Raw genomic sequence first — 144,179 nt, 5'->3', positions numbered from 1 at the left:
TGGTTCTTGTCAGGACTCGAGCAGCAGCGTTCTGGATGTACTGTAGCTGTCTGATAGCTCGTTTAGAGAGGCCAGTGAGCAGCCGTTACAGGAGTTAAACCTGCTGGAGACAAACACATGGATAAGTCTCTCTAAGTCTGGTTTTGACACCATTCCTCTGATCTTAGCAATGTTTTTCAGATGGTAAAAAGCTGCTGATGTTATTGCTTTGATGTGGCTGTTTAAGTTCAGGTCTGAGTCCATGATTACTCCTAGATTTCTAACCTGATTTTTGGTTTTAGAGAGAGACTCAAGGTGACTGATAACACTTTGTCTTTGTGTCTGTGGGCCAAAAACAATGATCTCAGTTTTGTCTGCGTTTAGCTGGAGAAAGTTGTTTTGCATCCACTACAGGACCATGTTCTCCTGTATCAGTGACAGAGAGTATCTACAGGACCATGTTCTCCTGTATCAGTGACAGAGAGTATCTACAGGCCCATGTTCTCCTGTATCAGTGACAGAGTATCTACAGGTCCATGTTCACCTGTATCAGTGACAGAGAGCATCTACAGACCCATGTTCACCTGTATCAGTGACAGAGAGTATCTACAGGTCCATGTTCACCTGTATCAGTGACAGAGTATCTACAGGTCCATGTTCACCTGTATCAGTGACAGAGAGTATCTACAGGCCCATGTTCACCTGTATCAGTGACAGAGAGTATCTATAGGCCCATGTTCACCTGTATCAGTGACAGAGAGTATCTATAGGCCCATGTTCACCTGTATCAGTGACAGAGAGTATCTACAGGTCCATGTTCACCAGCCGTCAGTGACACGTAGATCTGAGTGTCATCTGCATAGTTGTGGTACGACACATTGTTGCTGTTTATTAGCTGACCCAATGGAAGCATGTACAAGTTGAAAAAGAGGGGTCCCAAGGGTGACCCCTGGGTTACTCCACAGGTCATGGCAATTTTGTCTGAGACACAGTTGCAAATTTCGACAAAGTACGTCCTGTCCTCGAGATAGGACTTGAACCAGTTTAGAGCAGTACCAGAGAGTCCCACCCAGTTTTCTAACCTGTGGTCCACTGTGGTCCACTGTGGTCCTGTGGTCCACTGTGGTCCACTGTGGTCCACTGTGGTCCTGTGGTCCACTGTGTCAAAGGCAGCGCTCAGGTCCAGCAGAACTAAAACTGAGACCTTTCCTGCGTTGGTGTTCATGCGGATATCATTTGTCACCTTGATCAGAGCTGTCTCAGTGCTGTGATGGGGCCGAAATCCTGACTGGAAAGTATCAAACACATTGTTAGACAGGAGAAAGTAAGTGAGCTGCAGATATACTACTTTCTCCAGGACTTTTCCTAAGAATGGCAGGTTTGATATGGACCGGTAGTTCATTACATTGGCATCAAGGCTGCTCTTTTTTAGAAGAGGCTTAAAGAACAACTAAACACCAGTGCCCAGCCTTACTCCGCCCACAAGAAAATTTGAAAATTCCATCTAAAAAGGGCGTTGCTCAGCAGACCAGGGGGCAAGCAGGGGGGCATAGAGTTGGGCGTGGTCTGGGCTGTGATTGACACATTGGCGCCGTGACTGACCGCTAGCTAATGATGGAGAGTGACAGTGACAGCAGCTTCGCGACCGAGAGGTCTTTTGAGGTGGAGGATTTTTCTCCCCCTTCATCACCGGAGGTGGAGGTGGAGGATGTTGATGTGGAGGAGGCCGGCGGCCCTGAGCCATACATGTTTGAGCCGATGGCTCGCTCGTTGCCCGAGGCCACCGGTGCGGCCGGTACTGACGAGCCCGCCGAGGCGTCAGTGCCGCGAAGGATGGGTCCCGTTAGCGAATGGTAAATTGGTGTTAGCATTAGCGCTCAGTTTATCTGATTTAGAGCAAACGCAATCGAAAGGTTCATATTTATATTAAATTGTAGATATGTTCATACATGGATATTGAGGTATCATACAGACATAATAAGCTATCACTGAATCAACAGGTGTTTATGCGGCCACTGCACGTCCTTGTCCCCAGTGGAGAATGTGTGCTGCAGGGAGACACCAAAGGTATACTTGAATAAAATAAAAGCACAAGACATAATAATTCAATGTTTAGTTCTGTAGTAATATGCACAAAACATTACGACTTTTTCCTCCGCAACTTTCGCTAGCATTAATTGTCCCATTTGTGGTAGGTGATGCACAGATGTCAGCAGGTGGGTGTCAACACCTGCATTACGGAGCACCCGGGTTTCGAGGCAGTTGCCCTCAACCCATATGTACTGCAGGCAGTCTATGGGACATATGTGCAGCTCTTTGGTGAGATGCCAGAGACGTTGGTGCACAGGTTAGTTTTTGCAGGATAGCCTATTGATTTAAAATGATGTCGTTGACAACACATACATCACTTCTTTCAGCAATTACCGGCACCTTGCGTACCGGAATGTGGTCAGGTGGTGCTGGGGCTACCTCGGGCAGCACATTAGAGTGGTGATCCCGTCCTGTGCCGTCACCCGCATCAGGCAGGAGTTTCCGGAGGATGTGGCCTATACAGGGTTCCTTCCAGCCCTGGATTTCCATGGCCAATAAAAAATATCCAAAGAACACAATTGCCATTCTGAACATTTTTATTGCTTGTCTTGTCATATAAATTTAAACACCTGTCATTGCATAGCACACACCACAAATTATCATTCCACCCTTATATACACGCTTACATAATTGTATTGCTAGACAGCTGAAGCTGAGCCTCAGAATGGGATCTATTAGCCTATCTCAGTTGCAGTGTCTCTCAACTGAAGTTGACCCTCCTACATTTGAAGGAAAGCCATTTGACTTAAAAAATATATATAATTTCAGTACATAATACATATTTGGCATTTTAACCATCATTGTAGAGTATATAAATGCCAAAATACATAATTCTAGTTTTTGTTGAAATTTGCCTTGAAGTTTACTGTGCAACACACCAGTTGATAACCAATCAATCAAAGTTTATTTCCGTGGCACTTTACAACTACATCTTGGGAGACTCTTAATGAAAAAATAGTATAAAAAAAGCTATGTTCTGTAAAAGCACAGGCAAAATAATGGGAGTGAATTAAGGCACTGCCACGACAAAAGCACGATTGCGCCACTGCCTGTACCTGGACACATACAAAACATCTTAGAAGAGGAGCGCAGGGCTCTGCAGGAGTTATTCTAGTTCATGTAATTTATCTGTTACAGACACTTTGCATATCGCACTGTAGTTCTGTGTGACAGTGCATACCTTGGACAGTAAGTAATGCTTATTGATTTCTTTTTTTTTTTTTTACAGTTATTTACGTTATGGCCCCTTGAAATGAATCATCTTTCAAGGAGTTCCTTGATTAAATCATTATAATACTTTGCCAAAATGCAGAGTACAGATTTGCATCGCAATCATTTTAACATTGAAAGACCTTTAACACCTAAATGTATTCACAAATGGTTTGACAAATAAAAAAATCTTTGAATCGTGGTATGATAAATGATATGTGACACATCTGCACATTGAGGTATAACACACTGCTGATCCTGAGTTGGATGAATTGGTTGATTTTATAAAGTTGTACTTTATCTGTGACATTAGTCCTATCATCAACATGCTAGCCGCATGAGTCGTAGTGTTGTCAAGTACATGCATAAATACATGTTGTCATTAGTTCTAACAAAACAAAAAATATTAAAAAATCAATTAAAAGTTTATGTGCAGGCTTATGTGGGAGGGATGCATAAGCACCATTCTTCCTGGTGTATACATCGTGAGTTAGGAGCATTGTCTAGAAATAACTGGTACTTATATTAATTCTGCCCATCAACACCTAATGCACATAATGTGGCAAAAAAACAAAATGAATGATGAATTTATAGCTCAACATTATCCACAATTCTCCCACCTGCTGGTGTAACATGTAAACTACAATTGCTAAATTATTTTACATTATATTCAGACATTTTTGGTCTTTCACAGACAAATCATAGACCCTGTGACTTATATTAATGATAATTTTTGTAATTCACACATTTTCTTTTTAGATATGACTTGTGAGAGTTAATAGTTAATAGGAAAAACTGGCTCCTGTGACATCATCACATTCTAGAACCTGCAAACAACCAATTCCTGACAAATGGCTTTACCCCGACATTACATACACATTTATATGTATAATCTACACTTGTATACATTCTCCGGCGACAGTGGTGCAGAGAGTGGAGAAGGTCGTCTTGTGATCGGAGAATTGATTCGAACGCCGCAGGTGCACACTGTCGTTGTGTCCTTGGGCAAGACACTTCATCCTGCTTCCAATATCTGCATACACTGGTGCATGAATGAGAGTTAATGGGTGACTGGTTCCTTGATGTAAAGCCCTTTGAGTGTCTAAAGCAGGTAGAAAGGTGCTATATAAATGTGACCATTTTACATTCAATATTTCTTTAGTGTCCTACAATGATACATTAATGAAATGTATAATGCAAATTGATCCACACTATGATCATCAATTTATCATCAATATTCTGGTGGGCTCTCATGGAGGTATACCTGAGACTGAGGTCCATCTCGTCTTGCCCACACCTCTGGTTCATTGTTAGCCATGTCTCTTGGCTGACTCATGTCTGCTTTCTGAAAAGATTTTAGTTGTTATTGGCATGTAGGCATGTCAGAAGCAAACCTATAACAATGATCATCTTGCATAGTGTTTAGTTCTGGAAGGTCTTATTGTATATTATCTTCTGGTCACCTTATGTGCTCTTGAAAAACCGTGACCTGTGCCTGCTTACTGCCTCCTTTTTGTCTGGCCTCTCATACTGACCACAGAGTGGTTCAGGCACAGGTATATTGTCCGAGTACTCTTGATATGGCGCCGCATCCTGAACCACGCACTCGAACAGCAGAGCCATCAGCTTGTCAATGTAGACTTGGGAAAAACGTACAACATAATTATTATTACAATACTCATACATAACCGTCAAGCTTGTTTTCGGACATACATGTGGTGGATTTGGTCTTCAGAGCTCTCACAGTATAGTCACCGTGTTTGTACTTTGGGTACATTATGGAGTATCTCAGCTCACCGGTAGAAGTTCTGGCATGTGTGCGTTGCGCGTTCTCATTGTAGTGCATAGCTGAAATTTGTAACCTAGAACAATCAAAACAAACAGAAGGCAGCACTGACATTATTACAGTTTCAAAGAAATATATAATGAGGAAATAAAAATGGATACTTTGAGAAGGTTTTGGTATTCATTACCTGGCCAACATTCCTTTAAAGGAAAAGCCCACACTTTTCGGCGAGAACCTAATGATCAGGCTGTGGAATGCCTCAATGTAGGACGTGTGGTACAGTGGGCTGATTTTCTCCACGTCCTTTAGAAACCGTGGAGCCAATAAAATGGCTGTGAGTCTTTCACATGCTGCTGTGCCTAAACAAAAATGATCATGACATCAATGGAAAATTTACTTGGTTTAGAAAGCCAATGAAAAATTTCCAATGCAACTTAAAATATTATTTAAAAAAAGCATAGTCTTTACATACTTGGCCTGAGCCACTGCCTTGCTCTTTCCCCAACCAGAGGCTCGTGTTGGCAGCATGGGAACAGGGCATTGTCATGGGCGTGAACATCCTGTATATGGTTGGCCACAGAAGTCCACTTAGCCACAGCTTCTTCTCCTGAGGAGGAAGTTGAAGCTGACCAATAAAGATGGTTGACTATGCTCTTCCTCCACGGGCCCACGTCCTGAGTGGTCTTTTTCCTCGCCAGCTCATCAATCTTCTTCCCAATTCCTATATATAAATGGATACACATAGTATTTTTTTATTTTTTTGTGTTAACTTTACACTCAATACATACCCTTTCCCATGTGCCAAGGGTCGAAATAGTGAGTGATGTCCTTTTTTTCCTCCCTTATAAACTTCTGCACTCCTGTGTGTCTGTCTGTCACAATGGCCTGTACTTTGACACCCCTCTCTTCCAGCATGGTCAGACTGCGTATAAATCCCTCCTTCTCCATCCTTACACTGTTTCCAACTTCATTGCTCTGAAAGAGAACAGAATGCTCTACAGAAATGTGCACAATGATCCCTATTTAAATGTCCAAATGTAATCATGATGGTGTTTTACCTGGACAAGTTGGATGTCAATTACTCTGTTACTTTGCAGATTCATCATAGTGTAGCTACCATACTTGGCTGAATGTCCTGCAGCAATGCACATTACACTTTGGCATACTTTTATTCAAACATAAAAATAATCTTCATTAATTAATAAATGATTTACCTGGAGAGTCAGCGCGCATATCCCCGCCCATTGTCAAAGCCCCACTAGCAGCTGCCTCCCTGATATGTTCATCCTGCTCAAGCTTCCACTGCCAGCTGACCGTTGGGATGAGGAGCTTGGCCTGATGCTTGTGAAAAGTTTGCTCCGACAGCCCTTGAATGTTGAAAGCCCTCAGGAACTATAAATTGTAAAGTAATATTACCAACTGAACAATATGGAAACATAGTCAATACAGATGAGAATTTGGCTCTACCTTGGAAATCTGAGCAAAACACAAGCCAGTGAAGAGGACAGCAGCACAAAGCTGAAGGTTTCCAGCTGGGATGTCCTTCACCATCGGCTGGCTGGACCAGTCGTTGAAGTACTCACAGGTTGGACAGTGCTGTTTCACCCGGAGGAGTGTGCCCAATGTGGCTGTGTCAACTGTACAACGATGAGTGCAGACAGGACATTTCTGGAAAAGTGCCAACAGTTGGTCCTCGTGAACGATGTACTTTTTGGCTTTGTGGGGAGGGACTTCAGTGGAAGCGCTATGTTGCAGAAAAAGGCAAATGTAACCATTGAAGACAATACAATCCAATTTGTTCCAACGTATATTTTTAAACATTACAAAAGCATTTCTCCCCCCATAATTTGTACCTTGAACAGTTCAGAGAACTGTCGTTCAGATGGAAGCTGGGGTCAAACACAGACACGTCACACCTTTTCCTTTTCAGTGGTGTGGAGGCTGCCTGGGGACTTTCAGGAAGAGGGATTTCCATGAAGGTCTCGGTACCACATGAAACGCTGACGCTCCTCTGTGGAACCTGCACTTGCAAGCCTGTTTACAAGAATAAAGAAAAAAACATTTTTAATAGCACTAAGAAATAGTTACAGTAGAATCTAGCAACAAATCCAAAGCAAAATGAAAATCTTATACGATTCAAATAATGTATTATCCAGACAATGTTATAAAAGACAAATCACCTTTGCTCCGCCTGCTAGGCTTCACATTGGCCTGGACACATGCATGCCTGCTGATGATCGGATCAGTCTGACAGGCCATTTCTCTGGTTGCTTTAGGCTGAAAACATAAGCAATAATATTAGTAATAACACATAGTTTTAAGGGAGAAAAGTCTTTATTTGTATAGTGGTATAGAAAGACTAATTTCTGCAGTGTAGATTATTGCGTTTTATATCAGAGTAGTAAACAAAGTAGAAGATGTTCCCAGCAAAGGTTTGAAGCCTGTGCGCTAAGACATATGTCTATTGTAGGGCTTCAGCAACCCAAACCATGAGCAACATGCAGCTACCATGCACCCGGAAAAATAAAACTAATTCAACACTAGAATTACAGAAATAATCGCATGTGCTTTGTGCAACAAGAATACTGATGAGGCCAGGGACAATTTGCTGTATGGGGTCTTCCTAATGACAGTAATACTTGACTTGTACTTGAGTAACTATTATTTATAAAGAAAAGCAGGCTGTCTGCTAAATATTATGGTACTTGACCTGAGGAGTATTGGGGTAATATTTTTCTATCTTTTAGGAACTAAATCTTGGACTTTTACTGCATTTACCCGTTTTTGGCTATGCTTTTGTGTTAGTTTCACACTGCAGTGAGCAGTGACTGCAAAAGACACAGGATAAGATACTAAACTTGACGTTATAGCTTTATTACTTTTAATATGTTGAAAAGTTAGCAACACAGCGCACTTCAGGAGATACCTTTAGCCTACTGTGACCACGGAGACTGTAGAGCTGAATGTTTTATTGTAATACCGTTGTTCAACACGCAGCTATGTGGACGTGATAAAAACAAACGCTAGTGACAGTCATGTCCTGGAGATCGCGTTAGCTTACGACATTATAAACTCAAGGCAAAAGTTAGCCCTCCACTAGCTAACAGAGTGAACAACAAAACCGAGAGCATGTAACATACTGCACTAAACTCAGCAATACAGCGGTGACCTGCTCCGCGGAGCCGCGCAGTTCCCTCGCGGGGCAGGGGGATGTTGAAGCCGGTCTGGAGGCGCAGTCAGCGCCCACAGCCCTGGGGCTGGATCAGGGCTGTTGTGGCGCTGAAATGGCCCCTTCGGTGCATTCAACATTCAAAGTTATTAGCGCTGTTGTGACCACGGCACCGGGTCGCCTACACAAAGCCCTCTACCCCACTCCAAATATGCTTTAGTATTGATATGCACGATTTACGTGGATGACCGTTTTCAGGATCAAAACGGCGTTTTCCGCCAAAAGGTGACAAGTCTGCAGCTCTTGACGTTATGTGTCTGACACTGCAGCTACAAAGATTGCTATTATAAGCGCCAAATCATCAATATTAGTTGTTTTGGTCATGACTTTGTTCACTCACCTCAGCTTGGCGCCCGAAAGCTCCGGGTTGGCGGGGCAGCAGTGTTGGTAGCTCCATCCTCAGTTGTGGAAGACCAAGGGTGGGGACAGCCTCGCTCTTCAAAAGGCGCTTCTTAGCAAAGCCAAGCTCAAACTCCATCAAGTTGGCGAAGGAATCACGCGTAAAATGTTCTTTGCAAACTCCAGCATAAGGCGGGAGTTCGCAGTTTTCCCCCAGGCCAATTGCGCGTAACCACTGGCGCCTAAAGTCTAAGTCCTGTGGAAAGTAATGTAACCCTACAGTACTATGACAGCCCACAACACTACACTTTCTCCCCATCCTGACAAACAAGACTACAACAAACACTACACGCTAATATTACACACAATAACACTAACTACAACTAATGCTAACACCTAGCCTATACTAAATGCACTCCGTTAATCTAAACTAACACACAATAACAAAATCAAACTAATCTAACCACGCTACGAAACTACCTGACTAAAGTAACTACACTAGAAACGCTAAAGAACTAACTAAATACTATGCTAATATACTGCTAACCTGAAAATCGATGTAAAATGCTCGCTCGCTATTCCAACTCCAACTCGCTACGGGGGCGTGTGCGAGACTCGGCTGGTTTTATACCCCAAGCGCCAGAGCGACGGCCGTCACACAGCACAAAGTCACGTCACACAGAGGCCAGAGCAAATGGAGAGACAGGGCACGAAATTCAAATAGCTCAACCGAAAATGGAGAGAGAGAGCCACACAGAAGTTTTTTGGCTCAAAAGGGAGATTTTATCTAATTTGCACTAAAATGTAAAAAAAAAGGCCAGGACGTGTAGAGAGCACTATAAGAAACATATTTATGCAGTTTATAAGCTAAGAAAAGTTGATTTGGTGCTTAGTTGTCCTTTAATGACTGCAATTTTCAAGGCCTTTGGAAATGCTCCAGTCTGGAGTGAGATGTTAACTAACTGAGCAAGTTGCGGTAACAAGCTGGTCAGCACAGACTTCAGAAATCTAGTGGGTAATTCATCAAGGCAGCATGTACATGAACTCAGACCGGAGATAACCTCTTCCATTGTTCTGTCAGTAACAGGTGTGAAATGTGTCAGCTCAAGGTGTTTATCTGGTGGCAGAGTTTCTATTTGTGTTGTGGAAATTATGGCATTTTTAATGCTTTGGACTTTGTCATAGAAAAATATTGCAAACTCATTGGACTTAGATGTAGAGATTAGTTCTAGGGGCAGTGAAACTGGAGGGTTAGTTATTCTGTTTACTGTGGAAAACAGAACAGGATAATAATTTCTGCAGTTTGAGATGATTGTAGAGAAATACTTCTCCCTTGCTCCACGCAAAATCTGGTTGAACACACAAAGTACTTCTTTGTAAACCTCAAAATGAACCTGGAGCTTTGACTTGCGCCATTTCCGTTCGGCTTTTCGGCACTCCCTTTTCTGTGCCCTGACCAAATCTTCACTTCTCCAAGGTGCCTTTTGCCTATTGTTAACCATTTTAACCTTGACAGGAGCAATAGTATCCAAAACATTTAAGACCCCTGATGTGTAAGAGTCCAACAGATTATCAACATTAGAACATGGGGCATTTTCAAATCTGATCATCTCCATAAACTGTGTTCTTGTTGTATCATTTATGTGTCTTCTTAGAATAACTCCAGGCCCAACCACTGGTTTAGGGGTAACACACTGGTCAAAGAAGACACAAAAATGATCAGATAAAGCAACATCAACAACATTCACATTTGATATATTAACACCTTTTGTAATAACTAGATTTAGAGTGTGGCCTTTGTTGTGAGTCGCCTCACTCACGTGCTGAGTTAAACCAAACATTTCAAGGACAGCACTGAGTTCTTTTGCATGCCTGTCGTTGGTCACATCCACATGCACGTTAAAATCACCTGAAATTACTAAACCATTGAAATGCAAATAAATGAAAGTAATTCAGTAAAATCTTCAATAGAACAATTTTGTGGTGGTTTGTAAATAGTCACATAAAGAATGGAAGATTGTTTTATCTCCATTTTGAATGACACATACTCAAACGATGGAAAAACCCCAAATGACAAGTTTTGTAGGAGTACATTTTCCCTGAATATAACAAAAACACCCCCACCCCTCTGGTTTTGACACAAAATTAAAGTGAGATGGACTACACTCAATCAAAACTGCATTACCAGTGTTTTTGTCAAGCCATGTTTCAGTTAAAAACATAAAATCTAGATTATAAGAGGAAATAAAACTATTTATTATAAAGGACTTGTTTTTTAGCGATCTGACATTGAGTACAGCATGTTTGAGATGTATCTATGTTTGAGTGGGTGGAATCTTTTTGCAGGGGACATGGATTAGATTTCTTTGATTGGACGGTCTGACTGTCCCTCTCTTATCTAATCTATGTTGTTTGACAGTACTAATTGTCTTGTAAGAACACACACCCTCTATGGACCTCTGGTTGGTTTTGAGTTTGCTATGTATGGTAGCAACACAGAGGCCCCTAATGTCCTAGACAGCAGCAGTGAAGCTGCTGGAGATAACAGCTGTGGGCGCCGGTGGTGGGGGCCGAGCTGGGGAGACCTTGGTTTGTGAAAAAGGCGGAGGTGGGAGAGGGGCATGATTCTTCTTTGGGGATGGAAGCCTTGGTCTTGACACGACTGGATGAGGGGAGTCATTTTAATCCAATGTTTTATCAAGTCTTCAAGATGGTTGGAAAATCCCATAGGTGACTCTGGGGATGGGAACGATTCAGAAAAGTCTCTGGAGGGTGTAGATGTAGTAGTCGGGCTCAAGGCCTGTGGTGGAGTAGGTGAAAGTGCTCCTTCGGCTGAATCGTTTAATATAGGTGCAGGTGGTGCTGAAGCTGAGCTTTTCCCCGGAGATGCAGGTGGTGATGCTGCTATTGTTGAAACGCTTTCCGGAGATGTGGTATGGGTGGTGCTGGTGTGGCTAAATCCATAACTGTGGCTGAGTCCATAGGTGCAGGTGGTGCTGCTGTGGCTGAATCCTTAACTGTGGCTGAGTCTATAGGTGCAGATAATGCTGCTGTGGCTGAGTCCATAACTGTGGCTGAGTCTATAGGTGCAGATGGTGCTGCTGTGGCTGAATCCTTAACTGTGGCTGAGTCCATAGGTGCAGATGGTGCTGCTGTGGCTGAAACCTTAACTGTGGCTGAGTCCATAGGTGCAGGTGGTGCTGCTGTGGCTGAATCCTTAACTGTGGCTGAGTCTATAGGTGCAGATGGTGCTGCTGTGGCTGAGTCCATAACTGTGGCTGAGTCTATAGGTGCAGATGGTGCTGCTGTGGCTGAAACCTTAACTGTGGCTGAGTCCATAGGTGCAGGTGGTGCTGCTGTGGCTGAATCCTTAACTGTGGCTGAGTCCATAGGTGCAGGTGGTGCTGCTGTGGCTGAATCCTTAACTGTGGCTGAGTCTATAGGTGCAGATGGTGCTGCTGTGGCTGAATCCTTAACTGTGGCTGAGTCTATAGGTGCAGATGGTGCTGCTGTGGCTGAGTCCATAACTGTGGCTGAGTCTATAGGTGCAGATGGTGCTGCTGTGGCTGAATCCTTAACTGTGGCTGAGTCCATAGGTGCAGATGGTGCTGCTGTGGCTGAAACCTTAACTGTGGCTGAGTCCATAGGTGCAGATGGTGCTGCTGTGGTTGAATCCTTAACTGTGGCTGAGTCTATAGGTGCAGATGGTGCTGCTGTGGCTGAATCCTTAACTGTGGCTGAGTCCATAGGTGCAGATGGTGCTGCTGTGGCTGAAACCTTAACTGTGGCTGAGTCCATAGGTGCAGATGGTGCTGCTGTGGTTGAATCCTTAACTGTGGCTGAGTCTATAGGTGCAGATGGTGCTGCTGTGGTTGAATCCTTAACTGTGGCTGAGTCCATTACTGCAGGTGCAGATGATGCAGCTGCAACTGTATCTTTTATTGGTGATGCAGACGAAGCCTTTGCTGGTGAGCCAGGAGCTCTTCTCATGCTCCTCTCGGCTCTCCCTTGTAGCTCAGGCCTCCTCTGATTTTGCAGAGCATGGAGGAGATTTTCCGTCAGTCGTCTCACTCCACCTCTGCTCAGATGAGGGCCATTTCCTTAAAACAGATCATGTCGTTGCCAGAACAGATTAAAGTTCAATCCTCTCGACTCGCAGACTTTGGACAGCCATGTATTCAAATGAAACAGCCGGGAGAATTTGTTTATTCTCCTGTCGATGTTTGGGATGGGTCCACTGATGAAAATTTGTATTGCCTCTTTATCCAGACAATCAAGTCTCTCAAAACGTTTATTGAACTTTTCTCTCAGGTCTTCAGACTCTTTCTTTCTCAGACTCTTCAGACTCTTTCTCAGACTGTTTCTTATGTCCACAGCACCAACATGTATGATAAGTTTATCAATCCCAGGGTTATTGACACTGGCCTTGACACTTGGCACACTTTTTCTCTCGAGCTTTGTTTTCACTTCTTGTTCTCTGATTGTCTCTGATTTTCTCTGTTTGTTACACTCATCTTCTGAGAGATGTGAAAATCTGTTTGTTAACTTTATTCCAGGTTCATTTTTACTAGCATGTTGTCTTTGCTTTGGCCGACCACCAAGTTGTCTGTTTAGTTTAGTATAGCATGGGGGTAGAGCAAAGAGGGACTCAAAATATAGGTTTTTCAGGCAAGAGCTCATTCAAAGATGCGGCTTAGCTATATTTTCAGCTCCGTCAGCGCTGGCCGGATCAAGCTCCACAGTTCAGACCGCACTAGACAGGAAAGAGAGCGACAACAACATCCAGACTTTCAAAGTAAAATAGACGTCTATGATCACGGATCTTAAAAACTCGTAATTCCGATAAATCTTAAAAAAAAATGTAAAAGTTGTGATTTCGAAATTTCCTTGCGGAACTGCAGCAGCGGCGGAGACGTTCGGGGTGGACTGAAGAGGAGGCAGTGGGCGGTGATGTCACTGCCGTTTAGAGGCGGCCAAGAGTGGAGAGGAGCTGAGCGAACAGGCGGAAGGTGTGGAATCCTCCATCCATCCATCCATCCATTTTCTTCCGCTTTATCCGGGGCCAGGTCGCGGGGGCAGCAGTCCCAGCAGAGATGCCCAAACTTCCCGATCCACACACACCTCCTCCAGCTGTTCTGGGGGGACCCCGAGGCGACACCAGGCCAGCTCGGAGACATAGTCCCACCACCGTGTCCTGGGCCTTCCACGAGGCCTTGTCCCACTAGGACATGCCTGGAACACTTCCCACGGGAGGCGACCAGGAGGCATCCGGAACAGATGCCCGAGCCACCCCAGCTGTGGAATCCTACACTCCTCTTTCCGCCCCACTCCAACGAACTGCTCTATTAACTATAATTTCAGGTGGTGTAAATGTAAGTAAGTAAGTGCTTTGTTTGCCATTGTACAAGCATACACCGAAATAGTGTCAGTTGTTAGTCCTGAGCCGCAGAGACTGAGCCGCGCTGCCTTTGTGGGTGAACCTGACCAGCATGTTTATGGAGGTCAGGGAAACCGGAGCACACGGAGGAAACCTGGCTGTTCAGTCTCCTCTGATCCTCTGTCCCTGTTTCAGAGCATGGTGTCCTGCACTGGTCAGCTCCTCTACCTCCTCCTTCCTGTAGCGCCTCTTGTGACGCCTCCACTGCGCTGCAGGTGTGGGGGGCTCTTGATGCCTCTTCAGAGTCTCCGAAGAAGGAGTGTGTAGGTCTCAAATGTCTTTAAGTCATTGTTTTCTTTAGGACCATTACGGACTCTTTGCAGTTAAAAAATTGTTCGAAACTCCACAAAAACACAGCAAAGACATACAAAAGTATCCAGTAAAAAATGTGGGACAGAAAGCAGAAATGCAGTTCACAGAAAAAACTAAAAACGCAGCTGTACCCAGAGAGAGATATGCAGGGGTTAAAGAGCTACTAACCCCTCCTTCCAGAGCCTCAGCCTAACCCCCAGATTCCACATTCTCCGTGCCCGCCCCGCCCCGCCCCGCCCCGACCGCCGCAGCAAATGCGTTGCTATGTTGAACGTTCAGGAACATTCCACATTGTCCACTCCGCTCCGAGGGGCCTACGTCGCCTCTCCGCCTCGATAAAAATACGGATCAACCCTATTTTCAGGTCCGTCTGCGCCCCGTCAGCTCTGGCCGGATCAAGCTCAACAGTTCAGATCGCACCAGAAGACAGGAAAGAGAACGAAAACAATATCCGGGTTTTCGAAGTAAAATGTTGAAGTATAAATATAAATAAAGAACGTATCCAACATATAAAGTAATTTATACATATATTTACATTGAAGTTGATTTTTTATTTTTATATGCATATAATTACATTGAGCCTGTAGTAACACTAAATAAACAATTTAAACATTGTTGTGTATGTCCTACGTGCTTTTTGTGGTCAGTAAATGGTGGTTATTCTGTAAATGATGTAGGCTATATGTCCATTCTACATGCACCTTGTATTTTCAATGGCCTCAATGTGATGACATCCTGTCGCACATATCGACACTTGCGATGGACGAGGAAAAAACGATTGTTGAAGTGGAGAGCCAAAAAATCTTGTATGATCCAAGTCATCCTTTTTATAAGGACACGCACAGAAAGGAGCGCACATGGGTGGAAATTGCGCGAGTTTTGGAGGTAGAAGATGATAAGTTGACTGTTCTTCCATCCTTGTAATAAGTGTTTATTACTTGTGTTGTGGGGATGATCGTTTTTGACGGGACTTTTTGTTGTTGCTGAAAATAACAAGAAGCTAAGTTATGTGTTAAACTACATATTTGTTTTAAAAACATTCTCATTATGTTGTCAGATATTTGTACATTGTATAACCGTTTTTTTTTGCAATAAAGTAACGCTTTGTTGAGGAATGTACAAACATGGCAGACAGGCCTGTTGTTCTGATGCAAATGTGATTAATGGCTGCTTTGCAAGGTGTTAACTCCCCTCAGCTCTTTAGCCCTTATAAGCAGTGAGCTCTAATCATTTGGAACATTTAAAATTTACATCACGTAATAATGTAAAGGGCTCCGGGGGTGGATGAGATTCGCCCTGAGTACCTGAAGTCTCTGGATGTTGTAGGACTGTCTTGGCTGACACGTCTCTGCAACATCGCGTGGCGGTCGGGGACAGTGCCCCTGGATTGGCAGACCGGGGTGGTGGTCCCTCTCTTTAAGAAGGGGGATCGGAGGGTGTGTTCCAATTACAGAGGGATCACCCTCCTCAGCCTCCCCGGTAAGGTCTACTCCAGGGTGCTGGAGAGGAGGATCCGGCCGATAGTTGAACCTTGGATCCAGGAGGAACAATGCGGTTTTCGTCCTGGTCGTGGCACACTGGACCAGCTCTATGCCCTCCGTCGGGTGCTCGAGGGTTCGTGGGAGTTTGCCCAACCAGTCCACATGTGTTTTGTGGATCTGGAGAAAGCGTTCGACCGCGTCCCTCGTGGTGCCCTGTGGGGGGTGCTCCGGGAGTATGGGGTCCGGGGCCCTCTGCTAAGGGCTGTCCGTTCCCTGTATGACCGCAGCAGGAGCTTGGTTCGCATTGCCGGCAGTAAGTCAGACCTGTTCCCGGTGCGTGTTGGTCTCCTCAGGGCTGCCCTTTGTCACCGGTTCTGTTCATTACTTTTATGGACAGAATTTCTAGGCGCAGCCAGGGGCCGGAGGGTGTCCGGTTTGGGAGCCTCAGGGTCTCATCTCTGCTGTTTGCAGATGATGTTGTTCTGTTGGCTTCAACGAACCAGGACCTTCAGCTGCTCTGGGGCAGTTTGCAGCCGAGTGTGTAGCGGCCGGGATGAGAATCAGCACCTCCAAATCCGAGGCCATGGTTCTCCATCGGAAAAAGGTGGCTTCCCCTCTTCAGGTCGGTGGGGACTCCTTAACTCAAGTGGAGGAGTTCAAGTATCTCGGGGTCTTGTTCACGAGTGAGGGACGGAAGGAGCGTGAGATGGACAGACGGATCGGTGCGGCGTCAGCAGTGATGCGGTCGCTGAATCGGTCTGTCGTGGTGAAGAGGGAGCTGAGTCGGGGCAAAGCTCTCGATTTACCGATCGATCTACGTTCCCACCCTCACCTATGGTCATGAGATTTGGGTAATGACCGAAAGGACAAGATCGCGAATACAAGCGGCCGAAATGAGTTTCCTTCGCAGGGTGGCTGGGCGCACCCTTCGAGATCGGGTGAGGAGCTCAGTTACCCGGGAGGAGCTCGGAGTAGAGTCGCTGCTCCTTCACGTCGAAAGGAGCCAGCTGAGGTGCTTAGGGCATCTGTTCCGGATGCCTCCTGGTCGCCTCCCGCGGGAGGTGTTCCAGGCATGTCCTAGTGGGACAAGGCCTCGTGGAAGACCCAGGACACGGTGGTGGGACTATGTCTCCGAGCTGGCCTGGTGTCGCCTCGGGGTCCCCCCAGAACAGCTGGAGGAGGTGTGTGTGGATCGGGAAGTTTGGGCATCTCTGCTGAGACTGCTGCCCCCACGACCCGGCCCCGGATAAAGCGGAAGAAAATGGATGGATGGATGGAATAATGTAAAGAAAGAGTTAAAAAAAAAGAACACATATAGCATTGAAACAGGTTTTATTTTCAAACTTTAAATATGTATTAACAAATCAAGGACAATACTTAAATCATCCTATCCTGCCATGACACACTGCCTTCAGGGGAATTAAAATATGCACAAAATGCATCCCTAAAGTTCCTGGCCTCAGCAGCTGTGTGCTGTCCTGCCATGTTGCCAACAGGTCGCATCCTTCTTCCCTGCTGCTGGGCTTCATCGAGCAGCCGCTGAGAGTCCCTTGGAGAAATCAGGAAGTTGTGGAGGATGCATGCAGCAATGACAACGGCATCAACATTGTCAGGGAGAAGGTTGATCCGGCGATAAAAAATCCTCCACCTTGAGGCCAAAATCCCAAAAGCATTCTCCACAACCATCCGTGCTCTTGAGAGGCGGTAGTTGTAGATCCTCTTCTCACGGTCTAGGAGTGCTCCAGGGTATGGCCTCATCAGGTAGTTTTTCAGCGGAAAGGCAGCATCAGCAACAATCACATGTGGCATCCTTTTACCAGTGGCCTCACCAGGTAGGGGGGCATTTGGTGGCACATGTAGGGTACCGTGCTCCATTCCAATACCCAAGGCAGATCCTGCATAGATGCCTCCATCACTGGATCGTCCATAGTCCCCACGTTTATGACCAGAAACCTGTAGTCTGCGTCAACCAGTGCCATCAGTACCGTACTGAAAGTTCCACTTCTCCCAGAAACGCTGTGCAACTTCTTTCCATGTGTCCTCTGTTGGGGGGGGGGCAAATACTGGGCCATCATGATCCGTTCTACAGCTTTGCAGACCCTGTAGACAGAGTTCCGTACAGTTGTCTCTCCAAGCCGATAACTGAAAGCCAGGCTCACAAAAGAATCCCCTGACGCCAGATACCTGTAGACAAACAAAGAAAAATATTAATGTTTCTTTTTTCCTTTTTTCAGTGGAGACTGTAAAAACAAATGGAGAAGCCTGAGGGATGGCTACGTTAAAACCAGAAAAAAAATGGCAGAAGTAGGGAGTGGGGCCAAAAGTCACCCAGTGAAAGAGCACAAATATGACAAGATGCTGTCATTTTTAATTCCATACATACAATCAAGAAGGTAAAATTTTTACTTCTATTATTGATTTTATATTATATATTTATTTATATGGCTCATGAACATGCTGCAGGAGACACAGCCACCATACATCCCAGAGACAGAGGCTGATGAAAGCTACCATTTCGCCTTAAGCCTTGTGCCCATGCTAAACAGGCTCAACAAGGATGCCAGACAGGAGGCCAAACTGTCGATTTTAACAACTCTGCGACAGCAGCCAACTCCTCCTATTCAGCCAACCCGTTCTACCAGTCAAGCTGGTAGACGGTTCTCAACGACCCCTACCCCGATCCCCCCAACCAATACGCAACCGATGGGGGAAATGATGACTTTCCTGACCATAGATCACCAACAATGGCAGGATTCTTCTTCCTTTTAAAGCGTGTTTTATTTTGGTTTGTTTGTTTTGAGTATTTTATTTTTTACAAAGTTTGGTTTGGCTGAAGAATTATAGAGTTAGTTTTGGTTTACATTAGTTCAGTCTGTGCACTTTTCAAAGTTCTTTGTTTTAGCACTTTAACATATGTTCATATATTTGGGTGTGTTTTTAATACATAAAGGCAGTATATTTATTCTTTTTGTATTTTTGTTTTGTTTTGTAGACTTTTCAGTTGTGTGTGCTGTTAATAAAAACATTGTTTACCTCAGTCCTACAGCCAGCCTTTGTTTGGGTCCGATGGCTGCTCTGTAAGTTGTAGACTGGCGTGTCAAATCTGGGCCAATAATTGATAAAAGTTCCTCCATCTTCTCTGCAGACATACAAAAGTATTGGTAGTGGCGTTCGCTGTCCAGTCTCAACTCTTGCACGAGATGGTAGAAATCCCCTTGTCGTCTTCTTTGCTGATTAATGGGATGGACCCAAAAGCGACCTGTTCTTCTCCTCCTTTGAGCCATAGCCATCAGCAGAACCAAAGCAAAAGATTTCCTCCGGGAAATACGACCTATAAAGATTCATTACACATATGAAACATTTATAAAACAGCTATTCTTAATACCAAACAACTTCGGGTAAAATATTAGCAAGCAAAAATATTTTCGTCAGAAAAGACGAAATGTAATGCATTAAAAATAAAACTTTCTCATGATCATTGTACTCACCCATAGCCGATGAAACTCGATGTTAACTTGTCACAAAAAAAACTCCAGAAATGAAGTCCTCTGACGCTGTTGCAATGAATGAAAAGTTTGTTTTGGTGCCGGCTTTATCTGTACACACATTATATCGCGAGATCTCGTACGTCTCGCGCATGCTCTCCTCACCTCCGCGGCTGGGCGGAGTGGAGCCCAGACGGAGCAAGACGTATGCAGTGGGCGTTTGATTTCGGAATACTTTCGGAGGCGGTACGCGGCGGACCGGAGTGGGGCGGAGACGTGAGATGTGGAATCCCGGCGTCAGAGCCTCAGATTTGAAAATCTCAACAGAAAGGGGGCGTTGCCTGGAGGACTAAGGGGCACGCGGGAGGGGTGAGGGGTGGGAGGGGCTTGAGGCTTCTGACTTCGACGCTGCACCTGCAGCGCTCCTCGTAAACAAAGTCCGAGCATGGGAGCATGGAGTTCCAGCGAGCTAACTTATTTAGCAACATGTTCCACTGGGACAGATCTACAGCTCTCTCTACACAGGGGGGGCATCGTGGCAGACAGCGGCCCTACCTGAGGCGCTGGGTCATTTATTCCTCTGTCATTTACAAAGCTAGCGGCTTAGCATTGAGCTCGATCGACGTTAGCATCGCAGCTAAGGGACGTAACTGTCCTGGCTGCTTTCAGAATTTACCGATCTATTTTAGATGTTGACTTTTGCTGTGGTCTACGTGAACATGGGAGATGTATCTCAGTGTCCTCAGCAGAGTGTGTGATAGAGAGACGTGGCTATTTGTGTTACAAAGATTTTTATTATTTTTCTTACAGCAAAGTGCACAAAACATATCACATAAATAAATATATGTAGGCCTATATAATTGAGCAGGAACACTGTCTTTTTGAAATTGTTTTTGGTTTGCCATTGAAGATGTGAAACAGCCGGGATACATAAATCTAGATCACGCATTGATTATTTTTTGGCATCACAAGAATTGATTTCAAAGATTAATAAATGCTGGTATGATTGTATAGTTAGAAGTGATCATTCCCCCATTTCATTGTCTATGGTTTTTGATAAACTCAAATTACCTCGTCCTAATTGGCGTTTGCAAGTAATGTGGTTACAAAACCCAGAGTTTGTTAAATATGTTGAAAATAAAATAGACATTTATTTTGAGACAAATACAGATCAGACCAATGCATCTGTGAGATGGGAAGCATTCAAAGCTTACATCAGAGGGGAAATTATTAGTTTCACAAGCACCAAAAGCAAGAAGCAAAAGGCTGAAATTACAAAATTAGAGAATCAAATAAGATCTTTAGAAATTGACATTAATAAGAAGGATGATCTTTATAAACATAAACGATTGCTAGCTTTAAGAGCGGAATACAACAAACTAACAAATGATAAAGCAGCAAAAGGTTTATTATGGTTGAATCAAGCTTTTTACGATCAAGGAGAAAAGGCTGGTAAACTATTAGCATGGAGAATTAAAAAAATGGTGTCTGAAAGAGCAATTAATGGCATAACTACGCAATTAGGTGATATTACAAATGACCCACAAGATATCAATATTGCATTTCAAGAATATTATCAATCACTGTATAGGTCAGAAGGTTTTGCTGACCCTGCTAATCGAGATGACTTTCTTGACCAACTTCCATTTCAAGTACTCACAGAGGAGGTCAAGAAAAATTTGGATAATGATATAACGGCACAAGAGCTATTACAGGCCATAAAATGTGTTAATTCAGGTAAAGTTCCAGGGCCTGATGGTTTACCCATAGAATTTTATAAAACATTTCAAAACCAGTTGTTAACACCACTTTTAAATATGTTCAATGAATCATTTCTTAATGGTATTCTGCCCCCAACTTTAAGACTCGCTACAATAATCCTTACTTTAAAACCTGGTAAAATACCAACTGATTGCTCATCGTATAGGCCGATTAGCCTTATGGGAGTTGATACAAAAATATTATGTAAAGTTCTAGCTAAAAGACTAGACCCTCATATTCCTTCTTTGGTGCATAATGATCAGAATGGATTTGTAAAGAGTCGTCAGGGCTTTCATAATATTAGACGAGTCCTTAATATAATTCACGGTAATAATAATACCAGAGACACTGCACTTTTGTCTTTAGATGCAAGACAAGCGTTCGATAGAATCGAGTGGCCTTACTTATTCAATGTGTTGCCAAGATATGGAATTGGAGGAAACTATTTGAAATGGGTTCAGCTGTTATACACAGACCCTGTGGCCAGTGTATTGACCAATAACATTCTATCAAGCCAAATAACATTAGAAAGATCAACCCGCCAGGGCTGTCCTCTGTCCCCATTGTTGTTCATTTTGGCCATCGAGCCACTTGCCATGTCAATTAGAAACAAAGTCAATATGTCCGGAATAACTATTGGAGATCAAGAACATAGAATATCGCTATACGCAGATGATGTGATACTTTTTTTATCCAAATTGGAAACTAGCATTCCAGCAATATTACAATTAATTAATACATTTGGCCAGTTCTCGGGATACAATATTAATGACACAAAATCCTCCATACTTTTTTTGAATAATGAGGAAAGAAATAATCCAACCATAAATTCGCCATTTTTGAATGCGAAGGAGGGCTTTACGTAATTAAGATTACCCCCCAAATTAATACTGTTGTTAAAGAAAACTACGATCCGTTAATGGGTGAAGTACGTGATTCAATTGAAAAATGGACAACAATGCCCATATCAATGATTGGCCGAATTAATTTAATTAAAATGGCTATTTTGCCAAATTTTTTATACCTATTTCAATCTCTCCCACTGCCATTGCCACAGTCTTTTTTAAAAGAAATTAATACGATTTTTAGTAGGTTCATCTGGAATAATAGGAAATCTAGGCTTAGATTTAAATTACTGTACCTTCCATATGATAGGGGTGGCCTTCAGATGCCAAATTTGCAGTGGTATTATTGGGCTGCTCAACTTCGTAGTGCTATGTTTTACTTCAGTACACAATCTCCTCCAGCTTGGGTCTTTATCGAGCAAACAATGTCTAAACTCCCATTAAGATTATACTTGTATTCATCAAATATTAAGTCCTTAAGAAGACAAGCAACAAACCCTCTCCTAAAAAATACCATTAATATATGGTATAAAACTCATGAACATATTGGTGATCAGAGCCGGTGCTGGCCCTTCTGGGGCCCTAAGCAAAAATCCACACGGGGGCCCTACAGTAGCTATTCGATGAAGAGAGAATCCATTTATGGTCAGAACAGTTCCACTGTTCCAGGGCAGAAGCAGAACATACAGACCTCAATTCAGGCCCCGCCCCCTGTGTGAGGACCACTAACCACTAAGCCACTGTGAGACTGGTATTTAGGACGACTACTAGTCTATTTCCCTTTTTAAAATAGTAAATGGCAAATGGTCCCATTCTCTCACCTCTGGTCCCTGACCCACAGATTGGGAACCGCTGATTTAAAACTAACTGAAACCTGCTCCTGGCGGTTGTTTCTGTCTGAGCACTGAGAATTAGTCTGTGAGTCGCCCAATTCGTTTTAGATTGTGCACATTCAGAGAACCAGAGTTACTGTAAGTTACTGTGATCATGAGAACCATGTGGATTCAACTCAACAAAAAGGCCACGGACACGGCTTTACTCTCGTCTACTCGCCAAACTGCTGTCCTGATGCCCCAGACTCACCAGCACAATAAGAAGAGAGTTCAACCTCTTAACTCCCGCCTGAACCGAGAGCATTTTCTCCAGTTCAGCTTTACCCAAATCCTGTAGGCCAGTGTAACACCTCATTTGAAAGCTAAGACCTACAAAACTAAATTGGATCTTTTTCCTCACGTCATCAGATTTTTTTTCATCATTTTTTTTTGTTGGGCAGTCTTCTCATTTTTGTCAATTTTTTGTGACTTTTTTGTCACTTTTTCGTCCAATTATTCGCATTTTTTTTGGTCAAATTCTTATCACTTTTTTGTCCATTTTTTGTCACTTTTTTTTTCAAATTTTTGTCCATTTTTGTCTTTTTTTTTAAAATTTTTTGTCCCTTTTGTCATATTTTCATCCTTGTTTTCGTTTCAGTTTTATTGCTATTTTCACACCTTTTTTCCAGAGGCTTTTGGATTGGGGTTAAGCTGGAGAAAATGTGCTCGGTTCAGGTGGGAGTTAAGGGGTTAAATGAGAGAGAGGCCCAGAGTTGCAGTCCAGAGTCCGCGTCCGTGTTGATGTTATATGTGGCGAAGTAGGCGGAGAGTGAGTGCGCGCTGGAAGAGTCTGTCCCCGTAACAACGCGTTGATCAATCAGTGAAACAACACCGTAGTTTGACTGAGATGCGGGGCCCTTGCAGCCGCGGGGGCCCTACGCACCTTGCGTAGTCTGCGTATAGGAAGAACCGGCTCTGTTGGTGATATGCCCTCTATTTCTCAATTTTCTCCCATTTGGGGTAATACTTTGTTTATTCCGGGCAGGGCAGATGGCGGTTTTAAGATTTGGGCTGATAAAGGGGTACAAAAGATTGGAGATTTATATGATGAGGGCACTCTTTTAACATTTAATGATCTTTGCTCGAAATATTCAATTCCCCAAAAACATTTTTTTAAGTACTTACAGCTGAAACATTTTATATCATCACATTGTGAGGCTCTTCGGGAACCGCCGCTGTCCTGTCTGGAGGACATTATGATAAAACATGGCAATGGGAAACGGCAAATTTCTATATTATATGCAACACTTGTCTCACATGATGAAGAATCCAGCAGTGATAGAATGAGGGCTTGGAGTTTGGATATTAGAGAGGATATTGATGAAGGTGAGTGGTCAATAGCATGTTTAAAAGCTCAAACACAAACGATCAATACAAGAATGAAGTTACTCCAGCATAAATGGCTAATGAGGACATACATTACCCCTGAAAAACTTAATACATTTTCCCCGGACATTCCAGATACGTGTGTGAAATGTTTAACCGAGAAAGGCACTTTAATACATTGTGTATGGGAATGTCCCAAATTGGTGGCTTTCTGGAAAATGGTTGTCTACACTTTAAGCAGTATTGTAAAATTTCAAATACCATGCACACCAAAACTCTGCATTTTGGGAATATATCCAAAGAATTACATGGTCAGCACTAAGCATAAGACTCTGATCAACTTTGGCCTCCTGCAGGCCAGGAGGATGATTGCTTTGTCCTGGAAAGACACTGAATTATCATCTGCGCAGTCTTGGTTGAGGGAGATGACAACATCAATCACATTGGAACGGTTAACATACATAACAAAGGGTAAAGCACAAGAGTTTGAGGAAGTATGGACGCCTTTAATTGACTTTCTTAAAAAATGATAAAATATGTCTGATTTCAGGTTGAGTGTGACTTATTTTATTTTATTTTGTTTTATTTATTTTTATTATTTTGTATCTGATTCATGTTATTTGTCATTGTTTTTGCTACATTGGAAAATTAATAAAAAACAGTGATGAAAATAAATAAATAAAAAAGAAGATGTGAAACAGAATCATCCAGGTCATGTTTCTCTAAAGGCTTGACTCTAACATTGTGAACCCAAAGAGCCAGTCAGCCCTAAGTAAATAGCCTGAAGTAATTTCTATAACTAAATTTAGTGAATTAAAGGTTTAACCAACGTAACACATACACGAAACTACCACTGAATGATGACACTGTAGAGTAAAGACTATAATGAAGTATTTATATGTATGCTGTTTTAGTTGAATATTGAAATATTAATGAAAATGATAGATCTTGTTTTGTACCAGTTCTTACTTGATTCTGCACTTCTGGCTCTTACAACAGTGCAATTTCCCCATTGTAGCACAATTTCTTTGCTAAAACTTCCTACATCAGACCGCTCATATTTCACTTGAGGTTGAGCTGCATGTGGCTCTCACTTGGCCTACATAGATGTGTGCAATAAACAAATTGAACAGACAAAGTTGACTGGTTATGTTATACAATACCAACTGTAATAATTATACATGCAGTAAGTTTTCAGCTTCTAGAAACAGAAAGTGGTGCTGCATACACCTTCCTGTGACATATCTGACACAACATATACAGGATTCATTTTTTTTCCACTGCCCACAATTACATCTTGCATGAAACATTGATTTTAATCTATTACGTTGTCCAATGGGCACAGGTACTTTGTGTGCTCCTGATATGGGAGAGGATCCTCGACCACACTTTCAAACAGCAGGGCCATTAGTTGGTCAAAGTAGACTGTAAACAAAGCACAAAACATTTGTCTTTGTAAAAGCATTGGTTGTGTTGTTTTTAATGTGACATACCTGAGGTAGCTCTGGTCTTCATGGCTCTCACTGTGTAGGCTCCACTCTTGAATTTTGGATACACTATGACATACAGCAGCATATGACGATTTGCCTTTTTTAATCATAATTCAAGGCACCAACCTGCACCCTAACATTTCACAAATAACACGGGGGCGTGAGCGAGACTGAGCCGCTTTTATAGCCCAGAGTGGCAGGGCCAGTGACATCATCTCTCTCCCCTCCGCTAATTGGGCGCCGAATTCAAAAAATCGAATGCAGTACAGACAGTTCGCTGCAGATGGCGCCTCACTGACGGTTTTAGGGATAAAGTTGATCTTTTAACTAATTTGCACTATCCTGTCAAAATTATGACCAGGATATGTAGACAACACTATAGGACATTCATTTATACAGTTTATCAGATATAGTCAGGCTCACCTCCACGCACAGCTTGGGTTCCGGATCCCAACTCCTGGAGAGAGGCTGGACTCTCCATTTTGCTGGAGTTGCCCGCGGGGAGAGGCGGCGGGCCGAGGTTGGTTTGCTTGTAGCCCCCAGCTCAGCCGCCACGTGTTGGAGTTCACCCCGGTGGACGAGAGGGTCGCGTCCCTACGCCTTCGGGTTGGGGACAGGTCTCTCACCGTTGTCTCGGCCTAAGGGCCCAACATCGGTGCAGAGTACCCGGCCTTCTTGGAGTCCCTGGGAGGGGTACTAGATGGTGCTCCGACTGGGGACTCCATTGTTCTGCTGGGGGACTTCAACGCCCACGTGGGTAACGACAGTGAGACCTGGACGGGAGTGATTGGGAAGAACGGCCTCCCCGATCTGAACCCGAGTGGTGTTCTGTTATTGGACTTCTGTGCTAGTCACGGTTTGTCCATAACGAACACCATGTTCGAGCACAAGGGTGTCCATAAGTGCACGTGGCACCAGGACACCCTCGGCAGGAGGTCGATGATCGACTTTGTAGTTGTGTCGTCTGACCTCCGGCCGCGTGTCTCGGACACTCGGGTAAAGAGGGGCTGAGCTGTCAACTGATCACCACCTGGTGGTGAGTTGGATCCGCTGGCAGGGGAGGAAGCCGGTCAGACCTGGCAGACCCAAGCGTGTTGTGAGGGTCTGCTGGGAACGTCTGGCGGATCCCTCTGTCAGTGGGGTCTTCAACTCCCACCTCCGGAAGAGCTTCACCCAGATTCCGAGGGAGGCTGGGGACATGGAGTCCGAGTGGACCCTGTTCTCCTCCTCCATTGTTGATGCGGCTGCTCGCAGTTGTGGCCGTAAGGTCTCTGGTGCCTGTCGCGGCGGCAATCCCTGAACCCGGTGGTGGCGCCTGGAAGTAAGGGATGCCGTCAAGCTGAAGAAGGAGTCCTACCTGGCCTTGTTGGCTTGTGGGACTCCGGAGGCAGCTGAGAGGTACCGGCAGGCCAAGCGTGCTGCAGCTCGTGCGGTCACAGAGGAAAAAACTCAGGTCTGGGAGGAGTTCGGAGAAGCCATGGAGGAGGACTATCGGTCGGCCTCGAGGAGATTCTGGCAGACCATCCGGCGCCTCAGGAGGGGGAAGCAGTGCTTCACCAACACTGTTTACAGTGCGGGTGGGGGGCTGCTGACCTCGACTGGGGATGTCGTTGGGCGGTGGAATGAGTACTTCGAGGATCTCCTCAATCCCGCCGTCACGTCTTCCAATGAGGAAGCAGAGGCTGGGGACTCTGAGGTGGGCTTGCCCATCACCGGGGCTGAAGTCACCGAGGTGGTGAGAAAGCTCCTCGGTGGCAAGGCTCCGAGGAGCTTTCTCACTCCTCGGATAAGATTCGAGGTGGATAAGATTCGCCCTGAGTACCTTAAGTCTCTGGATGTTGTAGGACTGTCTTGGCTGACACGTCTCTGCAACATTGCGTGGCATGGGGACAGTGCCCCTGGATTGGCAGACCGGGGTGGTGGTCCCTCTCTTTAAAAAGGGGGATCGGAGGGTGTGTTCCAATTACAGAGGAATCACCCTCCTCAGCCTCCCCGGTAAGGTCTACTCCAGGGTGCTGGAGAGGAGGATCCGGCCGATAGTCGAACCTTGGATCCAGGAGGAACAATGCGGTTTTCGTCCTGGTCGTGGCACACTGGACCAGCTCTATACCCTTCATCGAGTGCTCGAGGGTTCGTGGGAGTTCGCCCAACCAGTCCACATGTGTTTTGTGGATCTGGAGAAAGCGTTCGACCGTGTCCCTCGTGGTGCCCTGTGGGGGGTGCTCCGGGAGTATGGGGTCCGGGGCCCTCTGCTAAGGGCTGTCCGTTCCCTGTATGAGCAGCAGGAGCTTGGTTCGCATTGTCGGCAGTAAGTCAGACCTGTTCCCGGTGCGTGTTGGTCTCCGCCAGGGCTGCCCTTTGTCACCGGTTCTGTTAATTACTTTTATGGACAGAATTTCTAGGCGCAGCCAGGGGCCGGAAGGTGTCCGGTTTGGGAGCCTCAGGATCTCATCTCTGCTGTTTGCAGATGATGTTGTTCTGTTGGACCTTCAGCTGCTCTGGGGCGGTTTGCAGCCGAGTGTGTAGCAGCCGGGATGAGGATCAGCACATCCAAATCTGAGGCCATGGTTCTCCACCGGAAAAAGGTGGCTTCCTCTCTACAGGTCGGTGGGGAGTCCTTACCTCAAGTGGAGGAGTTCAAGTATTTCGGGGTCTTGTTCACGAGTGAGAGACGGATGGAGCATGAGATCGATAGACGGATCAGTGCGGCGTCAGCAGTGATGCGGTCGCTGTATCGGTCTGTCCTGGTGAAGAGGGAGCTGAGTTGGGGGGCAAAGCTCTCGATTTACCGATCGATCTACGTTCCCACCCTCACCTATGGTCATGAGATTTGGGTAATGACCCAAAGGACAAGATCGCGAATACAAGCAGCTGAAATTCCCCTCAACACGACATGGCTGCCGAGGTGCACAGCTCGGCAGGTGCGGAGTGCACGACGCTAAGACCTTTTAAACAACTGCAAAAAGGCTGGTCAGCAGTCTTCTACATAACTGCAATATTTGTGATATTGATGAGACATCAATACACTAAAAGAAACAACGACAACGACTGCTTTCTGGTGTCCAAAAGCCAACATATTATCTACTCCAAGCTTCTGCGTAATGGGTATGCTGCTGTAGCCCCAATTACACACGAGAAGAAGCGCGCAAATATGTCGAAAATGAGACTATTGCAGATGGTTATTGTACTGTTACTTGGCGGCGACATAGAGCGTGCCTCCTGGTCGCCTCCCGCGGGAGGTGTTCCAGGCATGTCCTAGTGGGACAAGGCCTCATGGAAGGCCCAGGGCACGCTGGTGGGACTATGTCTCCGAGCTGGCCTGGTGTCACCTCGGGGTCCCCCCAGAACAGCTGGAGGAGGTGTGTGTGGATCGGGAAGTTTGGGCATCTCTGCTGAGACTGCTGCCCCCACGACCCGGCCCCGGATAAAGCGGAAGAAAATGGATGGATGGATGGATGTTAAATGGTGCAGTGCATAGACTGGATCACATCAGACTAAAGGTGTGTACAGACCAAACGCTTTTCGGGCGTCAAAAACGCACCTAAAGCCTGTAGTTGGACGCGTGTGCTTACCTGAAGTCAGACGCTTGTCACAAATGTCACAGATGCTCTGGCTGCACGTCCGCGTAGGTTCGTAGCGCTACAACAGGCATCCTCGAGGCCCAAACACATTCCCAGTGCAGATTCAGCCACTGATATAAGTTTTCTAGTCTGTGCTTTTAATCCTGGGTGTTTAGGTAAAGAAACACTGACGTGTGTCTTTGTAAAAATCCCAGAGCTGCTGTAGCGCCGGTTAACAATGAAGCTTATGATTGCGGCTGTCATACCATCTTTTTTTTTTTTTTTTTGTGGGCCGTCATAGCATCTGCCCCGGTGGCTCAGCTACAATGTATGTCACTGTTGGAGAAAGCTCCTGATTGGTCGACGCTCGCAAATTTCTCCAAAAAGTTTAACATTTCCCAACTCTAGCGTGGGCCACGCTGGACGCCCTGGAGGCGCCGCACAGGAGGCGTGTGACTCGCTGCGGGATATTTTGACGCTCCGTGAGGCGCGTCCTCCATGTACACTGCGTTCCAAATTATTATGCAAATTGGATTTTTGTGTCAAAAAGGTAAAAAAAAAAAACAATAATAATGAAACTCATGGATGGTATCGTGTCTTGGGGCTCTATGAATCACTGACATTAATCTCAGAGACCTGGGATGATTAGTTGTCGGGTTAAGCCCAGTTAAGGGAAAAACTACTGAAAAAGGGTGTTCCACTTTATTATGCAGATCATCATTTTTAAGCAATATGGGAAAGAAAAAGGGACTTTCTGCTGATGAAAAGCGTGAAATAGTTGAATGCCTTGGTCTAGGTATGAAAACCTTCGATATTTCATGAAAGATTAAGTGTAATCATCGTACTGATCAGAGATTTGTGGATGATTCAGAGCACACTCCAATTTGTGCAGATAATGGCACAATATGGACGGTTTCTGCCAGACAAACACATCAGATTAAGAGAACAGATGCTACAAAGCAGCATACAGGTATTTGAAGCTGCTGGTGCCTCTGGAGTCTCCCGAACATCAAGGTGTAGGACCCTCCAGAGGCTGCAGTTGTGCATAAACCTTCTATCCGGCCTCCCCTAAACTGTTCATTGAAGCTGATGAACAGAAACGGCTGCAGTGGCTCAAAAATACATGAGGACTCATTTTCAAACAGTCTTGTTCACTGATGAGGCCGTGTGACCCTGGATGGTCAGATGGATGGAGTAGTGAATGGTTGGTGAATGGCCACAATGTCCCAACAAGGCTGTGACGTCAGTAAGGAGGGGGCGGAGTCATGTTTTGGGCCAGAATCATGGTGAGAGAGCTGGTCGGCCCCTTTAGGCTCCCTGAAGGTGTGAAAATGACCTTTGAAAAATATGTGGAGTTTCTGACTGACCACTGTCTTCTATGCTACAAAATGAAGAGCCGTGTTTTCCCGAACAAGATCCTCTTCATGCATGACAACGTACCATGTCCTGCTGTAAAGAAAACCTCTGCATCACTGGCTGCTATGGGCAAAAAAGGAGAGAAACTCATGATGTGGACCCCCTCCTCCCCTGACCTCAACCCTGTTGAGAACATTTGGAGCCTCAACAAAAAAAAAAAAAACATCTATGACGGTGGGAGGCAGTTTTCATCCAAACGGCAGCTCTGGGAGGTTATTCTGACATCCTGCAAACAAATCCAAGCAGAAACTGTCCCAAAACGTTCAATTTTAATGGATTTAAGCATTTTACAGCTGCTATCACACAAGGGCTCCTATGGTAAAATATAACTTGACCTGTTAATATTTTTTTGATTGAAATAGCTTTTGATTTCAGTAAATATGACCTCCTGATGCTACAAATACAACAAATGACCATTTTCAGTTAATTACAAGCTTTATAATGTATTGAAACGATGAGTTGCATAATAACTTGGAACAGTGGATTTTGAGGTTTTTACTATATTTATTTTTGAAAAAAATACTGTTATCACTAGGAAATTTTTTCCACCACATTTAAATGATCCTCGACCAGTTAAAGACTTAAAAATTATGCTGACTCTCATTTGAGTTGACAATTTAGAAAATCTTAGAAAAATGTCATTTGCATAATAATTTGGAACGCAGTGTATTTTCCATGTAAACCTGATGCTTTGCTGCGTTTGGTGTGAACACACCTTAGAGTCAGTTAACTGTTTAGCGCATGCGTTGGCGTCCGGATGGCTAGCAGTGACGAGCTCTTTTACAACTCCAGTTTTAACTGTTTTTTTTTTAACATCACTATAGTTTAAATCACCCCTCCTGGAACCGCCACCTTAACGTGGTGGAGGGGTTGGAGCACCAGGGGCTTCGTGCCCCTTGTAGGGTCTAAGAGGGCAAACAGGTTAGACAAAGAGCGGTTCAGAAGCCCCTTATGAGAGACCAACAGGCCCTTTAAATTGTGAGGCCGTCCTTCTGTGGACCCACCACCTGCAGGGGGAGCCGTAAAGGGGCTGGTGCAATGTGAGTTGGGCAGCTCCAACAGCTGCCCCACGACCCGGAAACGGACAAGTGGAAGAAAATGGATGGATGGATAGTTCAAATCCCGGATTGCGTGCCCGTTTTTAACATTATTTTACTTGGATTTTACATTTTTATACACTTTTAAAACGCTTTTGACCTTATATTGGACTAGTACGTATGCTGGGGGTGAGCCATGGCCCTACTCACCTCCACGCCCAGTTGCGAGAGCTGCTCCGGCCTCAGCCAAAAGGTCGCGGATCTTGAACATCGGATTGCAATCTTGTTTAAGATCCAAGACGAACGGGACTCCGAAGTAATTGTAGGCAAAAACTTGAGCCAGTCCCACCAGTGCCCAGCTCGCGGACACAGCGCACTTTTCCCGGAACGCCGCGGAGCAGTCCAACGCTACAGTCACCTGTCCGGAGCAGTCTGTGTTGTCCGGTCCTGGTGCTGGACCGATGAACTCGACCCCGCGGAAGTCAGACCAGTGGACTACTGTTCCGGCCTGCAAAAGTCGCCGCAAGTCTGCCCCCAAACACAGTGAAGGAATACCGCTGGGAAACAGATTCACCGCCCTGAACCAGGGGCTCACTCAGTCCGGGACGCCAACTCCACGACTCTCGGCTTGCAGCGGACCCCCAGCCTCAGCCACACGTCGCGGTAGTCTGCACTATACCCCAGCTCCTGGCTATAAGAACGGATCACCACCTCCTCTTGGCATATGCCATGAGAGCGAGTTCCCGGACCTGGGCTGCCCACTACCACGCGTGAGTGAAGCGCAGACACAACGCGGAGACCGCGGCTCCTCCGAGCACTCGTGGTGAGCCAGGGGGTCACACCGCCTCTTCCTCCCCGCGCATGCCGGGACCGAGCGCCCGGGATGAGCAGGGGGGTACCTCCGCCTCCCCCTCGCACACGCCGTGCCATAGCGTTCGTGGTCTGCCAGGGGGTCAGTCCACTGTTCCGTCCAAGCGCAGGTCGGGCCGCAGGGCTCGGCGTGGGCTTGGACGCTTCTCCGCTGTGAATGTCGGTCAGACCTGGAGCTGGCATCGCGTCTCTGCGGCACCGCCAGGCATCATTTCCACGCCAGACCCGTCCGTCCTAGTCCTTGGCACGTCTATGGTCCGCCACGTGAAAGTCATTAACAGCCACACCTCCTGCCACCCAGGTGCTCGCGTGCAGGACATCAAGAACTCCGCCCCAACCATCCTCCACAATCACCCGTCAGTCTCTACAGTTGTCATTCACGCAGTTACCAACGATCTCAAATTTCAACAGTCAGAGCAACTCAACCAGGACTTCATCTCACTCATCAACACAATCAAAGACAACAAAAAAACCTGTATCATCTCTGGACCCTTCTCTGCCCCCTGTTTTGGGGATGGGAAGTACAGCAGAGTGAGGCTGCTTCACCTGTTTTTAAAGAAATACTGCAGAGACAATAACATCCCATATGTGGACAATTTTTTAACCTTTTTTAACAGACCTGAATTTAAACAAGACCGACTACACCCCAACCTTTCCGGATCCCGCCTCCTCTCACAGAACATTGAACTCACCATAGAATCATCATGAAGGTCCCCCTCCACACCCACCAGAATGAATATTCCAGTTTTAATCAGCAGAGAGCAGATCAAAGGTAATACCACCACCCGTAATGTTAACACCAATAACCTCAGACCTGTTCCCAAATCACAACCACCACACACTCCTGATAATATCCAATCCCCTAGAACGGTAAACATGGCCCTTTTAAATGTCCGCTCTCTGCTGAATAAGTCTTTTATTGTAAATGATTTGATTTTAGATGATAATCTTGATTGTTTGTTTTTAAAGAGGGGGTATTGTGCTTTTTTCAGTCCCATAGCACCAGTCTATATCACAGTACAATGATGACAAACCTTCTGTTGGTCTGTAAATGCAGTAAATTAGAATAACTGCTTAGTATAAAATTGCTCTCTCAAAATGGCTGTAGTGAATGTCTTGAAATAGGCCTCTGTCTCTTTAAGAACCTCTGACCCTTTCAGACACGCCCCCTCCACACTGTCTGTGGCATCAGTGGGGAGGGGGTTCTGCATAATACCCCCCCTTTAACTGAAACCTGGCTGGGTGCAGATGCAACACTTGTTCTCGCTGAGGCCTCCTCACCTAATTTTAGCAGTAATTTTTCTACCAGAAATGGTAAAAGGGGAGGTGGCACTGCCTCTATATGTACAAATACTCTTGCCACCAAACCTATTTTATTTGATCATTACATGACTTTTGAGCCCCACGCAATTGTTTTTAGTAACCCCCCGATTTTATGTGTCACTATTTATAGACCGCACAAAAATTGCTCGCTTTTTATCAGTGAATTTTCTGAATTTTTATCAATTTTACACAGCCCGATCATTTTAATCGGTGATTTTAACCTACACATAGACTACCTTTTAGACCCCGTTTCAACAGAGTTTTTAAATGTTCTTAATTATATGGATTTTACCCAACACGTCACGCAGCCAACTCACAACTGAGGACACAGTCTGGACCTGGTCATCACGTATGGCCTGTCCACGGCTGTGTCCTCTGTCGTCGACTTGGCTGTCTCTGACCACTACTGTGTGTTCTTTAATGTCACCGGTTTGATTCAACGGGAGACCTCGGTGAGAACTGTCAGGAAACGTTATCTTACCCCTGAAGTGGCTGCAAATTTTATTGATGTTTTAGAGAAATGTCCTCCTCTTGTTTTACCTGCTCCCCCTGATTTTATTGTTGAAAATTTTAACAGCAAATTACAGTTCGCCCTGGACACAGTTGCTCCACTTAAAACAAAAAACATTAACATAAAACACATTTCTCCATGGAGAAATGAAGAACTTAAAAAACGCAAATGCAGGGTGGCGGAGAGGAGATGGAGGATGGACAAAATAACTATAAATTATCAAATATTCTCTGAGCATCAAAAAATATACAACAACGCAATAAGAAACGCACGCAATAACTACTTTTCAAACCTAACCAGTATCCATGAAAATAACCCCAACATTGTATTTTCCACCATCGACCATTTGTTCAACCCGGAATTTAACAAAACCCATTTTAAAGTGTCTGACTCCCTTTGCGACGCGTTTGCAGACCACTTCGTGGAGAAGGTGGACACTATCAGATGTAATATTTTATCCTCCCAAAATAATATGGTTTTAAATGCATCTGGGTGTCTGCCTTCAGAGGAAACACTAGACAGTTTTGTCCTGGTTAATGCTGAGATGTTTGATAAAGTTTTCTCCTCAGTGAGGCCCACCACATGTCTTTTAGACCCGGTCCCAACGCCGTTTTTTAAAACATTTTATGGATCTTTTAGAGACGAGCTTTTAACCATCATGAATTGCTCTCTTCAGACTGGGGTCTTCCCTGCTGCATTTAAAGGGGCGGTGGTGAGGCCCCTGTTGAAGAAGAGCAATTTGGACTATAAAGATTCAGACCAGTATCCAATTTACCATTTTTAAGCAACATTTTAGAAAAACTTGTTTTTAATCAACTTAATGATTTTATAACTGCACAAAATGTCCTTGAAAAATTCCAGTCCGGCTTTAGGGTAAACCACAGCATCGAGACCGCCCTCTTAGAGATTTTAAATGATTTTAGATTAAATTATGACTCACAGAAGGTCACAGTGTTGGTTCTTCTGGATCTGAGCGCTGCCTTTGATACAGTCGACCACACTATTCTTTTAACTCGTTTAAAACACATGGGCCTCTCTGGTGCTGGACACAAATGGTTTACTTCCTACCTCACAGACAGGACGTTCATGGTGAGTGTGGATACTTGCTCCTCTAAGGTGCATGGAATTACATGTGGTGTGCCCCAGGGTTCGATTTTAGGCCCAGTGCTTTTTAATCTGTATATGCTCCCTCTTGGTGATGTCATCAGGAGACATGGAGTCAACTTTCACAGTTATGCTGATGATACACAGTTATACATCTCCATGTCTCCTGATGACACCAGGCCAATAGATGCACTTTTTAACTGCGCTTTAGAATCAAATCCTGGATGGCAGAAAACTTTCTCCAGCTTAACCAGGACAAAACTGAAATGTTAATCATCGGTCCTGAGGCCCAAAGAGAGAGACTTTTACCCAAACTACAGTCACTGTCTTTAATCCTTCCTCACAGGTGAAGAACCTGGGTGTGATCTTTGACTCTGAGCTGGCGTTTATTCCACACATTAAGAATATCACAAAGATAGGTTTTTACCATCTAAAGAACATAGCCAGAGTCGCCCCATTCTCTCTCGGACCAACACGGAGACGCTCATGCATGCTTTTATCACCAGTCGTATCGACTACTGTAATGCCCTGCTTTCTGGTCTTCCCAAAGAGGATCTCAGGTTTACAGCAGCTCGTGTCCTGACGAAGACCAGGAGGCGGGACCACATTACACCGGTTTTAGAATCGCTGCATTGGCCCCGTGAGTTTCAGGATCGATTTTAAAGTTCTTTTAATGTTTTTTAAATGTCTTAATGGTCTTGGTCCTTCTTATCTTTCAGAACTGCTTTTACCCTATGAACCTTCACGGCCCCTTCACTCCTCCGGCAGGGGTCTCCTAGTTATTCCTAAAGTCAACAAAAAGACTCATGGTGAGGCGTCGTTCCAATATTACGGCTCTCGCCTCTGGAACCACCTGAGGAGGAGCTCAGGGCTGAGGAGGAGCTCAGGGCTGAGGAGGAGCTCAGGGCTGAGGAGGAGCTCAGGGCTGAGGAGGAGCTCAGGGCTGAGGAGGAGCTCAGGGCTGCAGAGAACGAACATGTTTTTAAGAGCAGCTCAAGACCCACCTTTTTAGCTTAGCTTTTAGCTGATTTCTATTTACTTATTTATTCAGTTATTTTTATTATTATTTATGTTTATAATTATCTCATTATACTAGTTTTTAGTTAGTTTTACATATATGTTTTTAGTATTTGCATATTGCATTTTTAGAATTTCCAGTGTTCCCTCTGCCCCGGGAGCGGTGGTCGGCTGTGGCTGTGTGGGCACTGTCCTCTGGGTGCCCGGATGGAGGTGTGGTGCTTCTGCTGCACCTCCGGTGGGTGTCCGGTGGTGGTGCCCTGTGGCTGTGACTGATGTGCCGCTCCCGGTGCAGACGGCTCCTCTAATGGCATTTCCTTACCTGGTTCATCTGTACCCAGACTCAGCACTACGTCCATTATCTCATCGTGTGTGTGTGTATGTGTCCCTGCGTGTGTGTGTGTGTGTGTGTGTGTGTGGCTGTGTGTGTGTGTGGCTATGGGGAGGGGGGTGGGGTGAGCAGTGTTGTCTGTTTGGAAGAGTGGGTGGTTGGGTGGGCGGGAACTGCTTTTAATCTGTAAAGCACTTTTTGTTACAACCTTGTATGAAAAGCACTTCATAAATAAAGTTTTGATTGATTGATTGATCTCTGTTGTAGCCACAGCTAATGTAATGCTTTAAATGACTTAAGGCCTTCATTTTGGCATAATTCTTTGATAATGCTTAATTCCTTTTTTTTTTTTTTTTTTTTTCAGTCAGAGCAGAACAGCAGAAAATGTCAGTTTATTTCATATAATACGATTTCAATCTTGGTGAGGAGTAAACGCATTCAATCTAATACAATTATTGAAAAGAAAAAGGCCAGGCATACATTTTAGTTCATTGTGATTTAAATATAACAATTACGTTGTATTTAATCACAATAAACTACCGCCCCTGGATCTCGCGGATGGTCGGTGCCTTTGCAGCTCTTCACAGGGTCAAGGTTGAACATTTCGGCTCTTGGTCTCTCACAGTTACAGTGTGGTTTCGGGAAAAAAGTTCAGATACGACCAGTAATGAAAAAATTAAAAGCAGATCCTGGAAAAAATCTTCCATCTTCAGATCCAAGTTTGTCCAGGGACGGCATCGAAGGAAGCCACAACACACATTTTTTTGCTTGTTTTCCTAATTTGTTTCCCGTATTTTTGCTATTTTTTATTACTGACATTTCCCTATTCCCCTAAATTTCTTGTTTTTATACACATTTGCTTTACTTTCGCCACAATTCCCCATTTTTCTCACATTTCTTGACAATATTGTAAATTTGCATGTCTTCCCCACATTATTGATCCGTTTTGTAGTTCTAGATGACAAATATTTTAGTATAGTTATAGATAATGCTTAGTTCCAACACACGACACACAGAAACCTAATGAGTTGTAGAGGTGTTTATGTGATTTGAAATGTTGACCATGGTTAACTCAGAAGTAACACTGACAGAGTCTGACAGAGAAACACAACAGACACACACTGTCCAGGAGTATGAAAGTACAGCTTAAAACATCGGTCTAAAGTGACAACCTGCTTATGTTTTGCTACATAGGTTTCAGGTAAATGTTGAAATGTGTGTTAATGCCATGCAATGACATGTAGAGTTAGTACTGTATATTCAGCTTGGGTCTCAACGATTGTTTCATAATATTCACATGTAGTTGGTGTTGCATATACAAGCACATACAAGTACATGGAAAGGCTTACATTTTAATAACATCATTTGCTGATGAAAAGTATTTTAGGTGGTGGTGTACACAGGTTACCAACCATGTCTTAATAATAATAATAATGCATCGGTTTTATATAGCGCTTTTCTGGACACTCAAAAACGCTTTACATTGGACTATTCATTCACTCCATACTTGGTGGTGGTATGCTACTATTGTAGCCACAGCTGCCCTGGGGTAGACTGACAAAAGCGAGGCAACCAGTCTGCGCCATCGGCCCCTCCGACCACCACCAACCACTCACTCATGCATTACATTCGCTAGGCTTCCTGGTGTTACTAAACGGTCTGCCATCCAAGTACCGACCAGGCCCTTCCCTGCTGAGCTTCCAAGGTCTGACGGGATTGGGCAGAGCAAAGGCGGTGTGGTCTTAACCAAAATGTAATGGAACTAAATAAAGCGAAAGCGCTTCGAGGGCCTAATGTAGGTGGGAAAGCGCTCTATAAAACCATTAATGACCAGCCTGATTCTATACAGTCTGGTACTGCTCCATAGAGAGTAGGTTTCCCTGCGGCGCACTAAACCAACTTTTCAAAATACCAGCTGTTAAGGATTGCTCTTTGGTGGATTGCTTCTGTCCTGGAGAGTCAAGAGCAACTGTCCTTTGACACCAGTGTTAATTTCGTCATAATTTTAGTCAAAGTGATATTTTTGGCTGACCAACATTAAACTAAAACTAAATTAAAAGTACTAAGACTAAAACTGTGACAAAAATGTCCAGATAGTTTTGTCATGTGACTAAATAAAAATGAAAAGAGACAAAAATCATCAAAATATTCAATGACAGTTTGAAAGAGCCTCTTGTCATTTCAATCCACTGCCAAAGGAACAGCTCTGAGCTTTGACCATGTGAAAGAAGCTCCATGAAGCAGAGGACCTTGATTAAATATCATTATAATACATATTTTAAATGTAAAGTTGACTTAATTCATTTTTAGTCAACTTAAACCAGACTAAAATTGTAGAGAACTATTCAACATTTTGGCATAAAAAAAACACTAAAACTGAATTAAAATATGTTTAAAAAATGAACAGCGTTTGCCCTTTGATTTTGAAGCGACCTACAGCAGTCCCCGCTCAGACCAGACTGTGAACAGGTCATACGTCACATTCCTCTCATTGATTCAGTCCGTTTCTTAGTTCCACCTCGCATTCGCATTGGACTCCACAAGTATATTCAATTCATTAGGAACCCGAGCCAAACAAGCTGTACTTTCCTGCTGCTCTGCACAATAATAGGTTGAGGACTAAGTTTGGAGGAAACCAGCTTCCATTCTTTTAAGGCATACATACTGGAACAGCACAGTGATATAAAACAAAGCAGTAGAAATCATATTAAAACAGGACGCGTATTTGAAGAACACTCTGGTATCGTTGCATATAGAAAAGGAAGTCTGTTTGGGAGGATAGGCACATGCAGTGATGTAGGGTCGCTCCCTCATTTGTTCTTCGCAGCCAGTGGTTTGCGGCTGATCTTTTTGGTCTTGTCGTTGTTCTTCTTGGGAGGTTCGGGGTTGGCTTGCATGTGTCGTCCGTACAGGCTGTCAACACACAAAGAAGAAATAGAACTATCAGAGTGGTATGTTTAGTTATCACCTCGAGACACTACCGACACAACCCAGATGACATTTAAATCTCCAGAGAGTGTCACCAGTCCATATCACTGTGGAAACTTGATAGTCAGTCCACTTCCGGGTATCTGTCCAGCATTGACACGCTGCCCCCTTTTGGCTGGTGCAGGTAATGTGTCCTGTGAATGCAAAATCAGACCTTGCCTGGCTCTGCCATACTATTCCCTGTCCAGTTTGAACGGGCGGGCCTAACGCACACAGATTGTCAGTGAAATAAACCAATCAGCAATTAGCGGACGTGACCACAGCTGTGTCCAATTCAGAAAGTATTAACTGAATATAAACTGACGAGAACGCGGAGGCAAAATCCTCGACTACTTCATCCATGATTAGTTTTCCAGGTTTAAAAAAATCAGCTTCATAATAGAAATACAGAATTCAATTTACAATTTTACAAGGTACTGTTGCTTAATGAAAAAAAAAAACATGCCAACAAAAAGTATATTGTTCAGTTAAAGAACATTTATTTTGACTGACCTGATAAATTTAAACTGTAATACATTGTTTGCAGCCTATTTATTTATTTGGTCAGGACAGTGCATGTAAATGAACACACAAGACTCATGCCACACCAGATTGTAGCCATGGGCTAATTTCCATCTGTCGTCTCTAATTCACAGTCACAAACACACTCTTTTTTCTCTATTCATCTTGGCCTATTATACACGTTTTCGAAACGTTTCCGGGGAAACCGGAGCACCTGGAGAAAACCTACGCAGACACAGGGAGAACATGTAAACCCCACACAAAGGCCTTGTTGGCCCGGGAGCTATCCATACCTACAATTAGCTCGCTGACATGATTATTGATGTAGCAAGATCTAATTAGTGATCTGTTGAAATGAGTGGACACTTTCACTGTGTCATTTGTATGCAGCACACTGGAGTGAGCAGCAGGGGGCGCCAGTTCAATGGACCAACATCAGACAGACTAATTTTGTTATTTGCTGCTACCGTCAAAGCACTTAGCATTTCTTTATTATTTCACCGTTATATCTTGTTTACAGTCTGATACAGCGACCACATCACTGCCGATGTTGCACTAATCCGTCTGTCAATCTCCCGCTCCATCCGTCACTCACTGAGAACGAGACACTTGAACTCTCCATTTGAGGCAAGAACTCTCCACTGACCAGGACAGACCCATGGACTTGGATTTGGAAGTCCTGGAGGTCCGGATTTGATGAAGCCAACAGAACATCATCATCTGCAAACAGCAGAGATGAGATCCTGAGGCTCCCAAAATGGACACCCTCCAGCGTCTAGCGGCGCCTACAAAAGAAAAGTGATGACCAGAACTGGTGACAAAGGGCAGCCCTGGCGGTGACCAATATGAGACCAACAGTTTTGACTTACTGTCTGTCTAACTATCGGCCGGATCATCCTCTCCAACACCCTGGAGTAGACCCTACTGGGGAGGCTGAGGAGTGTGATCACTCTGTAGTTGGAGCACACCCTCCGGTCCCCCTCAAAGAGAGGGACCACCCCCCCCGGTCTGCCAATCCAGAGGCAATGTCCCTGACCACCACGTGATGTTGCAGAGACGTGTCAGCCAAGACAGTCCTACAACATCCAGAGACTTAAGGTACTCAGAACGAATCTTATCCACCCTCAGAGCCCTGCCACCGAGGAGCGCTCAGCCTGGGTGATGGACAATTCCCCCTTCTCTGCTTCCTAATCAGAGGATGTGAAGGACTTTGATTGCGGTATCAGGCTGTTGTGATGAAGAAGAAGCCGAGTCTGCGAGCAAAGCTCTCGATTTGTATGCAAGTGGATGGAATTAGTTTTGCAGGGTGGCTGGGCGCACCCTTAGAGATAGGGTTTGAAAGATATTTAAAAACAAGTTCAAAAATGTAAAAAATATGTATATTCCTCCCCCTACATGTTCTAGCAATGTCCTATTGGGTGGAATGATCCCAGACCTGTTCACCACAACTGCCTCTTCAATCCTGCACTGTCACTCAAAAGGGTGTTAATTCGGGTCCGAAGTGCCGTCATGTACGAGCTTAATATAGAAGGTGCAGTTACACGCCAGACCTGAGGTGGCAGTAGTGAGCATAAAATGATGAATTTGCATCTAGTCCCTTTAACATAAAATTATGCTATGATGTTTTATTTTTAATTTTTGGGTCATTTGCTCAGACGGTTGCACCACCTGACACATGAGGATGGGGCGGCTCATCCTCATCCACCTCCACTCTGTGGTGAGCTCCACCCTGGACCCGCTGCAGTTTGCCTACAGGCCCAACATCGGAGTACAGGACGCCGTCATCTACATGCTACAACGGACGCTACATTGAGGAGGTGGACAGTTTCAAGTACCTGGGTGTTCACCTCAACAATAAACTGGACTGGTCCCACAACACCAACTCCCTGTACAAGAAGGGCCAAAGTCACCTCCACCTTCTGAGGAGACTGAGGTCGTTTGGAGTGAGCAGGCCTCTGCTCAGGACTTTTTATGACTCTGTGGTGGCCTCTGCTCTCCACTACGCTGCCGTGTGCTGGGCCCCGAGCCGCACAGAGCGGGACAAGAACAGACTGAACAAGCTGGTCAGGAGGGCCACCTCCGTCCTGGGCTGCCCCCTGGACTCTGTGGAGGAGGTGGGCGGCACGGTAGCGCAGCAGTTAGCGCCTCCGCTTCACAGCTAGAAGGTCCCGGGTTCGACTCCCACCAGGACGGGGCCTTTCTGTGTGGAGTTTGCATGTTCTCCCCGTGTCTGCGTAGGTTTCCTCCTGGTACTCCGGTTTCCCCTACCACTAAAAACATGTGCAATAGGTGAATCCTCCAGCCAGGTGATTCTGACCATCAGCCTGGCTCTACATCATGGAGATGGGTCCCCTGGCGCGGCACAGCCGTCGCCCACTGCTCCTTACGGGTTGCCCCAGCGGCATCGAAGGATGGGTTAAATGCAGAGGACGAATTTCCCTACGGGGACAATAAAGTATACAAAAAAAATAAAAAAAAATAAACAAGGGACAGGAGGGTGTTAGCCAAGCTCACCTCCATCATGGACAACACCTCCCACCCACTGCACGGGACTGTAGAGGAGCTGAGCAGCTCTTTCAGTGGAAGCCTGAGACACCCTCAGTGCAAGAAGAAGCGCTACCACAAGGCCTTCATCCCCACTGCTGTCAGACTGTATAACGAGACTGTAAAGTAACATGTGCAAAAACCCCTCTGCAGAATACATGCAATAATCCCTGTATTTACATCACTTAACTGCGTCACTTTATCAACCACTTGCACTATGATGTAAACCTGCACTTCTAACACTGACTATAACATTGTTTGTTATCGTCTGAGGTGTGAAAAACATTTAAAATATATAAATATATATATATACTATCTACTATATATATATATTATCTACTAGCGAGGCCCGGCCAGGCCGGGCCTCGCTAGTCTCCACATTTGATCTTCTGAGATGATGAGTTATTACAAAGAAATGTCCAGTATAGTCCCTATAATCCGTCACTCAGTATAGCTGTAGACCCGCACTAAGTAGACCAGTGGTTCCCAACCCATTCCAAAAACTATGGCCACTACAAATGTGTAAAATAATGAATGCTAAAAATAATTTCAAACCAACTGCAATTGGAGTGTTTGATGCACCCGTGCTCCTGTCTTATAAACTACAACGACAATATGTTCGCTAAACTCAGGGAATAGAATTCAAGAGACAGTGGAATAATTATGGATATATATTCGGGGTTCAGCTCTCACGGTTCAGTTCACGGTGCAGGACCCGTGGTTTGGTGCATCACGGTGCAAGTGCAATATAAAAAATAATAAGTTGGTTGTGAAATGAAATAGCCTAATGATCGTCATTGAAGTATTATTTGATACTTAAGAATGAGGCTCGGAGATAGGTTGGTATTTATGTTTACTTAAGCGTACTTGGGAACAGAATACAACTGCAGGGCATTGCTATGCTGGTACTATCGCCAAGTGTATATCACTCCGCCTTAGGTAATATAGTTCCAATACGTATCACAACAGTCATTAGACAGTATTTATGCAAGTGCAATATATATATATATATATATATATATATATATATATATATATAAAAAACCTCTTCCTCACCCTCCGCGGGCGGTCTCTCTCTTTTTCCTCCTGCTCGGGTCCTCTACCAGAGGCCTGGGAGCTTGAGGGTTCTGCGCAGTATCTTTGCTGTTCCTAGAACTGCACTTTTCTGGACCGAGATGTCTGATGTATTTCCTGGGATCTGCTGGAGCCACTCCTCCAGTTTGGGGGTCACTGCCCCGAGTGCCCCAACGACCACGGGCACCACTGATGCCCTCACCCTCCAGGTTTTCTCCAGCTCTTCTCTGAGCCCCTGGTATTTCTCTAGTTTCTCATGTTCCTTTTTCCTGATGTTGAAGTCTTGGTATTGCTATGTCGACCACAATGGCTTTCCTCTGCTCTTTGTCCACCACCACAATGTCCGGTTGGTTCGCTATTACCATTTTGTCCGTTTGTATCTGGAAGTCCCACAGGATCTTGGCTCGGTCATTCTCGACCACCTTTGGAGGTGTTTCCCACTTTGACCTTGGGGTTTCCAGCCCATACTCTGCACAGATGTTCCTGTACACTATACCAGCCACTTGGTTATGGCGCTCCATGTAAGCTTTCCCTGCAGCATCTTACACCCTGCAGTTATGTAAAGCTGGATTGTCTCATTGGCCTCTTTGCACAGTCTACACCTGGGGTCTTGTCTGGTGTGATAGATCAAGGCCTGCTCCTGTGCAGCCATGATGAGCCTCTGTGCTGTCCTTTAGTCCGCCTCTGACTAGCCATTGGTAGGATTTCTGTATATCCGCCACTTCAGTTATGTTTCGGTGGTACATCCCGTGTAGGGGCTTGTCCTCCCATGCCGGGACCTCCAGCACCTCATCTTCTGTTCCCCATTGTCTGAGACATTCACTGAGCACGTCATCTGTCGGAGCCTTGTCCTTGATGCACTTATGGATCTTGGATGTTTCATCCTGGATAGTGGCTCTCACACTCACTAGTCCTCGGCCTCCTTCCTTACGGCTAGCGTACAGTCTCAGGGTGCTGGATTTGGGGTGGAACCCTCCGTGCATGGTTAGGAGATTGTATATATATATATATATATATATATATATATACATACATATACATATACATATACATATACATATACATATACATATACATATACATACAGTGGGGAAAAAAAGTATTTGGTCAGTTTCACATAGACATTCTATTGGATTTTGGCCAAATACTTTTTTTCCCCACTGTATATATATTATTGAAATGTGTTGAAAGTCTGTTTAAACTAAAATAGGTTTGTAGACTAAAGTTATACTTGAAATGAATGGATCAAATTATTTTTAAAAGAAATACAACACTCGGACACGAAAATAGGCACGCCATGTCATTGACCCTTGCCATGTTCAAACCACCAGATGCCGCTGTTAAGTATCATACTGTATGATAACGCTGTGCAGAACTGTACCAACATGATCAGGGATCACGCACACCTTTAACAGAGATCTCTATTACATCACAACACCAGAACACAACAATGTGAGCATCTCTGCTCGCACACAAACTGATCAGATATGTTCTATATGATGACCATGCAGTGCCAACGGTGTCCTCACGGTTCCATGGGCAGTCTCTGCTAAAGCCGCGTCCGTGTTGTACATAAACAGTACAGATGTGAACAGTGGGGCTGTCACGTCTCTCCCATGGGTGCTCCCCACACCAAAGAGCTCACCCGACTGGAAAGGCCCTGCTCCTGCTGCAGCCCTCAGAAATAATTGTCTCCCTCACTTCCCTCCGCGCTCTGTTCTCCCACTGCCTGCCGCTCATTTTAATGCACAGAGAGAGGGGAGAAGAGCAGCGATGTGCCCATGCGGAGATTTTAAAGATGGGCTTGGCAAACCAGTACAACTGAGGTCTATAAGAGCCCACACTGTGGAGGGGTGGTATGTGAAAGAAGACCGTAAAGGTAGCAGTCAGAAACGGTTGTAGTCATGTAGATAATAAAATGTCCTCTGCAGAAAACTTCAGAAGAAAAGCTGCTATTCCTATAGTTGGACTCATGAACAGTTTATATCTCAGTCTTCTCTCTAATAACATTCCTGGACAGGTGTTTGTAGAACCCTGGTCTGCATATTTGACCCTAGGGATAATTGGCCATTTTTTTCTAAAGCAGCGAGCCTTTGGAACACTCTTCCAAACAAAATTATTTCATGCACAAACTATAGTACATTTATAAACCTGATCGAACAGTGGTTTTTACCAAAGCAAACCTGTCGCACTGAATGACTGTGATGTAAGCGGTGTAAACGATGAGTGAGTGATAGTTTCCTGGAGTGGGAAGTGTTTTTAGTGACTGAAATGATACTCCATGTATTATTCTGTGTACATTTTATGAACCTTTAATATCAAACTGGGACTGCGGAAATGAGCATGTTTGCTATATCCTGGCACATGACACCACTTCTATTTTAGACTAATGTCTTCTGTACATTATCCCTGATAAAATAAAAAAAAATAAATTCAATTTCATCCTTCCACAAAGGCACTGTGGAGGACAGCAGAACAGCACCCAGGGACCCAGGGTGTTGCTCAGGAGTAGCTACATACAAGATTGATCTACTATGTATGTTTATAGTTCATGGGAGTGTCTAGTGCAGGTTTTCCCAAACCTTTTTGGCCACAACCCCCCAAAATTGCCATGCCAACAATTCAGACCCCCACTGTAAACAAAACTATTGCCTCTTACTACTTCCAAAACATTTCAAATGAAGTGCATGTCAAGCAGTGAGACAGTTGGTTTTGATATTTGGTTGGAATTCACAAATCATATGCTGTATTACACATACATTATACTAATAGAGGCTATTTCTTTTATATTTCACCTTGAAATCGTCTTTGAACCCTTACGACCCTCCCAGAGGGTACGGCCAAAATCTAGTCTAAACCAAGTTTTCACCCGAATCGAACCAGCCTCCTTGTTGGCAGGCATCGTTATAAAATGTGGGATTTTCCCATAGACTGCAGTGCCCTGCAGTAAGTGTATGATAGCAAAGTGACTTTATGTGTATTGTTTATAAACCGAGATTCTGCAGGTGACAGTATACACACATCAACTGGGAAAAAAAGTCCATGGCTATTTAATTTTCATGAGCAAAAAATCTGGCCCAAAAGTTGAAACTGCGGTGTCTGACAAATAGATCCTTACAGTTTGAGATCTACGTGCTACAGACAACAATGAAAGGTTTCTCTGATGTGGAAAAAGGAAAAAAGCCTCCCCCAAAACAGACCAGAAGGGCTTAATCCATAATCAGTCTACAATGCCCACTTGCTTCATGTTGGACTGGTGCTGAGCGTCCGTCAGAGAAAGCAGACAGGTCCCAGTGGGGAGGTGAGCCGGGGCAGGGTGCTGGGGTCCCATGGGTGCTGAACTATCTCTAAAAGAGGGGGTCCTGGGAGAGGGGGGGCTGTCAACATGACACTGACAGGAGGAGTTCAGGGGTGTGACTGTCAGCGGTCCAACCAGAACCACATCCTACAGGTGGTTAAGAACATCATCTACAGAGAGGAATAAGTCTGCTAACAGGCATTTTCACTGTACTTTTGCACATGTCAGCAGAGCACACTAGGAACAGGGGCGGAGCTGACACAGGCAGCAGAGGGACTGGGGCCCCACAGCAGAGGGGCTTCGGGGGGCACTGAGAAACACTTGACTGTAAATAAAAAGTACATGAATTAAAAGTAATACCAACTTTAAAAGTGTAGCTGTTGCTATAATAACAATGGTTCCAATGACAAAGACAAAAAACAACAACATAGACCACTACAGTGCCTCTCGAAAGTATTCATACACCTTGAACTTTTGCACATTTTGTCATGTTTACAACCCTAAACATAAAGATTTTATTTTGATTTTTTTACTGAACGTTCACACACAAGTAACCGACAACTGTGAAGTGAAAGCAAAATGATACATGATTCTGTTATTTTTCAAAAAATAGAAAAGTGAAAAGTGGGGCATGCATAAGTATTCATACAGCATTTTCTGAGTGCATTAAATTGCCTTTAAAACATTCCTATTGACTCCAGAATGTTCACTCCTTGGCCTGACCATTAAATAGAGGCCACCTGTGTGTAATCTACTCTCAGTATAATTTCAGCTGTTCTTTTAGGCCCTCAGAGCTGTGGTTCAGTAAAATAATCTAAATAAAATCTTTATGTTTAGGGTTGTAAACATGACAAAATGTGCAAAAGTCCAAGGTGTATGAATACTTTCGAGAGGCACTGTATATGCCAGGCTATGAAAAAAGAAAATCTTCTGTAAAAAAAAAAAAAGTCAGAAAAGGTGAGTGAATCAATGGGTCCAGAAATAGCTCTTCAAAGATCAGGTATCATCAGTGTTGTAAAACAGAAGAGAGGATCCCTGAGGAACTGACTAAGTCAGAGCCTCAGATCCTCTCTTGTCTGTTTTACAAAGAAAAACTTCCGTTCTATTTATCTAAAGCAGCAGCAATGTCCCTCTCTCTTGGTACAGCAGCGCTTTTTGTCTTTTTCTGCGAACTGCCATTGTAGTTTCTTTGTTCTACATTGTTTTACTGGATGATTTTGAACATCGTTGCTGTGTTTTTACTGCATCTTTGCTGTGTTTTTACTGCACTACTATAGACATTTAAGCTAAAGACATTTGAGAATTGAGACCTACACATATCCTCTTCTGAAACACTGAAGAGGCACCAATAGTCCCGCACAGTGCAGCACAGTGGAGGTGTCAGAAGAGAAGCTACAGGAAACAAAAAAGGGACAAATCAAGTGAAGGTGAAAGACCGTAGCGGAGCGCAGGGAGATGCAGGAGGAGGAGCTGACCAGTGCAGGACACCACGCTCTGAAACGGGGACACACCCTTACTTATTTTGTTCCTAAGCATGATTATAGTTGTTGCAGGGAACAGCAGAATGGCTCATTTAAAGGGATAGATACAGACGGCATCTCTGGAATGGCCCATATATGGTTATGTTTGCAAACAGTTAAGGGGAAAAACAATTGAGAAAAATCTAAACTTTTTCTAATTATTTAAAAACTACTCTAACAAACGCTGAATTATGAATATAGTTTTCTACTAAATAAAGATACAAAGACATGGAGAGGAGCAAGTGGTTCAACAGCCCATAAATATACAAATAACAGAGAATGCTAACATGATGCTTCATGGTAGCATCGGGCTAATGCTAACGGTTAGCTAGCACTAGCTACAACTGCCGTTATTTCACTTCTACAGAACAATTTGCTGTGGGAAAATATCCAGATGGGTCCGATTTAGACTTGACTTTATTTATGTGTGATAAATAAGTCCATATTCCACCAGAAAATGGCTAAAAAGAGTGGAAGAGTGTGAAGAGGAAGAGAGTGTATTTCTCTAAAGATTCTATTTTCCCCCTTGGCGAGGCCATGCCCCCTTCTATGACGCGATGCCCCCTGTATCTATATTTCAGGATTTTTGACATAGGGCCTCATTTCTTAGTTATCCAGAGTGTTGTTGATTTCTGGAGATGCATATATATATATATATATATATATTATATATATATATATATATATATATATATATGCAAGCCACTTGCACAAGTCTCCATCAAATGTGGCATATTCCAAGGAGACGCCCTGTCCCCACTGCTGTTCTGCATAGGTCTGAACCCCCTCAGCCAAATAATCAACAAGACTGGCTATGGATACCGACTCAGGAACGGGGCCACCATCAGTCACCTCCTCTACATGGATGACATCAAGCTGTACGCTAAGAATGAGCGAGACATCGACTCACTGATCCAGATCACCCGGATATACAGTGCAGACATTGGGATGTCATTCGGACTAGAGAAGTGTGGTCGGATGGTGCCTCAGAGAGGGAAGGTAGTCCACACAGAAGGGGTCTCACTCCCAGAAGGAACAATAGCAGACATTGAGGACAGTTACAAGTACCTCGGAATCCCACAAGCAAATGGCAACCTCGAAGAGGTGACAGGGAAAGCGGCTACGGCCAAATACCTGCAACGAGTAAGGCAAGTCCTAAGAAGCAGCTCAATGGCAAGAACAAGTCCCGGGCAATAAGCAGCTACGCCCTGCCAGTAATCAGATACCCTGCAGGAATAATAAGCTGCCAAAGGATGAGATACAGACCCCAAATCCAGCACTCTGAGACTGTACGCTACACGGCATGTACCACCCAAACATAACTGTGGCGGATATTCAGAAATCCTACCAATGGCTAGACAGAGCCGGACTAAAGGACAGCACAGAGGCTCATCATGGCTGCACAGGAGCAGGCCTTGAGCACCAGAGCAATAGAGGCCCAGATCTACCACACCAGACAAGACCCCAGGTGTAGACTGTGCAAAGAGGCCAATGAGACAATCCAGCACATAACTGCGGGGTGTAAGATGCTGCAGGGAAAGCTTACATGGAGCGCCATAACCAAGTGATAATAATAATAATAATAAATTTTATTTATATTGCACTTTACATTTCAGCGAAACCTCAAAGTGCTACAACAGAGGAATAAAATCTGATAAAAACAAAAAGAACATTCACATAGTAAAAACAACACAGCAAACAAACAAATTAGTCTGAAAAGGCCTTTAAAAATAAATGTGTTTTTAGGCCTTTTTTAAAGGCCTCAACACTCTGGGGAACCCTCAGGGACTCTGGCAGGGCATTCCAGAGTCTCGGGGCAACTGCCTTAAAGGCCCTGTCGCCCATTGTGGAGAGCTTGGTCCCGGGCTGGTGAAGGGTGTGGGTGAAAGTGGACCGTAGGCGCCTTGTGGTGGTGTGTGGGGTAAGGAGCTCAGTGAGGTATGCCGGAGCTGTTCCATGGACACACTGGTATGTGAGGAGGCAGATTTTGTAGTGGATTCTGTGGTGAATGGGCAGCCAATGAAGGGACCGGAGGACAGGGGTGATGTGGTCATATTTGCGCGGCTGGTATAGTGCACAGGAACATCTGTGTGGTGGTTGAGAATGACCGAGCCAAGATCCTGTGGGACGTCCAGGTGAGGAAGAGTTAGTTTTTATATATATATAAAAAAAAAAAAAAAACTCTTCCTCACCCTCCGCGGGCGGTCTCTTTTTCCTCCTGCTCGGGTCCTCTACCAGAGGCCTGGGAGCTTGAGGGTTCTGAGCAGTATCTTTGCTGTTCCTAGAACTGCACTTTTCTGGACCGAGATGTCTGATGTATTTCCTGGGATCTGCTGGAGCCACTCCTCCAGTTTGGGGGTCACTGCCCCGAGTGCCCCAACGACCACGGGCACCACTGATGCCTTCACCCTCCAGGTTTTCTCCAGCTCTTCTCTGAGCCCCTGGTATTTCTCTAGTTTCTCGTTTTCCTTTTTCCTGATGTTGAAGTCGCTTGGTATTGCTATGTCGACCACAATGGCTTTCCTCTGCTCTTTGTCCACCACCACAATGTCCGGTTGGTTCGCCATTACCATTTTGTCCGTCTGTATCTGGAAGTCCCACAGGATCTTGGCTAGGTCATTCTCTACCACCTTTGGAGGTGTTTCCCACTTTGACCTTGGGGTTTCCAGCCCATACTCTGCACAGATGTTCCTGTACACTACACCAGCCACTTGGTTATGGCGCTCCATGTAAGCTTTCCCTGCAGCATCTTACACCCCGCAGTTATGTGCTGGATTGTCTCATTGGCCTCTTTGCACAGTCTACACCTGGGGTCTTGTCTGGTGTGGTAGATCTGGGCCTCTATTGCTCTGGTGCTCAAGGCCTGCTCCTGTGCAGCCATGATGAGTGCCTCTGTGCTGTCCTTTAGTCCGGCTCTGTCTAGCTATTGGTAGGATATCTGTATATCAGCCAATTCAGTTATGTTTCGGTGGTACATGCCGTGTAGGGGCTTGTCCTCCCATGCCGGGACCTCCAGCACCTCATCTTCAGTTCCCCATTTTCTGAGACATTCACTGAGCACGTCATCTGTCGGAGCCTTGTCCTTGATGTACTTATGGATCTTGCATGTTTCATCCTGGATAGTGGCTCTCACACTCACTAGTCCTCGGCCTCCTTCCTTACGGCTAGCGTACAGTCTCAGGGTGCTGGATTTGGGGTGGAACCCTCCGTGCATGGTTAGGAGCTTTCGCATCTTAACATCTGTGGTCTGTATCTCATCCTTTGGCAGCTTATTATTCCTGCAGGGTATCTGATTACTGGCAGGGCGTAGCTGTTTATTGCCCGGGACTTGTTCTTGCCATTGAGCTGCTTCTTAGGACTTGCCTTACTCGTTGCAGGTATTTGGCCGTAGCCGCTTTCCTTGTCACCTCTTCGAGGTTGCCATTTGCTTGTGGGATTCCGAGGTACTTGTAACTGTCCTCAATGTCTGCTATTGTTCCTTCTGGGAGTGAGACCTTCTGTGTGGACTACCTTCCCTCTCTTAGTCACCATCCGACCACACTTCTCTAGTCCGAATGACATCCCAATGTCTGCACTGTATATCCGGGTGGTCTGGATCAGTGAGTCGATGTCTCGCTCATTCTTAGCGTACAGCTTGATGTCATCCATGTAGAGGAGGTGACTGATGGTGGCCCCGTTCCTGAGTCGGTATCCATAGCCAGTCTTGTTGATTATTTGGCTGAGGGGGTTCAGACCTATGCAGAACAGCAGTGGGGACAGGGCGTCTCCTTGGAATATGCCACATTTGATGGAGACTTGTGCAAGTGGCTTGTCAAACAAAGGCTCCAAGCCTTGGCCAGCCGCCTAAAGAGGTACACGAGAGACAACGAAGCCAGACGAGTAAATCGTCTGTTCGCAACTCAACCAGCGAAAGTGTACGCTCAGTGGCAGGGTAACAATAACAGAGCAGACCCACCAAGGCAGGAAACTGAACAGTACTGGAAAGGCATATGGGAGAAGGAGGCAGCACACAACAGTGATGCACAGTGGCTGGTGGCTCAGAGAGGACCACAGCAACCTCCCTGAACAGAATCCAGTTACCATCACTTGTGCCACTGTTTTATTACATAACATGTTTGTCAACTAAAACTAGAGTAAAGCCTAAGAATGATCTGACTATGTGAAAGAGAATAATCAGCACGACATGATGAGGGGAGAGTGGTGGCGCCCGGTTACGTCCTGGTTTTGATACATGTAGTGCTTCCATGTTCTGATGATATAAACCTCATATAAATGATGTTTCTCCAAAAACCACCGGGTGTGACTTCAGAGCAAAGTCAGCTTTGGTCGGAGGTTACTGCTATTTTCAGTGTGAAAAGTGTGGTGTGCCGAGTTATAAAAGAGAGTTAAGTGTGGACTTGTGTCAGAAAGCCTTCTCAGCCCTGTGGCCTCCTCCTGAGTGTGCTCCACAGATGGAATATTTATAAAGGCTGGAGATGAGCAGCTGGCCACAGACAACTGTTGGCACCTTTCAGAACAGGAGCAGCAAGATAATGAAAGTCCGGCATTCAGTGTCACCAGTGTTCACACCGCAGCCCCGGCGTTACCGTCAGACACCTCGAGAGAGCGCAGTCTTTTTAGGAAGTACAGTCGACCTTTTATAATACTGTTCCCTCATCAAGAGTTTTGAACCACTCGCACAGGTTTGAGTAAACTATACACTTTCCACCAGTTGAACGGCCCCAAAAAACTTGAAACACAGCCCAAAGCGGTCACGTGACGCACAAATATAGGTGCATCTTGGGAACACTGATGTTCCCAAGATGCATCAGATGATGCATGTTTTCCAATAGCAACAGCGGGTTTGGAGGGGAGCTTCACTTCTGTCTACTCCAGGGCAGCTGTGGCTACAAACATAAACAAATGTGGAGTAATTGAAAAATGACAACAGTGCAATGCTTTGTGAAAATTGGTAACACAGGCTTGTAAAGCACAATTCAAGTATAAGCCATTATTATTAAAATGCAAGGTAAAGACAATGCGAGTGTGTAGAAAAGGACAAAACTAATGCACTGTTATTTTTCACTAAATAAATTCTACACATTTGTAATGTATGGAATAATGTGAATAATTGTAAAAGTCATTGACTGCATAGTCCTACTCTAAGATAATAAGCAAGTCCGTGTTTAAAAGAGGAAAGACAAACAGACCCTTCTTTCACACTCGTGTATCTGGAGTATTGGAGAAGTCCAAGTGTTAGAGAAGAAAATATTGGACTTTTCTCTATAGATCCCTATTTTCCTCCAAATGAGGATCCGACAGACTGCTCTAACTGTGCCGCCTCAGTCCCATGAGCCCTGGACAAAGAGTGCCTTCAAAACTCCACCTAAACTCCACTGTTTTAACGTGCATTTTATACCAAACTCAGACTCACGCCTGCTCCACTCACCTTAAGAGTGGACTGTTAGTAATTGTGCGCAGGGATGCAGAGGGCCTGCAGTGTTTGGTATTAGCGTATTTGAGCGGAGCGCGTCAGTGTAAAGGCCAATTAGAGAAAGGGTAGAAAGCAGCTTGAATGGATTCAGATTGTGAAAAATGCTTTATGGCCTCTGTATTCCACAAGGTTTAATTAATGACTAGAGTTGTCTGGTGTTAAACAGTTACATGTGCACTTATAGGAAGAGTGTGTGTGTGTGTGTGTGTTTGAGAGGGAGATGAATGCTCGGAGAGGGCAAAGGCCATTGATCTGCCTGGGCCTTCCTCCTGCCTCCTCCTCCTCGTTCAGCTGCCAGCTCTGGACTGTTTTCCTATGGAGGAGTGAGCGGCCTGTGAGTGCCGCAGAGAGGGGCAAACACAAGGCGCTAATTAAGACTAAGCTAACAGGAGTTCACTTGATGACGGGTCCCACAAGAGCTTCACCAATGTCCACACCATCACGGAAATGTAGGACTGTCCACACCTTGTTCACAGAATGTCCGTGGTGCCGGTCAGCAACAGTTGTACAAGTTTCAAAGGGCCAAAAATTTAAAATGTAGTACCAAGTAAGCTTTAGAAATTTCTCAGTAAATTCAAGTGTAGATTTGAATTGAGCAGAGTTACACTCGTGGTCACCTGGGGTCATTTTTGACCCCATTTTGTCTCTATAACATCTCAGTCATAAAATATAATTTTTCAATAAGTTTGGGTTATATCTTTAGTGTAATTCAGACTAATGGCCTGATACTAAATTTTTGTGCCTTTTTTTTTTGTTTTGTTTAGTGTGTAGGCCTTGTTTATGTAAAAAAAAAAAATCAGCAAATCCTGAACAAACAACAGTCAGAAAATATCAAAAATCTAATTCTGAGGATAACTCGGACTATCTGGTCAGTTTCCAAGTGGAAATAGTCCAATTCAGTGCAATTTTTTAGTTTTCTCATACATTTGAATGAGAACAAATAGTTACACTGACCTGGGGTCATTTTTGACCCCATTTTGTTTCTCTAATATTTCACTCATAAAATAACATTTTGAAACAAATGTGGGTTCTATCTTTAGTGTGACTTCATAACAATGCACTGATAGTAAATTTTACCATTTTTTATTATTTTTTCGGTCGGTGGGACACGTTTATGTAAAAAAAAAGTTTTTGAGGCAAAAATGGCCCTGTAACACTGACAATCCTGAAGTGGATATAACTGGAAGTATTTGGTGAATTGGGCACTGGGAGAGGCTGAAAGGTAGAGCAGGTTCTGTTTTTGAAAAATGTTTCATTTTTGAATGAGAGCAAATAGTTACACTCGTGGTCTCTGGGGTCAGGCAAAACCCCATTCATTTCAATGGACATGAGCCGATCTTAGATGTTTTCTGTCTTTGACCTTTTGTACCGACTTCATTCGTGCTTCAAATAAAATATACCTGCAGAGACAAAAGGCTGTGAACAGTCAGACTTTGATCACAGATCCTAAAATCTGATGCATATCAGTGCTTTGAGTAGTTTTGGAAGAGATCATGATCAAAAAAGATGATTTTGTATAAATAAATGTGCATCTGTCTAGTGTTTATAGAATGCCAGCTCTTTGGAAAAACAAAGCTGTAAACGTTATACAAACACATTCTGCTCTACTGTACTTTACTTTCACTGTCAAACTGCACTGAACATTTAATATTTTGATAAAAGTTCATGAATTAAGATGTAAACTCTGCTTTGAGCAGATTTTTTGATGAGAATATAGAGACTTTCCTGAAATAAGAGAGTGAGAATCACAGTTTGGCTATATTTCGAAACTGGGTTATAGCACTGTTTTTAGGTCCTAAAACTATGAAAAAATGACTGAATTCAAAATTTGGTAAATGTGCATGGAGAGGAGGTCCTGTGGAGTGTATATAAAAAATGTTGTGGATTTGGAGTTGAAATTAAGTTGATATGAAAGGCAAAAGTCAAAAATATAGCTGGAATCACAGACATGGAGGACGGCACGGTGGCGCAGCGGTTAGCGCTCACACCTCACAGCTAGAAGGTCCAAGGTTCGATTCCCACCTGGACGGGGCCTTTCTGTGCATGTTCTCCCCGTGTCTGCGTAGGTTTCCTCCGGGTACTCCGGTTTCCCCTACCACTAAAAACATGTACAATAGATTCCCCTCTGGGGCCAGGACTCCCCTGAAAAAGAGATTCTTAATCTCAGTGGGACTATCCTGGTTGAATAAAGGTCAATAATAAATGCCATTTAAATGAATGGAGAGCTGCTGCTGTTTTCAGGCTTTAGGCCCTGTAACTATTGTAAAAAATATGTGAATTCAAAATCTGGTGAATGTGCATGTCAAGGAGGTCCTCTGGGATGGAAACATAATAATGGTTTCATATTTGAAGCACAAATGAAGTCGGTACAAAAGGTCAAAGACAGAAAAACCTGAGGATCAGCTCATGTCCATTGAAATGAATGGGTTTCTGTCGGGGTCAAAAATGACCCCAGAGACCACGAGTGTAACCTGTAACCCGCACATCAGGTGTGTTAATGCCCCAGCCGTGTGTGAAATCCTGTGCATTATACAATAGCTACAGTTTGACAAGCAGGATGAGGAAACTTTACGCATGGGTCTGATTCGGTTCTGAAGTGCCATATATGCGCGTACATGTGCAGTCTGCAACACTTCCAGCTCTGCCCCTCAAAAAAGAAAGACACCTGTCGCCCTGGTCACACTGCACTGGTTTCTCAAAGTTTGATCTAGAGATAATGGGCCAGCAGTCCGTGCGCAACTCTAAACGCAACTCTAAACGCAACGTGGTACACGCGCGATCTTGCATGTGGCACAGGTTTTGCGTTTAAGGCTGCACCACTAGGGAGAGGGCGCGATTTAAGAAAAAGAGGCCGACTGAGGCGTGGTTCATTAAAAGCAGCACTTGTGCTACTCTTCTGTGGCAACCTTCACATTATTTTCCTCTTGTCTTCTTCCTTAGAATCAAGTCAAATTGAAAACAAAAGTGAAATTGCCTTGAAAAGTCTGTTTGAGCGTAGGTTACACGCAGGCTTACTTTGATACAGTAGATCAACACGCGCACGCCTAACACCAAAACAACAACAGTTTTCCATAAATAAACCATCACTGTATCCCCCTCACTGGGTGTTAGACAACGTAAAAAAACACAAAAAAAACAAAGGCCAAACCGGTCTGACCAGGTATAGGTTTTGGGGCGGCCCGTGTCTGATGTGACATGAACAGACTCCGGCCTCTGATTGGCAACGAGAGAGTGGACAGACCTCACTATTGACATGCAGGTCATACAGATTTAATATTTCACAACATCATACGACTGTGCTGAAAGGGGATTTTGCTGATATTAGCATTTAGCCGCTGTCAGCTTTAGCTGGTGTTAGCTTAATATTTGCATGTGGCTTACCTTCATAGTTGTATTTAGCAGTTTCTTTTCTGTTTTAATACAGCTTGGCTCCTCTGAATGATTCCATAAGTCCCACCAGAGGGCAGCATTTGTCCACATTTGTTCTCATTGCGGCTCTAAAAACTTTTAATGACGATCTGTACTGCATGCTCCTCTGTGGGGGTGCAGCCCACAACAACTGCGTGTGTGTGTGCGGTGGAAAGAAAGGTGTGCAAGGTAGAGTCGCGTGCACGGCCGGGTTGCGCTATGTGGAACAACGGATAAAGTCTCTTTGTGAAGAATAGAGGGAGTTGTCTGGCCATGTTGGGCTAAAGTGCCTTCAAGAAAAAAAAAAAACTGTGTTCGTCCTTTTTCATTCTTTGAACCTTTAGTCTCCGTTTGGATCATTCAGTTCAAGCTCAACGCTCCTTTTCCTTACACTAAAACTATAGAAAATATTTGTGATTCATGTGTCCACACAGTTCTCCGATCATACGGTCGTCTCCAAATGGAAGGCAGTTCTTTGCATATTCTTTAAGTGGCAGCTGTATTCGGTGAGAGCATGCAGTGGCGGAGGGGCCGTATGCAAAGGCAGCCTGGGTGTGTGCTCCCAGTCACAACAATGAGGGATTAGTTCTACAGCGTGCCCCGGAGCCGCTCTGTGGAGCATTTATACGGAGGATTTCAGCTCTCTGGCCTCTGACGTGACACATTTAAAAACAGCACAATCCCAGTCACACAACGCTACACTGGAGAGCCACATGCGGACAGGATGCACCAGTTTCTGAAGTACTGCAGTCAGGTTCAGGACAGAGCATTTGGACAGAAATCCAATGTTTAAGTTTTGGATTTATCTTTGTAGCTGTCTAATCATTTGTCCATTTTATGGGGCACACTTTTGATCCATAAGCTTGATTTGGACTGTACAAGTGCTGAACATGAATAAGCGCAGTCAAGAGAGCAAAGTGGCTTTCTCACAGCAACACTATAGAATCCGCAGTCTGTGCTCACATGCGATTTGTTGTATTCTGGGGCATTAGCATAGGGACCTCTGGTGCTACCTTATCGGCGATAAGGAGCTATGTGCCATCCCATAAGCCACTGGAATATTTGATCAGAGTATTCTTTATTTGAGCCACTGAAGTCCATAGCCAGAAGTAGGAATGTTTGTGTAGTCCAATATTATAAGGGTAATGTAGTTTTTTCTGAAACAGCTGTTGGTGATGTCACTTCCCCTGTAATTTCAAACCTGGGTAGGGACGGTCGAATTGGGAAAATGCTGCTGAAGCTCCAGTTCTCTAACTGCATAGTGGTCTAACAGTTGACCCCATGAAAGGTTAAGGGTCAGGAGCTAGGATCAGGACATAGAAGCTACGTATTTGATCGTTTCAGACGCAGCCAAAGAATACTCTTCAAAACGGCAGAGCAACAGAACAACTACCAAATACAATTTAAGTAACTCAAAACTGGCCTTTGGTGTTTGTACTTACTACTTGTACGTCTCGGAGCGGACATACTCAAAGACGTGAGACACTCCGAGCTGGAACTGGTCCGCGATGGGGGTGACCCAGGGGTTGTTCTCTGCTTTAAACACCTGCTTCGGCCCCGTCAGGTCCAGGTTTCCTACAACACACAGCACGCTACTGTCAGCTGCCGTCCTTTTTAGCATGTTCCAAATAGTTTCCCTCTGGACCGGGACGAGTGCTCTCTTCTTTTTACAGAATTTTTAAAATGTGGGGGTGGTTCTACTTTCAGATTCAACATAATCTTAAACACACAACAAGCAAGTTCTTTTCTCTGATAATGAGCAGTTTGTCAGTTGTTAATATTGTGTAAAGAGTCGAGTCGAGTCGAGTCGAGTCGAGGTTCCCAAACCAGCCCCTCCGGCCCCTGGCAGCGTCAAGACATTTTGTCGATAAAAATAATGAACAGAACCAGTGGCAAAGGCCAATATGCACTGGGAATGAACCAGGCTCCTGCTGCCGTCACACAGGGAACATACAGCCCTTAGCAGAGGGCCCCCGACCCTTGAGGCTGCTCAATTATAGAAAAAATAATAATCATGATTATTTTAGTAATAACTGCAATCACGATTATTCAAACGATAATTTGTTGCTGGGCAAACTCCCATGAACTCGGACAAATATTATTATATTTTCTATCCATGTATCCTGAAGGGTCCCTGAAATGATGCTATAATCCAAATATGGTCATTCCCTTTCTGGAAGCCACCCGTACAAAAGACCGGAGAAACGTGTCACACCGCACATGTGACAAACTTCAGGGCCGCTTTTCTCCAAATTTTTCTCCAAGTTTTTGTTCCACTCATGCAACGACCTCGACACTTCAGCAGCTCCTACAGACTCCAAACTTTCCAATCTTGGATTTGACAATATTTGAAGCTTTTTCAGAGGTATTTTTAAAATCCCAGAACAGCTGGGCTGGGTGTGTGTGGATCGGGAAGTCTGGGCATCTCTGCTGAGACTGCTGCCTCTGCGACCCGGCCCCAGATAAAGCGGAAGAAAATGGATGGAAAGATGGATAATTCCAAGCCTGACATATTGAGCTTAGAACACAAAGAAACAAGGCAAAATGGGATTTTTTTTAACTTATGAACTCATGCATTTCACAATTGAAAACAAGATATCCAAAATCTTAGAAACTAATATACAAACAAAATAATACAATGAATTTTTAGGCAATATCACATTTTTATATGAAAACATAACATTAGAGAAAAGTTGCAATAGCGGTACCTAGTTCAGGAGGCAGCACAGTCAGTCTGTTTCCCTGGATGTGGAGCTCCTTCAGCTGCACCAAGTCTCCGATCTCCTTTGGCAGAGAGATCAGGTCATTGTCCCTCAGACTGAGCTGAAAAAGAGAGCTTCATCAGCAAGTGGAAACCTATACATGTTGTGGTCACATATAACAGACTCACTATCTGCAGTTTGCCGAGTTTCCCGATGTCCGCTGGCAGAGCCTCGAAGTCATTGTCACTGAGGTAGAGCGCACGCAGGGTGGCTTTGGAACAGAAAGTACCATTCAAGTTAGTATCATTTCATGGTTTCAACGTCTTAACCCCCGCCTTAGTTCAGCTTTACCTAAATCGAACATTTTACAGCCTACAGGCCAGTGTAATGCCTCATTTGAAAGCTAAGACCTACAAAACTGATCTAAGATTTTTCCTTGTGATGTCGTCACTTTTTGTTGTATGTATGCGTTTTTCATCACTTTTTTGACGCCTGCCTGTCACCTGTTTTGTAACGTTTTTGACGCTTTTATGTAAAAAAAAAAAAAAAAAAAGGCAACAAAGCAGTTACAAAAAACTGACAAACACAGTGATATCTGAGAAGTGAAATAAAGTTTATATGATTTATGAAAGTGTGCAAGAATTATTCAAACAAAATTAGGCATGTGCCTAAATTTAGGCACAACAAAAGAAAAAATAACTCAATATTTTGTGCATCCTCCTTTTGCAGTAATAACAGCCTCTAAACACTTTCTATAGCTTCCACTTAGAGTCTGAGAGCTTAAATCTCAGAGACAGTTTTCTGTATCCTTCCTCTAAACCATGATGTCGAACAATCATTGTCTTCAGCTCATATGAGAGCTGTTTTGAGGCTCCCATGTTGCCACTCTTCAGAGAAGATGCAAAGAGGAGAAAAACTTACAAGCGGCCTCCTTAAAATACCTTTTATCATGATTGGATTCAACTGTGTATGAGGGTCAAGGGTCACTGAGGTTACCAAACCAGTTTTGAGTTCTAATAATTAGTGGTAAAAGTATTGAAATAAATAAAATGACAAGGGTGCCTACATGCACATGCCTAATTTAATAATAATTCTTGCACACTTTCCATAAATCATATAAACTTTATTTCTCTTCTCAGATATCACTGTGGTTGTCTCCTATATGATATATTTAACTGAAATTTCTTATCCAGACCACCAGGAAAATTACGAAAATTTACAGGGGTGCCCAAACTTACAAAGATGACTCATAACAATCACAATGGCCCTCATTTATCAACATTGCGTACAAAAACGGTGTACGTATGGGTGTATTTGCAAAATACGCCAGAGTGCGCGTGGCATTTATGAACCCGTGCTTTACGCTCAGATCTCTCCGTACGCAAAAGCAGCTGATGGTAAATGTCACGGAGAAATCCCAGCGTCATTTGAATGAAACGCCCAAAAATATTCATAATCAGGAAAGTACTAAAAAGAAATAGGTTAATAAAAAAAATAAAAAAACGTTTATTAAATACGCTGTAGGCCTAAATAGCCTTTCAGCCTGAGCAGAGCTTTCCTCCGGGAGGGAACAGGTGCGCGGAGAGCTCACAGCCAACCGGAACCTAACGAACCCGTCCGGACCGAAGACAGCCCGACGACGGGGCGAGCTTCGATCCTCCCCCTGAGGAGAGCGTGCGGTCAGCAGACCCTGCGCGCGCCATTCCCGAACCCGTCCGGACCGAAGACAGCTGTGGTGCTGTCGAAGGATTTATTTGACACCCGGGTTGCTCGCGCCATGGAATACGGTCCACAGACTTGACGCTCAAAGCAGCCAGAACACGGAGCAGGGCCTCGCACAGACCCAGGTGAGTCCCGGTGTCCCGACGGCAGCGGCATGTGAGGCGGGGTGGACATCCACACAACGTTTGCGCAGCAGCAGCGGTCTTTTTTGTTAAAAAAGAAAATATGTAAAAAACACCATGAGTGTCTCTATGGCCCACAGTCCAGGTTCTAGTGTCTCTGGTCGGGCTGAGCCTCTGAGCTCGGCCCGTGGCCTGGAGGAGCAGGTCGATGCAGCGCAACATTGAATCAGGTCTGCCCATAAACATTAACGCTGTGCCTTGTTTCATGTTTAAATCATCAATGTGGATTATATGCGGTGTGGCAATGCAATTCATGCTGCTAAAAACTGTTTTCCAGCACTGTTTAGTGTTTAGTTAAAATTGGTGTATCATGTGCACCACCTCCTGACTTGGTGTAGGATTTGAGCGCACGGAGCGCTCAGATTGATAAATGCCAAAACAGGCGGTAATTTTTTGTACGCCCCACATACGCTCTGATTTCACCGTACGCAAGTTTGATAAATGAGGGCCAATCTATCCATCTATGCAGTGAGTTATTACTGAGGTAGAAGAAGTTCCCGGGCAGAGAGCTGTGGTTGAGGTTGTTGTAAGTGAGATCCAGCACTTCCAGAGCAGGGAGTGAGCCGAAGCCTCTGGGCAGCGTGCTCAGCCGGTTCATCCTGCACACACAAACCAGCAGGTGGTAAACATACATCTATTTAAAGTTCCTATTGGAAATGAGACAGACAGACAGACAGACAGACAGACAGACAGACAGACAGACAGACAGACAGACAGACAGACAGACAGATTATGAAAATTCCATTTCATAGACAATCTTATTTAAATGTAGACAATAACACATTGACTTCCTCTGGTGTCAGGGTCTCATTTTGAGAGGCCTAAATCCACCGCAGCATCTCCGCTATCCACCCACATCCCCCTGTTACGTACAAGTGCGTCCCGTCCCGTCCCCCTCCTGTGTGTGTGGAAGTGTGAGTGCGTCCCGTCCCCCTCCTGTGTGTGTTGTGAGTGTGAGTGTGTGTGGAAGTGTGAGTGCGTCCCGTCCCCCTCCTGTGTGTGTTGTGAGTGTGAGTGTGTGTGGAAGTGTGAGGGTGCGTCTCCTCTCCCAGCCTGAACAGCAGCTTTGTCCACAGAATGGCTTAGATCCACACATGCTTATGGTACATGGATGAGTGGTCGATCCCCCCGTGATCCTCGCGGGGCGTGTGCGTGCATGTAAACACTCCCCCTCCGCCGCCAAAGACAGACCGGGCTCATCCACACAAGCGGGGAGCTGTTGGTGCTGCCGCGCTGCACATCAGGGCTTTAGCGGAGATTTCAGAGTTCAGCATGAGGGTCACCATCAAAAACAAGAAGGATTCTTTTCTAGTCTGTAGCTTTTATCAACAGTTTACAACTAAATATCTGAATGAAAGTATGGATCTGGTAAATAGGATAATTAAATATGTCCTGATATGGATGTGATTTCAGGCAAGTCAAACGTATTTGTCCTGTGCTTTTCAAAGACTGGGTCATTTAAATCATGACAGTAAAATAGGCCCGACGAAAATGGTGACAATGACAGTATAGTAGAGTATAGTAGAGTATAAGGGTAATGGAACAGACAAGTCATGTGTGTCCCTACCCCAGGTTGAGGTGCTTGAGCTTCTGGAGGCTGCTGATCTGAGTGGGCAGCTCTTCTATCTGGTTGTTGAACATATTGAGCACCTCCAGGTTCTTCAACTCAGAGATGTTCGGAGGAACGGCTGAGAACAAACAGGAACACCAGCAATCAGACAGGAGCAACACCACTTAGAATCTCCCTCACGAGCAATAAAGGCATTTTTACTTTTTTCTTGGTGAACAGTTGTGACTTTTCAGGCTGACTTCAGACAGTACTCACTTAAACACGTCTAAGAACATTGCAATAAGAGAGAACATAATCTACAAATTGCTGAACCGAGGTTCACATTTCAGAACATGTTCCAACTGTTAGCTTTTATTTCTGAGGTTGCACGATTGATTACAAACAAATCAGAACTTTTGTTTTTGTTTGTTTGTTTTTATGTTGTGTCCTTTTATGTGTTGACATTGCACTTTGAGCTCCTTGCACATTGTTTCCATGTGGAAAAATTTCTAATTTCTAATAAAGTGAATCTGAATAAAAATCACAATTTCAATTATTTCAATGGGTAACTCACAAAGCGTAGAATATCTCGACAGTAGATTACACCACTATAAACATGCTCTGAAATTAAGTCTTATATTAGTTTAGTCTTCAAACGCTAATGCTCCTGCTGCCTGGAAAACGGAACCTCATACTGGTCAGAAAGGTCAGAACTAATCACTGGAGGTGTTTTGTTGGTGATTTTTGCCAGTAGCGACCATCAAAATTTCAACTTTTATTAAAATTCACAGGCCTAGTCCTTAAACAGCTAGAAAGGGGGGGCTACTGTATTTTGTCAAACAAATGAGTACAGCCACATTGATGCACTAATATGTATTTATATTTGTACTACTCACATAATACCCAAATAGTTTTACAAATACGTCATTTCGAAAGTATGAATTGAAACGTGAGTTCTGATGTATTTGCAACACTAAGTGTGTTTGTGAGTGTTGGCTTTTGGTGACCTCTGCTGGCAGAGAGTGGTATTCATTTACAATGGTCTAAAACTGTACTGGGGCGGCAGCGGTTAGTGCTCTCTCTTCACAGCTAGAAGGTCCGGGTTCGATTCCCACCTGGACGGGGCCTTTCTGTGTGGAGTTTGCATGTTCTCCCCATGTCTGTGTAGGTTTCCCCCGGGTTCTCCGGTTTCCCCTACCACTAAAAACATGCACAACAGGCCAGGATGAATGATGTGTGTGAGTGAATGGTGGTGTCAGAGGGTCTGTTGGCGCAGACGTGTGTAGTCGCGAAAGCGCCTCTGACAGTCTCCAGGGGAAACTCAAGCTACAAACGTAGCTTTCCACCACCGAGTGTGGAGTGAATGTACAATTGTCTCATGTAAAGCGCTTTGTGACTATGTCTGTGAAAGGCACTATATAAATAAAGATCTTCTTCTTCTTCTTCTACTGAACAATAGAATTACTGATCATCTTAAACCCCATCAGTGATTTGTTTGTTTTAAAGAGGGGGTATTATGCTTTTTTCAGCCACATAGCACCAGTCTATAGGACACTACAATGATGACGAAACCTTCTGTTGGTCTGTCAATGCAGTAAATTAGAATAACTGCCTTGTATAAAATTGCTCTTTCAAAATGGCGTTAGCAAATGACTTGAAATAGGCCTCTGTCTCTTTAAGAACCTCTGACCCTTTCCGACACGCCCCCTCCACACGCTGTCTGTGGCATCACAACAACACTCCGCTCGTTGTCTCAAGTATTGAAACTACGATCGGTGCATTTTAATTTTTATTGTTGGAAAGGAGCTACTGTTTATCACTTTGTGAACAATGGCCACACAGGATATTATTTGGAAACAAACCTTCCACACCGGACGCTTGGAAGGGGCTCTTGCCTGAAAAATAACTGCTGTTTGGAGGCTATCTCTTTGCATCTGCCATGCCCTATGGATCTCTAACTATACCCCCATGGACGACACCAGGATCTGCAGGAGCCCATACGATTCAAAGACGGACATTATCTGTGCAAGTGGACAATGGTTTTTCGAGGTTACCCGTTAGCTTGTTATAATCGACTACAGCTCATTGTTGATGAAAAGTCTGCAATAAACCACAAATGTGTAAAGCCAGGCTCATTGTGTGATCATCGTAAAGGCTGCTTCGAGTAGTTGCTGCTTTATTGACGTTATTTGTGCATAATATGCTGCCTGTTTTCAATGAATGTTGTGAAGGTGAAGGTTGTTAGCTTGACGCGGCTAATAGTGCCTTAGCTCCGAGAGAAACCACTCGGCTACGACTCACTGTAGATGAAATGTGAGCAATAAACTACACAATCAACAAGCCAGGCTCCGTGTGTGATCATCATAAAGGCTGCTTCAAGCAGTTGCCTGTTTTAGTGACGTTTTCAATGCATAATATGCTTGTATTCAGTGAATTTTCCCGTTAGCTTGTCGCGGCTAGCTTGTTAGCTCCGGGAGAAAACCACTCGGCTATGACCCATTGTAGATGAAATGTGAGCAATAAACTTCCAAATCAACAAGCCTGGCTCCGTGTGTGATCATTGTTAAACGGTTCTTTATGTGTGTGGTGGTTTTATTGACTTTATTTGTGCATATTTCTCGTTTTCACGTGATGACTCGAGGTTTAGCTTAGCATTAGCTTTCTCCGGAGGCTCTGTGCATCATCAAGGCCCAGCGCAGAACCAGACACTGAAATAAGTGTTCTTGTCACCGGTTTTAATCCTGGGTGTTTCGGTAACAGAAACACTGATGTGTGTCTTTGTAAAAGTCTGCTGTGGCTCCGGTTCACAACACATGAAGCTAATCCTCCATGATGACTCTGTTTACATCTTAGGGCTAGACACTGTGGGGAGGGGGTTCTGCTGAGGAGCAGTGGTTGGTTACTCGGCTGGTGACGAAAGGTCGGAGGCGTATCCTGGAGGTCGAGGGCGTTTCCTGAAGGAATCAGGCGTTTTATCCCTAAAATGGCCGCCATCAGAGTTTCTACAGATTACTCGAAAATACGTGAATGTGCCAAGGCAACACTTCAGGCATGGTTTTAATGAGGGAATGACTTAATAACATGATGTAAAGCTTGAAAAAGTCGATTTTGCATAATAGGCCCCCTTTAATGAAAGTTAATCCATAAACCTAAAGGTCAGTACTTACCAGTGAGTTTGTTGTGGCTCAGGACCAGCTGAGTGATGTTGGACAGAGTGACTGCAACAAGAGACAGAGTTACAAACTGACCATTTAAACAGCTCTTTCAGGTGACCAGTTCCAACCGGAGGTCAATGGTGAAAAGAGCACAGCCTTTGACCATTCATTTTGACACAGGTTAACAGCAGCAGCTGCTGCTTATTTACAGACACACTTCCCAGAGGGATAAAAGTGCAACTGTGAGTTTGGATCATTTTAAAAAAAGGTTTCGACTGTTAGCTTTGGAATAATATGTTGTTGGTTTTTTTAAATCAGATGTCATAAAAACAAGAACTGCGTGTAGGTTTCCTCTGGTTTCCCCACCACTAAAAACATGTACAATAGACCATAATGAATGGAGTGAGTGAGTGAGTGAGTGAGTGAGTGAGTGAGTGAGTGAGTGAGTGAGTGAGTGAGTGAGTGAGTGATGAGGCAGCTGTGGCTACAATAGTAACTCAACACCACTGAGTATGGCGTGACTGAATAATGACTAAAGTGTAAGCACTTTGAACCCCGTACTACTCCACTGTACGAGTGTCACTTTATAAACTATCACCTGCACTTCTTTATATATCATATTGTGCTCGGATTGGCTCTCTTCATTCCAAAAGATATCTTTATTTCAGATTAGCACATTACGTTGTTCTTTAACTGCACTAGTTTCCATGAGAGCTGCTGAAACAAGTGAACTTGTTGATTGTCAGATCTGGAAAGTCTCAGACATGAGATGTTAGAGATGTTGGATGGTCTTACACAGTCCCTGGACGTCCAGCATGTTGGAGATGCCTCTGTCGCACATGTCCACCTCGGGAATGTTCTTGTCCCGGCTCTCCTCCACGATCTTCTTCAGAGACTTGGACATTTTATCTGAAAATAGACACAAACCGCAGGGAAAAGTGAGAAGCTATGCTGCTACATGCTAATACGGGCCACAAAAGTACTGGCATAACGTTATAAACACAATGGACTGTTGGGAAGAGTAGCCCTTACGCCTAGAAGACAACTCCGACGTACAAAGAGAAGTAGAAGTGAAGTAAACAATGTAAATGTGATGAAATGTTAGTTTGATCAGGCTCCGCTGCTGCGACCTCGCCCCCAAGCGGAAGTTTACACTGGAGACACATGACCATAAAAGGGCATGTGTCTGCATGGCCCATAGCAACACACTAGAGTGGACATGCCCTGTGGGACATGCTCTCGCGAACATGGCCGCCATCTTGAAACGGTAGTATAATACTGTATTACATGTGTATTACATTTCAGTATCAAATGTAAATTGATTTTATAGATGTGTATTTAACGGTTTTAGTTTTCTTTGATAGAGTGAGTTTTGTTAGGGGTGCCAGCCAGGACAAGATGGATATTGTTTAGTTTGAGTAAAGTAATTGACCAGTCACACAAAGACGTAAACCAACATGTATAAACCCTCTCAGTGACGCGCAGACATTTTGAGGGGCAGGTGCTCAAGACAAAAGGGCAATTATTTCTTTTTCTGTCACTAGTGACACCAACAGACCATTGATTAACATGTCCAATAATGTGAACCTAATAATAAACTAGACTTTAGAGGACGACGTAGAACTATCACATTGCTCTGCACTCAAGATAAGCACAAATACAGATAAGTAAGCAAAGGTACAATAGCCTACACTTAAAATATCTGGTTTGTCAAAAATATCTTGAATAACAATAATCCACTGGGCTGTTCGTGTTCCTGTGCTCCTCCTTAGTTCAGCTCACTCTGCTCTGGCCCTGGTCTACGCTCAGCCCTGACTTACCCCGGGATTCCACATCATCCGCCTGTGCGCTCAGCTCCACTCCGCTCCGCCCCGACTCCGAACGGCTGCGACATCAACGCCCACTGTCTCCGCTTCAGTCCGCCCCGGTCCTCTCCGCCAGTGCTCCAGCTCCACGAGGAGCACGCGCACAAAGCAACGACTTTGAGAAATACAACTCCCAATAAAATAATAAACAACTATTTATGAGCATGCGAGCTATAGTAGTATAGCCGTGTTGAAGCATGAAGCCTGTGCCCCCTCATGCGCGAGGGAGAGAGAGGCAGAACAAAAAGTTACGTGAACGAAAGCAACAGAAGCTTCATCGGGTCGTGTGATTGTTTGTGTGATAACAAACTCCCCAGAGGGAATTATCGAGGTCACTTTGTGTGAAATAGTGACATTTTCGTTAAAATAAAGTCCGCTCGGAGGATATTTACTTTGAAAATACGGATATTGTTGTCGTTCTCTTTCCCGTTTGGTGCGGTCTGAACTGTGGAGCTTGATCCGGCCGGAGCTGACGGGACGCAGACGGACCTGAAAATAGGGTTGATCCGTATTTTTATCGTGGCGAGGCGGAGTGTCGGAGAGGCGACGTAGGCCCCTCGGAGCGGAGTGGACGATGTGGAATGTTTCTGAACGTTCAACATAGCAACGCATTTGCTGCGGAGGTCGGGGCGGAGTGGAACGGAGCGGAGCGGGGCGAGCACGGAGAATGTGGAATCTGGGGGTTAGTCTGAGTAACAAAGCTCATTTTCAGAACATTTTATAGCGACAAAACAGAACCGCGAAAGTGACTGACTTTTACCGCTGACTTTGTGCAGATTTCGCACGCGCGGTGGCGCTGACGTCCTCGCGCTGACGTCCTCGCGCTGACGGCCCTTTCGTTTCCTTTCCCTTTAATAATCCAGTCATGTCGCGCTGGCTCGTTCATAAAGTTATCGAATGTACTTAGTTTCCTTTCCTCCCGCGTCTCTCAGAGCTGGGCTGAACCATCGTCTCAAACGGGGAGACACGGGGACAGCACAGCTGCTCTTCTGTGATCAGGAGCGGCTCAGAGGCGGAGGAGGAAGGAAGCGCCATTTGAAGTTGTTGAACATTCAAACTGTATGTTCAGCACATGTTGGCTTAGTTGGGCAAACATCTAAGAACAATAAAATGAACAATACTTAATATTGGGGAGGAAAAAAAACTGGTCTTGAGAAGGGCACTTAAAGGGCACAGGGCAAAGGGGCAGGTGCTTGAGCACCACCTGGGCACTATCTGTGCACGTCCCTGAACCCTCTTCTTTTTACCTTTAAAAAAACAAAAACAAAAACAGGAGTTGATCAAAAAATATTTAAACAATTCAATGACATCCAGACCAGATGAAGCAGAGTACACAGGTTTTGCTCGTGCTGAAAAGCAATTATTAGGTGGTGCATCAGACTACCAAATTTCAGTGGCAAAAACTATATTCTGTAGATGTTCTTAGCAGATAACTGCATGCTTTTTTCATTGTCTCTTTTTGTGAATAAAAGCAACAATCTCTGATTTACACCTACAAATATTTTCTGAAATGCTTGTCATTCGACTGTATTTGTGACGGTAATTTGAAACAAAATACTTCCACAATACATTCCACATTTGTTCTTTATTGTGTACATGTGAAGGTAATGAAACAGGGCAGTTTGTCAGCTGTAATCAAGCAAAAGAACATTGTAACACTGGAACATTAAGATGGAAGCAACAGCCCATAAATCATACAACATTTATCTTACACTTAATAAGCCGCAAACTTACAAAAGTATTTCACTGTATTTTCATGTACTTGGTATTTCTTTCTTTGATCAAATACAACATCTTACTTTAAATAATGCACTTTGATTTTCACAGTGCTTTTACTTTCTTTGACGTTTCATAGTTTAGCATTTGAAACAGCAGTTGTTTGTTTTGTGTCATGTTACTATGGAAATGTTGACCGTGCACTGAGAGCCTTTTTACTGATGGGATTTATGGCTCTTTGCTGGAACCGAGTCTTTGGGATCTGTTCAAATCTAAAAGCTTCTGGAAAAAAGTGTCAAAACGGCAACGAAAACAAGGATGAAAAAACGCAAACAAAGAAGCAACAAAAGAGCAACAACAATGTGCTGGAAAAGTAACAATAACACAATAAAAAAGCAACAAAAACACAACTAAAAACGAATAAAAATGCAACAAAAAAGAGCCCCAAAAGAAGCGACAAAAACATGCTGGAGAAGCAACAAAAACGCAATTGAAAAGCGTCAAAAACACGACTAAAAAGCGAGTGAAAAAAGCGATGACGAAAGCAAAAAATAAATACATTGAAAAGCACAACAAAAAAGCCTACGAAAACGAGACAAAAAGTCACGATCAGTTTTGTAGGTCTTAGCTTTCAAATGAGGCGTTACACTGGCCTATATCCTGTAAGCTCCAGTCCAGAAGTTTTTTTAGATTTGGGTAAGGCTGAGCTGGAAAAAATGAGCTCGGTTAAGGCGTTTAAAGAAGAGATTAAAGAAAACAAAGATAATCTACGATCTGATCACTAACGGAACCTTGTTATTCAAATAAATCAAACTTATGACACAGATTTTTACCCTTTCAAACAATACAAATGAATCATAGTAAACGCTCTCAACTTATAAAGCAACCACTCAGCCATTCACTCTCAATCATACACCAGTGTGCGCAGACACTGGAGGCTGAAGTGTCTTGCCCAAGGACACAGCGACAGTGAGCTCCCTCGGGAGCTAGGATTCGAACCCCGGACCGTCCCATCATGAGACGACCCGCTCTACCAACTGAATGAAGAGAGGCTACAAACGTCAGCTTCAGCCTCCAGTTTAACCTGTCAACCCCCACCTGAACTCAGTACATCGTCTCCAGTTTGGCTTTACCCAAATCTAAAAGCTTCTGGAAAAAAAATCGGTCAAAATCAGGTCAAAATAGCCAAAAAAAATGAGACAGAAACTTGGCAAAAAGGCGATGAAAAAGTGACGAGAAAATGACAAAAATGTGTTACAAAAGCAGCAAAAACATGATGAAAATGCAACAAAAAAGTCACAAAAGAGCAACAGTAAAGCGACAAAAATGTAACAAAAACAAATGAAAAAAAAGTGCCAACAACGCGAGGAATGTGACCTGTTTCCATGAGTTTGGTAGACTTGGGTAAACTGAACTGGAGCGGGGGTTAAGAGGTTAAAGAGATGGAGAAGACAGATAGAGGGGTCCGATGCCGATACCGATATGAAGGGGGTTGGCCGATATTTTAAGTCATTTAATTTGATGTTTTTTTTTTTATCTCTCAAATAGCCTATTGTTAAACATTTATTGATATAGTACAGGCTTCAATCATTTATATATAGACATATGTCTAACAGAGGACGATAATGTTTTTTCTAAGGCCGATATCAATTATTGGGGATTTTGATCGGCCGATGCTGATATGCATTATAAACCAGACATATTTTTAAAAATGTCTGGTCTATAATCCTGTGTGTGAAGCTTCTAAACGTGTCAGTGTTGAACTGTGACAGCAGGGGGCGCTGTAGATTCATGTTTAGTAGTACTTTAGACAAAGCTTGCTTGAAAGACAAAAATAAGATGATTCCAAAACAAAAAACAGTTTGTCTCTGTCTCTTATTGTTCTGAAATGATATACAAAAGTCTACAACATTAAGTATAAAAAATAGGTACAAACTTCTGACCGATTGTCAACGTTTCTCTGCTCCCCTGAGGCTGAGGACATTGTGGGGGGGGGGGGCTCATTTTAAAGCTCTAACAGAGCACTTTCCAATGCAAAACATTTTCATCACTTTCGGATTCGGAGATATCGGCATTTTCATCAGATGTAACCCCCCCCCACTTTACTTTAACAGCGTATCAGCTCACGCCCCTCCAGGTGGCTGTTTCATGAGGCGGGAGAGGGCGACGGCTAGCTGTGGCGCTCCTTCACAGGGATACCAACCATAAACCAAAACGTCTGTGTGCTCAGTCTTTAGCAGAGGCCTTCTACCACACCACTCCGTCCTCTGTCTTCATCTGAACGTCCAGGCCCTTCAGAAGGGGACATGGACACAGCTGACGTCCCTCGGCCACTCCGTGCTCAGCTCCGGTTGTTCCTCTAAGTGGATCCTCATGTGTCGCTTCAGATTGGAGCTCTGGTTAAACTCCTTACTGCAGAACGAACAGCTGTAAGGCTTCTCTCCAGTGTGAGTCCTAATGTGTCTTTTCAGGTTACAGCCGTTGGTGAACTCTTTATTACAGACCGGGCAGCTGCAGGGTTTGTCTGTATGTCTCCTCCTGTGGACATTTAGGGCACCCTTCGTAGCAAAGTCTTTCTGACAGATGGAGCAGCTGTAAGGTCTCTCGCCCGCGTGAACCCGGATGTGTCTTTGTAAATCCTGTTTCGTCCAAAACTGCTTTGTACAATCCGAGCACTGGTGTCTCTCCCTCCTCTCAGCTCCGTGGCCAGTTCCGCACACATCTCCACTCGTCACTGGTGCAGATGTGTTGTAGACTTGGTTGTGGCGATCTGCGTCGGCCTCGGTCTCCGTGTGTCCGGCTGCGCAGAAGAGTGGAAGTTCCCAGTCGTCGGTATGCTCCCAGTCGTCATTCTGGTCCTGGGTGTCGTCGCCCTCTCCTCGTGTGTCCTCTCTGTATTCTCTTGTTTGTCTTTGTTGAAGCAGCGAGAACTCTTTTCTCCTCACGCACACACCGCTGAACTCTGGGACACACCTGAAAAGCAAATCAAATGACCAAATCAGCAGAAAGTCAACGTCTGAAAATAAAATGACATCATTTCCAACATTGCCCATGAGGAGGGATTGGGATGAACAAGTGGAGGAATTGGGGTAAATTTGGGAAAAAACGTGGAAAGACATTGAAAATTTGATGCAAAATTGGGAATAAATTGGGGGGAAAAATGAAAAAAATTCTAATAAAAAAAAAAAGAGAAATATTTGAACATTTAGGGGAACACGTGGAAAAATGTGTTGAAAATGGTAAAAAAAAAAAAAGAAGAAAACTTGGAAAATGTACATTATTTATCTGTTTTATGGTACTATATAGGGTTGTGCCGATGGACAATATCATCGTCCATCGTGATGGATGAGCAACATCACGATGGACAATATCATCGTCCATCGTGATGGATGAGCAACATCACGATGGACAATATCATCGTCCATCGTGATGGATGAGCAACATCACGATGGACAATATCATCGTCCATCGTGATGGATGAGCAACATCACGATGGAGAGCCACCATCGTGATGCCACGCCCCCTCCTGTCAGAAACACACACTGGTCTTCTGTAGGCCTTGTAAACCTACAAACTTTGCAGGGATTGCGCTGTAAATTAAATCACGGATGTAACTAATCTCTCTGCAAGAATATCACAGACCTCATGAGATGATGTCAAATACATGGTGCATGGTTTCTTTCCTCAAGCTGTGATCACTTTAAACAAGGCACTTCTATTTATTTATCTGTATGGACTTTTATTGTACAGTATTTTGCCCTTAGGCTTTTAATGCGGCATTGTTTGTTTGTTCTGTTTTTTATATTGTTGTTAGAGTGCGATGTTTTGCCACTGTTATTTTGTGGGCACTACTTTGTTCAGCGCAGGTTTACGCGCAGTGTCATTATAATAAAGGCGGAGCCTCCCCATGCGGTTCAGTTCAACACGAGCACCGGGGCAGTGTGGCTTCTACCAAAACATAAAACATGTCTCCCGTGTCATGATTGCCTGGCGACTGAGGTGGATCTTCTGAAAGGATGTCGGATACTGAATCCGGAGGACAGGGTTCAGCTCCTGGTAATAATAGGCGACCCGCAGCAAAGGTGCCAACAATTGTGTCTTTTTACGTGTTTTACATATCGCACTTTGAGCTCTTCGCACATTTCTTTCCAATGTGGTTTTTCAAACTGCAAATGGCCAATAAAATGAATCTAAATGAATCTGAAGGTCCTTTGTTACAACCGACCTCACTACCAGGTGTAACACATGCTGGGGTAAGTTGCAACAGTTAAACCCATCCATCCATTTTCTTCCGCTTTATCCGGGGCCGGGTCGCGGGGGCAGCAGTCTCAGCAGAGATGCCCAGACTTCCCGATCCACGCACACCTCCTCCAACTGTTCTGGGGGGACCCTGAGGCGACACCAGGCCAGCTCGGAGACATAGTCCCACCACCGTGTCCTGGGTCTTCCACGAGGCCTTGTCCCACTAGGACATGCCTGGAACACCTCCCGAGGGAGGCGACCAGGAGGCATCCGAAACAGATGCCCGAGCCACCTCAGCTGGCTCCTTTCGACGTGAAGGAGCAGCGACTCTACTCCGAGCTCCTCTCGGGTAACTGAGCTCCTCACCCGATCTCGGAGGGTGCGCCCAGCCACCCTGTGAAGGAAACTCATTTCGGCCGCTTGTATTCGCGATCTTGTCCTTTCGGTCATTACCCAAATCTCATGACCAAAGGTGAGGGCGGGAACGTAGATCGATCGGTAAATCGAGAGCTTTGCCCCGACTCAGCTCCCTCTTTACCACGACAGACCGATACAGCGACCGCATCACTGCTGACGCCGCACCGATCCGTCTGTCAATCTCACGCTCCATCTGCCCTAGGGATGCGCCGATACCAGTATCGGGTATCGGGCCGATACCACAGGCTTGTACTCATACTCGTACTTATTCATGAGGTCCCGATACCAGAAACCGATTCCATTTGACGTGCGGCCAGCGCACCTACGAGGCGCAGCTACGAGGCGCAGCTACGAGGCGCAGCTACGAGGCGCAGCTCTCAGCTGAGGAGAGAAGAAGCAACAAACTGGAGAATTGTTTAGTGTAAACACAATATTCCACATAGAGCTGACTTTATTACAGACTGCGCTCTCTAAATCAGAGTCTGTGCTTTTTTTTTTATTTTATTTTTTTATTTGACAATAACAGACATAAAAGACAAACTTAAACATTCCACAAACAAAAATGACACAATGACAATGGACAACATAGGGAGGGAAAGGAGGGGTAGGTTGGCAGACAGAGTACAACTTACAAATGCCCTACAAAGACAAAACACACCTTCCCACATATTGATGCCATACCGGTCAACAAGACAAGACAAGACAAGACAGACACACCATCATGCAGACATTCATAATTTGTTTAACTCAGACAGTTATTTTCACATTTTCCATAAAGGCCATTAATTCTATATATTAGTTTGTTTTAGTGCAGACCATACTAAGTTAAATATGTTAAGGTGCTCTTCGCTCAAGTCTTCGAGCGCTAGAGCTGCTTGTTCCATGGAGAGAAGATCCAGGTATTCTCCCAGCCATTTATCAAGCTGAAAACTATTTTGTTTCCGCACCTTCCAATTAATAAGGATAGTGCGCTTTGCTGAGAGAAACGCTGAAGAAATTATCTTTTGTGTTATTCTGGAGTCCACACCCTCCACATTTTCCCCCAAAATGGCTACTGGGCATAACTGGAAATTTACTTTGAGTTTTTGACATAAAACATCTTTAATTTTTTCCCAAAAGTTTTTTCACTTCAGGGCATTCCCAAAGATGGATAAGGGTCCCAGTCATGCCACAGCTGTGCCAACATAAATCTGAGGCACTACTATTCATTTGATGTATTTTCTGTGGCGTGATGTATGATCTGAATAGAATCTTGAGTTGTATCAGTTTGTATCTCACGCATTTTGAGCTGTAATTTGACTGTCTTAGTTTGGTCTCCCACTCTTCTTTGGTTATATTTGTCTCTAAATCCTTCTCCCATTGTTCCATGATACCCCCGCAACATTCAAAAAAGTTATGACTTAATAACTTATACAGTCTTGAAACTGTGTTACGGCCATTTACTGCAGTTTGGAGTTGGTGGTCCAGGTATTCATTTGTATTAGTAAATTGGAAACTAGAGAGAATAGCTTTAAGCTGCATATATTGAAAGCCATGCCTGTCGCTTAAATTAAATATTGTTTTAAGTTGTTGGAATGGCATAATTTCCTCCCCATGCAATATTTGTCCCAATGTCCTTATATTTTTATTTTTCCATGAATCATTAACAAGGGGTTGTCCACCAGCTGTAAAGAGCGGATTATTCCAAATGGGACAAGATGGAAGGGAGGGGGCATTCATTTTGAGGCGTTTGTGAATGGCCTGTGCAATTTCACATGAGAACTTGATTATAGGGTTTTGGATTCTTTTGTCACATTTTGGTTTATACCAAAGGGATGCAGTTGAGATATTTTTACAAGTATCTAATACTGTTTTCTGTTCCAACCAGTTCCAGCTGCCTATTTCACATGGCTCTTTTTTATAGGCCCAGGTTAAAGGGTATTGAGCATTGAAGGCTAGGTAGTATGTATACATATCAGGGACTCCCAATCCCCCGCTTTTACGAGGGATGGACAGTTTCCTTAGACTGACCCTTGATCTTTTTTCTTTCCATAAGAATGTTGTGAATTGTTTATTTATTGCTCTAAACCACTTCTGAGGAAATTTCATTGGGATTGAAGAAAGAAGAAAGATCAATCTTGGAAGTATGTTCATTTTAAGAACCTCTGCCCTCCCCCATAAAGACAAAGGTAGATTTGTCCATCTCCTTAAGTCCTCCTTGACATTTTGTAGAAGCTTTGGTCCATTCATTTCAAAAATATTACTTATTGGGTGTTTAATAACAATACCCAAGTATTTCATACCGTGTTGTTTCCACACTATGGGAGTTGAAGCTAAGATTCTTGGATGTGAATATTGATTTAATGGGATAGTTTCACTTTTGGACCAATTGAGTTTGTACCCCGAGAATGAACCAAAGTCATTGATTAATTTAAGGAGATGAACAATTGACTGCTCGGGTCCTGTCAAAGTCAGAAGTATGTCATCGGCAAACAAGTTTATCTTAAACATATGCTGAAAAAGTGTGATGCCTATAATACTATCATGGGCCCTAATGGCGCATGCCAGGGGTTCAATGGCCAAAAGGAAAATGATGGGTGATACAGGACGTCCTTGTCTAGTTGATCTAGATAGTGGATTTAACCAGAGCTTAATGTTGTTAGTGCTGCAGCGTCTGCAGTGTTTACAACATACAGGCTAATGTTGCTAACTCGCGGCTAGCGCAGTTTTGGCCATTCTGACGCCGTTTTATGCCCAGGGGTTTATTCATCTGAAAAACTAACCCAGCGACTAAAATGTCCTCAGAAAATCCAAATAAAAGAGATACAGCATGTCCATATTGAGCGAAAATGAGCTGCAGCAGAACAATGAAAACGCTGTAGCTTCTCGCTAAGTTGCTACAAAACACACGAGAAAATCTACAGGAGCTGAAGTAAAGACGAAAAGAGACCATTTAAGTAACATCAATACTATTGTTAAATAAAAATATATGAATGAATAAAGCACAAGCATTGGGGAGCTTTTGGACATTGACTTTTCTGTCTATGATGGACAGAGCAATAAAAATTAAAAATTATATTGAATGAAAATAAATAAATAAATAAATCATCAGCACAATTCTAATATAACGGCTCTTAAATGTGTCGCCTACTTTACTTAAGGAAATGTACATGAGTAAATTAACTAATTACAAACCAATCTGCTGTGAAAAAAGTAAGAATGTTGAAGAAAATGCCTTGTACTCGTATCGGTATTCGGTATCGGCGAGTACTTAAATCCAAGTACTCGTATCGGTTTTAGAAAAAGTGGTATCGGTGCATCCCTAATCCACCCCTCACTCGTGAACAAGACCCCGAGATACTTGAACTCCTCCACTTGAGGTAAGGACTCCCCACCGACCTGTAGAGGGGAAGCCACCTTTTTCCGGTGGAGAACCATGGCCTCAGATTTGGAGGTGCTGATCCTCATCCCGGCCGCTACACACTCGGCTGCAAACCGCCCCAGAGCAGCTGAAGGTCCCGGTTTGTTGAAGCCAACAGAACAACATCGTCCGCAAACAGCAGAGATGAGACTCTGAGGCTCCCAAACCGGACACCCTCCGGCCCCTGGCTGCGCCTAGAAATTCTGTCCATAAAAGTAATGAACAGAACCGGTGACAAAGGGCAGCCCTGAGGAGACCAACACGCACCGGGAACAGGTCTGACTTACTGCCGGCAATGCGAACCAAGCTCCTGCTGCTCATACAGGGAACAGACAGCTCTTAGCAGAGGGCCCCGGACCCCACACTCCCGCAGCACCCCCCACAGGGCACCACGAGGGACGCAGTCGAACGCTTTCTCCAGATCCACAAACACATGTGGACTGGTTGGGCGAACTCCCATGAACCCTCGAGCACCCGATGAAGGGTATAGAGCTGGTCCAGTGTGCCACGACCAGGACGACAGTTAAACAAAAGAAACAATACAGAGGCCACGTCATGTGATCTGCTTCAAATAGAGGTTTAGTGAAATAAAAAAGAACAATGTCTCTCTCTCTCTAACCTGTCATATGCTTAACTTCACGTTAGAGTCAGTCCATAATACAGGTCTGCTGTCTGAGTCAAATAATCCCCAACACATCCTCCTGCACCTCAGAGAAAACTCGGTTGCTGCTTCAATATAACCTCCACTGGGAAGATAACTGGACCCCGGTCTCTCAGCTTCTGCAGCGTTTTACAGTATCTGCTCAGTGTTACATGGCAGATCCCATGAGCCTTTGCAACTGATCTGACTGACTTGTCCTTTTTCTGACCTCATCAGATGTTTTATTAAAAGCATTTGAAGGCACCTCGCTAGGTGAAGGGGATGATTGTGCTACGACCACCCCTGTCAGCCATTGTTTGGTGAGCTATATATTAGCATACTGGTTTGAAATGATCAGGGGGACATTTACACATCGATGTGTAAGTCATATGGTTTTATGTGCAATAGTATACACACTAAAGGTCGAGAAATGTACTTTCTTACCTCAAAATCATGTTATACTGGCTACAAAATCTGCATGAACCTGTTTAGAACCTTGACAAGCACCATGTGGGTCAGGGAGGAAGTGGGTAAACACTGATATTCAAGTGACGGTGTTGCTACAACTCTTCCCATGTTACAACCATACCCGGTCTCCCTTATCGTTAAAGTGCTGGTATCGAAAAAAGGATTGTTCAGGTATCGGTGTCGAAAACCAAGTATTGTAAAGGTACGGAAACAAATAACGGTACCCTGCCGTAGAGCACCTACACTGTCTGCTGCTCTGCCTCCTGTTTGACGCCCTGTTCCTCTGGCTCCTCTGGCTCCTCTGGCTCCTCTGGCTCCTCTGGCCCCTCTTGCTCCTCTGGCTCCTCTTTAACCTCCGGAGGAGAGAGGCAGTGGACCGGGCTCACGGCCGCCTCCAGGCGCTGCAGTGTCCGCAGGTTTTCCTCCTTGGAGCGACACAGCTCTTCCTCATACTCCGCGATGGTTCTTTCAAACAGCGTGAATATCTCTTCCGCGGCCGCAGTCAGCCGCTCCTTCACCAGGGCTCTCAGCGTCTGGCCTTTGGACATTTCGAACATCTGTTTTTAGCTTTAGCTCCGATCTGTTTTTAGCTTTAGCTCCGACCGCAGCTACAGATCCACGAGCTCCCGCAGGAAGATCAGGAACCATAGGGCGAGTCTTCTTTTAGGGCTGACTGGCGGGTCGCAACCAACTACTCAGCTCCACACCGCCACCTACAGGACACGGTGTGTAACTACTAACATTGAATTGAAGGTAAATTAACCTTTTAATCCTGGCCTGAAACGAGCACGTTTTCTCCAGTTTGGCTTTACCCAAATTAACACAGCAACAAAAGAGTGACTGAAACGTGATGAAAAAGTGACACAATTGTGTGACGAAAACGCCACAAAAGAGCAACAAAAGAGTAGCCTAACAGAAAAGTCATGTGTGGTCGAGTTGTTGTCACTTTTTTTTTTCATGGCACTTGCCACTTTTTCCATTGTTTTTTTTAAATTTTTATTGATTTATTGATTTATTTGACAGGGACATTGCAAGTCAACATAGTACAAAACAAGCTTGTTACTGATGCGATGCTAAAAGAGATAATGCTAATTTTCAACTCCAGTCCCTGGTTGGGCCTTTCTGCACTAAATTAACATTTTAAATTTGATCTTAAAAACTTGCCTATATACACTATATAAACCAATTTGACATTTTGTCACATTTTTGTTATGCCTCATTTTACTCTTGAAAAATGCTCTGTGTTAGGGTGGGGGTAATCAGAGGTGGGTAGAGTAGTTAAAAACACATGTAAGGGTAACTTTACTTCTTTTTTTTTTTTCTCAAGAAGAAGTAAAAAGTAGTACCTCAGAGTTCTGTTTGACCAAGACCTCTCTTTTAAAACACACATAAACCAGGCTTGTAAAATAGCGTTCTTTCACCTGCGCAACATTACTAAAATACGAAATATCCTAACTAAGAGCGATGCAGATAAACTTATTCACGCATTTGTCTCTTCAAGGCTGGATTACTGCAACAGCCTGCTGGCAGCGTGCCCTAAAAGCTCCCTGAAAAGAGTTCAAAACGCAGCTGCAAGATTGTTAACGCGGACGAAGAGAAGAGAACACATGACACCTGTGCTAAAGTCTCTCCATTGGCTTCCTGTTGAGTTTAGAATAACATTTAAAATCCTGCTCCTCACATTTAAATCCATAAAGGGTTTAGCTCCGCTCTATCTCCAAGACGCTGTCGTTCCATATCAGCCAACCAGAGCTCTCCGCTCTCAAAACTCAGGGTTACTAGTGATTCCTCGAGTCTCCAAAATTACTGTAGGAGGCAGAGCCTTTAGCTCCAAGCTCCGGTTTTGTGGAATAAACTCCCAGCCCACGTTAAAGAAGCAGACACAGTCCCTATATTTAAGACTAGGCTCAAAACGTACCTCTGAGAATGAGCTTATAATCAGGTCAGTTCGGTAAAGCTCTGACCCACAGCCTGAAGTAAAGCTCTGACCCACAGCCTGAAGTAAAGCTCTGACCCACAGCCTGAAGTAAAGCTCTGACCCACAGCCTGAAGTAAAGCTGCCTCAGGAGAAACACTGCTGTGGGAAGTACGGTCCACTGAGCGCTATCCTCTTCTTCTGACTGCAGACTTTGTCTTATTATGATACAATATTGAATTTATCTGTATCTGTTCATCACTATTCACATGGTGTCTCCTGTCCCTCCCCCTCGGGAGTGCCTGTCTAGATCGAATGGAGGAACCTGGGTGAAAGGAGGAACCTGCATTCTGGAATCTGAGGACAGGACGGTCTGTGATCTTGGCCCGTCTGCTGAGGGATCCTTCGGCCCTGGGTCTCTATAGCCTGTCCGTCCATGGGAGTGGATCTCTCCTTCTGTGGTTCTCCCCAAGGTTTCTCTTTTCTCCTGCCGGGTTTTTGAGTTTTTCCTTGCCGTGCTGGAGAGTCTAAGGACGGGGGACGCCCACGCCGCTCGTCGCCGCCTCCTATTGGACATTATATTTGCCTGGATTCACCTGAACTTTTAAATGTCATATTTATTGCTCTGTTTTATTGCCTTAATGTTTGTTGCAGCTGTGAGGCCACTTCTGTTGTGATATTGGGCGATACAAAACCATTCAACTTGAAACTTGAAAGTAGTGACCTAAGTAAAAATAGCCGACCTGGGAAAATGGCCTACTTGAGTACTGTTAGTATGGAGCGTAAAAGTCAGAATCCCAACAAAGTAGTGACAGAAATGATGAGAAATAAAACATGAAATGATGTAAACATTCTAGTATTCCTGAACGATATACACAAAGCATTTATACAAAGTTAGCGCAAAAGTAAAAAAGTCTGATTTATGCCTAAGGCAGACAAAATTAAAATGGTAAAAATATAATTCTGATTTGGCAAGTTTTCAAATGCCAACATGGAGCTTTTGTTATTTACAGATTGACTATTTGTGTAATGAGCAATCAAATGTTTTACTCAAGTGTGCATACTGTTACCTCAAGTACATTTTACTGTGTGACAAAACTATCCAAAGAAGTACAGTTAGGCTACTTCAGAAAGACTACATGTACTTGAATAAATGTGAAAATGGGGGAAAGCGTGAATCACATTTAAGTAGTCAAAGGCATTGTACACAGTAAATGCATGCAGCATAAATAATAAAGGGTAGATGTGCCAAACAGAAGTAGATAGTGAAGATGTAGGCCACACAGGAGAGGTCGGCTTTCTGACTTGGGCTTTTCTGTTTTTTCGGTAAAAACATTTTTTTCTGTGAGGGAGAAGCAGGTGGAAGAAGGCATTCTTCTGTTCCTTCGCCGTACTGGCCTTTTGGTGAGAATTTGGGATAGTGTATTGGTTTCTGACGGTGGGGGACAGCATTGCGCATTCCCGCGCGTAGCCTGCCGGAAGCAAGAAGAAGAAGAAGGAGAAGAAGAAGAAGAAGAAGGAGAAGAAGAAGAAGAAGGAGAAGAAGAAGAAGAAGAAGAAGAAGAAGAAGAAGAAGAAGAAGAAGAAGAAGAAGAAGAAGAAGAAGAAGATTTTTTGTTTTTTTTATTCAAATACAAACAAAAAAGGTACAGCGTAAAGACCTCACTATGTTCAGCGCACATAATAAAGAATATATATATATATATATATATATTAAAAGAACATGGGGCAAGTTATATAAAAAATAAAAAAATAAAAATGTAAAAGGGCATTTCATTCTATAAGATTGTCTATAAAAGAAGCCAGTTTTACTGCATTTTGGGTGTTGATCAATAATAGAGATTTATAAAAAAGTTTCAGCTCATTCCTCCAATGAGTGATGTTAGGTTTTGTCTTGAAAAAACGACATTTATGTATATAATGTTTGCTTAACAAAATAATAATATTAAGACCAAAATCATTATGATTATTGCGAAAAAATACCATATTTTATATCATTAATTGTTAGGTTGATAATCTGAGTTCCTTTAGAGACAATCCATTGTTGAAGGTCCAGCCAAAACCTTTGGACAACTTCACACAAACAAAAAAGATGATCTAAATCTTCTGGTTCACTTTCACAAAAGCTACAGTTTCCTACATCCATTTTAAATCTCTGTTTTAAAAAACTACTAGTTGGATAGATCCTAGAAGAAGAAGAAGTAGGCCACACACACGCCGGCCGGCAGGGGGCAGTGACACATATTGAACGCTGGTGCACGTTGAATAAGTAAAGCAGAGCAAGTCAGACAGGCACACATGAGTTCTGTGGTGCACATACACAGAGAGAGGGACCGCGTAGAACCACATTCTTATAGATCCACGTGTAGAACAGCCGAGAACAGCTCCACTGGGACTCCGCCTGCTCTTCTGACTGTCCCGGCCCGGACTGGGATGGAGCCTCTGCGGGTCCTTGAGCTCTACAGTGGGATCGGGGGCATGCACTTCGCTCTCAAAGGTAACAGTGTTCAGGTGTGCAGGAGTTCTTCTGGTCTAATCATTGTCTGAGGGATTTGATCCGCGCGCACAGGTGTTCTAACCTGGGCTCTTCCGGGAGATGTCTGTCACCGCTTGTGTTGACTTTAATTCATAAACTACAATCCCAGCATTCGTAGCTCGCGCATGGACTACGGTGAGGGTTGAGGGACAAATATCTTAATTTGCATTAGTAGCCTATTCCATTTACTTTTTTGAGGACAAATGAAGGCCCACGTCATACAGTGCTATTCCTGTCACTCAATAACACTATACAGGTGCTCGTCATATAATTAATGAAAAAGTGCATTTACTTCTGTAATTCAACGTAAACTGTGAAACTAATGTATGATATAGACTCATTACATGCAAAGTGAGATATGTATTTGTTTTCATTTTGATAATTATGGCTCAGCTTGTAAAAACCCCGAATGGGCCATATGCACAGTGACCCCACGTGATTTCCGCCTGGACAGTCAGCCAGACGCTGTCCTTCCTGTCCGCTCTCTCTTCCACTAAAAATGAGCAGGTCCCACAGAAATGAAGCAATACCATAAGATTGGTAAAGGACAGCGAGTAAAAGTTCAGATGTGACTAGAGCAGGTTAGAAAATATTACATGAGACGGAACGACTTCACTGGAGGAAACTCTGTGTTCATAACGGTGGATGTTTTTGTCTTGAGGCTAACGCGGCTAACACAAAATAAAAAACAAAACTAGTGCAACGTTTTGAACGAGCCTGCGCAAAACAGAATCGTCCTGTTAGTTTAAATAATATTGACTTGTTCCATCCATCCATCCATTTTCTTCCGCTTTATCCGGGGCCGGGTCGCGGGGGCAGCAGTCTCAGCAGGGATGCCCAGACTTCCCGATCCACACGCACCTCCTCCAGCTGTTCTGGGGGGACCCCGAGGCGACACCAGGCCAGCTCGGAGACATAGTCCCACCACCGTGTCCTGGGCCTTCCACGAGGCCTTGTCCCACTAGGACATGCCTGGAACACCTCCCGCGGGAGGCGACCAGGAGGCATCCGGAACAGATGCCCGAGCCACCTCAGCTGCTCCTTTCGACGTGAAGGAGCAGCGACTCTACTCCGAGCTCCTCCCGGGTAACTGAGCTCCTCACCCGATCTCGGAGGGTGCGCCCAGCCACCCTGCGAAGGAAACTCATTTTGGCCGCTTGTATTCGCGATCTTGTCCTTTCGGTCATGACCCAAATCTCATGACCATAGGTGAGGGTGGGAACGTAGATCGATCGGTAAATCGAGAGCTTTGCCCCGACTCAGCTCCCTCTTCACCACGACAGACCGATACAGCGACCGCATCACTGCTGACGCCGCACCGATCCGTCTGTCCATCTCACGCTCCATCCGTCCCTCACTCGTGAACAAGACCCCGAGATACTTGAACTCCTCCACTTGAGGCAAGGACTCCCCACCGACCTGAAGAGGGGAAGCCACCTTTTTCCGGTGGAGAACCATGGCCTCAGATTTGGAGGTGCTGATTCTCATCCCGGCCGCTACACACTCGGCTGCAAACCGCCCCAGAGCAGCTGAAGGTCCTGGTTCGTTGAGGCCAACAGAACAACATCATCCGCAAACAGCAGAGATGAGATTCTGAGGCAGACAAAGGGCAGCCCTGAGGAGACCAACACGCACCGGGAACAGGTCTGACTTACCTGACTTGTTTACATGCTATATTATCATTTTTTAACACTAGCCTTTTGCTCTAAGATAAAAGCTCCGCCCCTTACGACCGCTGGCGTTTCCTTTGGGGCTGGATTCACAGTGAACATGATGTTTGTAACACGTTGCTGTGACTCCATCAGTAACTCGTTGTCCTTAACCAGATCCTGAGCTATCTCTATATTTGTGTGGGACCTGCTAATTGTGAATGTAAACGATCGCTGACAGGAAGTGTCTGGCAGACTGTCCAGAAAGACGTCACATGTGGAAACTGTGCATACAGCCTATTAACCCCAGAAAATTACATCATTGTAAAAAATGTACTGTAAGCCATAATCATCACAATTCTAACAATCAAAGGCTTGCCATGTGTCACTTTGCATGTCATGAGTCTATATCATGTATTAGTTTCACAGTTTAAGTTGAATAACAGAAGCAAATGCACTTTTTCATGATATTCTAGTTATATGATGAGCACCTGTAGGAAAACTCTAAACTGCTCTAAACACTTTGAGATCTTGTGGACTCCTATTAACAGCCTGGTCCTGGTCCATGATGGAGAGAATGGGTATTATACTCACAAGTGAAGAAAATACCCAGTAGGCTTATTACTTTCTACTTTCTTATTCTTATTACTTTCTTGCTGAGTCAACAGCCTGAGCGTAATCCTAATGTACATTGGGTTTACCTCATTATAAATAATTGTTGGTATATCAGCTTCCCGCCACGAGGACCAAAGAGAAGCACTATCCTCGTCCATTGTTGTTGTCCATCAGTTCAAGTCCTATTAAAGGCCTGCACCTGATTTATTTTAGTTAGTGACATCCGAATGGCTGCTGACTGTGCTCAATTTGGATCCGGCTGCTTGATCTGTCAGTAGCTTTTGATACAGTCGATCATAAACTGCTATGATCCAATGCTCTACTGATCTCCATTTTAACAGTTTCTTTGCACAAGGTGTGATCACTTTAAACAAGACACTTAAATTTTTTTATTATGTTTTTTTTATTGTACAGTATTTGGCCCTTAAAGTGCAACTAAATGGGCGTGGCAGAGCCTTTCCCCACCCACAAACACAGTCAAAAAGTGCTGAGAAAGGGGTGGTCTCGGAGGCTTTGGGGAGACGAGGGGGGTGAGTGTGTGGGCGGGGTCTGCTCTGGTGACAGTCTCAGACCACGCCCCTCGATCTGACAGGACTGACAGACGGCTGTTACCGCTGTCACCACTGTGCGCAAGGTTTATTTTTTCGTAGGAGAGTTGGTACTTTCTCATGACTTGTGATTGCTTGATGTAGCAACTAGTGATGCGCGGGTCAGGGTTTTTTTTCAACCCGCGGGTCCCGCATTTGGAGCAGGTTCTAACCCGACCCAGCCCGCCCCGCAACGTTGTTCTATTTTTACAACCCGCCCCGCCCCCGGAACCATTAAATATTACGCGTTACAAATATGATCCGTATGAACAGCACCGGCGTGTCATCGCTCTCTCTCTCTCTCTCCCTCCGAAGAGCGCTGGGCAAGAGGGAGAGAGGAAGAGAGCAGAGGTCGGCCTAACGCGAAGTCACACACAGTCGCACATACGGTGGAAAACAGGAGACATGAGCTCCACAAAAGCGTTCTCTGGATCACAAGCTGCAAAACGCTGCTTGTTTTATGAAAATCCGACGTATATTTACGCCAAAAACCTGCTGTAAAGACGACGGTGGAACCCGCAACCCGCGCATCACTAGTATCCTACGAAAAAAAAAAAAAAAAGATCTACTCGCTCGCTGTCAGTGACTGCGAACAGAGAGAGAGCATCGCACAGTAGCTTTTCTAAGGGATTTATTCCTCTACACCACCTCAGCCCAAGTGTGAGCATCGCAGGGGCGCCATCTACTGGTTTGACTGCGCGACGCATGTCCTGGTTGCTACGTGACGGAGGCGGAGGCGTGTGTGGGCGGGGCCACAGAGGCACAGAGGCAGAACCACGGGCAGAACTGATGACGTTTTGTGGACGCCGTGGACACACTCTCCTCCAACCACAAAATATCAAATGTAGTTGCTGCGTGAAACCAGTAGAGGCGCTAACCCTGCGGTTTTAGACACAAAAGTGAGATTTTGAACAAGTTTGCACCAAATGTCAACATATTGACTGGGACATGTAGCTAACTCTATTCAACAACCATTTAGACCGTTTATCAGCAAAAAAAAGTGGATTTGGTGTTTAGTTACTCTTTAAAGAAACAGGCCACTGTTTTTCCATACTGAGATATTTCTTACCTGAGCTTAGACGAGTTGATACGTACCTGTCTGGTCTTTGTGCCCGTGGAAGAGCGTGGTCGCTTCCAACTTCACCCCCGTTTGGAGCTATAGGAATACACTGGGAGAGGCCAAATGCTAACAACATCTTTGGTCGTTTTGCGTGACTGAGCACACACACAAAAACCAGACAGGTGCGCATCAACTCGTCTAAGCTCAGGTAAGAACATATCTCAGTGTGGAAAAACGGTGGCCTGTTCCTTTAAGTTTTTGTTTATGTGGTATAATGTCCTTTTGTGGGTTGGCAGTGCACTTTGAGCCCCGTGCACACCTTCTCCCAATGTGGTTTTAGGCTGCAAATGGCTAATCAACTGCATTTCTGGGACTAATCTTTTTCGCTTGAAAGCCATTTGAGACATTGTATTGTAACTCCCTACAAATCCGCCCTGAATCGTCTTCAAATGGTTCAGAAAATGCTGCAGTGCAGTTTTTAACCAGATCTAGCAGATAAACACACATTATTCCCATTTTATACTCTGCACTGGCTCCCAATCAACATTCGAATTGAATTTAAAATCTTAGTTTTGACTTTTAGAGCCTTGCATGATCCGACTCCCAAATACGTGTCTGACCTGCGGTGCCCCTGCTCCTCCGGTCACACGCTTGACCCGCTTGAAAACCAGAGCAGACTTGTCCTGTTGAATGAGCTTTTAGTTGACAATGGCTTGCGATTGTTTCTATTTTAATGTAGGAAGGGTCACTGTCGCAGAAATGCTAACACAAGCTTGTGAGTTCATGAAATTGATCAAAATGCTTTACAGTTGCATGCACTGTATTTTCCCCTACAAATGACTGAGCAAATGACTTCACAATATACTAAAGGAGGACAAACCAGACACTGTTCCACCACTATAGCCATTGTTATATCTCTTAGTCATATTAGTTTGTGAGCTTGTGATCAGCTGATCTACAGTGTGTCTCGTCTTCAGACTGCACCGTTCCTGCTCAGGTGGTGGCTGCTGTGGACATCAACACCACAGCCAACCAGATCTACCAGCACAACTTCCCCGGCACGCCTCTGTGGAGCAAGTCCATTGAGGTGGGTCCAGACTCAGAAATAACCATCTCAAACACTGTATCAACAGGTCATTCTGTTTCTTCTTCTGTTTTCTTCCTCTTCTGATTCTTCCTCTTCTGTATCTTCTTCCTGTTCCTCTTCTTTTACTTCCTCTTCTGTATCTTCTTCCTGTTCCTCTTCTTTTACTTCCTCTTCTGTATCTTCTTCTTCTGTTTCTTCGGTTGCGTCTGAATTCCTCTAATACGTAGCTCCTATGTCCTTATCCTAGCTCCTAAGCCTTATGACGTGATAAGGCCAACTGTTATGCTCCGTCCACACCAAACTCGATTTGGCGCCTCCAAAGCGTCAGGTTTACATTTAAAATACATGGAGGACGCGCCTCCGGGGGGCGTCAGGAGGTCCCGCAGCGCGTCACGCGCCTCCTCTGCGGCGCGTTTTGAGGTTTTTCGCGCTTGGTGAGCGTTTGACGCCTCCAGGGCGTCGAGCGCGGCCGACGCTCGAGTTGGGAAATGTTGAACTTTTTGGCGAAATTCGCGAGCGTCGACCAATCAGGAGCTTTCTCCCCATAGTGACGCACGTTGTAGCTGAGCCACCGGGGCAGATTCTACGCCAGCCCCACAGGTGTAAACAAGTCACAAGTCACGGACGTTTAGCTTCTTTGTGAACCGGAGCTACAGCCGCTCTGGGACTTTTTCTTTTTAGAAAGACACATCAGTGCTTCTTTATCTAAACACCAGGATTAAAAGCGGCGGAAGTACCGTTGAAAGCGACTCTCGTCCGAGCGCAGCTCCTGGAGCAAATGGTGAAACTCGCCAAACTGAGAACGCCTTCGGACGATCTCATGAATCCAGACACGGCGCCGACGAGCCCGTAGACGACGTTGTCTGGCTTTATGAAGCAATAAAAGCCAAGCCACTCTCTCTATGTCATCCATGTTGATAACTGATAACTGACAACGGCAACAGAGATGCTCCTCCCAACGCGCTCCACGACGACGCTCTTCTCTTGACGCGCGTCGAGAGCGTCTTGACGCTTGGTGACGAGCGTCTGACTTCAATAAGCACAGGCGTCCAACAACGGGCGTGACGCGCGTTTTTGACGCCCAAATTGAGTTTGGTGTGGACGGAGCATACGATCCCTCTTCAGTTTGAAACTAGAGCTCCAGAGCTGTTTGCCCAATCCGACTGTCCTCACCCAGGGCAGAAACAACGGAGGAAGTGACATCACCAACAGCTGTTTCAGAAAAAACTACATCACCCATATAGTATTGGACTACAAAAAACACTCCTACTGCAGCCACTGACTTTAGAATAGAATAGAATAGAATAGAATGGAAAAAACTTTATTGTCTACCATGCACAATGATGGCAGAAATTTGCCTTTGGCTTGCTCATACATTCTAATACATTTGCCCAGCAATGTACATAATAAAATCAGTTCATTATAAAATCAGTTCACTGCAGACACAGCAGCAGCAGGTACACTTCATTAAGGAAAGGAAAAAGGAACAGACTGACTGAACGACATTAATACTTACAACTTATTTAGCTCCTTGATGGCAAAGGGAACAAAAGAATTCCTGTACACATTTTTCTTGGCACAAGGAAGTCTGTATCTCTGCCCTGATGGAAGGAGCTCAAAGTGATGGGACAATGGGCGGCTATCGCCATCTGTGATCTTAATACAGACACGACTGCTTTACTATAATGCTGAGATAAACTGGTTTGTTCTTGGCCTGTTATTTTACTGCCCTGTTTAACAACTCTGACAAGTTTTTGTTTTTGACAGTCAAATGACCAAACCAAGAGACTATGTTAAATATCAGTACGCTCTGTTGTGGATTTTCTTGCTTAATAAAGCTTAAGAGAATAATCAATAAACACTGATAAACCCTTATTAAGATTAGGTCACTAACTTCCAAACCTCTCAGCTGACGCAGCAGGAAAAGCCTTTGCTGAGCTTTCTTGTAAACACAGTCAACATGTTCGTTAAATGTGAAAGAATTGTCAAAAATTGTTCCTAAATACTTGAATGAGTCACTTGCTCTACATCGTGTCCGTTTAACTGAAGTGGTTCGAACATTGGGTTTGACGGCTCCAGTTTCCTTTGGCTGCTGAAGCACATTTCTTTTGTCTTGTTTACGTTAAGTTGAAGGTTACTGTCCCGGAACCATTTCATAAGCTCGACTGTCGAGTTTACATAGTGAGCCACCGAGTCAATGTTGGTGAGACGTGCAACCAATGCCATGTCATCAACATATTTGATTAAGGTTAAAATGTTTGTGTCATATCTGATTTCATTTGTGTATATTGAAAATAACAAGGGCGATAATATGCCCCCTTGAGGCAGACCTGTGTTTAGCGTTAAACTGTCAGACATCACATTATTAACTTTGACTCTTTGGGGTCTGCTGTAAAGAAACTCCTTCAGCCACTGAATAATGGTGGAGTTTACCCTGAGATGAGTCAAGCGTGTGAGCAGTGTGTTTATGTTACTGTGTTGGATGCGGACGAGAAGTCCATGAACAGAATGCGCACCCAAGACTTAGGTTTGTTGAGGTGTTCAGTCACTGTCTGGATGAGAGTCAAGCTGGCGTCTTCAACCCCCCTTTTGGCCCTATATGCAAATTGTAGAGGGTCCAAATGTCCCTGAAGCGTCAGCTTTAGATGGTTGCATATGACTCTCTCCATACACTTACTAAGTATGGGGGTCAGGGCAATGGGCCTGAAGTCTTTCATGTCCTTGGCTCTTGCAGTCTTGGGAAGAGGGATTAAGGTGGAGGTTTTCCACACAGCTGGAACAAACCTGGTGTCCATAAAAAGCTGGAAAGGTTTGGTGAAGACTTCCCCAAGCTGCTGGGCACAGTGTCTTAAAATCCTTCCTCCCAGTCCGTCTGGTCCCTTGGCTTTGTGCGGGTTCACACTCTTGAAGGCAGCCACAACGTCGTTCTTCATGATCTTAAACGATGCGACGTCCTCACGCTGGATAAGTGGTGCAGGCAGATCCTGTTGTTGATCATAACGTGAGAAGAAGATGTTAAGTTCATTTGCAAAAGCCAAGGGATCAGTGTGATGTATGTGTGCTTTCCCTTGCTCTCGTCCCATCATTAGGTTGAGGCCCCTCCAGGCTTCCTTAACATTACCATTACAGAACTTCTCCTCCACCTTTTTCTTGTATGCAACTTTTCCTGCCTTTGTTTTACTCGGAAACTGTTTGTTCAAAAGTTTGACTTCTATGTAATTTCATGTAAATGTAATTGTGTCACTAACACACAGTGAGGTCACTAACACACAGTGATGTCACTAACACACCATGAGGTCACTAACACACCATGAGGTCATTAACACACAGTGAGGTCACTAACACACAGTGAGGTCACTAACACACAGTGAGGTCACTAACACACAGTGAGGTCACTAACACACCATGAGGTCACTAACACACAGTGAGGTCACTAACACACCGTGAGGTCACTAACACACCGTGAGGTCACTAACACACCATGAGGTCACTAACACACAGTGAGGTCACTAACACACCGTGAGGTCACTAGCACACCATGAGGTCACTAACACACCGTGAGGTCACTAACACACCATGAGGTCACTAACACACAGTGAGGTCACTAACACACAGTGAGGTCACTAACACACCATGAGGTCACTAACACACCGTGAGGTCACTAACACACCATGAGGTCACTAACACACCGTGAGGTCACTAACACACAGTGAGGTCACTAACACACCGTGAGGTCACTAACACACCGTGAGGTCACTAACACACCGTGAGGTCACTAACACACAGTGAGGTCACTAACACACAGTGAGGTCACTAACACACCATGAGGTCACTAACACACCATGAGGTCACTAACACACCATGAGGTCACTAACACACCGTGAGGTCACTAACACACCATGAGGTCACTAACACACCGTGAGGTCACTAACACACAGTGAGGTCACTAACACACAGTGAGGTCACTAACACACCATGAGGTCACTAACACACCATGAGGTCACTAACACACCGTGAGGTCACTAACACACCGTGAGGTCACTAACACACAGTGAGGTCACTAACACACCGTGAGGTCACTAACACACCGTGAGGTCACTAACACACCATGACGTCACTAACACACCGTGAGGTCACTAACACACAGTGAGGTCACTAACACACAATGAGGTCATTAACACACTGTGAGGTCATTAACACACAGTGAGGTCATTAACACACAGTGAGGTCACTAACACACAGTGAGGGCACTAACACACAGTGAGGTCACTAACACACAGTGAGGTCACTAACGCACAGTGAGGTCACTAACGCACAGTGAGGTCACTAACGCACAGTGAGGTCACTAATGCACAGTGAGGTCATTAACACACAGTGAGGTCACTAACACACAGTGAGGTCATTAACACACCATAACGTCACTAACACACCGTGAGGTCACTAACACACAGTGAGGTCACTAACCCACAGTGAGGTCACTAACGCACAGTGAGGTCACTAACACACATTGAGGTCATTAACACACTGTGAGGTCACTAACACACTGTGAGGTCACTAACACACAGTGAGGTCATTAACACACAGTGAGGTCATTAACACACAGTGAGGTCATTAACACACCGTGAGGTCACTAACACACCATGACGTCACTAACACACCGTGAGGTCACTAACACACCATGAGGTCACTAACACACCGTGAGGTCACTAACACACCATGAGGTCACTAACACACCATGACGTCACTAACACACCATGACGTCACTAACACACCGTGAGGTCACTAACACACCGTGAGGTCACTAACACACCATGAGGTCACTAACACACCGTGAGGTCACTAACACACCGTGAGGTCACTAACACACAATGAGGTCATTAACACACTGTGAGGTCATTAACACACAGTGAGGTCATTAACACACAGTGAGGTCACTAACACACAGTGAGGTCACTAACGCACAGTGAGGTCACTAATGCACAGTGAGGTCATTAACACACAGTGAGGTCATTAACACACTGTAAGGTCACTAACACACAGTGAGGTCACTAACGCACAGTGAGGTCACTAACGCACAGTGAGGTCACTAATGCACAGTGAGGTCACTAATGCACTGTGAGGTCACTAACACACAGTGAGGTCATTAACACACAGTGAGGTCATTAACACACAGTGAGGTCATTAACACACCGTGAGGTCACTAACACACCGTGACGTCACTAACACACCGTGAGGTCACTAACACACCGTGAGGTCACTAACACACAATGAGGTCATTAACACACAGTGAGGTCACTAGCACACAGTGAGGTCACTAGCACACAGTGAGGTCACTAACGCACAGTGAGGTCATTAACACACTGTGAGGTCACTAACACACAGTGAGGTCACTAACACACCATGACGTCACTAACACACCGTGAGGTCACTAACACACCGTGAGGTCACTAACACACCGTGAGGTCACTAACACACCGTGAGGTCACTAACACACCGTGACGTCACTAACACACAGTGAGGTCACTAACACACAGTGAGGTCACTAACACACCGTGAGGTCACTAACACACCGTGAGGTCATTAACACACTGTGAGGTCATTAACACACTGTGAGGTCATTAACACACAGTGAGGTCACTAACACACAGTGAGGTCACTAACGCACAGTGAGGTCACTAATGCACAGTGAGGTCATTAACACACTGTGAGGTCACTAACACACAGTGAGGTCACTAACACACAGTGAGGTCATTAACACACAGTGAGGTCATTAACACACAGTGAGGTCATTAACACACCGTGAGGTCACTAACACACCATGACGTCACTAACACACCGTGAGGTCACTAACACACCGTGAGGTCACTAACACACCATGACGTCACTAACACACTGTGAGGTCATTAACGCACAGTGAGGTCATTAACGCACAGTGAGGTCACTAACGCACAGTGAGGTCACTAACGCACAGTGAGGTCACTAACACACAGTGAGGTCACTAACACACAGTGAGGTCATTAACACACTGTGAGGTCATTAACACACAATGAGGTCATTAACACACAGTGAGGTCATTAACACACAGTGAGGTCACTAACGCACAGTGAGGTCACTAACGCACAGTGAGGTCACTAACGCACAGTGAGGTCACTAACGCACAGTGAGGTCATTAACACACTGTGAGGTCACTAACACACAGTGAGGTCACTAACACACAGTGAGGTCACTAGCACACAGTGAGGTCATTAACACACTGTGAGGTCATTAACACACTGTGAGGTCACTAACACACAGTGAGGTCACTAACACACTGTGAGGTCACTAACACACTGTGAGGTCATTAACACACAGTGAGGTCATTAACACACAGTGAGGTCATTAACACACAGTGAGGTCACTAACCCACAGTGAGGTCACTAGCACACAGTGAGGGCATTAACACACAGTGAGGTCACTAACACACCGTGAGGTCACTAACACACCATGATGTCACTAACACACCGTGAGGTCACTAACACACCGTGAGGTCACTAACACACCGTGACGTCACTAACACACCGTGAGGTCACTAACACACCGTGAGGTCACTAACACACCGTGAGGTCATTAACACACTGTGAGGTCATTAACACACAGTGAGGTCACTAACGCACAGTGAGGTCACTAATGCACAGTGAGGTCATTAACACACTGTGAGGTCACTAACACACAGTGAGGTCATTAACACACAGTGAGGTCACTAACGCACAGTGAGGTCACTAACGCACAGTGAGGTCACTAATGCACAGTGAGGTCATTAACACACTGTGAGGTCATTAACACACAGTGAGGTCATTAATACACCGTGAGGTCACTAACACACCGTGACGTCACTAACACACCGTGAGGTCACTAACACACAATGAGGTCATTAACACACTGTGAGGTCATTAACACACAGTGAGGTCACTAACACACAGTGAGGTCTGCTCTTCAAATTGATCCATTTGGTGCTCTTTAAAACAGTGACTGAGCTGTGGTGACTCTACCAGTTATTTTGTCAAGTTTGGCTTGTGCAGAATCGTATTTATTTATTTAATTAAACGTGCGCCTTTCAATCAACAGTGGTTGCACATAAGCGCGTTGGCTTATGAGATAACACATAGCTCCTAATCGCCGGTGAGGAACCACCAGAGGTCCCTATCCTAAAGTAAACATGATTGGACGCATAGGCTCCTTTCCCTCCTTCCTAACTGACAGCCCTTTTTGGACACTTCTTATCATGGCGGACGCTGACGCACATCCGGTTTGGGTGTAGACCTCTTGCCAATCTGCTCAACCCTTCCTCTTCCGGTTCTTCTTCTTCTGGCTCTTCTGCTTCTGTTTCTTCCTCTTCTGTTTCTTCTTTTGGTTCCTCTTCTGTTTCTTCTGGTTCTTCTTCTGTTTCTTCAGAAGAAAAAACATGTTTTACTTGTGCGTAATTTATGTTTTTGTGACCCAGTCATTGTATGAGTGGTCAGCATTTACGAGTCAAATATGCACAAATGAAAAGTTCCATAATGCACCTTTAACCTATTAACCCCGCCTTAAAGATACTATAAGCTTCCCTGTTTTGCCGGTCCGGTATAGTTGCATTCCCACATTGCATTGCTAGATGCGTCACATTTGCAAACAATAAGTGAGCTTTGCACCGCAGGAGACTGGCACCGCACCACCCCTGCCTCACAGCACACCCCGCACCACACGCCTCACCTGCCCCCACCATGTGAACACAAACACATGGAGAGATTGTACATGTTTGAAGCAATAGAAGCTGCAACAGTTATTGGCTAACACAGTCAGATTTTCATTATGAGAGAACATTTACAAAAGATGGTGAACTGATAAACATCTGACCGACCTGCTCTGATGCAGCTGAGACACTCATCAAATGTCCGTTTGTTTAATAATTCAACATCTACGACAGCCTTCGGGTCTCTTTTCTCCCCATGATTACAGAAAGCACTTTTTTTTCTCCAAAAAATGGAAATTTCTGCATTGTAAACTTAATTCTAAATTCCAAAAAAGAGACTTACATGAAAGGTGGTCTGGTGGAGGGGAGTGAGGGGCGTGGGTGAGGTGGGAAAGCCAGGTGAGGAGGGCACCTACTGACAAAACAAATTCGAAAAGGCAGCGCTTAGGGCAGCTTTAACCAAGCACAACCAAGGAGCCTGAGCTTGTGCGGGAGGTTGAGAGATACCGGCTTGATATAGTCTGGCTCACCTCCACGCACAGCTTGGGTTCCGGATCCCAACTCCTGGAGGGAGGCTGGACTCTCTCATTTTTCTGGAGTTGCCCGCGGGGAGAGACGCTGGGCCGGGGTGGATTTGCTCATATCCCCCCAGCTCAGCCGTCACGTGTTGGAGTTCACCCCGGTAGACGAGAGGGTCACGTCCCTACGCCTTCGGGTTGGGGACAGGTCTCTCACCGTTGTCTCGGCCTACGGGCCCAACATCGGTGCAGAGTACCCGGCCTTCTTGGAGTCCCTGGGAGGGGTACTAGATGGTGCTCCGACTGGGGACTCCATTGTTCTACTGGGGGACTTCAACGCCCATGTGGGTAATGACAGTGAGACCTGGACGGGAGTTATTGGGAAGAACGGCCTACCCGATCTGAACCCGAGTGGTGTTCTGTTGGACTTCTGTGCTAGTCGCGGTTTGTCCATAACAAACACCATGTTCGAGCACAATGGTGTCCACAAGGGCACGTGGCACCAGGACACCCTATTCTGATCTCCGGCCGCGTGTCTCGGACACTCGGGTGAAGAGAGGGGCTGAGCTGTCAACCGATCACCACCTGGTGAGCTGGATCCGCCGGCAGGGGAGGAAGCCGGTCAGACCTGGCAGAACCAGGCGTGTTGTGAGGGTCTATTGGGAACGTCTGGCAGATCCCTCTGTCAGTGGGGTCTTCAGCTCCCACCTCCGGAAGAGCTTCACCCGGATTCCGAGGGAGGTTGGGGACATGGAGTCCGAGTGGACTCTGTTCTCCTCCTCCATTGTCGATGCGGCTGCTCGCAGTTGTGGCCGTAAGGTCTCTGGTGCCTGTCGCGGCGGCAATCCCCGAACCCGGTGGTGGCGCCCGGAAGTAAGGGATGCCGTCAAGCTGAAGAAGGAGTCCTACCTTGCCTTGTTGGCTTGTGGGACTCCTGAGGCAGCTGAGAGGTACCGGCAGGCCAAGCGTGCTGCAGCTCGGGCGGTCGCAGAGGCAAAAACTCGGGTCCGGGAGGAGTTCGGAGACGCCATGGAGGAGGACTATCGGTCGGCCTCGAGGAGATTCTGGCAAACCATCCGGCGCCTCAGGAGGGGGAAGCAATGCTTCACCAGCACTGTTTACAGTGCGGGTGGGGGGCTGCTGACCTCGACTGGGGATGTTGTCGGGCGGTGGAAGGAGTACTTCGAGGATCTCCTCACCACCGTCACGTCTTCCGATGAGGAAGCAGAGGCTGGGGACTCGGAGGTGGGCTCACCCATCACCCAAGCTGAAGTGACCGAAGTGGTGAGAAAGCTCCTCATGGCAAGGCTCCGGGGGTGGATGAGATTTGTCCTGAGTACCTGAAGTCGCTGGATGTTGTAGGACTGTCTTGACTGACACGTCTCTGCAACATCGCGTGGCGGTCGGGGACAGTGCCCCTGGATTGGCAGGCCGGGGTGGTGGTCCCTCTCTTTAAAAAGGGGGATCGGAGGGTGTGTTCCAATTACAGAGGAATCACCCTCCTTAGCCTCCCCGGTAAGGTCTACTCCAGGGTGCTGGAGAGGAGGATCCGGCCGATAGTCCAACCTTGGATTCAGGAGGAACAATTTGGTTTTCGTCCTGGTCGTGGCACACTGGACCAGCTCTATACCCTTCATTGGGTGCTCGAGGGTTCGTAGGAGTTCGACTAACCAGTCCACATGTGTTTTGTGGATCTGGAGAAAGCGTTCGACCATGTCCCTCGTGGTGCCCTGTGGGGGGTGCTCCGGGAGTATGGGGTCCGGGGCCCTCTGCTAAGGGCTGTCCGTTCCCTGTATGAGCAGCAGGAGCTTGGTTCGCATTGCTGGCAGTTAGTCAGACCTGTTCCTGGTGCGTGTTGGTCTCCGCCATTGCTGCCCTTTGTCACCGGTTCTGTTCATTACCTTTTGGAACAGAATTTCTAGGCGCAGCCACGGGCCGGAGGGTGTCCGGTTTGGGAGCCTCAGGATCTCATCTCTGCTGTTTGCGGACGATGTTGTTCTGTTGGCCTCAACAAATCAGGACCTTCAGCTGCTCTGGGGCGGTTTGCAGCCGAGGGTGTAGTGGCCGGGATGAGGATCAGCACCTCCAAATCTGAGGCCATGGTTTTCCACCGGAAAAAGGTGGCTTCCCCTCTACAGGTCGGTGGGGAGTCCTTACCTCAAGTGGAGGAGTTCAAGTATCTCGGGGTCTTGTTCACGAGTGAGGGACGGATAGAGCGTGAAATCGATAGACAGATTGGTGCGGCATCAGCAGTGATGCGGTCGCTGTATCGGACTGTCGTGGTGAAGAGGGAACTGAGTCGGGGGGCAAAGCTCCCGATTTACCAATAAATCAATCAATCAAAGTGGGACAAGGCCTCATGGAAGGTCCAGGGCACGGTGGTGGGACTATGTCTCCGAGCTGGCCTGGTGTCGCCTCGGGGTCCCCCCAGAACAGCTGGAGGAAGTGTGCGTGGATCAGGAAGTTTGGGCATCTCTGCTGAGACTGCTGCCCCCGCAACCCGGCCCAGGATAAAGCGGAAGAAAATGGATGGATGGATGGATGGATGGATGGATGGATACATACATACTTGGCTGTGGTTATCTCCCAGCCTCTTGATCGAGGCCCGGTGGTGCTGTATTTGAAGAATTACATATTTTTTGAATTTGTACTGACTACTGCTAATAATACACTTAACAAAGCCCTTCAAAAAGTTGAATTTAGTGAAGCACATCACAAGTACTTTATCATTGCATTGTTTGTTCTGATAATCATTAGACCCATGTTGCTGTTATTTTACCACTTGATTGGAATGTCCCTGTTTGAAATGGTTCTGTTTGTCTCTCTTTTCAGGGCATTCCACTCGAAGACTTCAATCAATTATCTATTGATGTGATTTTAATGAGTCCGCCCTGTCAGCCCTTCACAAGGTACTTACTCCCACTAATACTATATGCTGGCGCGGTAGTAGTTACAGCCACACTGCGGAACGTTCCAGTTGGGTAACAACTACACTGTTATAAAACCCTATACCTTATTTTCCGGACTATAAGTCACACTTTTTTCATAGTTTGGCCAGAGGTGCAACTCGTATATCAAAATATATATTTTCACACTGACCACTGCTAGAGGGCGCTCTAGGCTGGTGTTGCCTGGTGAGTCCAGAATGATTCCCCTCTATATATTTTTAAACAGAGGGGGATCAAATTAAAAACAAAAGTGAAGTTGCCTTGAAAAGTCTGTTTGAGCGCAGCTTACACACGGGCTTACTTTGGTGCTGTAGATCAACTCGCACACCCCTAACACCAAAACCACAACAGTTTTCCATAAACAAACCATGCCTTCAAGTGCCACAACTCCACGTCTAATCTGAGTTTTAAGGAGACAACATTTCCATCTTTTGTCAGTGTTTACCTCCTGATGACTGAAGAGCATCAGTGGTGGTCGTTGTAGTAAGCATTGTGTTTCCTTTTTACATTGTTTTTTTTTTCCAATTCAGCCGCTCCAAGAATCCTGCAGCTGTAACTCAAATGTTCCAATAAGCTACAGTTTTCTTGCAACTACTGCATAACTCTGCAACTCCTCCACAGCCGATATGACAGTTTCTGATCAATTAAATAAAGAAAGGTAGCCGAGGCTGCTGCCTGTGTTTCCCCGTCCGCTCATCTTGGATCTGCAGCGAGTGGCTGCAGCAGCAGAGGGACACTTTTATTTCTTCCATCTTTATTAAACAGTGCGCGCTGCATCATGCATGTTACGCGTTAACAGGACAACCACCCCTCAAAATCCACTGTGTTAAAAAGGGAAGCGGTCTGGGGAAAGCATGGGGAGGGGGCGGCAACACAGCATGACAATGCGAGTCTGTCCCCCCCCCTGTCCTACCCACTTTTTGCACCAGGTATGACACTGAAGATTGTAAGGAGCGCCACCCGTCTGCGCACTCGTCTGCTCTACAGCCTGCGCTATGAACCACAAGATCTGGTCCCAGCCCAAAACCTGAAATTTGAAGAAAAAAAAAAGTCGTCCCTTAAACCTTGTATTTGGTTTGACAGCAATATTTGATGCTGATGCTGATGATGTCCCACTCGGAGCAAAGAAACAAGTCAGTCGGATGTGAGCCGCTCATTGTAAAGATGCTTGTATTTGATTCTAATTGTCAAAAGAAACATTCCGAAGTGCAGCTTTAACTATAACAAATGGACACATGAGATGCACTATTGTTTCATCATTAATACGGTTTATTGGTAAAAAAAAACAAAAGCTCTCCTCAGGCCTGGCACATTACTTTGCTCTGAGTGGGACAACTGGAGGTTTTGTCAATGTCTAACTGAGCACTAGGAGCCTGCTTGGTATCACTGACATGTTTGTTTAGCTTTCACATTTTGCTACAGTTGTTGATAATGTTGTGTAGCAACATAAAACCCGGAATGTTCCGCAGTGTGGCTTTAAGTGAACTTTGAATGTTGAAATGCAACTACCAGTCTTTGGTCTGACTTTTGGCCTTTGCAGATTGGGCTTGAAACGCGATGTTGTGGACCAAAGGACCAAGAGCTTCCTGTATGTTCTGGATCTTCTCCCAAAGTAATCGCCCAAGAGGCCTTTTTTCACACTGAAGGAGGGGGAAGTCTGGGGGGTCATTCCACTTTGCCCTGAGCCGTCCAGTGACCTGCCTGGGCCGGCTGTAATCAGACATTTTAGTCATTTCTATAAGTCGATAAGTTTTTGTGATTTAGTTTAGTTTTAGTCGACAGGAACTGAAAAGGATTTAGTCTAAAGTCCATGTGCGATTCAAACCTCTCTGTCAAGTGTGTTCTCCACGCTCAAGCACGGAATGATAAGAAGTGTGAGAAGTTGGCCCTCATTAAACATAAATTTATATTAAAAAATATGTCAATCGTTTGTGCTGTAAAAAGTTTTGTTTGTGCTGTTTTTCTTTTTTTTTGCATGCAGTGTGTGCCGGCTGCCTCTGACAAGTGCCTCAGAGGAGGACGAGCAAGGACGCCTCAAGGCTCTAAAGTTTGTAATAGTCGCCATAAAATGGGAACACCAGGAAGCCTGGGTGAATGTAGTGAGTGAGTGAGTGAGTGAGTGTGGTGGTGGTCGGAGAGTTGTTGCCTTGCTTCCGTCAGTCTACCCCAGGGCAGTTGTGGCTACAATTGTAGGGAAGCTACAATTACCACCAAGTATGGAGTGAATGAATAATGCAATGTACAGCGTCTTTGAGTGTCCAGAAAAGCGCTTTATAAAACCGATGCATTGTTAGTTTAAAAAACGAACCAGCACTACAGCACAGATGTAGATGAAGCAGTTGATTTATAAAGTACAGGGTGACCTCAGATCTGGGCAATCAAACAATCATCAATATCTCAACAACGAAACAGCACAAAGATTTTTACAGTACGAAACAACACAAACGCAGCACAAACTATTGACATATTTTTTATATAAATTTGAGCATGATGAGGGGCCAGGTTCAGAGAGGTTTGTCACGATACGAACATTTCAAACTCGATTTCATTACTGAAAAGAAAACTTGATTCTAAATACCAATTTGATGCCTCGGCAAAAAAATAAAAAGTCACCTTTTAAATATATACACTATATTTGCTGTAGGAAACTTGCTGCCCCATAGTCCTTTTTTTTCATTTGACAGAACAACAATACAGAACACTGTTGTGTAACACAATATGTGTGGAGCTGAGGCACTCTAGATATGCAAAAACGCTATTTGTGTCAGCTACCCATATAGCACTCTGCCTCTTCTCCTTCAAATATATTATTTTAGTTTTAACCCGTTTTGTTTAAAGGTCTAATTTGTTCTCTCTCTCTGCTTTGCATCTTCCCCTGCAATATTCATGGTCAAACGCCAAAATATCAACAGTATAAATAATTTACTGACTGGATTTGTCAGTCACTGCTGTCACATTTAGGAGCAGAAAAGTGCATATATTCAAACTGGCCTTTAAAACTCCTCCAAATATATCCATGAGTCAGGTACAAATGGTAAACGTGTGACTGCAGTTGGCTTATGTATCATTTAGTTGTATTGATTTTAAGAGGAATATGGAAATAAATGAACACCGCTAGGCTAAGCTAAGCCATTGGGCCGCTAAGCTAACGTTAGCCACATAGGCAAATTGTACTTTTTCATTTAAAGGCTGCTTCTTTCAACCTGGTCCAGCAGCAGTATCAGATCCTACACTTCCACTATGGATTTAGTTTTAGAATTTTAGTTGGGTTCAAGTGAGTACTTTTAACTCTAAGTATTATGCTCTGTGCGCAGTCCGGAGGAAATACAGAAAGTATTGATACCTGCTCAACTGAATATCTAGCTTCGATACTACTTTTGATTTAGTATCAAGGAATCGACCCTACTCTTGACTCTGGCCTGACCAATATGGATTTTTGGGGTCGGTTGGCCTGGCCAACATATATGCCGATAATTTAAAGGGACTATAGGGAGTTTAAAAATGTTAAAATTATGTATTCCCCCCCCCCCCCCTACATATTCCAGCCATGTCCTAATGTGTAGAATGAGCTCAGACCTGTTCACCACAACTGCCTCTGAAATCCTGCACTGTCACTCAAAAATGTGTCACTTCGGCCCGAATTGCCGTCATGCACGAGCTTAAAGGAATAGGCCACCGTTTTTACATACTGAGATATGCTCTTACCTCACTTTAGCCGAGTTAATATATCCCCGTCTGGTCTTTGTCCGTGCGCTCACACATACGCAGCCTCTCCCACATGTCACATAGCTCCAAAAAAGCTCACGATAGAAGCTACCAAGCTCTTCCACGTGTTCCCTATTTAAATAAAGTTACGTGAAGTGTTTTCATGTGAAGTATATTTACACAGAAATGTAACATGTCGATTTTATAAGCAGATAAAAAGGGGAACTATATTGTGAGGCGTAATGATACAGGAGCACAGCGTCCGCGCAGTAACTCCTAAAGGTTATTGACGGAAGTGAGCGGGGGAAGTCTTTAGGAGTTACTGCGCGGACGTTTTGCTCCTCGTATCATTACGCCTCATCAGTATGTAAAAACGGTGGCCTAGTCCTTTAAGAGTCACTTTGGCAAATGGAGTCTAAGTCTGTAGATCTGACTTTGTACATAATAGGAAATAAACATAGTACTATTACATCCCAAGTAACCCCTGATTACAAATGTTTTAATTATGGCTTCAAAACATTAGAATGAGGACTGAATGTGTGCAGGCTGTCGTCCCCTCCTCGCTACATCCTGTTGGAGAACGTGAAAGGCTTCGAGGAGTCCTGCGCCAGGTCAGACACAACGGAGAAACAGAACGTTTGGAATTTGAAGTTTTATTTCTAACATGTCGTTCTTTGTGTCTAGGAACCAGCTGGTGAAAGTCCTGACTGAATGTGGATATCATTTTAAAGAGCTGATGGTGTCGCCCACAAGTGTAAGAAACACACAGTATACACATGTACAGTATACGCATATACAGTATACGCATGTACAGTATACGCATGTACAGTATACGCATGTACAGTATACGCATGTACAGTATACGCATGTACAGTATACGCATGTACAGTATACGCATGTACAGTATACACATGTACAGTATACGCATGTACAGTATACACATGTACAGTATACGCATGTACAGTATACGCATGTACAGTATGCGCATGTACAGTATACGCATGTACAGTATACACATGTACAGTATACACATGTACAGTATACGCGTGTACAGTATACGCATGTACAGTATACGCATGTACAGTATACGCATGTACAGTATACACATGTACAGTATACGCATGTACAGTATACGCATGTACAGTATACGCATGTACAGTATGCGCATGTACAGTATGCGCATGTACAGTATACGCATGTACAGTATACTATACGCATGTACAGTATACGCATGTACAGTATGCACATGTGTGATATGGGATGAATCTGATAGTTTTGTTGAATATTGATTAAAAAAATACCTGACATGTTGGAGACTCGAGTCACAGCTGGTGCCCTGGAGATAAGGCGAGTCTCCAGGTAGTCTCGGTGAAAACAAACATGTTCGATTGCAGTCTCCATGTGGGCGCGGTCTCAAGCAGTTGTGTCTTGAATACTATTTGTTGTCCTCAACCTGTGAGACTCCATACGACTCTGAGATTTCCATGGTTTCTGACAGGTCTCAGAGACATTGCAGGGACGTCACAGAAACGTCTCACAGGTTGAGGACAACAAATAGTATTCGTAACACAACTGTTCGAGACCGCGCATACCTGGAGACTTGCCTCATCTCCAGGGGTACGTCTCCGAGACATCTGCGTTGCCAACTAGTCTCCAGCTAGTCTCGAGGCCGGTGTGATAGGCCCTTTGTATCTGTGCAATCAATCAGTTGCGGGGCCTGCCAGTCGCTGCAGTCTCCACAACTACTCCGGTGAGATAGGCCCTTATAATGAAAAGGCCTTTACTATACAGTATATTGTGTATATTAGGGCATTAATGGCTACTGATTCTTAAAGGTCTATTTATTTTATTTATTTATTTATTTGATAGGGACATGTGTGAACAATAAACATGTACCACACTACAACATTTATAGCCAAGGCTAATTTGCAATGTCCGTCCGTAGAAGGGCTTTTCAAATTCACACAGAAAGTACAAAAAATACATTTACAGTAACATTAATTAATTACTTCTGACATTACACAAAGGAAGTGCATTGAGTGCAAACTAAAAATGATTGCAGACTTGATCTCTTTTTAAAATATGTTTTAGTTCATTTTTAAAAGCCCCCAGGTCTAAGTCCTGTTTCAGCTCAGGAGGCAAAGAGTTCCAGAGTTTAGCTCCTGGACGGTAAAAGCTAACTGTCCAAAGGTCTTTTTTCTAACGGGTACTTTCACATTTCCATCAGCAGCTCCTCGTGTGATGGAGCCACTGATCCAAGTGGAACTATGAGCCGTCTGAGAACATCAGGGGCTTGGCTGTGCAGACATTTGTACATTAATTTTAAGTTACAGAATTTAATAAAATTTTCAAAGAAAGTTTAACCTCTGCAAAACTCCACAATGGTGCGTTCTGACAGATGTTTTGTCTAATGTTTAGTCTTAAAGGCCTGTCTGTTGTGGCTGTTGCCTGTGACCAAGAGGTTCTGCAGTAACTAAGATGAGAGAAAATCATTGCATGCATAAATACATTTGCTGCATGAAACGGTAAACAGCCCCGTATGATTCTGAAACTGTACAGGTTTGATTTGGCTGTTCTTGTGATCTTTTTGACATGACTTTCAAATGTTAGATGGGAGTCCAAGATTAGGCCCAGATATTTAACATCTTTAACCTGGGCAATGTCTTGACCGTTTATTGTCAGATGCAGTTCTTCCACGGGGTGTAATCTGGAAGCAAAACAAACTGACACTGTCTTACTCAGATTTAGTGTTAGTCCTGAGTTTTGAAACCATACTGACACAGAGTTAAGGTGTTGCTGCAGCTGCGCAGTAACGGCTTCAACACTTTTGCCACTCACAAAGACAACTGTATCATCTGCACACATTTGGAAACCTGCGCCCGGACAGATGTTTGGTAAATCATTTATGTACAGTGCAAAAAGGAGAGGCCCAAGAATTGATCCCTTGGGGACACCTGTTTTCAGCGTCGTGAGGGATGACTTTTCATTATTAATTATTGCACATTGTTGTCTATGTTGAAAAAGAGGTCTTGAACCACTGTAATGTCGTATTGTCAAAGTTCAACTGGGATAGTTTCTGTAAAAGTACTTTATGATTGAGTACGACAAAAGCCTTTTTTAAATCTAAGAAAACCGCTCCAACTATTTGGCCTTTGTCAATTGCTAGTTTAAGTTGTTCAGTGAAACAATAATTGGCCGTTTCTGTCGAATATTGGGGCCGGAATCCGAATTGCAGAGGATGCATTATGTCATTGATCTGTAAGAAAGACATTAGCTTTTCCAGTAACTTAGAAAAAATTGGCAAAATGCTAAATGGTCTATAATTGCATGCTAGATCTGCCTTTCCAGATTGATATATAGGTATAACCCTAGCTTGTTTCCAGTCATTTGGAAATTGTCCCTTTTTAAAGGAGAGATTTACCAGATGAGTTAAGGGTTTTGCCAGTATTTCTTTATTTCTTTTAAGAAAAGAAGTGTCGATGTTAAAAAGGTCTTTAGCTTGACTATTGTTTACTTTTTCTATGACAGCTAGCACCTCTCGCTCAGTTGTTTGTTCAAGAAAAAATGCATCAGTTAGATTATTTGGTTGTTGATACTCTACCCTGGTATTCAAGTCAAAGCAATCCGACAACTCCTGAACCGATGATGTAAAATAGTTATTAAGTTCCTGGGCGATGCGCTTACTCTCATTTACAAATTCTTCCCCGATTTTGAGTTCACACAGGTGAGACTGCTTTTCTTTAGGTTTCACAATGTTGTTAATTGTCTTCCACATTGCTGATGGATTTCCTCTTGCCTCAGTAATTGCTGTGATATAAAAGTTGCTTTTAGCAAGTCTCATATGCTTTATCACGCGATTTCTTAGGCTCTTATATAAAACCATGTCAGTGTTTAGCCTGCTTTTAATTGCTTGTTTTAGGGTTTGGTCTCGCTGCTTCATAAGTTTTTTAATAGATTCATTTACCCAGGGTAGGGGTCTGTTTACCATTTTTCCTCTTTTTTAGGTATTTAGACACAATTCCATCTATTTTATTCATGATTTGCCTACAGCTACTGTCCACCTCATCCCACACCAGGTTGATTTATTTGTCAAAATAGTCGAAGTTGAGTTGACAAGTCGTGTGATGACATCATCATACTAACAGCAAAGGAATAACTCATTAACATCGAGTACATTAAGTCCACGTTCAAATCCATCATGTAATGTAGGCTCACATGTAAGTAATGCAGCTTTTTTTCTAAGTTAAAATACAATATAATGGCTTATTTCCATTTCCTAGGTTTTAACTTCACTTTTAGGCAATGCTCAGTGTTTACCTTGCGCTGCCAGTAACATTGAAGGTCTGCCTCTCCTTCTCCGTTAGTCTCGCTCTCCTCCTGGCCTCCTCTGTCTCCATTCTGCTGTAGGATCATCTTTCTCGTAAATCCACATTCTGAAGTAAACGAGCTTTCGGAGTTGGATCGCAGTTGATTCCATGTGAATGAGTCTGTGAGAAAGAAAAGTTAAGTCGTGTGCGCGATAGGCCCTGGTGGAGAAACAGTCCTGGCTTCAACTTAAAGTGAACACTAACCAGCAAAAACAACTCGCGGCTAGTTGCTGGTGTAACACCATTCATTTTCCCACTGAAACAAGGAATAGGGGTTCCACCTTGACATTAATGTTAAAACTAAGCAGAGATGAACACACGACTGGTCGACTTGTCTAAAATGAGAATGACGAGTGCCACAGTAGTCGACTAGTCTGTTAATGCCCTAGTGTACAGTGGGCTGCAAAAGTATCCGTAACCCTTTAACTTTTTGACATTTTGCCACGCTATGGTCCACAAACATAATTACATATCATTGAGATGTTTGGTGAAGGACACACACGATGTGACACACTCGCCAAGTGAAATGAAATTTATACATGATTTTTAAAGTTTTTTTATGAATAAAATCTGGAAAGTGGGGTGTGTACAAGTATTTACAGTCTATTGAGGTAGGGTTTTGATGTTGATGTGCTGTTCCATTTTTGCTGTTCCTCTACACATGACGTGTGTTCCTCCCAAACTATTCAACTTTGGTTTGCGAAAGAGCAGCACTACTGGAGAAATATACTGAGGTTCATTCGGTCGTCTAGTAATGCTGACAATATGTTCCTGTGGTTCTGATCCTGTCTGATAGTGATGAAATGCTGCTGAAATATGGCTTTGCTAGTCACTGTTGTACAAGCAGAGGACGTATGCCCTCTGCTGGCCTAAAGTGTAAGTGCGCTTGTCATACCTTTGAAAGCAAGCAAAAATACTCATTTATTTATTTCATTTATTGATTTATTTGACAGGGACATTGCAAGTCAACAAAGTACAAAACAAGCTTGTTACTGATGCGATGCAAAAAGAGATGATGCTAATTTTCAACTCTAGTCCCTGGTTGGACCTTTCTACACAAAATTAACATTTTCAATTTTATCTTAAAAACGTACCTATATACACTATAAAAATCCTTTACACACACAAACTCAGTGCTATTTACAAACGGGTACAATTCTGTTTCGATTTCAGCCAAGACTTAACTCAAGAGGTGAACATTTTAAACTCAGTCATGCTTTTAAGTTCAGTGGGTCATGAGTTCCTTTGCATTTTTATATGTAAAGGCAGACTGACCAAATGCAGTCTTACGGTGAGGAACTATGCCGTTATTATTGATGGAGCCTCTGGCGACTCTGTTGCTGTTTTGTCTCTGTACAAATGAACTGAGGCTCAGGTGCAAGATTATTTGCACATTCGAAAGTTAGTTTGAGAAAACATAAATCGCTAAAGCTTTTATACAATATAACATATAACATATAACAATTTATACTTCTTGAGAATATTGCAGTGATGGAAGCGGATTGGCTTCTTGTCCATGATCTTTAGAGTTTGATTGTATAATGACCTGATGTGTTTAGTGTCTGAGGGCGTGGCCTGGGCCCATGCTGTCATACAGTATGATATATGTGAGAATATCATAGCATGCATGTACAGAAGGGCAGCCTGGTGTGGAATATAGTGTCTAATATAAATAAAAACATGAGACTGTATGTTTTTATTAATTCAATAAAAATCTAAAGGCTGAGCAGTAAAAACTAGTTGTAAAAGCCTGAATCAAAACTTGTTAAAACAAGGACTAAACCAGGACAATCACAAACTACAGTATATGATGACTTTTAAAATAAATAATGTAGTTTCTTTATGGATAAGGCACATATTTGTAGGATATATGTATGTTTGACCCTCAGTTCAAGAAGACTGTTACGCACAGGACTATATCATTGGCATTATACAGATGGCATACTGTAGGTTATCTTTGCTTCTTACAAACCAAAATAAACTAACACACACACCACACCGATGTTGTCCTCGCAGTAGAGACACAATAATATCCTCACCTGTTGATTTACCACAGCCTTTACAGAAGAACAAATAGCAGCACGTTGTGGTTGCAAGAACAAACAGCAAAGAGACATACAATCTTTATTCCCACGGCTGCCAAATTCACCAACATTCCAGAAACTCTCTTCTAGCCCCTGACACCCCTCCTCTTAGTAACGTCAAGGCTTGGTCGGCCCATAACTTTTTGAATCTCGATGAGGGTCAAACTGAGGTCATCGTGTTCGGTAACGCTGACCCCCATTCAGATTTGGGCTCTTTTAATCCATACGCAAAACCCTCAGTCACCAACCTTGGCGTCACTATTGACAGCGATTTTAATCTGAACAAGCGAGGGAGGGCGGTTGTCAAATCTGGCTTTTATTCAAGGTGAAACCATTTTTATCCCCAAAAACTTTTGAGCAGGTCATTCTTGCTTTTAGTTCGTCTAGACTTGACTGTAATGTGCTTTACGCTGGAATCAGTCACTTACAGTTAGCCCAAAATTCAGCACCGTGTCTTTTACTTGGAAGCAAGAAACGCAAGCGCATCGCCCTGATCTTCGCCTCTCTGACTGGCTCCCGGTCCGTTTTAGAGTTGATTTTAAGATTCTATTGTTTGTTTTTAAAGCTGAATAATAATAATAATGCATTGGTTTTCTATAGCGCTTTTCTGGACACTCAAAGACGCTTTACATTGCATTATTCATTCACTCCATACTCGGTGGTGGTAAGCTACTATTGTAGCCACAGCTGCCCATGGGGTAGACTGACGGAAGCGAGGCAACCAGTCTGCGCCATCGGCTCCTCCGACCACCACCAACCACTCACTCACACACTACATTCACTAGGCTGTTACTAAACGGTCTCCCATCCCAGTACCGACCAGGCCCTTCCCTGCTGAGCTTCCACGGTCTGACGGGATTGGGCAGAGCAAAGGCGGTAATGGACTGGCCCCACAATATGTCACAGACCTCATTCAAATTTTAAACACCAGAGCCTGCACTGAGGTCTGAGGGCCAGCTCCAGCTTGTGGTTCACGTCCAAACAGCGTCCACAGTGGAATCTTAAAGTCTTCAAACGAAATGTGCTATTAGAGGTGGGCAATATATCATCTACAAGATAATATCAAAAGTGCTGTCTGTAAGATATACAAATTTGTGTCAAAAAATGTGGGGGAAATTGGGGACAAAAAGTAGATTTTTTTTTTTTTAAGAAATAGGGACAAAAAAAAATGTTTTTAAAACGGTGGGGGGCAAAAATTTAAAAAATAAAATTTGGAGAAATATTGAGGTAATTATGGGGTAATATGTGGGGAAAATAAGAAGAAAGTCGGACAATTTGGAGGAAAAGTGTTTAGAACAATTATCAAAGAATCTATTTGCGGCATATTTTTGCATATTTCTGATTTTTTGCAAAAATATCGCTTCATCATCGCTATCGAGAAAGTTCCCAGAAATATTGAGATGTTTGTTTTTGCCCAGCCATATAAATAAAGTTGGATTGGATTGAAAGTGACTGTTGAGTGTATTGATTGTATTCTGTGGGTGCAGTTGCCACAGGAACATCTTCTAAAGTTGTTGTAATGTTTTGAATGCAGGTTGGACTCCCAAACTCCAGGCTGCGTTATTACCTGATGGCCAGGCGCTCAGAGGAAGGCTTCAGTGCAGTGACCCATTCAAAGGTAGCACGCGTCTTTTGTTTACTTTACTCACCTGCTCTTTGTGGTTTTAAAGTTTCTGCCCATTTGTCTATAGCTTCTGGAAACCTTTCCTGTCCATGAAGACAAAGACTTACTGGAGCCCTCTGCAGCTTTGTGTCCTCATCATACAGAGGTGCGGAGCAACAACACTTCTTTACAATGAAGGGTGCTCTAAATCCAGTACGATTATGGCATTAATTATAGATGGTTGTAAATTGTTAAATAACGTTCTTAAGGCAAGTTTATTTGTAGAGCACAATTCATACACAAGGCAATTCAAAGTGCTTCACAGTCGCATAAATATAAGAAAACAAATACAATCAATAAAAACATCAACATAGAATTAATCAATTACAGTAAGAGGCGAGAGTGTAGATAAAATATTAAGAGACTCCTGCTTCACTTTGCCACCGCTCAAAGCTGTACACAGGCATGAAACGTGAATATAATTAATTTGCTGGAACAATTTGATATGCAGGAGGGATTGTGAGAGCTAGAAATGAGTTTAGGCCAAAACTGAAAATTTCAAAGTTTGAACAGGATAAATGAGGTACCCCAGCTTTAATACATCTGTCATTACAGGGACAATCTACATGAAACAAAAACAGTCTCAAAGTTTAATGTGTTCTCTGTCAGTACATATAAACTACGGTCCAATTATTTACTCTAAAAAACAGACAACATATTTTGGTTGGGGGGTGCTGAAGGACAAGATTACCCCCAAAAATTTGATATGTATTAATATTGCCAGCAATTCGCAAACCATCCACCAGGGGGGATGCAGCACCTTCAGCACCTTGGGTCCCTTATCCAAAAGTGGTGGCAATATCCAAAAACATGTGTTGGTCAGTAGAAAAGCAATAATAATAGTAGAAAAGCAATCATTTGTTTATGAATTCAAACATTTGTAAACGTAAACAGTGTATCTCCCACAGAGTTTGGGCGGCATGGTGGTGCAGTGGTTAGCGCTAGTCCCGGGTTTGATTCCCACCTGGATGGGGCCTTTCTGTGTGCAGTTTGCATGTTCTCCCTGTGTCTGCGTAGGTTTCCTCCGGGTTCCTCCGGGTTCCTCCGGGTTCCTCGGTCACCCATTGTACACTAAAACATGTACAATGGGTAAATCCTCCAACCAGGTGATTCTGACCGTCAGCCTGGCTCCACATCTGGAGATGGATCCTCGGGCACAGCACTGCCGTCACCCACTGCTCCCTACGGGTCGTCCTAGCGGCGTCGAAATATTTTGATTTATAAATTACATTAAAATTTTAAAGTCATACTTATGTTTGACACTGCTCATATGCACAAAGTGCAGTTTAAGAGACAGGGAAGGGGATATAAAAGTTTTGTAATAATATTGTAATAATTATTTTAGCCATCGTTTTACTCTAACTTTTTATTCTAACTTGAGTCATCTCATGTTACTTTGAATCATGAATAAATAAATTGACAAATAGTTGCTTGAATCCATTTCACTGTTTGGATTTTTCCTGTCCACAGGCTGTGGACGGTCCAGAGTGCGCTCAGTTCCTGTACAAGTTGGAAACCAGGGCGGAGCAGCAGAGGAAGCAGCAGCAGAACAGTGACCCGTCCATCACACAGATCCAGGACTTCCTGGACCCCGATGTGGACCTAAACGTGGAGCAGTACCTGCTGCAGCCCAAGACCCTGCTCCGATATGCCCCCATCCTGGATATAGTGCACCCCTCCAGCCGGAGGTCCATCTGCTTCACCAAAGGGTGTGTGTGCCGTCATTAGGCGTCGTGGAGCACAGGGCTGGGATCATACACTTCATGCCACGCCTGTTGTGATTAAATTCATTAGTTGTAAACCAAATGAAAGTGAAGTAATAAGTGAGCGTGCACTAACACAAATAAGAGTGCTTAACCTCTTAACCGAGCACATTTTCTCCAGTTTGGTTTTACCTAAATCTAAGCTTCTTGACTGGAGCTGATAGCCTATAGCCTGATTTGAAAGCTAAGACCTACAAAACTGATCTACAATTTTTCCTTGTTGTCGTCACTTTTCTGTCGTATTTTTGATTTTTTTTCGTTGTCATGTTTTGTGACGTTTTTGTCACTTTTTCTCGCTTTAAAAAAAAAAAAAGTCACTTTTTTTCTTGCTTTTTTTTATGTCAATTTTTTTTTTGTCGCTTTTTTATATACAGTGGGGGAAAAAAAGTATTTGGCCAAAATCCAATAGAATGTCTATTTGAAACTGACCAAATACTTTTTTTCCCCACTGTATATATATATTTTTTGGATTTGGGTAATGCCAAACAGGAGAAAATGTGCTTGGTTCAGGTAGGGTTAAGAGGTTAACAAACAGATAAGAACATACATCTCGAAAGTATTCATACACCTTGAACTTTTGCACATTTTGTCATGTTTACCCTAAACATAAAGATTTTATTTGGATTTTTTTACTAAACGTTCACACACAAGTAACAGACAACTGTGAAGTGAAAGCAAAATGATACATGATTCTGTTATTTTTCAAAAAATAGAAAAGTGAAAAGTGGGGCGTGCATAAGTATTCATACAGCATTTTCTGAGTGCATTAAATTGCCTTTAAAACATTCTTAATGACTCCAGAATGTTCACACCTTGGCCTAACCATTAAATAGAGGCACCTGTGTGTAATCTACTCTCAGTATAATTTCAGCTGTTCTTTTAGGCCCTCAGAGCTGTGGTCGGAGTGTATTGGTCACTAAAACACATCATGAAGGTCAAGGAGCACCAGAGAGGTCAGGGATAAAGCTGTGGAGAAGTTTAAAGCAGCGTTAAGTTATACAAAGATTTCCCAAGATTTAAACATCTCCCGGAGCAACTGTTTAATCCATCATTCAGAAATGGAAAGAGTAAAGCACCACTGCCAACTTACCAAGACGTGGTCGTCCACCTAAACTAACAAACTGAACAAGGGGAACACTGGTGAGAAATGCAACCAAGTGCCCCAAGATAACTCTGGAGGAGCTGTGAAGTCCTGCCGCTGAGCTGGGGGAATCTGTACATGGGACAACTATAAGTCGTATCTACACAAATCTGGCCTTCATGGACGAGTGGAAGAAGAAAGCCATTATTGAAAGGAGGCCATGAGAAATCCAGTTTGAAGTTTGCTAGAAGTCATATGGAGGACACAGCTCCATGTGGAAGAAGGAGCTTTGATCAGATGAGACAAAAATTTAACTTTTTGGCCCAAATGCAAAACGTTATGTATGGAGCAAACCTGACACTGCTCATCGTCCTGAGTGCACCATCCCCAGTGTCAGATATACGGGGGGGAGCATCATGCTGTGGGGCTGCTTTTCCTCAGCGGGGACTGAGGAGAGTGTAAGAATAGTTGTGAAGATGGATGGAGCCAAATATGGGGAAATTTTGGAGGAAAACCTGCTGGAGTCAGAAAGAGAACTAAGGCTGGGGCGGAGATTCACCTTCAGCAGGACAATGACCCTAAACACAAAGATAAATCTACAATGGAATGGTTCAATAAAAACATATTAATGTGTTAGAATGGCCCAGTCAAAGTCCTGACCTAAATCCTATTGAAAATCTGTGGAATAATGTGAAAACTGCTGTTCACAAACGCTCTCCTTCTAATGTGACAGAGCTTGAGTTGTTTTGTAAAGATGAATGGGCTAAAATTTCAGTTTCTAGATGTGCAAATCTTGTAGAGTCAAACCCCAAAAGACTTGTGCTGTTATTACAGCAAAAGGGGGTTCCACAAAGTATTCATTCATCTGTATGAATACTTATGCAAGCCCCACTTTTCACTTTTCTATTTTTTGAAAAATAACAGAATCATGTATCATTTTGCTTTCACTTCACAGTTGTCTGTTACTTGTGTGTGAACGTTCAGTAAAAAATTCAAAATAAAATGTTTATGTTTAGGGTTGTAAACATGACAACATGTGCAAAAGTTCAAGGTGTATGAATACTTTCGAGAGGCACTGTATAGTGCAAGATCAAAATTCCTCCAAATTCCCACGAACAGAGGAATGAAACTATTTAAAAGTGTTTATACTTGCAGGGTTTCCACGGGGCATTAAAAGTCATTAAGTGAAATGTGACAATCAAGGCCTGAAATGTAATTAAAAAGCATTAGTGATTTCAAACTGGCAGTAAACCTAGAACCTAACAATTTACTTAAGTTCATGAAGAACATGTTCAGTGCAGTTTTGGCTGAATTTTCTTCTTTTTTTTTTTTTTTTTGCTAACAAGCTCCCTGTTTTGTCCAATTCTCTTTCCTCTTGGATGCCATGTTTGCAAATTCTAAATTAGTTTTTTGCGGCATTAAAAAAATAGTATTTGGGCATTAAAAATGGCATTTAAAAGAAGTTGGACTTGGACAAACCCTGACTTAGTGTCTCAAAACATATTGCAATAAAATTCAAAACAACATATCGCCCCATCCCGAATAATAAGCTGATTTGAATGCTCCATAGTCAATGGGTTCAGTTTGTAAATCCACCTACATTAGACTCTCAAAGCACTATTCGAATGTTCCCCTTCATACATCAGCCTCCAGGGACAGTCACAGCTCCTTGTATGGGCTTCATAGAAGAAGGATAAAATGAAAACTATCTAGTGTTAAACTAAATGGTAATACCTACAGTTGTTTGTCTTCTATGAGGCTTGATTTGTGTGTGGAATGATTGTGTGAAGCGCTGTGGGAAAAGCACATATAACAAGCTTCCATTCCATAAAAGGTCACCATTATATAAATAAGAAGTGTTCTCAATCAGACCCACCTGGTTTAATGAAGGTGAAATAAAAAATGAAACTGACGGATAACAAATATATTGACTCTTGAATCTAGATTGATCAATTGAAAGCGATATCGCCCAGTATAAGTGGAGTTGTGTTTATTTCATCTCTGTATCATTGAGCTCCTGTGTCTACTTATCAAAACGATGGATTCCATCGTCTTATTTGCTCGGATAGTGGAAGATTGCACTGCGCCTCAAGTGTCTGGCTTTTGTGTTCTAGGTATGGACGTTATGTGGAGGGGACTGGCTCAGTGCTGCTGTCCTCCACTGAGGCGGAGGTAAGGCAAAGACCAAAAACCCGTGTGACCAGACCTTGACACTCCCGTGAAAAGGTTTTGGTTTGTGTCGTCTTCAGATGGAGTCCGTGTTCAGAGGCCTGGAGGAGCACAGTGAGGAGGAGAAGCTGAGGAGGTTACAGATGCTGCAGCTGCGCTACTTCACTCCCAGGGAAGTGGCCAACCTCATGGGTTTCCCCCAGGGCTTTGGTATGTGACCCCACTGTAGGCATGTGCCTGTGAAGGCATTATACTGCCCTCTTGTGTTGACTAATAAGGATTACATCTGAAAACCTTGGCATCAATGTCAGGTAAATCCTGTTACATTAACTAGAGTACCCTTTTGAAGAAATATGACTTATATTATATAGTATTTTACACATAACTAGGGCTGGATACCGTTTTTGTTCGATGTGATACCTGAATGATACTTCTTTTGAAAACAGAACAACAGTTATTTTAAATGTGTATCATTTATTTGAGCTGAAACAATAGTGCCTTCTTTTTTTTTCCGTAGCAGGAGTTCGTGCCTAAACTTTTTTTTTTGCTGGTACCCAGTCCTACATATAACATTCCCATTGAGTTCTTTTTTCTTCCATGATTACTGTATTTTCCGGATTATAAGTCGCTCCGGAGTATAAGACGCACCAGCCAAAATATGCTTAATGAGAAAACAGGCTGAGGCGAACGGTTTGCTAACGTGACACATTACACAACAAACTAAATAGGTGTCTGTTATGTTAACGTCACAGCTCAGATAACTAAAGCATAAGGAACATACCACTGCACCGTTGACAAGCCTCTCCCAACAGCATGTTTTTCAATCTCTCATTTGCGAAGTCGTCCCTCTAGCTGTGGCTCTAGCTTTTAGCCCGTGATTAGTTTTGTTTTGTTTTCTTCTAAAAGTACCCTCCGCTTCTAGCTCGCGCCAAACTTTCTTTCTGCTGCTCAATTAGCCTGCAGTGCCCTCTAGTGGCATGTGAAATTATATATTGGAATTTAAGAAAAGAAAAAAAAAATCACATATTAGTATGAGACGCACCCCCTGCCAAACTATGAAAAAAAGTGCGACTTATAGTCCGGAAAATACGGTAATGATCTTATCACTGCAGTCAGTCCCAGGCTCGATGCCCCTCACTGCCGGTGCGGTCATTGGCTGTTCTGTTTTTTGTACTATAACCAGATGCTGCCGCATTTTATCCTGAAATCAAGAGTCTATTCCAACGGTTGGCAACGTCAAGCCCGAGGGCCCAATTCGGCCCTCATGAAGAGAACCTCTGGTCCCCAAGATGATTTAGAGAAATATTATGCAAATATCAAATACCTGCTAAAGTACTAAAAATGCAGCTGAACATCCCACTTGGTCATACGTCTTAAATGTAAAACACTTGAATTAGCAGAAGATGGTTATTTTCTTTGAGCTACAATGGTGAACTTTGACCTTTGGTGTTTTGGCGATGATGAAAGTTGGCTTCCACGATGCAAACTTGCCTCCAGTTGCCTTTATACAGAAATAAGTTTTTAATAGCACTAGTAGTCTACTTTTATTAATGTACCTATGTATTACTACTAAAACTGCTGATTACTGCCGTTCACAAATAATGCAGCATGCTGGATATACTGCTCTACTACTGTAACATCTTTAATGCTGCAAAAACGTGCGACATATGGAACATCAAGCAGCCACCTAAGCGTAAAGGAAGATTTTGGAGTTGTCAAAACAAAGGTGGCACACATCGAAGGATCACGCTGAGCCTTTACAATCACCGGCTCTTTATGCGTTCTGTTTTGGACTCCTGATTCTCCCACTGTGACATCATACGAAGGCATGTTCTTGTACGCTCACTGAATATGTTTTCTTGCAAGTTTTTAAAGACTGGATATGGACATTGCATAATATCTGCAATCCTGCACAATGGTCTCGTCCAAACACAAAGAACAACAAAAGTCACCACTAAGACCCAAACAGACGGATTCAAATACACTGCTCACAAAAACTTAGGGCACACTCAAAAAACACAATGTAACTCCAAGTCAATCAAATTTCTGGGATATCAGACTGTCCAGTTAGGAAGCCACGCTTATTGTGAATCAATTTCACCTGGTGTTGTGGAAATTAAACAGACAACCAGTGAAATGAGAGGCAATTAGCAAGATCACTCCAAAAGAGAAATGGTTTTGCAGGTGGTGACCACAGACCATTTCCCTGTCTTCATCCTTTGGACCGTATTTTTGGAACACTTTTGCATTTGTCCAGTGTTCTCACCACTAGAGGTATCATGAGGAGCATCTACAACCCACAGAAGCTCCTCAGGGAGTGATGCTCATCCAAAATGGCACGTCCATTCGTGCTGTGGCAAGAAGGTTTGCTGTGTCTCCCAGCGCAGTGTCCAGAGCCTGGAGGAGATACCAGGAGACAGGCCAGTACACCAGGAGACCTGGGGGGGCCGACCGAGGTCAACAACCCAGCAGCAGGACCGCTATCTGCTCATTTGTGCACGGAGAAACAGGAGAAGCACTGCCCGAGCCCTACAAAATGACCTCCAGAGGGCCACAAATGTGCATGTTGGTCCTCAAACGGTCAGAAACCGACTCCATGAGGGGGGTATGAGGGGGTATGAGGGGGGTATGAGGGGGGTATGAGGGTGGTATGAGGGTGGTATGAGGGGGGTATGAGGGTGGTATGAGGGTGGTATGAGGGTGGTATGAGGGGGGTATGAGGGCGTTGGGCCGGTGCTTACTGCCCAACACCGTGCAGCCCGATTGGCATTTGCCCGAGAACACAGCGATTGGCAGATCGGCCAATGGTGCCCTGTGCTCTTCACGGATGAGAGCAGGTTCACCCTGAGCACATGTGACAGACGTGGCAGAGTCTGGAGACGCCCTGGAGAACGTTCTGCTGCTGCAACATCATCCAGCATGACCGGTTTGGTGGTGGGTCAGTGATGGTCTGGGGAGGCATTTCATTGGAGGGCCGCACAGCCCTCCATGTGCGAGCCAGAGGTTCCCTGACTGGCATTGGGGACCGGGATGAGATCCTCAGACCTATTGTAAGACCATATGCTGGTGCTGTGGGCCCTGGGTTCCTTCTGATGCCTGATAATGCCAGGCCACATGTGGCAAGAGTGTGTCAGCAGGTCCTGCATGATGAAGGTATTGATGTTCTGGACTGGCCTGCCCGTTCCCCAGACTTAAATCCAATAGATACATCTGGGACATCATGTCTCGGTCCATCCATCAACGCCACGTGGCACCACAGACTGTCCAGGAGCTGACTGATGCTCTAATCCAGGTCTGGGAGGAGATCCCTCAGGAGGACATCCGTGGTCTCATCAGGAGCATGCCCAGGCGTTGTAGGGAGTGCATTCAGGCACGTGGAGGCCACACACACGACTGAGGATGAGACAGACTCATTTGGAGGAATTTCTACAGAATTTGGATCAACCAGTGACCTGATTTGTCACTTTGATTTTGACTATCATTTTGGATCCAGACCTCCAGGGGCTGAGAATTTGATTTCCATTTATCATTCTTATGTTATTTTGTTCTCAACACATTGCCCTACACTATGAATAAAGATTTTCATCCGAAAAATCGAATTGATTGACATCTAGGATGTGTTTTTTGAGTGTGCCCTAAGTTTTTGTGAGCAGTGTATTTGGCCAAAAGCTAAATGTGCCATGTTAACCTGATAACAGTCTCTTTAATAAGTAGATAGAGGGTGACCACATTTCCCAGCCTGAAAACCAGGACGGGGTCGAGGTCTGCGCGCGCAGTGCACCGTCCACCGAGCTGTGCACGCGCACCGTTAAGACAACCAGGAGTGACAACAAGTCCTTCAATTCACCTCCTGAAGGTAGCGCGGGGATAAGTGAAGAGAGGAGGCCGTGGTTAAGAGAGGAGGCTGTGGTTATCAGGTTGTAGAGACAAAGTTTCCCCTCGTCTTTCAGCGTTTGCGCACGTATGAGCGCAGCGGGCCGCGCTCTCGTCTCTGTCCACGGACTTTTAAACATCTCCGCAGAAATGCGAGGAGGGTTTCTCTGCTCAGTGGGGTCTGAGTAGGCCTGGTTTAATCACATGTAGCGGTAATAGCGATAAAAACAGCTGTTTGCTACTTCTTACCGCTCTCTCTCCGCCCTGTCTTCCCGTCCGTTCTCACTCCTCTCTCCTCTTAGCCTACAGTAAACTCTGCACGGGTTATCAGAGATGTTGTTATCGTTCTCCCGCGCTGGCACTTGTGTGGATTTGTGGATTTCTCAGACGAAGGGGGGGCACGGACTGAGCGATGGTGCGAGTGGTTTGATGCAGCAGGTGGAGTGAGTGACAGAGGCGCTGGGCCAGGGGAGTGACAGAGGCGCTGGGCCAGGTGAGTGACAGAGGCGCTGGGCCAGGTGAGTGACAGAGGCGCTGGGCCAGGTGAGTGACAGGTGAGTGACAGAGGCGCTGGGACAGAGGCGCTGGGCCAGGTGAGTGACAGAGGCGCTGGGACAGAGGCGCTGGGCCATGGGAGGGACAGAGGCGCTGGGCCAGGTGAGTGACAGCGGCGCTGGGACAGAGGCGCTGGGCCAGGTGAGTGACAGAGGCGCTGGGACAGAGGCGCTGGGCCATGGGAGGGACAGAGGCGCTGGGCCAGGTGAGTGACAGCGGCGCTGGGCCAGGTGAGTGACAGAGGCGCTGGGCCAGGTGAGTGACAGAGGGGCTGGGCCAGGTGAGTGACAGAGGGGCTGGGCCAGGTGAGTGACAGAGGGGCTGGGCCAGGGGGAGAGGACAGAAAGTGGTTCGCGGCAGCTCGAAATCTGATCAAAAGTAACGAGAATGGACACGCAGAAATATCCGAGTCCTGATCGGGAGGTGTTGTCCGATTCCGATCGAGTCTGTAACCACGCGATCGAGCCCGATTTCCGATCACGTGATCGGATCGGGACATCCCTACTACTGATGCAGACGAATGCACAAGTCGACATAAAGCTACACTGAAAAGACAAACTGTGAATAATCACTCATATCCATTGCAACATATTTTCTCTACTGTCAGTCATGCGAAAAGAGGGCTGGGCCAGGTGAGTGACAGCGGCGCTGGGCCAGAGGCACTGAAGCAGTGAGACCAAACCCTAAAACAAGCAATTAAAAGCAGGCTTAACACTGACATGGTTTTATATAAGAGCCTAAGAAATCGCGTGATAAAGCATATGAGACTTGCTAAAAGCAACTTTTATATCACAGCAATTACTGAGGCAAGAGGAAATCCATCAGCAATGTGGAAGACAATTAACAACATTGTGAAACCTAAAGAAAAGCAGTCCCACCTGTGTGAACTCAAAATCGGGGAAGAGTTTGTAAATGAGAGTAAGCGCATCGCCCAGGAACTTAATAATTATTTTATATCATCGGTTCAGGAGTTGTCGGATTGCTTTGACCTAAATACCAGGGTAGAGTATCAGCAACCAACTAATTTAACTGATGCATTTTTTTCTTGAACAAACAACTGAGCGAGAGGTGCTAGCTGTCATTGAAAAAGTAAACAATAGTCACGCTAAAGACCTTTTTAACATCGACACTTCTTTTCTTAAAAGAAATAAAGAAACACTGGTAAAACCTTTAACTCATCTGGTAAATCTTTCCTTTAAAAAGGGAGAATTTCCAAATGACTGGAAACAAGCTAGGGTTATACCTATATATCAATCTGGAAAGGCAGATCTAGCATGCAATTACAGACCATTTAGCATTTTGCCAATTTTTTCTAAGGTGCTGGAAAAGATTGTAGCCAATCAGCTAATGTCTTTCTTACAGATCAATGACATACTGCATCCTCTGCAATTCGGATTCCGGCCCCAATATTCGACAGAAACGGCCAAATTCTGTTTCACTGAACAACTTAAACTAGCATTTGACAAAGGCCAAATAGTTGGAGCGGTTTTCTTAGATTTAAAAAAAGCTTTTGACGTACTCAATCATAAAGTACTTTTACAGAAACTATCCCAGTTGAACTTTGACAATACAACATTACAGTGGTTCAAGACCTCTTTTTCAACATAGACAACAATGTGCAATAATTAATAATGAAAAGTCATCCCTCACGACGCTGAAAACAGGTGTCCCCCAGGGATCAATTCTTGGGCCTCTCCTTTTTGCACTGTACATAAATGATTTACCAAACATCTGTCCGGGCGCAGGTTTCCAAATGTATGCAGACGATACAGTTGTCTTTGTGAGTGGCAAAAGTGTTGAAGCCGTTACTGCGCAGCTGCAGCAACACCTTAACTCTGTGTCAGTGTGGTTTCAAAACTCAGGACTAACACTAAATCTGAGTAAGACGGTGTCAGTTTGTTTTGCTTCCAGATTACACCCCGTGGAAGAACTGCATCTGACAATAAACGGTCAAGACATTGCCCAGGTTAAAGAAGTTAAATATCTGGGCCTAATCTTGGACTCCCATCTAACATTTGAAAGTCATGTCAAAAAGATCACAAGTACAGCCAAATCAAACCTGTACAGTTTCAGAATCATACGGGGCTGTTTACCGTTTCATGCAGCAAATGTATTTATGCATGCAATGATTTTCTCTCATCTTAGTTACTGCATAACCTCCTGGTCACAGGCAACAGCCACAACAGTCAGGCCTTTAAGACTAAACATTAGACAAAACATCTGTCAGGACGCACCATTGTGGAGTTTTGCAGAGGTTAAACTTTCTTAACTTTGAAAATGTAATTAAATTCTGTAGCTTAAAATTAATGTATAAATGTCTGCACAGCCAAGCCCCTGATGTTCTCAGACGGCTCATAGTTCCACTTGGATCAGTGGCTCCATCACACGAGGAGGTGCTGATGGAAATTTGAAAGTACCCGTTAGGAAAAAGACCTTTGGACAGTCGGCTTTTACTGTCCAGGAGCTAAACTTTGGAGCTCTTTGCCTCCTGAGCTGAAACAGGACTTGGACCTGGGGGCTTTTAAAAATGAACTAAACCGTATTTTGAAAAGAGATCAAGTCTGCAATCATTTTTAGTTTGCACTCAATGCACTTCCTTTGTGTAATGTCAGAAGTAATTAATTAATGTTACTGTAAATGTCTTTTTTGTACTTTCTGTGTGCATTTGAAAAGCCCTTCAGGAGACGGACATTGCAAATTAGCCTTGGCTATAAATGTTGTAGTGTGGTACATGTTCATTGTTCAAACATGTCCCTATCAAATATATGAATAAATAAATAAAATAAATAAAGAAGAACATGGGCCTTGATCCTACGACCTTGTGTTCCCGAGACGCGCGCTCTACCCGTTGCACCAACAAGCAACTATTTAAAGGGCCGACCCGTGGGAAGAGAAGGAAAACCCTATGGAGATGTACAGGTTATATCTATATAAACATTTTGTAATGAGAGCTAATCTGCGTGCCCAAAGATTTAGGAGGGTTCCGATGGCTGAGATTTTATTTTATTTTGGGGTTTTGTTGGTTATTAGTTTTGGATTTGTGTTTTGCCATTCATTTCCTCCTCTGTCTGTCGTTTGCGTGTGGCACTTTTTTGTCCTTATATGGTGAATCGTAGACAATGACGTATGCTTCACCAAACTCAGAACACAGTGCGCCTCATTCATCTTCTTAAGAAACTTCTTCAAATCCTCACGAAGGCAGTGTCAGGAAACTGTGTCAGATTCACAGCCTGTTCTTAAGTGGGGCAATACACCTGTGTTCTGAGTTTGGTGAATGCCGACTTGGAAGTGCGTGCATGTGCAGGCTAATTAACATAATGTCACTGCTTATGATTCACCTTAAAATGACGATTAGAGATTCACTCATGACGGATAGAAATAGCTCATGACGGACTTTTTACAACCCTGTGCGTCAAAATGAAGGAGAAAAATTATCCCAAGCGAAACCACTGGTTCCACTACTTGAAAACAAAAATCAGGTATAGGGCCTTTAAGGAGTGTACTGTGTTTACTGTGCACTGCCTCCCCAGACTCCTCCTCCACCTGCTGTTGTTCAGCCTCTCACACTGAACCTTGTAAACACTGCAATTTGAGATTTCATCTCATCTGTACCATAAATGTATTATTTATTCATTTATAACAGTCACACTAAAAGTAGAGGAAATCAGACAAATGTTGAAAATACATATGAAAATACACAAAGAATACTTTAATGTAAGTTTTTAAACCTCTTAATCATTTTTTTGTGTGCAAAACCATACATGTAATGGTGTTGAAACTAAGCTCTGCTGAAATTGTTGTCTGACCGGTTGCATGCACTCGACTACATTCCTCACAGAGGAATGCACACTCCTTAATCAGTCACCTCAAACAGCCCTGGATTAAAGCTTTCCCTGTTCTTTCAGCGTTTCCAGACGACGTCCCGGTGAAGCAGAGGTACAAAGTGCTGGGCAACAGTCTCAACGTTGTGGTGGTGTCCAAACTGCTGCAGTTCCTGCTGTCGGAGGAGCACCTGGGTCTATAACCAATGTTCACATGGCCTGCTGTCATGTGAAAACGAATCTATGGACGTGTTGCTGAGCTTAGCAAAAGAACTCTGAAAAAATGGAAATGTTTTGTGTTGTCACTTTTGTCGGGTGGACACTGCACAGTTTTGGCCATCTGGAAATAAACCCGGCTGGAGCACTTTCCTCAGAGAAACACACACCGTCTGCTCCTGAAACTGGCTCGGAACTACGGTTCTTTCTTTTAGTCGTCGCACGATCCCCACGCCAACACTGAGCTATCTGAAGATATTGTGCAATTAACTCACACATATGTCCAGCCCTACAACATTAACAGGCAACACTGAAAGTTCAAACAAAAGTTGGACATTTTCCATTTCCTATACAACCTGCCTATACACATAATACAAAGGTATGAAAATGTTCTAACAAATGTCCTTGCAGTGTAGAAAGGTCCAACCACAGACTGGACGCACCCTCTTCCAAGTTTTAATGGCCTAATCCCGCCATAAAAAGGCTGACTGGCTTTTACTGCCCTTTATAAAAAGAGATTGTTGTATTTACTGCAAATCTGTTGTATTTACACACCTTTGTATGGTTTTGCCAGAGCTTTAAAGCAGTACTAAGTAACTCTTCCCCCTAGAGGCCATAAGTGCAACTGCAGGTGTCGTAGCAAGTCACGATTTTTTAACTTATTAATTGTCTTGGAGAGTAGACAGGAAAGGTGAGGGGAGAGAGGGTTACTGTGCATCCAATTATGCAATGGAAATATTTTTTTTCACTCAAACTTTGCTGTAAATACTGTTTAAAGTGACGTTAGCCCGCAGTTAGCTTTGCCCGATAGCATGCTAGCTTCCTCTTCATGATTCCATTAGTGTGTATTGCTTTCTCCGGACCGGTGTCAGTCAAGTTGCAAACATGGTTTTCTGTCCAGAGACACCAGAGGGAGATGAAAGACCCTCCAATCATCCCATAAACACTTGTGCTACCCCCACAGGGACCACAGGAAGGATTTATTAAGGTAAACACGTTACTTAGTACTGCTTTAATTGGTAAAATGTAAAATGCCTAAATAAACACGACCCCTTCGTGTGTGAGAGATGTGTGTGTATAAGTAGAGGCACCATGGACCGTCTCCGTGCTTGAGTCTGCGTTAACAACAAGAGGTTGTCTCAAACTGACGCCCTTACCGGGAAAGCACTAATCACAGGCCTCTGACGTATTTATTTGACAGAGACATTGTAATCAACATAGTTCAAAACAGGTTTGTGCAACCAGAGTGCATGGTTAGTGCTGATACAATTCCATTCATTCCATCCATAATCTTTATAGTCTGATTGTATAGTGACCTAATGTGTTTTGTGTCTGAGGGCGTAGCCTGGGCCAAGGCCATCATGCAGTATGACATGTGTTTTGACACTGCATTCAGAATTATTATGCAATTTTCTTTTTTTTTTTACCATGCTGTTATTATTTTTCCTTCACATTTTCAAACTCCAAACACTTTAAAGGGAAAGGCTGTTGGATTGAAGCGTCCCAGGTGATGGCGATGTTTGTAATGAGAGAAAGTGTGGTCAAAGCTGGTCCATGCTCTGAATAAAGACATGTTCCCTTACACAAATGGGAAGGAAAAAAAAATATCTGAAAACGTCACAAATTGTTAAAAGCTAGTCAGAGCGATGCAGCCCTCCTGAGATATCAAAACATATTGGAACGGGACACGGAACCATCATGTGTTGCCAATAGCCAGTCGGGTTGCAAGAAGTGAGAAGTAAGAAGTAAGAAGTGAGATGACAAAAAACACAAAGTAACTGGGTGATTCTCGCAAAATTACATTTTTCATGTGTTTTCAAGTATTTCTTAACACGTAAAGTAAATTGCAAAAAATACATACAGTGGGGGAAAAAGGTATTTGGTCAGTTTCACATAGACATTCTATTGGATTTTAGCCAAATACTTTTTTTCCCCACTGTATATATACATCTCTCTATGGTCTATTTGGGACTTAATTTGATGTAACTCCAATTTTTATTTTTTATTTATATATATATATTTTGGGGGATTTCACAAGATATTATTTTCATTCCAACAAAAGAGAAAAACTTTCAAATGCTAAACATGATGAATAAAAATTGTTATTGAATAAAAAGAAGTAACTTCAGTAAAAAAAAATATAAATAAATGAATGTTAAAGGAACAGGCCACTTTTTTTCCATGCTGTGATATGTTCTTGCCTGACCTTAGATGAGTTGATACGTACCTGTCTGGTCTTTGTGCCTGTGGAAGAGCTTGGTCGCTTCTAACTTCACCCCGTTTGGAGCTTGGAATATGCTGGGAGAGGCCAAATGCTAACATCTTTAGTCGTTTTGCGTAACTGAGAGCACGCACAGGTACACATCAACTCTTCTAAGCTCAGGCAAGAACATATCTCAGTATGGAAAAACGGTGGCCTGTTCCTTTAATAGAAACATTTTATAGTTATCAAAAAAATGTAATTATATATGTTAAAAAAAATCTTCTTCTCTTGATCTCTTTTTCCTCCAAGCTCAGGTCCTCTACCAGAGGCCTGGGAGCTTGAGGGTTCTGCACAGTATCTTTGCAGTTCCTAGAACTGCACTTTTCCCTCCGTGCATGGTTAGGAGCTTTCGCGTCTTAACATCTGTGGTCTGTATCTCATCCTTTGGCAGCTTATTATTCCTGCAGGGTATCTGATTACTGGCAGGGCGTAGCTGTTTATTTCCCGGGACTTGTTCTTGCCATTGAGCTGCTTCTTAGGACCTGCCTTACTCGTTGGAGGTATTTGGCCGTAGCCGCTTTCCCTGTCACCTCTTCGAGGTTGCCATTTGCTTGTGGGATTCCGAGGTACTTGTAACTGTCCTCAATGTCTGCTATTGTTCCTTCTGGGAGTGAGACCTTCTGTGTGGACTACCTTCCCTCTCTTAGTCACCATCCGACCACACTTCTCTAGTCCGAATGACATCCCAATGTCTGCACTGTATATCCGGGTGGTCTGGATCAGTGAGTCGATGTCTCGCTCATTCTTCGCGTACAGCTTGATGTCATCCATGTAGAGGAGGTGACTGATGGTGGCCCCGTTCCTGAGTCGGTATCCATAGCCAGTCTTGTTGATTATTTGGCTGAGGGGGTTCAGACCTATGTAGAACAGCAGTGGGGACAGTGGTTTTCCACAACCTCATCGAGTTTGCAATGAAGGCTCTTAAAGTCCTGTTGATGTTGTATAGCTCCAGGCATTCAATGATCCAAGTATGTGGCATTGAGCCATTGAGCTAGCTCAAGTGGTAAGTCATCCGACTTGCACACAGTAACCCCGGGATTCCACATCATCCGCCTGTGCGCTCAGCTCCACTCCGCTCCGCCCCGACTCTGAACGGCTGCGACATCAACGCCCACTGTCTCCACTTCAGTCCGCCCCGGTCCTCTCCGCCAGTGCTCCAGCTCCACGAGGAGCACGCGCACAAAGCAACGACTTTGAGAAATAAAACTCCCAATAAAATAATAAACAACTATTTATGAGCATGCGAGCGATGCCGCGTTGAAGCATGAAGCCTGTGCCCCCCTCATGCGCGAGGGAGAGAGAGGCAGGAAAAAAAGTTACGTGAACGAAAGCAACAGAAGCTTAATCGGGTCGTGTGATTGTTTTTGTGATAACAAACTCCCCAGAGGGAATTATCGAGGTCACTTTGTGCGAAATAGTGACATTTTCGTTAAAATAAAGTCCGCTCGGAGGGTGTTTACTTTGAAAATACGGATATTGTTGTCGTTCTCTTTGCCGTTTGGTGCGGTCTGAACTGTGGAGCTTGATCCGGCCGGAGCTGACAGGGCGCAGACGGACCTGAAAATAGGGTTGATCCGTATTTTTATCGTGGCGGAGAGGCGACGTAGGCCCCTCGGAGCGGAGTGGACGATGTGGAATGTTTCTGAACGTTCAACATAGCAACGCATTTGCTGCGGAGGTCGGGGCGGAGTGGAACGGAGCGGAGCGGGGCGAGCACGGAGAATGTGAAATCTGGGGGTAAACGTGATTGCACTTATTGCTAAACGAGGCAGCGACTGACCTGAAAAATAAGATCATGACAATGATGTCCAGCAGGCAACCCCGAAGCCAATTGCAGAGGCTAAAGGTGCATACACACCAAACGCTTTTTGGGCGTGTGCTTACCTGAAGTCAGACGCTTGTCACACTCTGGCCGCAGCTCAGCGTGTGTTCGTAGCTACAACAGCCATTGTCAGCCTCGAGGCCCAAACACATTCCCAGCGCAGATTCAGCCACTGAAATAAGTTTTCTTATCGACGTTTTTAATCCTGGTGTTTAGGTAAAGAAACACTGACATGTATGTCTTTGTAAAAGTCCCAGAGCTGCTGTAGCTCCGGTTCACAATGAAGCTTAACCTCCGTGACTTGTTTTCATTTTTTATTTTTACTTTTTTCTTGGACGGCATAGAATCTTCTATTGGAGAAAGCTCCTGATTGGTCGACGCTCGCAAATTGCTCCTAAAAGATCAACATTTCCCAACTCTAGCGTGGGCTGCACTGGGCGCCCTGGAGGCGCGGCAAAAGCCTACCACGTGCGAAAAGCTTCAAAACGCGCCACACAGGAGGTGAGTGACTCGCTGCGGGATCCATCCATCCATCCATTTTCTTCCGCTTTATCCAGGGCCGGGTCGCGGGGGCAGCAGTCTTAGCAGAGATGCCCAAACTTCCCGATCCACACACACCTCCTCCAGCTGTTCTGGGGGGACCCCGAGGCGACACCAGGCCAGCTCGGAGACATAGTCCCACCAGCGTGTCCTGGGTCTTCCAAGAGGCCTTGTCCCACTAGGACATGCCTGGAACACCTCCCGCGGGAGGCGACCAGGAGGCATCCGGAACAGATGCCCTAGCCGCCTCAGCTGGCTCCTTTCGACGTGAAGGAGCAGCGACTCTACTCCGAGCTCCTCCCGGGTAACTGATCCTCACCCGATCTCGAAGGGTGCGCCCAGCCACCCTGCGAAGGAAACTCATTTTGGCCGCTTGTATTCGCGATCTTGTCCTTTCGGTCATGACCCAAATCTCATGACCATAGGTGAGGGTGGGAACGTAGATCGATCGGTAAATCGAGAGCTTTGCCCCGACTCGGCTCCCTCTTCACCACGACAGACCGATACAGCGACCGCATCACTGCTGACGCCGCACCGATCCGTCTATCGATCTCACGCTCCATCCGTCTCTCACTCGTGAACAAAACCCCGAGATACTCGAACTCCTCCACTTGAGGTAAGGACTCCCCACCGACCTGTAGAGGGGAAGCCACCTTTTTCCGGTGGAGAACCATGGCCTCAGATTTCAAGGGCCCCGGAGCCCATACTCCCGGAGCACCCCCCACAGGGCACCACGAGGGACACGGTCGAACGCTTTCTCCAGATCCACAAAACACATGTGGACTGGTTGGTCTAACTCCCACGAACCCTCGAGCACTCGATGAAGGGTATAGAGCTGGTCCAGTGTGCCAGTTCGACAAACCTATTGCAAGAAAAAGAAGCTGGCAAAGGCCCTCTTAGAACTAACACCAGAATCATCTTTAAATGAAGAAGAAGGTAACATGCTACCACAGATGGAAATTACAGATCTGAATGAGACGGTGTAAGAAGAAAGACCCCAACAGACATCGACGCCCTAAAATATACCCCCTAAGAACCCAGAAGCATCCTTCAAATATTTTGGGAAAGAGAAGTGTTGAGAAGTTGAAAGCAAAGCTTTCAAGAATAGAAAGAATGAAAGAAAGAGAAGAAAGAACCACTACTACACTGCGTTCCAAATTATTATGCAAATGACATTTTTCTAAGATTTTCTAAATTGTCAACTCAAATGAGAGTCAGCATAATTTTCAAGTCTTTAACTGGTAGAGGATCAATTAAATGTGGTGGAAAAAATTTCCCTGTGATAACAGTATTTTTTTCAAAAATAAATATAGTAAAAACCTCAAAATCCACTGTTCCAAATTATTATGCAACTCATCGTTTCAATACATTTTAAAGCTTGTAATTAACTGAAAATGGTCATTTGTTGTATTTGTAGCATTAGGAGGTCATATTTACTGAAATCAAAAGCTATTTCAATCAAAAAAATATTGACAGGTAAAGTTATATTTTAACATAGGAGCCCTTGTGTGAAGCAGCTTCAAAATTCTTAAATCCATTAAAATTGCAAGTTTTTCCGACAGTTTCTGCTGCTGTTTGGATGAAAACTGCCTCCCACCCTCATAGACGTTTTTTTTGTTGAGGCTCCAAAGGTTCTCAATAGGGTTGAGGTCAGGGGAGGAGGGGGTCCACATCATGAGTTTCTCTCCTTTTTTGCCCATAGCAGCCAGTGATGCAGAGGTTTTCTTTACAGCAGGACTTGGTGCGTTGTCATGCATGAAGAGGATCTTGTTAGGGAAAGCTCAGCTCTTCTTTTTGTAGCATAGAAGACAGTTGTCAGTCAGAAACTCCACATACTTTTCAAAGGTCATTTTCACACCTTCAGGGAGCCTAAAAGGGCCTAAAGGGGCCGACCAGCTCTCTCACCATGATTCTGGCCCAAAACATGACTCCGCCACCTCCTTACTGACGTCACAGCCTTGTTGGGACATTGTGGTCATTCACCAACTATCCACAACTCCATTGATTTGACCATCCAGGGTCACACGGCCTCATCAGTGAACAAGACTGTTTGAAAATGAGTCCTCATGTATTTCTGAGCCTGTTGCAGCCGTTTCTGTTCATCAGCTTCAATTAACCGTTTAGGGGAGGCCCGGATAGAAGGTTTATGCACAACTGCAGCCTCTGGAGGGTCCTACACCTTGATGTTCGGGAGACTCCAGAGGCACCAGCAGCTTCAAATACCTGTATGCTGCTTTGTAGCATCTGTTCTCTTAATCTGATGTGTTTGTCTGGCAGAAACTGTCCTTATTGTGCCTTTATCGGCACAAATTGGAGTGTGCTCTGAATCATCCACAAATCTCTTATCTGTATGATGATTACACTTAATCTTTCATGAAATATCGAAGGTTTTCATACCTAGACCAAGGCATTCAACTATTTCAAGCTTTTCATCAGCAGAGAGACCCTTTTTCTTAACCATATAGCTTGAAAATGATGATCTGCATGATAAAGTGGAACACCCTTTTTCAGTAGTTTTTCCCTTAACTGGGCTTAACCCGACAACTAATCATCCCAGGTCTCTGAGATTAATGTCAGTGATTCATAGAGCCCCGAGACACGATACCATCCACAAGTTTCATTATTTTTTTTATTTTTTTTTACCTTTTTGACACAAAAATACAATTTGCATAATAATTTGGAACGCAGTGTACACCACCATCCAAGATAAAGTCCAAGAAAAAAGTGAAAAAGACACTGCCCACCAATAGTGCGCAGTGTCAAAGATGCAAATTGACAAGGTGTTCAATGGAAAGAAAGGAAATGTACAGAAAGAGAATTCTTGAGACACTTTAGTGAAAAAAAGTTTAAAATCCTGAACTGCGAGAGAGCCCAATTCTGCCGATTGAAGCCATTTTGGATCGTAAGACCAAAAGTGAAGGACAGAGAGACATGTGCATGCAAAATGTATGAAAACCACTTCAAAACGTAGGGGTACTGGAAATATCTAGCCTTGAGGAGCTTCTGAGGTCCAACGTCTGTGACACACACAACATTTTGTGCATGTATGGAACATGTGAGATGCACAATTTATGGAGTGCCACAGTCCCACCCACTCCCGGTCATGTGTCGGGGTCCGACACAAAAAATCCCATTTCCCATTCTTAAGAGTTTAAAGCAGTACTAAGTAACTCTTCCCCCTAGAGGCCATAAGCGCAACTGCAGGTGTAGTAGCAAGTTAAATACTACGCTGACAGGAAAGGCGAAGGGAGAGAGGGTTACTGTGCATCCAATTATACAACAGAATTTTTTTTTTTTTCACTCAAACTTGGCTGTAAATACTGTTTAAAGTGACGTTAGCCCGCAGTTAGCTTTGCCCGTTAGCATGTTAGCTTCTTCTTCGTGATTACATTAGTGTGTATTGCTTTCTCCGCACCGGGGGCAGTCAAGTTGCAAACATGGTTTTCTGTCCAGAGACACCAGGGGAGATGAAAGACCCTCCAATCATCCCATAAACAGGGACTACGGAAAGGATTTATTAAGGTAAATAAGTTACTTAGTACTGCTTTAATGGCACGACGTCGGCTAATCAGCCATGTGCTAACTACCGACACTTGCCTGGATATTATACAAGAAACAAACAATAATGCGATGAAATGACTTTTATAACGTTTAGACAGATCTTCAATTTTGTCTTGTATGTTTCATGTCCGTGAGATAGCACATAGCTGATTAGCCGGTGTCGCTAAAATGCTAAAAATACATGAGATTTTTTGTGACGGACCCCGACACGTGACCGGCAGTGGGTGGGACTGTGGAGCTCTATTCTACGGAGCCCCGGAAGTGACATTAGACAAAAAATATTTGAGGGGTGAATTTTTTTTTTTGAAGAAGAAGAAATATCAAAATGTAAAAAAACATTTTTTCAAACGTTATAATTATCCCTAGATAAGTTAGTCTCGCCAACCAGACTCCGCTTCTTTACAGAAGAGGCTCTGGCAACACTCCATTGCGCGCTTTCAAAGGAAGTGACGCAGCGATATGGAGCCTACCGACCAATCAGAGCAGCTCCCTGAACGGGCGTCACGTTGTTGCGCCTTTGTTTTGTAGTTTTTCAACACAAGCTTCACGTAATGCTCCGGTATGCTTGCATTCTTAAGTTTTTCTGACATAAACGACAGAAGTCATTTACTGAACTCCGTGTGGCAGGAGCGCATTGTTAATGTTCGAATGATACAACTTTCTTGTCACTGTTTCTGTCGTCACATCCGCTATGTTCTCATTGGCTGCTGCGCTTCGGTTGTACCACATTAGTCCCGCCTCAAGCAGTAGCTTTTCTACGACAGGGTCGCCAGACTAGTCTCCTGTTTATTAATTAATAAACATCGGAGATTAGTCTGGATGCCAGGCTAGAGATAAGTATCACGTTCCCCCCCAAAAAAAATTGGGGAAAAAATGTTTTTTTTAACGTTTTTATATTTTTTCAAAAAAACATTGTTTTTGTTAACCCCTCAATTTTTTTTTGTCTAATGTCACTTTCAGGGCTCCGTACTATTCTCCAGCTCATTGGATCCTTTAACTAAGGGAAATATTCCGACCTGGTAAGAACGGATTACAAGATCTGTGACCATATCTAAGATATTAAAAGACGGGACCAAGGGAGAGAAAGAGGTGAATAAGTCACCTAAGTGAATAAGAAAATCGCAATACATCTATTGAAAAATTATTGGCTCTAACAATTGACAATATTCAGCAATTTGCTGTGCATATGTTCAACATCTCACATCAATATAGGACCATGAAGTCAAGGAATGAGTCACTCAGAGGAGTCTGTGGCTGTGCATGTGGATTGCTCTGAAAATTACAGCTGCAAATACACCAAAGAAATCAAAGACACCCATTTTGGAGGGGGCAACAATCAGGTGACACGACGACCCTAGCAATCTTCATAAGGTTGGAAAGTTGAAAAGGACAGATTGCACATATGTGTTAATGGCGTAGATATGTTTAGTATTACATTTTCAATCATGTTCATATCAAAGTAATTCCAATCAGTGGATTTTTTAGTCTTGAAAGCATAATTTCATTTTCATTTGTTGCTGTAAGAAAAAAGGAGTGTGCATTCACAATTTTATGTTGGGAGGCGTCATTGTTTGTTATGGCTATTTTTGACGCCAGGTGAGGCCCAACGTTGACAACATGTTCTTACCAAAAAGAACACTAAAAAACAGGACTGATGTGAGGGTATTTCACAACTAAACAAACAGAGGAGCACATTTCGTAATTTATTCCATATTGGAATTATTTATTTATTCACTTATGTCGCCATGATTAAACACCTTCCATCGATTCAACAAGAGAGTGTCTAAAGTGTCTAAAGTGCTTATAAAGTCTCTCTGAATAAAGTATAATCTATTTGGAAGTATATAAGAATAAAACAAAACCAATCATGGTACTTCGTTTTTACCACACAGTATAATTATTGGCAAATCTCATCATGCTCTTGATTTGTCTTTGTGAGTTTCACACTTCAGTGTCTGGGTTACAAGTCTGAAAATATCTGAGTGATAATCAGCAAAATCAATGTCAACGTAGACATGGAAAGCACTGTGGAATGAAGGCTCCTTCCAGACGATTCTGAAATCAGTAAAAAGTTTGATTAATTTTGACATTCCACAGGAAGAATGACGATGAAAGTCGTGGTACGTACGTGCATCAACACTGCCCGGTATCACGTTCAGCACAGTGGAATTGGTGAGTTGGTTTCCTAACAGTGAGATTGCTGCGCTTGGTGACGGCGTCGCAGTTTGACTGTTGAACACAAGGGTAGATTTCACCATGATAGAGCCACTCCTGCAATTAGTACATGAATAATTACTATCATCACAGGGGAAAAAAAATCAAAGACACAATGTTTTTTGCTTACGTAAATGAGTCTACAATACAGCGCGAGAAATCACCCGGAAAAGTCTCCCGGCCTATTCTGTTGACCTAAAAACACAAAAAAAACATTCAGCTGTTACCGTCATTATTATTATTCAAATGTTTTTATTGCTTATAAATTTGAGAACAATTAACACAAAATTAACACAAAGTAAGACAGCAGTCGGTGCTCACAATTAAAGACAAAGACAGATGAAACATAAGGAAAACATCAAATAATTGATCATAAGTGATGATGGTGACAAAATAATATAATCAAATAAATAAATAGTACCAAAGATACAATGAGGTACACAGCAAGCACCATAGAGAAGACTGACGAGCACCGCCCAGGAGACCGGAGACAGCCGAGCGGGAGGCGCTTTTTTTTCTTCTTTTTTTTTAGAAAGGGAAAGGCCAAAATTGAAATATCGACTCCCTGATTGGACAGATTTGTTCTCACGCCTAAAAGACACCTTTAGTAAACTAAGGTAAGGTTAGGGTTAGTTTGGAAAACTTCCCTGGGACTTCTGCATGTCCTTTGGTCTTGTTAATGCTTTAGTTATTATGGTTATTAGTTATCTTTACGTTCAGTACATCAGGTCACATTTGGAAAACTTCACAATCCTTAGTGGATTAGAGTCAGGTACATGGTTAGTTTGGATTAGTTTAAGGTAGTGTTGTCTTGTAGAGGTGACGTCATGGAGCTCCACTCATCACTGGCTGCTAATATTGGCAAGTGGCCTTTCCCATCCTGAGAAAAAAAATACTGCGAGCATGAGGTGAGCACTGGGAGACAGACAGCCGAGTGAGGACGTGAGCGAAGAAGCACTGGCGCATTGGGCGAAACAACACTGTAATTTAACTGAGATGTGGGGCCTTGCGGCTGAGGGGGCCCTACATAACTTATGTTGTCCGTATATTGGAAAAAACTGACTCTAGTCACACCTTGTACAAGACCAGTGAACACCTCGATACAATTATGCAATTTTACTTGGAAAGAAATGCAACCTGTGCAGGACTTTGCGCTGTATTAGTTTGCGCCGAATACAAATCGAAGATGAATGGATTATTGTAACTCCAGCTGCTATTGTCAGAAAATTGTGCACCTGGTTCTTCCTCCCTGTTACGCTTTAAAGACAATCTCTCTCTCTAAATGTGGAGAAGGCAAAAGTCATTTTTGTGGACTTCGGAGAGCACAGGTCCAGCATGCTCCTCTGAAACACGTCCGGTTTCCTGTATGCTGCTGCAGGATTTTGTGCTCTCTGTATAATACCTGTTTTTACCCTTTTTTATGTCTAACAATTGCTTTAATATTTTTAGTAAAATATTGGCTACTCTTATCTGGCTTAGGCAAGTAACAATTGCAGATGGATTGCTTGTGCTTGTGCTGATACTGCAGGGATTCCTTTTATCATGGGCTCCTTTCCTGCTTCAGTGGACAGGCCTCAGGCCTGTGTTTCTGGATACTGATAATCACACGTAAAATGGCTAAAAATAAGAATAAGTCTTCTGGACAAGCCATCAGGCATGAGGGAGCTTTAACTACTCATCCTGACAAGGTAGATGAAGTCAGTGACTTCAGGTTTTTATAATTCTTCTTGATTTGGTGCAATACCTGTTGTGACGGATTGACAGTTTGTTATTGTTTTTGTTTTTATTTTTATTATGATTGTTAGGTTCTTTTTAGGGGTGCCAGTCAGGGTTTTTTTTCAGGATAAAGGGGTATGTATCACTGTGTAGTCTAGGGGTTTGCTATAGTCGGTGAGTTTTCCTTACAATGCTACAATCCTCACAAGGGCATGTGCTACATGGCATAAACCCTTTTGTATGTGTGGTGATGTGAGTAATTTGTGGTAGTGGTGTTCCGGTGCGCGCCACTAGGGGCGCACTATAAAAGGCCTCGGGTTAGTGTTGCTTGCCCTCTGACCTTGTGTATCTCCTGCTGCCTGTTGTACCCGGTGCTGGCGCTGGTGTGCTCTGTCCGACAGTGTTGCTGTGGGTCCCTTCACGGGAGCGCGTCATGGCGCAACGCTGTAGCATCGCAGTAGATTGGGTGTGCGGTTCCCCGATGACCCTGTTGATGAGCGTGTTTCCTGGTACAGCGCACGAAAGGTTGCGCTAACTGGCGCAGGCAGTAGCACCAGCACTGCCCATCGCTGTCTTGTCTTCACTAAATGTCCGTGTCTTGATTTGGGTCTGTCCAGCGGTCGGCGGGGACTTTTTGGAGGACTCTTATCCTAAATGTGGAATCTGGATCTCATGGACTAAACCTCTGTGCTAAAGGTTTTAAATCAAGCATACTTATGAAATGCAATGAAAGAAAAACATTTTGTAACAAATAAATTCTATTTAACCAATGGAACACTTGTGCCCTTTTTCAATGGAACTTATCTGTGTGTCTTAAAGCTAAGGTTAAAAACAAAAACCTCGCTCTGCTACATTCTGGCGTTGTCTATGGCAGGATCTATTGTAATATTTGGGCCGGTGTTCCATTTAGGTTGATTTTTGTTTTCTGGTTTTGTTTTGCAGCTATTGGTAGTAACATTCTCATGTGTTCAACAAACCTGTCTTTTCTAGCCTTGTTTTCATTTTGGTTGCTGTGTAGCAATTTGTGTTGTATATTTTGCATGCTTTTCTGCTCATTTGTGTTTTAATGACAAGCATGGTAAGCTAAGGACATGGTTGATTGTATTTTCATTTGAGAAAGTGCCAATTCTGCTAATGGTTCTACTAGTTTTTGGTTGTAGATCAGTGAATAATGTTTGCTCTGTGTTCCAAGACAAGACAGCGGTGGTGTAGCATAGACTCACCGGGCGGAGTTACACAAGGTCACTGCATTTTGGGTGCCTGCACGTGGTATCCTCCTGTGGGCTCATACCCCCCAACAGCAGTAGTGGTAAGGTGAGATGGGGAAAGCCTCCCTTACATATTCTGTCGAGTGAAGCTGTTGTAAACCTATGGTCAGCGAGGACCAGTTGTGCAGCAGGTACACCAAATTAGTTTTTAATGTAGTTGTGTATTTGGACATGCCCCTTATGTAGCCTTCAGGGCAGCCTCATCTAGCCCTTAGGGGTGGTACGATGGGGAGGGTGGGAGGTAGTCCAATGTTAACTTGTTTTGGCTGGAGCAGCTGAATCTCTTTGGGAGACCGAGCTTGAGGGTACTATAGTGGGTCATAGGACCACACCCAAGTCAGCGTTGTGTCTGTTGCCCAAGACTGTTTTTACTGTGCAGAAATGTATGTATGGTCCATTCCAAGCGGACGTTAGGCGTGTATGCTGTCGCGCGACAAGTGTTAGTGTTTATATCGTCGGGACGCCGATACAACTTCTGGGGGGTGAATGTGGTGATGTGAGTAATTTGTGGTAGTGGTGTTCCGGTGCGCGCCACTAGGGGCGCACTATAAAAGGCCTCGGGTTAGTGTTGCTTGCCCTCTGACCTTGTGTATCTCCTGCTGCCTGTTGTACCCGGTGCTGGCGCTGGTGTGCTCTGTCCGACAGTGTTGCTGTGGGTCCCTTCACGGGAGCGCGTCATGGCGCAACGCTGTAGCATCGCAGTAGATTGGGTGTGCGGTTCCCCGATGACCCTGTTGATGAGCGTGTTTCCTGGTACAGCGCACGAAAGGTTGCGCTAACTGGCGCAGGCAGTAGCACCAGCACTGCCCATCGCTGTCTTGTCTTCACTAAATGTCCGTGTCTTGATTTGGGTCTGTCCAGTGGTCGGCGGGGACTTTTTGGAGGACTCTTATCCTAAATGTGGAATCTGTATCTCATGGACTAAACCTCTGTGCTAAAGGTTTTAAATCAAGCATACTTATGAAATGCAATGAAAGAAAAACATTTTGTAACAAATAAATCTTATTTAACCAATGGAACATTTGTGCCCTTTTTCAATGGAACTTATCTGTGTGTCTCAAAGCTAAGGTTAAAAACAAAAACCTCGCTCTGCTACATATGTATGACATATTTTGAACACCACCAACACAGACAGAACATGTGGGTTTTACAAGTGTGTATTGTAAATAAACACTAATATCTAACTATCACAAGTGTTCATATTTTTCATCCCCCCATACACAAAATAAATCCCCACTCAAAAGGGAAAAAGAAGTCCAAAGGAGCCAGAAAGTGCCCCCCAATTTCTTTCGCTCCACAGCGTATCTAAATAAACAAAAACTGTGGTTGGCTTCATTTGTCCTTTCCAACATTTTTCCCGCTTCGGAGCGTCAGGGCAACACGTTTCCGATCTAAACACAACTCGTATCCAATCATCTGTCAGTCCTCTGTCGATGTACCTATTTACAGCACTTCATTTCCCACAATCCCTTTGGCCTTTGTAGTTCAGCCAGCCGAGCGAGGCGGAGAAAAGCAACTTCGCTCGCCTACCCAAGGCGCTCCAGCCGCCTCGGTCTCACGAGAATACGGGCACCGTCGCACAGGTGGCGTCAGAGCCAGGCGGGGCCATCTTGGACACGAATCTGACCGGCCTGCACCGCTCGCCTGCAGCCGCCTGCAGCACCTTGCTCATCTTAAACACACCTATTAACTCATACGTACTACGAGAGCACCAAGCGACGTCACACTGACGTAATGCGGAAGTGCGGTCTAGCCAGCACCAGAGTGATCTACAGTAAACATTATCAGTATTATTTTAGCATACTTTTATCAAGGCTCGAAACCACAGCAAAAACGCAGAATAATACATAAATCAAGGCACAAAGAAAGAAAACTCACGGACAATCTATAGTCCAAGCGGACCTGTACGTACGGTGCGCGGAATGACGTCACCGACGTACTATAGCAACCAGGAAGCGGTAGGTCTGGTTCTGCGGGGGAATTATTTTGTTAAAAACAAGATGTTTGCGATACTGACAAGCGCTATGGAAGGAGGGAATGTTACCAGCAAGGACTTGTTTGTGGAGGAATTAACCACTCGTTGGGAGTACAATAATAACGCTTTGCTACCCCTCAGGATCCGAGGCTGCTACTCCCCTGTCCCGCAAAGGTATGCCATTTTACTAGAGCAAACCCAGGAGGCTTAACCGGCGGCGGGAACAGGGGGAGCGAATGGGAGAAGGGGCAGAGATGGGCGTTGAGTGGGAGGTCAGAGAGGGAGGCTAGACAGGGGAGTAAACCGCGTGTGGTGAAGGCGAGGGTATAGGTGACTGACCATGCACGGGTGCCTGGTTGTCACACTGTGTTTAGGAAAATATCACAGTTTTACACCCATAAAATATCAGCTTGTGGAGAATGATTAAAACGTCAAAACTTTGGTTACAATTGCAGGAATCTGTCCTTAGCAACACCTTAGCAATGCTCTTCAGTGCTGACGTAGAAGAAGGTAGGTGCACTGAAAATATAACAGATGGCACTCTTATTTACAGGTATTTGACAGTCTTTTTTTCTTATATTTTTTATCAGATTTTATGATTTGCTATATTTATATTAAACTGCATTGGTAATTTACTTCAATAAATGTAAGTTATTGTGTGCGTGGAGTCAGACATTATTTGCATAAATGCACTTCTGGTGAAGTTTTCTTCAGCTCAGCTCGTTTTAAACATTTATAATGTTTATACAATTCTTTGCATTAATCAAAAAGGTGTAAATATTTAGAAATGCACTTTATTTAGTTTCTTTTTAATATATCTATTTTAGGAAAGTTGGTTCCACGCAGGAAATAAGCTCTTCCTTCACTTTGCGCCAGCTGTATCAAAAAAGGACAAACGTGCATCGGTATTTTGAGGAACAGCGGAATAACAGGACTTTATCTGTGCACACAAGGATTTTATTGTGCTTACATCATCCACTCCTTCACAATCCCATTCCTGAATAGTCTTTACTAAGGCTAATGGGGATCCATTAATAAACAATAACAATCAACGGTGCAAATGTGGAGAGGGTGACCAGCACTAAATTCCTGGGTGTGCACATCACAGAGAAGCTCTTCTGAACCATGTACACTACATCACTGGCTCCATCATGTGTAACTTCTACAGAGGGACTATAGAGAGCATCCTGACCAGCTGCATCACTGTGTGGCACAGCGCCAGCACTGCCTCCAGCCGCAGTGCATCGTGAGAGCAGTGGAGAAGATCTGCGGAGCTCCACTCCACTTAAGGACATGTACTCCAACCGTCTCACCCGCAAAGCCCTACGGACCCATCACGCAGTCTCTCCAAAGTAATGCCTTCAGGGAGGAGACCAGGTCCAGTCAACTGAAAAACAGTTTTATCCGCCAGGCTATCAGGAAGCTGACCTCAACCACCACCTCCTGCCTCATACCAAGGACTTCAGAGAAACAAAAATGTCAATGAATTAACAAGAACATCTTTTGAATCTTGCAATGATTCAACGATGGAGATGCTGCATTCTGGATTCTGTTACAAGGCCCCTATCAAATGGGCTGTTTTCTAAACTTTCATCAATGCCATGTTTTTCAGGGTAAAATTAAAGAGTAAGTAAACATTTCTCACCTCAGTGCAAAATCGACTGTCTAGAGCTTGATAAACTGCTGAAGTTGAATCCGCCAGGGCTGGACTGTAAGTTTGGTCCAGAGAACACTGAAAGAGAAGAAACCCCTCACTGCTCGATGGAGGATCAGTGGAGGCCACTGTAGTAGGAACTGCAGTAGTTGTAGTTGGAGCTGCAGTAGTTGTAGTAGTTGGAGCTGCAGTAGTTGTAGTAGTAGGAACTGCAGTAGTTGTAGTAGTTGGAGCTGCAGTAGTTGTAGTAGTTGGAGCTGCAGTAGTTGTAATAGTAGTTGGAGCTGCAGTAGTTGTAGTTGTCGGGGCTGCAGTAGTTGTAGTAGTAGGAACTGCAGTAGTTGTAGTAGTTGGAGCTGCAGTAGTTGTAGTAGGTGGAGCTGCAGTAGTTGTAGTAGTAGGAACTGCAGTAGTTGTAGTAGTTGGAGCTGCAGTAGTTGTAATAGTAGTTGGAGATGCAGTAGGTGTAGTAGTGGGTGCTTCAGTAGTGAGAGCTGCAGTACTTGTAGTAGTTGTAGCTGCAGTAGTTGTAGTAGTCGGGGCTGCAGTAGTTGTAGTAGTAGTTGGAGCTGCAGTTGTTGTAGTAGTGAGAGCTGCAGTACTTGGAGTAGTTGGAGCTGCAGTAGTTGTAGTAGTTGTAGCTGCAGTAGTTGTAGTAGTAGTTGGAGCTGCAGTAGTTGTAGTAGTAGTTGGAGCTGCAGTAGTTGTTGTAGTTGGGGCTGCAGTAGTTGTAGTAGTAGTTGGAGCTGCAGTAGTTGTAGTAGTTGTAGCTGCAGTTGTTGTAGTAGTAGTAGTTGGAGCTGCAGTAGTTGTAGTAGTAGTTGGAGCTGCAGTAGTTGTAGTAGTTGGGGCTGCAGTAGTTGTAGTAGTTGTAGCTGCAGTAGTTGTAGTAGTAGTTGGAGCTGCAGTAGTTGTAGTAGTAGTTGGAGCTGCAGTAGTTGTAGTAGTTGGGGCTGCAGTAGTTGTAGTAGTTGTAGCTGCAGTAGTTGTAGTAGTTGGGGCTGCAGTAGTTGTAGTAGTTGTAGCTGCAGTTGTTGTAGTAGTTGGAGCTGCAGTAGTTGTAGTAGTAGTTGGAGCTGCAGTAGTTGTAGTAGTTGGGGCTGCAGTAGTTGTAGTAGTTGTAGCTGCAGTAGTTGTAGTAGTAGTTGGAGCTGCAGTAGTTGTAGTAGTAGTTGGAGCTGCAGTAGTTGTAGTAGTTGGGGCTGCAGTAGTTGTAGTAGTAGTTGTAGCTGCAGTAGTTGGAGCTGCAGTAGTTGTAGTAGTAGTTGGAGCTGCAGTAGTTGTAGTAGTGGGAGCAGCAGTAGTTGTAGTAGTCGGGGCTGGAGTAGTTGTAGTAGTAGTTGGAGCTGCAGTAGTTGTAGTAGTTGTAGCTGCAGTAGTTGTAGTAGTACTTGGAGCTGCAGTAGTTGTAGTAGTCGGGGCTGGAGTAGTTGTAGTAGTAGTTGGAGCTGCAGTAGTTGTAGTAGTTGGAGCTGCAGTAGTTGTAGTAGTTGTAGCTGCAGTAGTTGTAGTAGTAGTTGGAGCTGCAGTAGTTGTAGTAGTTGTAGCTGCAGTAGTTGTAGTAGTAG

General features: G+C 44.3%; 4 protein-coding genes across 4 annotated transcripts; 1 reads left to right on the top strand and 3 right to left on the bottom strand.

Moving 5' to 3' along the window:
• Positions 1-4,712: 4,712 nt before the first annotated feature.
• On the bottom strand, positions 4,713-9,349 carry LOC306977835 (uncharacterized protein). The gene is made up of 11 exons (XM_079576275.1): positions 8,635-9,349; positions 7,246-7,342; positions 6,919-7,099; positions 6,533-6,809; positions 6,280-6,457; positions 6,124-6,200; positions 5,854-6,040; positions 5,538-5,786; positions 5,253-5,424; positions 5,077-5,141; positions 4,713-4,919 (listed from the first exon to the last, which is right to left on the bottom strand). Exons 1-11 carry the CDS (start codon positions 8,950-8,952, stop codon positions 4,744-4,746), a joined length of 1,977 nt encoding a protein of 658 aa, XP_079432401.1. The 5' UTR covers positions 8,953-9,349; the 3' UTR covers positions 4,713-4,743.
• A 29,556-nt stretch (positions 9,350-38,905) lies between these two features.
• rsu1 (Ras suppressor protein 1) lies at positions 38,906-68,085 on the bottom strand. The gene is made up of 9 exons (XM_079575979.1): positions 67,960-68,085; positions 67,723-67,836; positions 66,940-66,990; positions 63,791-63,911; positions 62,704-62,822; positions 60,508-60,590; positions 60,326-60,440; positions 59,060-59,192; positions 38,906-39,724 (listed from the first exon to the last, which is right to left on the bottom strand). The coding sequence occupies exons 2-9, from the start codon at positions 67,829-67,831 to the stop codon at positions 39,622-39,624; spliced, it is 834 nt and encodes a 277-aa protein (XP_079432105.1). The 5' UTR covers positions 67,832-67,836; positions 67,960-68,085; the 3' UTR covers positions 38,906-39,621.
• A 4,572-nt stretch (positions 68,086-72,657) lies between these two features.
• On the bottom strand, positions 72,658-80,334 carry LOC306977578 (uncharacterized protein). The gene is made up of 2 exons (XM_079575970.1): positions 79,919-80,334; positions 72,658-73,481 (listed from the first exon to the last, which is right to left on the bottom strand). Exons 1-2 carry the CDS (start codon positions 80,230-80,232, stop codon positions 72,803-72,805), a joined length of 993 nt encoding a protein of 330 aa, XP_079432096.1. The 5' UTR covers positions 80,233-80,334; the 3' UTR covers positions 72,658-72,802.
• Positions 80,335-84,023: 3,689 nt separating this feature from the next.
• On the top strand, positions 84,024-125,591 carry trdmt1 (tRNA aspartic acid methyltransferase 1; the record flags this gene model as incomplete). The annotated part of the gene is made up of 12 exons (XM_079575965.1): positions 84,024-84,087; positions 89,015-89,124; positions 100,186-100,262; positions 101,842-101,913; positions 104,552-104,617; positions 104,691-104,760; positions 111,992-112,075; positions 112,149-112,226; positions 113,591-113,829; positions 117,079-117,136; positions 117,214-117,343; positions 125,467-125,591. The coding sequence occupies 12 exons, from the start codon at positions 84,024-84,026 to the stop codon at positions 125,583-125,585; spliced, it is 1,167 nt and encodes a 388-aa protein (XP_079432091.1). The 3' UTR covers positions 125,586-125,591.
• Between the last annotated feature and the right edge of the window lie 18,588 nt (positions 125,592-144,179).

This window comes from Gobius niger, assembly GCF_951799975.1.
Source record: "Gobius niger genome assembly, chromosome: 18".
NCBI classification, from domain to species: domain Eukaryota; kingdom Metazoa; phylum Chordata; class Actinopteri; order Gobiiformes; family Gobiidae; genus Gobius; species Gobius niger.
The sequence above is the reverse complement of the archived record's forward strand: the minus strand, read 5'-3'. Positions and strand labels throughout refer to the sequence as shown.

What these genes read in the sequence shown, in the direction of transcription:
- LOC306977578 (XM_079575970.1), bottom strand. Translation starts at nt 80,232, where the DNA reads ATGTTCGAAATGTCCAAAGGCCAGACGCTGAGAGCCCTGGTGAAGGAG. An exon ending in GAGGCAGAGCAGCAGACAGT is followed by an intron (nt 73,482 to 79,918) that starts GTAGGTGCTCTA and finishes TTTGCTTTTCAG; the next exon opens with GTGTGTCCCAGAGTTCAGCG.
- LOC306977835 (XM_079576275.1), bottom strand. Translation starts at nt 8,952, where the DNA reads ATGGGGAGAAAGTGTAGTGTTGTGGGCTGTCATAGTACTGTAGGGTTA. An exon ending in GTTTTGCTCAGATTTCCAAG is followed by an intron (nt 6,458 to 6,532) that starts GTAGAGCCAAAT and finishes TACAATTTATAG; the next exon opens with TTCCTGAGGGCTTTCAACAT. An exon ending in TTGACATCCAACTTGTCCAG is followed by an intron (nt 6,041 to 6,123) that starts GTAAAACACCAT and finishes GTTCTCTTTCAG; the next exon opens with AGCAATGAAGTTGGAAACAG.
- rsu1 (XM_079575979.1), bottom strand. Translation starts at nt 67,831, where the DNA reads ATGTCCAAGTCTCTGAAGAAGATCGTGGAGGAGAGCCGGGACAAGAAC. An exon ending in GCTGGACGTCCAGGGACTGT is followed by an intron (nt 66,991 to 67,722) that starts GTAAGACCATCC and finishes CTCTTGTTGCAG; the next exon opens with TCACTCTGTCCAACATCACT. An exon ending in CGCTCCGAGACGTACAAGTA is followed by an intron (nt 39,725 to 59,059) that starts GTAAGTACAAAC and finishes GTGTGTTGACAG; the next exon opens with CCTGTACGGACGACACATGC.